The sequence below is a fragment of the Adiantum capillus-veneris genome, chromosome 17 (genome assembly GCF_014529385.1).
Source record: "Adiantum capillus-veneris isolate H3 chromosome 17, ASM1452938v2, whole genome shotgun sequence".
NCBI lineage: Eukaryota > Viridiplantae > Streptophyta > Polypodiopsida > Polypodiales > Pteridaceae > Adiantum > Adiantum capillus-veneris.
Genome location: NC_140947.1, coordinates 74,239,411 through 74,383,589, shown reverse-complemented (window position 1 = coordinate 74,383,589; position 144,179 = coordinate 74,239,411). Strand labels below are relative to the sequence as shown.

At 40.6% G+C, this 144,179-nt stretch overlaps 4 pseudogenes; 2 read left to right on the top strand and 2 right to left on the bottom strand.

Moving 5' to 3' along the window:
• Positions 1-24,496: 24,496 nt before the first annotated feature.
• LOC147437492 (uncharacterized) lies at positions 24,497-25,613 on the bottom strand (annotated as a pseudogene).
• A 12-nt stretch (positions 25,614-25,625) lies between these two features.
• LOC147437491 (uncharacterized) lies at positions 25,626-70,101 on the bottom strand (annotated as a pseudogene).
• A 631-nt stretch (positions 70,102-70,732) lies between these two features.
• On the top strand, positions 70,733-71,755 carry LOC147437490 (uncharacterized; annotated as a pseudogene).
• A 641-nt stretch (positions 71,756-72,396) lies between these two features.
• Positions 72,397-73,451, top strand: LOC147437489 (uncharacterized; annotated as a pseudogene).
• The last annotated feature ends 70,728 nt before the right edge of the window (positions 73,452-144,179 follow it).

Here is a 144,179-nt window from a genome sequence, read left to right as displayed (position 1 = left end):
AACTTCGACGTCCTGCTTGTCCATCCCGATAATATTCACTCTTAGGACTTCACCTCCGTTTTGCGGAACCAGCTGCATAGGATTCTCCACCGCTTGCTCTCTTGGACCATTGTATTGTCCTTGACCTCGACCTCTACCAAAAATCCGGTAAATGCCTCCTCTTTCTCTCTGTTGTTGAGGACAATCAGGTGCATAGTGCCCTTCTTCTCCACAATTATAACAACTACCTGGCAGTGGCCTTGACCTGCCCCTTGCTCCTCTTGGTTGTCCTCTATGCATGACACTGAGCTGCAACTCTTGCATTTTCTCGGACAAATCTTGCACCATGCGCACCCAATTTTGCGACACCACAGCTACACCTTGGTTTCCATGATTTTCTTCATGTGCAGCCTCTCTCGGACTCTGCGGTTGAACATGGGCCATCGTTTCATAGCCTGACACACCCTGCTCTATCTTCTTCTTTATCTTTCTGCTCTTCGACCGTGCAATGGCTATCGCACCATTGTAATTCTCTGGGCTCTCGAAATAAACCTTTTCTCACTTTAGGGTGCAGACACACAATGAATTTGTCCAGCTTGAAATAGTCTCCATTAGCCAACTGCATGGCTATCGCTAGCTCTGTCCAACACTCTTCAAAATGACCCAAAAACAGATTGAATTCTTCACTTACATCTTGCTTAAGCGCCTTCAGCTTTGCATCCATCTCGATTGGGGAAGTCTCCTTGCAAAAGTCGTGAAGAAACCTCGCCCGTAGAGCTGGCCATGCTTGCTTCGCCTCACCTTCCAATGCTTCGTACCATGATTTAGCTGTACCACGCATCACCAAAGGAAAAGTCTGCATTTTTCTATCCTCGTTCGGCATATGCAACAATAGCATATACAACTCGAAATCTGACATCCACTCGTCAGGGCTCTCTTCTCCTGTGAAAATCGCTCTATAGCTTCTAGCTGCCATGACTTCGAATGCAAAAAGCCGCTTCTTTTCGATTAACTGGGAACAATCAACGTGCTCCTTCGTGGGGGAACCAGAATATGGAGAGAGGGAATGGGGGAACACACCCGACACAAACACAAGGGACTCTCTATATCTCAGGGTATTCACAACACCCTATCCTCTCGGAAAACACCTTCAAACACACAACTCACACTATCAGACCACTGCCTGATCGATTTCCACTGCTCACACACTCCACAAATCAGCCACACAAGGCACACCTACTACCACTATCTGTCTCCATCCTTACACACACACACAGCCACTCAGTCTCACGCTCTCACTCAAAACGCCATCGGTCCGAGGGGGCACACACTTCCACACAACCGGCATCGAGGAGAAACATGAAAATAGTAGAAAGAGAAGAGGGGAAGGGGAAACAACAGCACGGGAGGCAACTGTGGTTTGATTGCACTTCAAAAAACACATACACGGGCTTGCATTGCCATCACCATGGCCATTTTAAAGCAAAATCTACAAAGGGGCTAGCTTGCTAGAGAACTCCACTTTGAAGGCTTCAAACGGCACTCCAAAGGCCAGGAAAAAAGCCCTTAATTTCATCCAATTTTGACTTTTATAGGGGGGGCCTTTAATTTGGGAATTTACAATTTAATTAGTCCACTTGGCACCTTGAATTGGCATTTTTGGGAAAGGGGCACCGCCTTGCTCTATCTGCTCTCTTCTTCTCTCTTTTTCACTTGGGGGGGGGGGGCATTAGCGATGTCGCTATTGCCCCCTAGACTTTTTATTTTTTATTTTTTATCTTTCATATTTTACCCTCTTTAGGATTAACCTTATACTACTCAATTAGCTTGACTTTGACTCTCTCTCTCTATTTGACTCCTCGTTGGCTCCTTTTTGGCCTTGACCTCCTTTTTTTGTCCTTAGCTTTGGTTTGGTCCCCTTTGATTTGCAGTGTATACTTGGCTGCCCTCGGGCTCTCTTTCTCTCTCTCTATGTGGACTGCCTCCTTGGCACTTGTCTTTCTTTGCCCGCCCTGCCCGTCTCCTTACTACAGGACTGCCCATTACATGCATCGGGGAGGGGGGGCATTAGAGACATCGCTAATGCCTCCTCCCACTTTTTCCTTCAAAAAGTGGGGCCCCTGGCCTGTGGGAACTGCCCCATGTCGGGCGTTCCACATCATCACTACCAACTCGCCGGTCTTTGCTCCCGCACGAGCGCGTGCCACCAAGCTGGCCAAAAACCACCGCGACCAACCTCTCAATGCCGGAGCTCTGCCAAAACACAGCGCCCGACAGGGCCGCCATCGCCTCGGGCTCAAGAGCCCCTGCTCGCCTCAACATATCTCCAAATGGTGCAACCTCGTAGCCTTTATACCTTGCGCCTCCGGCTTCCCTCTGGCCATATGGGATTTATGTGAGCCACGTGGCAGTCCCCTCGTTCGTGTACCCTCATGGGTTCCCAAAAATTTATAAGAAAATGGCCTTTTATTTTCCACTTTGGTAGCACACGTCCATTGGCCCCTTCTTATTGCTCTTGTGTCCAATGATCAAGCCGCAAAACCTCCGGATCTCCATTGAGTTGGCTCTGAGCCGTGCAAACCTTGTTGTATTTTGACTTCTCTGAGCTAGCTATCTGAGGCCGCCAAAAAACAAGAAAATTATCTACATGCACTTTATCTTCAACTACCCTAGGTTTCTCCAGGCCATAACTCGGTGCTCGAGACTACATGCCCTGACTTCTCATTGACTCCGCTCGGCATGTTCTACTTTCTTGAAGCTAGTCGAGGCCTAAAAAAATGCCAGAGGCGTATTTTTTCAAAGCGGTCAAATGGGCTCATAATTGGCCCCCGGGAAAATTTCAACTGACCATATCTTGCTAACCAGAGCTCTGATTCACAATCCAAAAAGACCGGCATGCTCCACAACTCGAGCACTACACATGCTAACATCAGCTCGGATCACCTATCCCCAGCTGCCCTTTCCGTCAGGGATCTGCTACATACTATACGTTTAAACTTCAGGATCTTGCACACCGGGGCTCCATTTGACGAGCTGTCGGAACGAGATTCTAAAGAACACTGAACACTACATTCTAGAGCCTTAACTTGGCATTTTGGACAGCTTTATCTTCCATCCCATCTAGACCATTCCGCAACACTTTTGGCCTAAAAAATCGCTTTAAGCATACATTCCCGCTACCCTTTGTCTGCCTAGGGCCTTGGCACCTGCCCTAGCCTTTTGCACTGCACTCCACTGCTGCCTCTGTTTGGCATAGACCATCTCTCCACTTCAACCAACTTTGGCTGCACCAGTGTCCCATACCGCTCAATAAGTACTCGCTATGCCAACTTGGGCGTACTCCCACCACAACAAAGATGGTGCCAAACCGAGCGTCATCCTCACACCATGGCAAAACATAACTGCAGTATCCAGCTTGGCCATCCTGGGTGTACACCCACCGTAGCATCAGCTGTGCCACCGTAGATGTCCTCTCATGCCTTGAAAACTGCACCTACTGCCAGTGCTAATAAGTAGAGAATCTTGAGGGAAACTGTATCGAAAGTATTGGACATACATTCTTTCCTATAGAAAACGTCTTAACCAAACATTCTTTTCTACTTGTCATACATATGCTGAGTTTCTTGGGGTTAATCCCCTTGGTTTTGGTCTGTGTTTTCCTTTTCTAAACTGAGTAATATATCTCTATGGTCTCGCATGTGCAATGATGCATAACTTGAAATTACATTAATAGCATGTACCATAGCTCCGATTGGTCCAATTGGTGGAGGCATAGCATGTTCCGCAGAAGTTCCCCCGTTACCTCTATCGGCTTCATGATCATTAGCACCTTGGTTTCAAGCATGCTTTGGAGCCATTTTTCTGTACTACACTTAGGTTATACACTTTGAAATTTAAATTGGTCAATTTTCCTAGTAATTTTCTTGAAATCTAAGGTCGTTTTTACATAGAAGGAACCTTGCTATTTTTCTTGAATATTACTTTACTAAAATTTTCCAAAGAGAGTCTGTGATTTGAACCCTCGCCAATTCCGATTCGCACTTAGTGTTACTACATTACGCCTAATTTCTATATATCAAAAATTTTCTTAATCTTAACTAATCAAGAATTAAGTGTGGAAACTACGAAATTGAAAGTTTAGAAATGCATGACATTTCTAATCCAATTCTAACTTCTATTTCTATACTTCAACTACATCAATTTTTAGTATTATTCAAAATACTAATTAATCTAATTGATAATAAAATTGGTTAATGAGAATTTAATTATGCATAATAAGAGTGTGATGAGTACTCTTATGCATTAACTTTCAAATTAATTATGCATATGTTAATAGTTAAGATGTATTAACTAGAAAGAGTAGGTATAATTAGAGAGATTAGGGTAAGAGAGAACACACACATCCTTTCTAAAACTAATTGAATCTCACTAATCCATTAGAGAGATTAGAGTAAGAGAGAACACATACAGACATCCTTTCTAAAACTTATTGGATCTTACTAATCCATTATAGAGATTAGAGAAAGAGATAACACACACACATCCTTCATAAAGCTAATTGAATCTTACTAATCCATTAGAGAGATTAGAGTAAAAGAGAACATACACACATCCTTTCTAAAGCTAATTGAATCTTACTAATGCACTAGAGAAATTAGAGTAAAAGAGAACACACACACACACATTCGTTTCTATAGCTAATTAAACTTTACTAATCCACTTTACATATTGGAGTAAGAGATAACACACACACAACCTTCCTAAATCTAATTGAATCTTACTAATCCATTAGAGATATCAGAGTAAAAGAGAACATACACACATCTTTTCTAAAGCTAAAGACCATATTAGGTATTATGGTAGAAATCTTACATTATGCAAATCTCCAAATTGACCAAATTCATGTAATTTGAGAATTTCTAGCTTAAAGTGGAAAAAAAGGATAGAAACTTGTTGATAAGATAGAGTGAAAATCTTATTGGTTGTGGTGTTGATAAACGCCAAAAGTGAAGAGGATAAACAAAGCATGAATTTGAAGAAACTCTCTTAATTAAACAAAAAAAAGAAAGGTTGATACAGCTAGAGATCTTGTTTACAAAATTGACGCTTATAGTCACAATGGAAGCTCCGCATAATCTACTCCAAATTTGATGCCATATCCAAATTTTGATCCAAGCGTGGTCGATGTGCATGAGCAAGACTTACTTTAGCTTTTAGAGCATGCATTTTTGGAATCTTGATCCTAGAAAATGGTCCTTCTTTGTTGGGTCTCCATGACCAAACAATTGCATCTACCATTTCCCACACTTTTGGGTCCTTGCAGTTGATAGCCCAAAAACCCTTCCAGCAATTAGTGTAGGCTTGAGTATCCGTCATCCCAGTCTTTCTTGCACAAGGTGCCCAATATTGGATCAATTTTTTTTTTGTAGTTTGGTGATGTAGGCTCGTTGCGTCAATGTCTCATAAAGCCATTGCGAGCCAAACTGGATAGGTTTCCATGTCACTTGGAGCTAGCATAACAAAGTCACCTTGGTGCACATCAAACATAGGGTCAGATTCATTCCTTGGTATATCTTGTTGAGGACCACAAAAATGATCATTCAGCTCTTCAAGGCCTAGGAATCTTTTTGCTCCTTGTTTAAGCTCATTGTAGTGGATTGTAGGTGACAAGAGTCCTGAGTTGTTGGACAAAAAATTTCATACAAGCCTCCCTCTGATATGGTTTCTTTTCCAAGATCGTCAATCACCTTAATCCAGTAATCTATCACAAGTCTATAATACCGTGGCACATTTCAACCATTCCTTAGATTTTGCCAAAACTTAATATAATTCTTCAACCCTAAAATCACTTCTTCGTGAACCTTGACATATTCTGCCATTGGTACCAAAGGAGGATCTCCATGTGGCAACATTGGATTGCCTTCTATGTCTGTTTTCCAAAGGCGAATGATTCCACTGCAACTTGATATACCTACATGTGCCTTATACTGCATCATTTGTGTCTCATCTTGCATAAAAAACCTGAATTGAAGTGGTTTGGAATGTTCAACAAGTATGTCTTGTCCATCACAAAGAAAACCATCACAATATTGCTTGAAATTGGGGACCTTTTCAAGAAAAAATGGGGTCGAAGATGAAGATGAGCTATTTCATAATGTATCCATGAAGTGTGGCAAAGTATATGTCTGTGTAACTCTCAATTTCTCTGAAAACTTAACATGGCATCTACGTCCTCATGTGTATGCCCAACCATCAAAAATCCTAGTTGGATGGCTTTGAAAACACCCCTTGCAACAAGCATTGACAAATAGGCAAATAAGTATTGATTTTTGTTTCCCCTGCACAATTATCCAATTGTAGTAATAAGTTCTCTGGCAACTTGAAAAATGTTGACCCCGATTGTGCTTTTGTAGCTTTCGATGTTTGCACAATGGGATCTTTTCCATCACTCAGGTTGTGGTGGTCTAAAGCATCCCTTGAGTTCAAAGCATGTAGTAGAGAGATACTACTCCTTGGTAGCCCATTTGATTCCAGATCACCAGAGAATGCTTATCTATCCTCTCTAAGTCATGTAAACAATTAGCAATTGAGCCAATTGTAAGATTTGGATTAGCTAGCCACAAACCATTCAAGACAAAGTGACCATAATGACCTTCTCCAAGGCCATGAGTGATCATACCTATCAAATCCACCTGCAAATTGTATCCTGAACCCACACCCTTAGGAACAATATGTAATCTAGGAATGGTATTCTTCTTTTGATCCATCTTATCATGGATTATACAAACATACTTTTGTGGTTGAGTTTCTGAATATGTGTACAATGCATAATATAACTGCCTACAACTCTTCTATTGTCCCATGTGAACTTCTCTTTCTGTCAAGAGAAGAGCTCTCTCTTCAAGAGAAGGTTTAGCTTCTATCCTTTCCTTGATTGAACTACAGACATTGCACTTAGTGAACTCACTTGTCTTTGTTAAAGTGACATGTGGATACTCTTTGTTCCAAATTCTACCAAAAGAAGATTGAGATAACTTCTTCTCATAGCCCATTTGGTCCAGTGTTGTGTTGATTTCGCTTCAAATGTCAACTTGTTTGTACATTGATGGAATCACTAATTGAGTCTCTTTTGAGCCATCTAGTAGTGTTCTGCTTCTATGTGGCATCTTCTTAGAGTTGTTATCCACAAATGCATTTAATAGTACTCTTGCTAAACTAGTATGTTGAAGTCCTCTTCTCAATGTACATGTGTTACCATGCACATGTTGGCGTACATCGTTTTCAAAATTTTACTTGTAGCGGTAAAATGATGTCTTTGGTATTCCATGTAGCTCATACCATGCTGTGCAGAAAACAATAGAGCCATTTATCTTGCATTGGTATCGCAACTTCTCATCTTTTTGATAGCATATAGACAGAACATCATATATATAATTTGTGTGTGCTTTTTGAGACTCTCCCCAAAATTATTACCGTAATCTTGTCACCAAATCACAATCAGCAAACTGATAGCATTTTTTTCCACAACAATCAATGCATGAAACCCTTTGAATTGACTCAGCTGAAAGATAAAAATTAGAAGCCGGTGTTGCTTGCACTTTTTGAGTCCTGTTGATGAAACTATATCGTCTCTTCCTTAGCAAAGGGGCATCAACACTACCATCAATTCTTTTCTCAGCATTGTCATCATTGGATACATCCTCACGTCTAGTATGCATCCCATCGACATGAACAAAGTGTTGTAGTGGGCTCCCATCCACAAAATGGTTGTCTGTTGTATGGGCCACTTTAGCAAAGTAATGCTTTCCACTTCAGGCATATTCTCACTGATTGCATAACCATGTTGGATGGGACACTTTAGCAAAGTAATTATTCCCACTTCAGGCATATTCTCACTGATTGCATTCTCCCTTTCAATACCTACGCCCAAAAAGTCATCACCAAGTACTTGAAAATTGACATAATCATGTGGAAATACATACAAGATGGTCCCTTCATTCACCGTGTGCATCATTGTGTCATACTTTAAAAGGACCCTTTGATTTCTCCAAGATTTGCGTATTGACATTTCAAACTCTAGGCTTGTAATAGGTATTGCATCTGTAACTAGAGGATCAAGATGATTCATCAACACTGTAGATTTCATTTGTGTCAATGACATTGTCATTCATTATGGATTTATGCAAAAGAAGCTTAGGCCATTGAACAAACACTCCATAACAAGGTTTGGAGAGATGTAGTATCCATTGTAGAAAAAGGGAGGACCACATCCTTCAAACATTCCTCCACTAGTATAGATACATTTCCTTGCCCTATCTTTGTACCGCCGCAAGTGGAATCAGGATCTGTTCTACACACACAACCAATACCAACAATTTCATTGTCAAGTACAATATGCACTTTCTCCCCAGATTCAATGTCCATTTTGTAAGTTAAAAAGAAGCACCTTCTTAAATTCATAATTATAGATCAATTGTATAAGTTACATTACACAAGGGTTATGAATACTATAACTCTATAGACATTTCTATAATAGATCATAGCTTGGACAAGTGGTGGACCTAGTGATAATGGCCAGTGTTCAAGGTGCTCTTTTAGGAACTTGCTTGTCAATGTCCAAGTATCTCTTGCTTCTTCAAATGGAAGTAAGGTTGGACAAGGGGGGCTCTTGAAACCTAAGCCCCTTTCTATATGAGGTAAAGCTTGGAGAAATGGTGGACCTAGTTCTAATGGACATTTTTCAAGGTGCTATTGTAGGAACTTGCTTCCCAATGTCCAAATATCCTTTGCTTCTTTCAATGGAAGTAAGGCTGGACAAGCGGTTGAGCTTGAAACCAAAAGTCCCTTTTTCTATATGAGAGTAAAGCTTGGACAAGTGATGGACCTAGTTCTAATTTCCAGTGTCCAAGGTGGTATTGTAGGATCTTGGTTCCCAATCTACAAGTATCTCTTGCTTCTTTCAATGGAAGTATGGTTAGACAAGTGATGGATCTCAAAACCAAAAGTCCCTTTCTATATGAGAGTAAAGGTTGGACAAGTGGTGGACATAGTTAATGTACAAGGTGAACTATTGTAGGGCCTCTCAATGTCCAAGTATCCCTTGCTTCTTTTAATACTCATCTAGAAGTGGTGGATGTAGTTTAATGGCCAATGCTGAAGGTGAACTACTAGATGAGCTAGTAGCTTCCTAAAGTTAAAGATGTACTTGCTTCAACAAGGACAAGTGGTGAATCTTGAAACCAAAACCCCCTCCCTATGTAAGAGTCTTGCTTTGACAAGTGGTGGATGTAGCTTTGATGGGAAATAGCAAAGGTGTACTATAAGAAAGCAACAGTGCTTTTTAATGTCAAAGTTGAATGAAAACAGGATTGGAGTAGTGTGGACCAACTGGTGGATTTTCACATAGAAGACACCTTGCTATATTAGATTATGGCTTGGAATTGTGGTGGAATCAAGATTTGGGGCAAGGTCCAAGGTGTATTGTTGCACGACATAGCCCTTGCTTCTCTTGATAAGCAAGATCTGACAATTAGTGAAATTTGAAACAAAAACCCCCAAGCTTGCTATGACGAGAATAGCTTTGAGCATAGTTTAGGCATGTTGTGGATATGGACAATGTCCAAGAAAATTTTGAGTTATGAGATCCAAAATAGAGTCATTTTCCACCACTTATTTATGTTGATTATCCTTGGTGAGTTGTGAAATAAGGAAAGAGACTAGGTTTTAGATACATAGATTATCTAAGCTAGACCACAATTGACAAAGTGGAATAGGGTGGTGCAACAAGAGTTTAGATTGGGGTTTGGTACAACACCCCAAGAGGGGTCCCGCGGTGTTTGGGGTAGCAGCATCCCAAGCCGGTTCAAGGGGCGGAAGCCCCTGTGGGGGTCGGTGTTAGGAAATAAGACGTAGCTAAATAGATAATTGAGTAGATTACTTAATGGAGAGAGACAGATTTATATACATGAGATTATAGAGTAGAGAGAGAGAGAGAGAGAGTACACACTATATACGTGGTTCACCCAATGTGGGCTACATCCACAGGAAAGCAGCCACTCAATGGCTTTAGTACTTCAAAACAAGAAGTAGTTTACAAAGGTATTATACCCTTAATGGAGCTCCCGCCTTGCTTCACTCTCACCACCTCACACTCACCTTGTTGCATCAACTTCACACTATGAAATTTGTGTAGAAATGGCCTCCTTTTATAGGCCAAAAGGGCTGCCCTCTCTAATGAGAGACAGCCATGTGTAGCCACCCTTGTGCGAAAAAGTCCAAATCGGACCCTCCAATCCGCCCATGTGTGGCCGCCCTTGAGAAGACAAGTCCGCTTTTGAATTCGGCCACCGGCCATTGAATTCGGCCACCGGCCACCGGCCATTGACTTCCGACCACCGGCCACCGGCCATCGGCCATTGACTACCGGCCACCGGCCAACCGACCGGTTGTTTTCCGACCACTTTCCGGCCACAATATTCCGTCCGGCCTTTAAAGTTGCCCCTGATTCTTGTCCGTGAAAATTTTTGTTTCCGGTGAGTGATTTTCCTTCACGCGCGATGGCTTCTCCTCATAATGGGGGCCTTACAAATGTGCGCTTTTACCACAGAAAATTACAAGGGTAAATCAGGCTCCATACTTAATAGTCGGGGTAACGCCTCGAGCAAGGTCGAGGGGCAGCAGCCCTTGAGGGGTTTGGGGTAGTGCCCCAAGCAAGGTCAAGGGATGGCAGCCCCTGTGGGGTTCGGGGAAACACCCCAAGCAGGGTCAAGGGGCGTTAGTCCCCCGCGGGGTTTGGGGCAGCACCCCGAGCGGAGTCGAGGGGCAGCAGTCCCCGCAGGGTTTGGGGCAGCACCTCGAGCAAGTTCGAGGGGCAGCAACCCCCACGGGGTTTGGGGCATCACCCGGAGCAGGGTCGAGGGGCGGCAGCCCCCGCAGGGTTTGGGGCAGCACCCCGAGCAGGGTCGAGGGGCGGCAGCCCCTTGGCACCTTTTTTATTACAAGCAAAAAGTTTTTAATGCAGAAAATCAATGAGGTTTTGTCTCTTTTTAACATGATTAGGACAGAAAATTTTTTACTTGTACGGTCTGCCAAATTTGCTTTTTGTTTATAAAAAACTTGGTTGGTCAAAATGAAAACAAATCGCTCAAAAGGCAGATGACTTTTAAGTAGTACACGTGGCATTTTAGATAACCCTACCACAAAAACACACACCAAACCAAGCGAAACACAGACAAATTAGGGGAGATTCTTTCTCACACGCATTGAGGGATTTCTTGCTCGTGCACACAAGGAAACCATAGTGCATGCAAAACAGGTTGTGCATAGCATGATAGGACCAACATCGCATTCAAAAGAGGGACTTCTGGCTTGGGTGCATACAAGGACCACATTATGTGAAAAACAGAGAGTGAATAGCACGACAAAGGAAATCACACTCGGGGTTTCAACATCACAGAAACCAAATTCTTTTACTATGTAAATTGAAAGTGTTTGACAAGGTGCATTTCATCTCCCTCTCTCTCTCTCTCTCACTCTCCATCTACATCAGGTTTCTGTCTTTATGTTTTTCTCTCCAAGAAACCAATACGGTTCTCTTTCTCTGTACTGCCTTCTTACACACACATATACATGGATGTTTTGCACATACACACAACCCACACATAAACATGGTGAAAACTCCTTTCCTTCACACTGTTCAACTTCCTTGCTCCCATAAAGACCCACATACACACAAATCACACATATTTACATAGATACTCTATCTCTCTCACACTTACATATACACAAATTCCAAATTTCTAATTCTTGCTCTATTTATCATACTTTTGTAGGTGCATCCATCGGTAATAAATATTTATGTAGTGTATGCATGTTGTGAATATGAATGGTAGTGTGTTCACTTATCCTATGTATGTAGGTACAAATGTTTATGTATATGCGTGGTAGAAATGTATACTATCTCATGGTGATATAATACAGAACATACAAATACATATGCTTGTACATAACATAGTATGGATACATGACATATATACATATACATAAAAAACAAGATTATACATAAGCATGTAATTTTAGTAGTTGACTTACTTATGTCCTCAGTGAAGTTGCTTTCTTTGGTATTTTGTTGCTTTCTATCCAACACCTCCGTAAATGTGATTCCTTGTTTAATTTCTCAACAAAGGTAACGTAGCTTACTAAGGTTTCTAATGGAGATGATAGTTGAAACTAGGAGAGGCTCATAGATAATACATGAAATGACAAACTTACCTACTATTGGGATGAAATAAGATAGGTTCTCAGTATAAAGAAGGTTATAGATTGAGGTTCAACAAGTGGCCTTGCTCTAATGCTATAACATCTCCCTCAAGTAGAAATTTTGAATTGAAGCAGGAAATTTTTAATCTAAGCGATAAATTTTGAATTTTGAATCCAAGCGGGAAACTTTTAATTTAGGTCGGACAAGTGATGGGATCTAGAAACCAAGAAATCCATGCTGCTAGATATAATAGCTGATGATAGGTTGTACATGTGGTGGACCTTGCATCGATTCTCCATGATTAGCTTAGATTATGGTCCTTGTGGCTCTCTATGCTCCAATGGAACTTAGATTGGACAAGTGGTGGACCTTGCATCAATTCCCCATGCCTAGCTTAGGTTGTAGACCTTGTGGTTGTCTATACTTTAATGAATCTTGGATTGGACAAGTGGTGGACCTTGTGGCTATCTGTGTGTCAATAATAGAGTTTAGCTTGGAGAAGTTTCAGATATTGTCACTCTTTTTTCTTCAATGATAGAGTTTGGCTTCAATGATAGACCTTGCATCATTTCAGCTTAGACTAAGGATCTTGTGGCTCTGTATTGTTCAAATGAGCTTATCTTGAACAAGTGATGGACCTTGTGGCACTCTATGCTTTGATGTGGCTTAGATTAAATAAGCGGTGGACCCATTCATTTTTCTTCCATTCCTAACCTAGATTGTGGACCTTGCATCTCTCTATTTTTGATTGGACCTTAGCTTGGATAAGTCATAGACCTTGTCGCTATTTACGCTTTAATGGGACTTTTCTTAGACAAGTGGTGGAACCTTGCATCCATTCTTCATGCCTAAATTAGATTGTTGACCTTGTGTCTCTCTATGCTTCAATGGATCTTAGCTTGGACAAGTGGTTGACTTTTGGCTCTCTATTCTACAATAGAGTGGGTCTCTATGCTGGAATAAATCTTAGCTTAAAAAAGTGGTGAACCTTGTGAATCTCTATGCTTCAATAGAGCTTAGGCTTGGATAAATGGTGGACCTTGCATCAGCTCTCCATGCATATATTAAATTATGGACCTTGTAAGTATTTATGAAACAATGGAGATTAGGTTGGACAAGTGGTGGACCTTGTGGATCTCTATGCTTGAATATAGCTTAAGCTTGAACAAGTGATGGATGTTCCATCATTTCTCCATGCTTAGCTTAAATTGTGGACCTTCTGTCACTCAATGCTTCAATAGAGATTATCTTGAATAGGTGTTGGACATTATGTCTCTCTATTCTTCAATGAAGTGACGCTCAATTCTTCAATGGATCTTCTCTTGAATAAGTGATGGACCTTGCATCGATCTTCCATGCATACCTTAGATTGTGAACATTTTGGCTCTGTGTGCTTTGGTTGGACCTTGTGGCTCTATATGATTTAATGAAGATTAGCTTGGACAAGTGGTGGACCTTGTGGATCTCTATCATTCAATAGAGCTTAGGGTTGGACAAGTGGTGGACCTTGTGGATCTCTATGATTCAATAGAGCTTATGTTTGGACAAGTGGTGGACTTTGCATCAATTCTCTATTCATAGCTTACATTGTGGACCTTGTAACTCTCTATGCTACAATGGAGATTTGGGTGGGATAAGTGGTGAATCCTGTGCATCTCTATGCTTGAATGAAGTTTAAGCTTGAACACGTGGTGGACCTTGCATCATTTCTCCTTGCTTAGCTTAAATTGTGGACCTTATGGCCCTCTATGCTTCAAAGGAGATTATCTTGAACAAGTGGTGGTCATTATGGCTCTCTATTCTTCAATGGAGTGGCTCTCTATGTTTCAATGGAGCTTAGCTTGGAGCCAAGTGGTGGACCTTGCATCAATTTTTTGTGCATAGCTTAGGTTGTGGATCTTCCAGGTCTATTTTCTTTGACTAAGCTTAGCTTGGACAATTGGTGGACCTTGTATCAGTTCTCCGTGCATAGATTAGACTATGGACCTTGTACGTATTTATGCTACAATGGAGATTAGGTTGGACAAGTGGTGGACCTTGTGGCTCTCTATTCTTGCATGAAGCTTAAGATTGAAGACGTTCAATCATTTCTACATGCTTACCTTAGATTGTGGACCTTGTGTCCCTCTACGCTTCAATGGAGATTATCTTGAACAAGTGGTGGATATTTGAGCTATGTATTCTTCAATGGAGTGGCTCTCAATGCTTCAATGGATATTAGCTTGGAGAAGTGGTGGACCTTGCATCAATTTTCCATGCATAGCTTAGATTGTGGACATTATGGTGCTATATGCTTTGATGAAGCTTAGCTTGGACAAGTGATGGACCTTACAACAATTTTCCATGGGTAGCTTAAATTGTGGACCTTGTGTCTCTCTTTGATTTGATGAAACTTAGCTTTGACATGTAGTGAACCTTGTGGTTTTGTATGCCTCAATGGAACTTATCTTGGATAGGTGGTGGACCTTATGATAATTTTACATACGCAACTTAGAATATGGACTTTGCATCTCTCTATGCTACGATGGGAATTAGGTTGGACAAGTGGTGGACCTTGTGGCTCTATTTGTTTGTCTGAAGCTTAAGGTTGAACAAGTGGTGGACCTTTCACCATTTCTTCATGCTTGGTTTACAATGTAGTTCTCTATGCTTCAATTGAGTTTAGCTTGGACAAATGGTGGACCTTCAAGCTCTCTATTCTTCAAAATTGGCATACCATACAAGTAAAAATTCTTGTGTCCTAATTTTGAGACTATTTGGAGTGTTGTTTTAAGTGCAGTTCACCAAAGTTGCTCTAATTTTTAATACATAACTAAAGCAAGTATAAAATCTTGTGATCACTTTTTAAGGTTTGGGGTAGTACCCGAAGTGGGTTCAAGGGGCAGTAGTGATTTTTAACATGATTGCTTTGCTTTTTGGACCGCGGCCAATGCTTTCAAGTGGTGGAACTTTTGATGCACCCACCTTCAGGAATTGGCTACATACTTTCTTTAAAATGAGGTGGTGGATCTAGGAGACACCAACAGTTGGATCCACAATTCAAGCCTTTGTTATAATGGCCAAGTGGTGGATCTTTGATGCACCTACTTCCTAATGCTTAGTCTAAATGGCCAAGTGGTGGATCTAGGATCTACTCATCCCACAAACATTGTGTAAAATTACAAGTGTTACGATGGCTAAGTGTTGAATGCACCTAACTTTAAGGTATGGTTAGAATGGCCAAGTGGTGGATCTAGGAGACACCAGGAATTGGATCCACATTTCAAGCCTTTGTTATAATTGCCAAGTGGTGGATCTTTGATGTACCTACTTCCCAATTCTTAGTTTAAATGGCCAAGTGGTGGATCTAAGATCTACTCATCCCACAGACATTGTGTAAAATTACAAGTGTTATGATGGCCGAGTGTTGAATACACCTAACTTTAAGACATGGTTAGAATGGCCAAGTGGTGGATCTAGGAGACACAAACAATTGGATCCACATCTCAAGCTTTTGTTATAATGGACAAGTGGTAGATCTTTGATGCACCTACTTCCCAATTCTTAGTCTAAATGGCCAAGTGGTGGATCTAGGATCTACTCATCCCACCAACATTGTGTAAAATTACAAGTGTTATGATGGCCAAGTGTTGTATGCACATAACTTTAAGACATGGTTAGAATGGGCAAGTGGTAGATCTAGGAGACACCAACAATTCACACATTGACCTTGAAATAATAGAGATAGCTTGAACAGGTGGTCCACCTTCACACCACCTTGGGCTAAAACCTCCATAACACAATGGATAGTACGTTGGACAAGTGGTGGACCTCTGCCCCATACTATCCATGGTAATAACATAGTAGTTACACTCCATTCACAAATTGACCTTTAAGTAATAGAGATAGCTTCTTTCAGTGAAGCTAGCTTGGAACCACCTTGTGCTAAAGCCTCCATGACACAATGGATAGTAGTTTGAACAAGTAGTGGACCTCTACCCCAAACCATCCATGGTAGTAGACAAAGTAGCTACACTCCATTCAAACATTGACTTTGAAACAATAGATATAACTTCTTTCAATGGAGCTAGCTTGAACAGCTGGTGGACCTTCAAACAATCCTGGGCTAAAACCTCCATAAAACAATGGATAGTAGGGTGGAAGGGTGGTGGGCCTTTGCCCCAAACCATTCATGGTAGTAAACAAACTAGCTACACTCCATTCACACATTGATTTTGAAACAATAGAGATAGCTTTGCTCAATAGATCTAGCTTGCACAGGTGGTTGACCTTCAAACCACCAACCTAGGCTAAAACCTCAAGAACACAATGGAGAGTAGGTTAGAAAGATAGTGGACCTCTACCCCAAACAATCCATGGTAGTAAGACTAGTAGCTACACTTCATTCTCACATTGACCTTCAAAAAATAGAGGTACAATTTTGAATAGAGCTAGCTTTGACAGGTGGTGGATCTTCAAACCACCTAGGGCTAAAACCTCCATAATAGAATGGATAGCAGGTTGGACAAGTGGTAGACCTCTACCCCAAAGTGTCCATGGTACTAAACATAGTAGCTACACTCCATTCACACTTTGACCTTCAAACAATAGAGATAGGACTATTCAATAGAGCTAGCTTGGACAGGTGATGTCAAACCCATGGGCTAAAACCTCCATAACACAATAGATAGTAGGTTTCACAAGTGGTGGAACTCTACCCCAAACCATCCACGTGATCAGACTAGAGATAGGACTATTCAATAGAGATAGCTTGGATAGGTGGTGGATCTTCAAACAATCTTGGGTTAAAACCTCCATAACACAATAGATAGTAGGTTGGACAAGTGGTGGACTTCTGTCCCAAACCATCCATGGTAGTAAAAAAAGTAGCTACACTCCATTCACACATTGAAATTGAAACAATAGAGATAGCTTCTTTTAAAAAAGCTAGCTTGGACAGGTGGTGGACCTTCAAACAATCTTGGGCTAAGACCTCCATAACACAATGGATAATAGGTTGGACAAGGTGTGGACCTTTTCCCCAAACCATCCATGGTAGTAAACAAAGTAGCTACGCTCCATTCACACACTGACTTTGAAACAAAAGAGATAGCTTTGTTCAATAGATCTAGCTTTGATAGGTGGTGGACCTTCAAACCAACCTGGGCTAAAACGTCTAGAACACAATGGAAACTAGGTTGGACAAGTAGTGGACCTCTACCCCAAACCATCCATGGTAGTAATCCTAGTAGCTACACTCCATTCGCACATTGACCTTCAAACAATAGAGGTAGGAATATTTAATACAGCTAGCTTGGACAAGTGGTGGAGCTTCAAACCACCTTGGGCTAAAACCTGCATAACACAATGGTTAGTAGGTTTGAAAAGTGGTGGATCTCTACCCCAAAACATCCATGGTAGTAAACATAATAGATACAATCCATTCACACATTGACCTTCAAACAATAGAGATAGCTTCTTTCAATAGATATAGTTTGGTTAGGTGGTGGACCTTCAAACCGCCTTGGGCTAAAACCTCCATAACACAATGATAGTGGGTTGGACAAGAGTTGGGCCTCTAGCCAAAACCATCCACGCTATCAGAGTAGAGATAGAACTATTCAATAGCACAAGCATGGACAGGTTGTGGACCTTCAAACCACATAGGGCTAAAACCTGCATAACACAATGAATAGTACGTTGGACAAGTGATGGTCCTCTACCCAAACCATCCATGGTAGTAAACAAGGTAGTTACACTCCATTCACACATTGACCTTCAAACAATAGATATAGCTTCTTTCAATAGAGCTAGATTGGATAGGTGGTGGACCTTCAAACCACCTTGGGCTAGAACCTCAATAACACAATGGATAGTAGGTTGGACAAGTGTTAGACCTCTACCCCAAAACCATCCACGCTATTAGAGTAGAGATAGGATTATTCAATATAGCTAGGTTGGTCAGGTGGTGGACCTTCAAATCACTTTGGGTTGAAACCTCCCTAACACAAAAGTTAGTAGGTTGGACAAGTGATGGACCTTTGTCCCAAACCGTTCATGGTAGTAAACATAGTAGCTAGACTCCATTCACACTTTAACCTTCAAACAATAGTGATATATTCTTTCAATAGAGCTAGCTTGGATAGGTGGTGGATATTCAAACAACCTTGGGCTAAAACCTCCATAACGCAAAGGTTAGTAGGTTGGACAAGTGGTGGACCTCTGTCCCAAATCATCCATGGTAGTAAACATAGTAGCTACACTCCATTCACACATTGACCTTGAAACAGTAGAGATAGCTTCTTTCAAAGGAGCTAGCTTGGACAGGTGGTGGACCTTCAAACAATCTTGGGCAAAAACCTCCATAACACAATGGATAGTAGGTTGGACAAGTGGTGGAGCTTTCCATGGTAGTAAACAAAGTAGCTACACTCCATTCACACACTGACTTTGAAACAATACAGATAGCTTTGTTCAATAAATCTAGCTTGGATAGGTGGTGGATCTTCAAACCAAACTGGGCTAAAACCTTTAAAACACAATGGAAAGTAGGTTGGATAAGTGGTGGCCCTCTATCCCAAACCACCCATGGTAGTAAACATAGTAGCTACACTCCATTCACAAATTGACCTTCAAACAATAGAGATAGATTTTTTCAATAGAGCTAGCACCTTCAACCACCTTGTCATGCCAAGGGTAGGACGAGGCATGGCTAAGGGCTAGGAAGAACATGCATTCAAGGGGGTCCCTATATTTAAGTAGGCCAATGGTTTATATAGGGCATGGTTGGGTGGTGATGAGCGTGTTCCAGTTCCCTATGCCTCACACTTGTATCAGAGCTCAGGGGAGAGGGGCATGGAGGAGTAGCCAGGGAGGAAAAAGAAGACTAGTGTTGCATGGTGTTGAATGGTCTCGCTCTCTCTCTCTCTCTCTCTCTCTCTCTCTCTCTCTCTCTCTCTCTCTCTCTCTCTCTCTCTCTCTCTCTCTCTCTCTCTCTCTCTCTCTCTCTCTCTCTCTCTCTCTCTCTCTCTCTCTCTCTCTCTCTCTCTCTCTCTCTCTCAGGGCATGCTTGCTACGAGGAAGATGATGTTGACTATGGGAACGGTGGTTTGCAATTGATACAAGTCAATGATAAATATGGGAGAAAACCCCTGCACACAAGGGAGGGTCGAGTTCAACAAGCACAAAACTATGCACACAAGAGCTTGTTGCGAGCGCAAGGGTAAGAGCAAAAAAATTTGTCATTGAAGCCAAGGCAAAGACAGGCAGCTCCTGCAGAGCGCCATTGTCTTCCTCCTCTCTCGTCACCTCATTGGCTCTGCAGCAGGTTTCCACGATTTAAAGAAAAAATTATTTTTAGCTTTTAGGGCCGTAATTTGGGCCACCCCCCTCACACTATATGAAGCCGATCACACGGTGGCAAGATGCGGCCTTGAGACCTCTGGAGGCCACTATTCGGGTGCCTTGTCACAACAGTAGATAGCAACAGGCAACCGACAAGGTCATGATCAGGTACACACTCATGAAAACTCCAAAAAACTCCATGCATGGCATGGTGCGATCGTGAAGAAATTTGTGTGGAGGTGCATGGTGCAAAGGCTATGAGCCATCAAACCTCCAAGCCACCATGAACACATCCATTATATGGCAATAAAGTGGAGTTTTTGATAAGGGAATCAAAACTCTGATATGCAAGGCATTTGGATGTGTATTGGAATGAAAGGTCGCCAAAGGCCGTTTGCAAGGTCATTGGCAAGGCACTTGGAGGCATCACGCGAATTCAAAGAACGTGGTTGACCTCGGATAAGGACAAGCAATGATTATCAGGTTTGATATTTTATGTTATTGAAGTTTTCATAGCTTTATGTAGGTGGTTGTGTACACTTCTATGGGTCACATATGACCATGGTTAAAAATACAACAAGCTCTTATGCACACGAGAAAGGCTCAAGCATGCATGGTCATGCAGCATGCATTATGGAGTTTTTACTGGATCGTATAAGACGCGTTGCGGCTACGAGCCGGGGCATGGACTATTGCTCAACTAGTTGAAGGCGGCAAAGGTGTTTGGCATGGCTCACCACTTGTTACAAATTGAGACGCTGCTTATTTTGAATTTGACTTTTTGCTAAGAACATGGTTCCTAGGGAAAGTCTCTACGCGTTTTTAGTTGCTCACGACAAACCTATACGGTCAAGGACAACAGTAATAAAGATAAGCTAGTATGCATACATACCTTGCCAATATTTTTTTTGCTTCTCAATCCACTATACATGTAGACAAGTTCCATTCTTGGTACATGGTTGACAAGTTCGACTCTCTTTGCTATGACATTTTTTTCCAATAGCGTTTGTTGGCAATGAGGCCAAACGTAGTTATATGAAGCAAGGCTTCCATTTCTGCATCTTGCATTGCGATCCCCACATTTGACATATGCTATGCGCCTACAAAATTGGGAAGGACTAGGCAATGTGTTTGCAAGTTATTTCATTGTGCACCAGATGGGTGTATAGGATACACAAGGGCATATATGCATATGTGACAACTCTCTCTCGCAAAGCAGATATGGCTATGAGCTGGTTGGAAGGAGTTTTTTCTTCCATGTTTCATGACAACTGGTGGAAAACGGACGACCAGGTTTGCCAAGTTTCAATTTTTCTTCTTTTTTCTCTCCATGTGTACACTTTACTTAGCAACTACTATCACTATGCAAAGCAAAGTGCTTTGGAAATTTTACATGACAGTTCTATACGAAGCCAGACACTTATGGCTTTGGCTCTCACGTTTGAGGCCATCACTCTCGCCAGGGCTTCAAACTCTATATGCAAGGCATACTAGCTAGGTGGGTTCAATTCTACCGCCTCATGAAATACGCTTTCGCTATCCCACTCGCAACTCTGTCAAGGACAAGATAAGTTCGGGATTGTTTAACATGATTTTTGGTTGTTGTCAACACACACCAAAATTAAAAGGAACCTAAATCTAGGGCTTCTTTCACATGCAAAGTGCCATTTTTAAGTCATTTTTGTAAAGTCATGACCCCATACATGGTAAGTAGTTCAAGCTATGGTTTGTGTTTTCTATTACCTCTCTCAATGAGAGCATTATACAGGCAGATTGTTGCATGCTTACAGGATAAGCTGCAAGTCAGGCATAAGATGTGTAAGAGCATACATATTGGGCACCCACTCTAGAAATTTATGAAAAGTTCCTCAGCCCAGGATGCTCTTCTTCTCTCTCCTTCTCTCTCTCTTTCAAAGAATAAGGAAGACTTTCTAAAAATCTCTTTGATACCTGTTTTTCTTGCGAGTCAGTTTGAGCCAAGGTGCTCTAATGCTCAGTTAGAACTTGGCCAAGATGCCATTCACATTAGTCTTCATTGGTTCATCGATTGAACACTAATTTCCATAAGGGCTATGAGCCACACATAGGCTCGCTAAGATCCATTGTTAGATCTTAGGTAAGACCCAACTATTGGCATTGCTTGGGTGATTTTTCTTGAGATTGAACAGATCTGCCCAGTAGACTACACATCGAATACATTGACTTTTATGGACAGGCAAGAGTCTTGTCATTACGGATGTTTAAGGTGTCATGTTTGCACTACATGTTTTTAGTGCGACACTCAAGTTGAGTTTTTGATAATTTTAAACTCACATATGCTGATCTGTACCACGGAGTCTAGAGGCAGCAAACAATTGAGACAACATGGTTGTCCATAAGAGCTAGGCATTTCACTTGTGTGGATCTCCTGCTCTCTCTATAGCACTACGAGTGTTTATGGAAGCACAGTTTTGGGGTAACACCCAGCAGGTGATTACTAAATCACTCCATCAGCATTCAGGATCACATTTTGATCTATCACAGTTACACTTTCAAGGAAAGACGTCGCAATCTACCACGAGGTAGTGAACAAATCCAATCATTTTTGTACACGGTCGACTATGTTAGTTACCATTAATTGCTACTTGTGCAGTTTCTCTCACAAGTTAGGTCAAGGGGTTTGACTACAAAGATTTTAACCAGCGGCTTTGGATTGCGAAGGTAACACCCAGGGTTTCCATTGCAATGTTGCTTATTTTTCCAATAGTGCACCTATGCATTTGAACACGGTTAAGTGAATTTTAACCAACGGCTTTGGATTGCGAAGGTGGATTGCAAAGGTAACACCCAGGATTTTCATTGCAATGTTGCTTATTTTTCCAATAGTGCACCTATGCATTTGAACACGGATAAGTGAATTTTAAGTACACATCTAATTTGGTTTTGTTTCTTTTTTGTTTTTTTTTTCCACGTCGGATGCGCACACTATGTTATCATCCAATTTTGCTCTTAAGAGAAATGACACGGTTATGTAAGAGCCAAGCCATTAGGGTTTTACTGTCCAAAATTAGTTTTTGCATTATGCAGTTATAGACCCACTTGTAGGGTTTTATTTGGTATATGTTGTCACATGGGATACAAAATGGTCTAGGAACTCAAGGAGTTCAATTTAGCCAGTGTGGAGAAAGGCTAATGAGGGTCCCTCTCACTCCTGTCGTAGAATGTTTGCAATTACCTCCACGCACAAGTACATCTTGTACTTGAAGGATGTTCTTTTTTAGACATCCTTAGTTGAGACATATTCCACATGTGGCGAATATGAGTCTCTGGGACTGGCACTGGTGCCCCCTATTTCAAATATGTGTCACAAAAAAGTCCCTTTGTGCTAGTCAAATCTGTTTTCTAGACCATTTTGAGTACGACATATCAGGAGCAATTTCAGTGGGGCCAAAAATTGTCGGATACTTAGAATGACTTGTTTAGGTACAAGTACTACTAAACAACATTACAGATGGTTGTTTATACATATAGCAAGGCTCTAAGTTGTTAATGAAAAAGTTTCATTTTTTATCTCTAGAAGTGATTAATGTTTCACCTTCTATTATGGTTCAAACATTTTAGCAAGGCTTGAAAATGATTGCAGCAGACAGTATTTAGTTTCTTTTTTGAACTATTTACATTCCTCTTTACTATGTGCTACGAGCATCACATTCACCATAAGTATTGGCAAAGCTAATAATGGATATATAGGTTCAAATCTGTTTTTGGTAAATGCATGCACACTAGGTGTTATGGGCCCTAGTGTTTAGCAAAGGCTAATTTGGAACGGCATGCGTATTCATCAAGTTGTTGCTTATGAAGAATTTTGCACTGTGTGTGCAGTATCTCTATGAGATTACTTTTGGGTCTACTAATCACCAATAAGGGTCATGGGTGGGTTTGGGTGTTTGTGGATTTTTCAAGTTAACCACGATGGTTATTCCAGACATTGTTGATTCCTCAGAAATGTTATACGATGCTGTGATTCCCATTTACCAGTCATCTGGGAATATTGTCTGTAAATCATGGTGGAAACACACCTCAGTATTGTCAGTTATCCAAGGGGATAGGCAGATTAGGGTGCTACCATTTAACGAGCCTTGAAAAGCAAGCAAGGGATACAAAGCGAGCGAGGGTTACAAAGCGAGCAAGACACATGAGTTGAAGATTTTTTGTAGCTGAAATCCTGGTAATACACGACTACGCTTAGCTTTATTTTTATTCCATGTTTGTATACAAACTATATACGCTCCATTTTCTTTTTTTTGTTTATTCCTGAACACTATGTAGGGAATTTACTGAGCATTTTTAATTCTAGATTAAATCTATCTCCATTTTCTTCTTAAGTTAGTACTTACCATATGTTTAGTACTTACCATGCTTGCCATATGTTTAAGGCATAAACATCCATGACTTCTTTGTCATTAAACCATAAACAAAAATATTTATAACATAAGAAGGACTATAATTACAATCTTCTACAGAGACACACAAATAATCCGCTCATACTTCTGATATGTAGATCATGACTAGAGGGAGTGTGTGTAACAAACAAACTAAACAACAAAGAGAAACTGATGAAAAACCAAAGAGATTAGAATAGAAATCATGATTCTAATGTAAAAAATAACCACAAAGATTTAAGACCAAAAAGACCATACTATGGAAAAGACACCAAAGTAGACCAACTGCTTGAGAAGGACATATTAACAAACCACACTCTACATATTAACAACCACACTTTACATAAATTGCTTCATCCACAAACACATGGTTAACATTCATAAGAAACAACAATTGGTTTTTCAAATCGATAATAACACCTTACATATCCCTTAAAACCAAGCATAATCAACGAGCACTACAATAAGATGCTATCAAAGTAAACATCCAGATAAATGTCTTCAAGTTGTACAATTATTTATCCTCCTCACACTCATCATCAACAAAATCACACTTTCTTCTTTCCCTCCTTGGAGTAGAAACAAAATCATCATCAAATGCGTCATTTGCCACCATTCTTTGTGCCTCTAGCTCTGCATAAAAAGGAAGCGTACTGGGAAAGTGTTCCCACCAATAACAATCAATGTTATATCCACAATGACACATATCTTGAAGCTTAACAAAGGCACAAAGAAAAAAGTAACTTTTCATGACATACACATTGATAAACAAACATACATAAAGAAAGAGCATTGACAGAAAATCAATCTTATTTATACTATAGCTACTAACTACATTATAAAAGGACTAGCTAAATTCAAAAGAAGGCCACAAAGAACATCATCATGTCTATGGCACACAATCCACCATCTCAAAACTAAAAACTAAATAAAGAAAGTACCAAGAGGTTACTTATAAGTCAAATATCCATGCAAGTACGCATCCAAAGTAAGCAGCATAGGTCTAAGAGACACCCAATGTAAAACTTACTAGTCATCCATCAAAAAAGGATTTCCAATCGGTTTGACCACAAACTCCTCCACTCCTCTTGTATGTTCTTTTTCCTTTGATGCAGTTGGCCTCTTCTCACTTGATAGCTTAATAGGTTCCACCAAATCCTTGATGATTGATGCATCATTGTCAAAATCAAAGCATGTATATCCCAATATCATCACTGCATGTGATAGTGGTGCAGTACCACAACCCATGTCAATCACTAAACCCCCTGGAGAACAACAAGTGTGTAGGACACAAGCCATGAAGCTCATACTCTTTTGAACTGCTCCACGAATCAATCTAGAGGATTGTGGATGTTGTGTCTTCTTGCTTTCAGGCATGTAATGAGCCCAAAAATCATCATCACTCTGCAATGAATTAGCTTTGAAAAGAGATTTGCTATCCTCAAAATACAAAGCTGGATAGTAACCCATTCGATGAGAAAATATGAGTATGCTGCATCGTACCTATCATGCATATCACAATAGAAAAGTATTAGTATTAAATCATTAAACCATTACTTTTAGAGCTGGGTATTATCAATTGTTATGCAATTACTCACACTACGAGTTCCATATGGTATTTTGCTTCCCATCACCACTCTTCTTGCCACAACTAGACCTTGACAATATGCATACTTTTCAATCCAAGTGAGGCAAGGACCTACAAGTTTCAACCACAAAATTTTCAAAAAAGAAAAGAACAAATAAATCTTTTAAGAAAAATTCAATGTAAGTAGGATTACCATCCAATGGGCTAATCATGACCAACCAACCATCATTCGCAAGACTAGCAGCCCCTATGGAGATACCATAGCGTACATGATCCTCTGTCAACATATCCCACAAAGGAACCTCCTCGCCGACATATATTCCCACCATACTTGTGGGAAAGTCTATCAAAAAAATTCATGCTACCCATTTCACTTTTTCCCCTCCATGATGATAATGATTGTCTTTATGAGAATACAAGCTAAAAAACTCATGCATCTTCTCACCTAATACATTATCACTTTCTACAAGAATTTTTGCAATCTCTTGAGTACGAATGTCTTTCTCACCATAACCTAATATAGATAAAACCCATAAAACGACACACATTCAAAGAGAACACAAAAGCTTGTAACTCTTGTACAAATGGTTGTATTTAAGGAGAAAAGAGTAACCTCTTGATTTGCTAGTGATGTATTTCTTTGATGCTTTCTTTGTAGCCTCTTTGTGCAAAGTAGCCGTAGAAGCTGTGGATCTTGTACCAACATGCAATTCATACATATCAATCTCCTCCTTCAAACAATTCCCCGAAGGAAAGTCTATCCACCATGGACAATTTTCTATCTCCCATTTACTCAATCCTTTCATGGTAGAAGGAAACATGCATAAAGGAGAGTCACCCACTTTACACCATGCCTTGCAAACACTTGGTATCTCACCAAGCAACTTCTTGACAACAAGGTGTTTAGAAAACCTAAAATAGACACACATATTCAAAAAAACATTCACATTAATGCACACCAAAAACAATCAAAGCTAAAAAGAGCATTCAATTTACCTAAAAACAACACGTTGTGCCACTTTTTCAAGTTCCATGGACTTATTCTCCTTTGTCTCATTACCACTTTTTCCTGATTTGAGATCCCCTCTTGCATCTCTACTTCTCAACATTTGAAACATACACTTACGGGCTTCCAACTTCACTCCATCAAAATACTTTCTTAAAGTAGGGTCTAGTGGCATTATCGGTGGCTCCTCCATGCTTTCAAGTGAAGATTCAAGTAAGGACATGGCCACGCTTTCAACCCTATCCAAAAAGATTTCTCTCACCAACCAACTGTCAAAAATTAACATGCAAAAACATGAATTTAGCATTTAGACCTACCAATGTCTTCCAATACTTCTAAATGATAAATTGACTTACACTTTAAAATCAGCTTCTCTTGTAGGTATCAAGTATTGCTCCCTTGTAATTCTTGGAGCTTCTAATAGTTTCAAAATTCTAACTCTTTTTTCAGATTGTAAATCAGAAGTTGCAAGCATTCTAAATTTCTCCAATGTCACATATGAGTCTTTACCCTCAAATTGCAAATCAAACAATGTCTTTTTCCATTGCTCACCCAATTTGGGATGTATGCAAAGTAAAACCTGACAGAAGTTTAATTATATATACCTAAATTCTCAAAATGAAAAATAAGCTCAATTACTTGTTTTGTGAAAATAAACACACCTTGTCAATTCTATCTGAAATTCGTTTCTGAATCTTCAACTTCTCCTTTCGTAACGTATCCTCCCTTTGTTCTTCTAGCATAGTTCTTTCAATTGTTTCCGTTGCCGATGCAATTTCCTTCTTATATTCAACCTGTACATATATCAAAACTAAAATTTATAATTGCATACACCAAATCTATCTATACAAAAAAAAGTTTAATTAAGTACCTGAAACACAAGCCTTGCCAAGTAACCTCTCAAAAATGGAAACCATGACTCTTTGCTTCTGCAACCTTTGACTAACTTATTCTCCTCCTCTTTTAAAAACTTAATATACTCTTTTGTATCACTCCCACATATGTTGTTGGTGTTAATTAGCACATCTCAAAGCAATGGTTTAATCACTGCATGCTCATTTAGCCTATTGCATAAAGAAGGATAGGATAACTTATTAATTAAACCTTTGAGAGAACAATGCACAACCAAAATTACAAAAAAAAGTAACTTACACGTTCATGTGTTGCAAAGAAGAAAGAAGGGCTATCTCTGGAACCTTCCTTGGATCTATGAGAGTGCACATAACTCTCACATGTCTTGAAACACCATTTTAGATGAAATGGGAAAATCCCACAACTTTGGGACTAATTTCAACGCATATGGATTCCTATTTCCCATTAAATTTGGAAAATTTTCATTTAATTTGGGAATGTGACAAAGAGATAGATTCTCAAGAAAATGGTGGTGTTGAGAAACACCTTTTAAAATTTTTATTTTTATGTGGGTGTTTCAAAACACTTCATAAAAGAGATAGATTCTCAAAAATTTATAATTGCATACACCAAATCTATCTATACAAAAAAAAGTTTAATTAAGTACCTGAAACACAAGCCTTGCCAAGTAACCTCTCAAAAATGGAAACCATGACTCTTTGCTTCTGCAACCTTTGACTAACTTATTCTCCTCCTCTTTTAAAAACTTAATATACTCTTTTGTATCACTCCCACATATGTTGTTGGTGTTAATTAGCACATCTCAAAGCAATGGTTTAATCACTGCATGCTCATTTAGCCTATTGCATAAAGAAGGATAGGATAACTTATTAATTAAACCTTTGAGAGAACAATGCACAACCAAAATTACAAAAAAAAGTAACTTACACGTTCATGTGTTGCAAAGAAGAAAGAAGGGCTATCTCTGGAACCTTCCTTGGATCTATGAGAGTGCACATAACTCTCACATGTCTTGAAACACCATTTTAGATGAAATGGGAAAATCCCACAACTTTGGGACTAATTTCAACGCATATGGATTCCTATTTCCCATTAAATTTGGAAAATTTTCATTTAATTTGGGAATGTGACAAAGAGATAGATTCTCAAGAAAATGGTGGTGTTGAGAAACACCTTTTAAAATTTTTATTTTTATGTGGGTGTTTCAAAACACTTCATAAAAGAGATAGATTCTCAAGAAAATGGTGGTGTTGAGAAACACCTTTTAAAATTTTTATTTTTATGTGGGTGTTTCAAAACACTTCATAAAAGAGATAGATTCCCAAGAAAATGGTGGTGTTGAGAAACACCTTTTAGAATTTTTATTTTTATGTGGGTGTTTAAAAATACTTCATAAAATTATACATAAGCTAGGGAAATAAAACAATGAGCAAGATATGAAATGCTATTCAATTTATCCTATTAAGCTAGCATGTGTCTTCTCCATGAAATTTGATGGGATCTTGATTGTTTCCGCAATTCTTCCACACCTTGGAGTCCATGACCATACAATTGTATCAACACACTCCCAGCGCTTTGGGTCAGCAAGATTGTAGCACCAACTCTTTTTCCAACAATCCTCATACTGTTCTTGGATTGTGGGATGTTGTTTTCGATGTTTTGGTGCCCAATACTGAATCAGAACTTTCTTGTAGTTAGGAGATGATTTGTCTACATCAACGTTAGACTCTGCCACTCCTAGCCATATCGGATATTCAGGATCTACGGGTCTCACAAGAACAAGATCCCCTTTTCTTACATCAATTTGAGGCCTAAAGGCCTCTTGTGGCCTTGCACTTTGAGGACCAACATGGTGATCATTCAATTCTTCATATCCTTGAAACTCATCTCTATCTTCCTCTATCTCTTGCATTCGATGACTCCCTATAGTCTTTGGCCAAAATGTTGTATATTCACCAATGTGTTTATTGGTTGGTTGTTCAATCTCATTGATTATGTTTTTCCAATAAGTGATAACAGGCTCCATGTATTTTGTGGAGTCATGGTCCTTTCCCTTTAATAGAGAACATCTTTTCCAAAATTCAAGATATGATTTAATCCCTTGAATAACAAGCGGACTATCTCTCACATAGTCTGCTATAGGCACCACATCTGGACAGCCTGTTGGTAACTTTGGTTTTCCCTGGTCATCTTTTTTCCACAACTCAATTCCCGACTCCTTTGGCATCCAATCGGGTGATTTGGGATGAATTTTTTACTGCATTACTGGGACTTCACCTTGCATATAGAAACGAAATTGAAGTGGCTTAGAGTGTCCGACTAGAGCATCTTGTCCGTCACACATGTACCCTTGCAAAAAGGATTTAAAGTCGGGAACTTGTGTCATCAAAAATGGTGTTGGAGCTGAGCTTTCACATTTTTGAAAATGTTCCATCAGATGTGGAAAAGTGAATGTCATTCCTGTTTTCAATCTTTCTGAGAACCTACTAAACATTGCATCTATGTCCTCATGTGTATGACCCACCATTAAGAATCCCAAATGCACGGTTTTGAAAACTCCTTTTGCTACTAGGTGAAAGTGTGGTTTGGTGGTACAAAAAAAGGACCTTTTTTACTTCTACCAATGAAAAAGTGGGAGCTGGTAAATTTTTTGTAGTTTGGGTCAAAATTCTTTGGACCTTGTGTTTTTAGATTCTTCTTTTGAAGATCTATCCATTGATATATAGTATGATAGGTAGTTTTTCATGTGACATGTAAAAATTGTAACTCGAAGATTTGTCAAAGGTGCTGCCAAGGACAGTCCTTTTTGTACCACCAAAGCGTGCTTTTAGCCTACTAACAAGGATAAGTATGCAAACAAATATCGATTTTTATTCTCTCCTACACAATTATCTAGCTGTAGCAAAAGATTCTGAGGCAATTTTTGAAATACAGGAGTGGATATGGTATCCAAAACACATTGAGAGGAAGTTGATTGTATGTGTACAATCTCTTCATTACATCCTTGGATGGCCAACGGCGGTGTCATTGTTGATGCATTCCTCTCACGCTCTTGCTTCATTTTGTTTTGGAGGTCTAGAGCTCTCCTTGAGTTCAATGCATTGAATAACGTTACATTGCTGCGTGGCATATCGACATGGCATAAATCTCCTAGTCCATGGTTCTGTTCTTTCCAGATTCTGTAAGCATAATGCAAGGGAACCAATTGTAGCATTGGGATCTGAAGTCCATAGACCATTAAGTGAGAAGTGACCATGCATTCCATGACCATGTCCATGTGTTATCATACATGTTAATGATACTTTCAATTGATATGCATTCGCATAATCTTTTGAGTTCACACGCAACCTAGGTATTGTTGTCTTTTTTTTATCCATTTTAGCATGTATAATGCATAAATACTTATCCTTTTGCAAATGGGAGAACTTACGCCAGGTGTGGTACACATTCCTACAACTTTGTTGTTGCAACATGTGAATTCTATGTTCATCCTTCAAACGTGCAATCATCTCGTCATCCTTTGTTGACTCTAGTTGAGACTTTATCCAACTACACACAACACATTTGGAGAATTCACTTGTTTTTGACAATGTCACATTAGCAAACTCTGTATTCCAAATCCTATTGAATGTCGTGCTAGACATTGGCTTGAGACTCATACTGTCAAGTGTTTTATTGACATCATGTAGAATGTCTACTTGCTTGTACGTGTTTGGTATTGCAAGCAAAGTTTCCCTAGTACCATCTTCCATGGTTCTACTCTTATGTGGCATTCTCTCCGATTTTTCATCAACAAAAGATCGCATCAATGCCCTTCCCATTTCTGTATGGTCTCTTCCTTTTCTCACGACACCATCATTACCATGCACTAAGTGTCTAACCCCATTCTCAAAATGTTCACGGTAACGATAAAATGAAGTTTTTGGAATGCCATGAATTTCGTACCAAGCTCTATTGCAAACCTCACTGCCATTAAAAGAAAACACATAGCATCTCTTTGTAGTTGTTTAGTTCTCACGCCATGCAGTCAACATTGTATCATACACATAGTTTGTTCTATTTTGCAAACTCTGTCCCCAAAATTCATTGCGCATAGCCATGACCTTATCTCAATTGGCATATTGACAACACCTTTTGGAACAACAATCTATGGTTGAAACAAGCTGGACAGATGCTAGAGATGCTTGATTGGATCTCTTAGAAGCTTTCACTGACATTTTCGGCTTCCTATTTACAAATCAATATTTCCGCTTTTTTGAAATAGGCTCTACCAAATAAGTTGATTCAATGCATGTGTCTTGTAACGCATGCATAGCATGTAGATCCTCATAGCATAACAATTCTTTTCCATCCATAGTTGTCACTCTCTTGATAGGCCAACAAACTAGATTAATGTTGCATACACTAGCTTCTGCACAAATAGTAGCCTCATCTGCATAGGATGTTTTGATACCAATACCAATGTTATCTTCACCTAGCTCACCAAAGTTTATAGAGTCAAACGGACACACATACATGACAACCCCTTCGGCTACTACATGTGTTTTGCTTTCATCCCAAAGTTGAACCCTCTTATCCTTCCAAACCTCTCTGTAGCTCATTCCATTACATTGTGCATCCAATGCTCCTTCTGCTTTGTCAACCTCATGCATAGAAGCCCCTTTGTACTGCATCTCATTTATATGTTGCAACAACCCACTACTCCATTTCACAATACTATGAAAAGCATCTCCCACTGTCAATGCATCCATTGTTGGAAAAGGGATGAGTGCTTTCTTTTCAAAACACAAATCAACTGACATTAATACATTGCCTTCCCCAATAAGCATGCCATAACAATATGCACTTGGATTTATTTCAAATACAGTCCCAATGGCAACCTTTTGTGTCGCTACAAACATGCACACTCTATCACCATGATTGAAATTAGCCATACCTGCAAGAAGATTTGCAAGAATAATTGTTAAACAAACCGCTTGCAGAGTATATTGATTTACGTAGCATAAAGCATAACAAGTATGTATGTGGGTGTTTCATGAGAAGCACCCTGTGGCCTGAAGGTCATAGGGTTCCCTCTATTCTACTAAGAATCTCTTTGTGCTCTATGCTCTATCGTCTATGCTCTATGATCTATATTGAGTTCCTATGGTCCCTAGACCACAAGGCACCCTCATTGTTTCCAAAAAAACCTCATTGTTTTGCTATGGCCCCAGGGTCATAGCTCTCTATGCCGGTATAAATCATATTTGCTCTATATTAGCTCCCTAAGGCCTGAAAGCCATAGGGTTGTCCTCAAGATCACCTCACGGAGTTTCATGTCAAGTATATATACATCCTATGGCCTTAGGGCCATATGGAGTTTCATGTCAAGTATATATACATCCTATGGCACCCCATGACCCTAGGGCCATAAGATCTCCAAATGAAACGTACGGCAATGTATGGTCCTTGAACTTATACATTGCAACCCCATGACCCTAGGGCCATAGGATCGGCATATGAAACATACGGCAATGTATGGCCCTTGAGCTTATACAATGTAACCCCATGACCCTAGGGCTATAGGATTTTCAAATGGAACATAGGACAACGTATGGCCCTTGAGCTTATACATTGACACCCTATGGCCCTAGGGCCACAAGACTTCAAAACATACAAAAAGACAACCTATGGCCCTAAGCCCAAGGGTGTGAGCATTGACACCCTATGGCCCTAGGGCCAAAAGACTTCAAAACATACAAAAAGACAACCTATGGCCAAGATGTCAAAGGTGGCCAAGATATCAATGTAGCCCCATGGCCCTAGGGCCATAGGATCTCTATATGGAACATGTGGCACCATATGGCCCTTGAGCTTATACATTGCCACCCCATGACCCTAGGGCCATAGGATTTCCAAATGGAACATAGGCAATGTATGGCCCTTGAGCTTATACATTGCCACCATATGGCCCTAGGGCCACAAGATCTCACAACATACAATAAGAGAACCTAAGGTCCCTAAGCTCAAGGGTGCGGGTTCAAGGGTGGCCAAGATATCAATGCAGCCCCATGACCCTAGGGCCATAGGATCTCTATATGGGACATGTGGCACCCTATGGACCTTGAGCTTATACATTGCCACCCCATTACCCTAGGCCCATAGGATTTCCGAATGGAACATAGGCAATGTATGGCCATTGAGCTCATACATTGCAACCCCATGGCCCTAGGGCCGTAGGATCTCCTTATGGGACAGGTGGCACCCTATGGCCCTTGAGCTTACATATTGCCGCCCCATGACCCTAGGGCCATAGGATCTCCAACTAGAAAGTAGGGCAACGTATGGCTCTTGAGCTTATACATTGTCGTGGACCTAGGGCCATAGGATCTCCAACTGGAACATAGGGCTATGTATTGGACCTTATCCATTGCCACCCCTAAACCCTAGGTCCATAGGATTTCCAAATGGAATATAGGGCAACTTATGGCTCTTGAGCTTATACATTTCCACCCTATGGCCCTAGGTCCACAAGCTTTCACATTGCCACCATAGGGCCACAAGGATCTCACAAGATAGAAGAAGAAAACCCTAGGACATAGGATTTTCAAATGGAACTGAGTGCATGCTTTGATCCTTGACCTCCAACATTGCCGTCCTATGGTGTGAGCCTAGGGGTGGCTGAGGTGTCTTCATAATAATTTCGGCCATTCAAGGGATATCCGCAAGTGGCATAAATTAAAAAAATAATTAAAAGAATATTAAAAAAATAATTTAAAAAAAATATAAAAAAATTACGCTACGACAAACTTTGTCATAATGGGTTTTCAAATACACTTATTGATATCGGACAAAAAAATAGCGCACAATTTTTGGGATAATTTTTTAAAAATTTAGCTATTTTTAGTGTATTTTTTACTATGCAGATTTTGATTCTGGAGTCAAATTTTGCTTCATGGGTGTCGTTCCACTCGTACTACAAAGATATGGACATTGACAAAGCCTTGCACCAAAAAAAAAAAAAAAACCATACTCTTTTTTTTTTTTTTGAAAAGCTCTTTCAATTTCGGAGCCGACGAGCTATGTCTCATTTTCGCACAAAGACTAGAACTCTAGTAATCTCGAGACTGCAAACCAGTGAGAACAGCCCCTACATTCAAAATTTGAATTTTGAATTTCTAACCTAACCTAACTAACCTTATCTCTCTCTTTCTCTCTCTACCACAGTTTTTTCGTGCTGTCGCTCTCTTTCTCTCTCTTGTTTCTTGCTCGAAACCTACACAGAAACCTGCACAGAGCTTGTCTTTCTCTGTCTCTCTCTCCCTCTCTCCCTACGCATACAGTTCTACACCATCGTTGTGATGCGCACACAGATCTACGCGAAGCCATCGCCACAACCTTCAACAGAAGGACTCTTGTTGCGACCTCCCAAACACATATCTGTTACCATCATCGTCGCGGCATCAACACACCTAAGTGACTGCTTGCTACTGATTTACTCATAGGTAACCTGTAGAAACCCTAATCTTTTTGCTTAATTCGGGTTTAATTGTTTTTAATCTAATTACGTTTTAGCTAAGTTGTGAATCACCTCTCTCTAAAACAATAAACAAAAATCATTAATTACATCTCTAAAACTGTAAAACTGTAGACTGTAGAACTATAAAACAGAAAAATCTCTAATTAGAGATCTAAAACTATAATACAGAATACTCTAATTAGAGACCTAAAAATATAAAACAGAAGACACTAATTAGGGACCTAAATTTATAAAACAAAAAACTCTTATTAGGGACCTAAATCTGTAAAACAGAAAACTCCTCATAAGTGACCTAATACTGTAAAATTATAAAACTCTAACTGCAAAAATCTCTTATTACAAAAAAATTATAAACCTGCAAATACAAAAGACAATAACTACAGAAAATGCTGAAACTATGGATACCTGTAATTGGGTTGTGGGGAGTTGGGCACACGTTGTAAGAGGACGAGTAGAGCGCGCTGTTGTATGAGGATGGATTAGGGTTCAGTTGCAGGAGGATGGGAAAAAAAAAGAGGCAAAAAGGTGGGAAAGAAAGTGTACACTATATGTGTTTGTAAGATATGGTGTAATGTAGTTTCTTTAAATTCATTTGTAGTCACTAAAATAAAACTCGACATTGAATCTTTAGAAGGGCAGACAGGGTGTGCCTACATAGGGTTTCACCTCATACTAAAGAGTAACATATGGCCCTAAGGCACTCTATGACCATAAGGCCATAGGGTGGTCTCACGTCATACTATAGGGTGACCAATGTCCCATCTGGCCATAGGAATCCAATGTACAATCTCAAGGGTCATAGGGTTCCCTATGTTCCTATTGAAGATCCTATGGCCATAGGGCCATAGGATCTCCAAAACATATATATGGTACTATGGCCATAGGATCACATGGTGCTCTATGTCCGATCTAGATACCTTGTGGCCCAAGGGCCTTAGGGTGGCAATGTACAATCTCAAGGGCCATAGGGTTCCCTATGTTCCTTTTGGAGATAGGGTGGCACTAGGGCCATAGAATCTCCAAAAGCAACATAAAGAACCTAGGGCCATAGTATCAAAGGGTGACCTATTGGAGACCTTGTGGCCCAAGGGCCATAGTGTGGGAATGTACAATCTCAAGGGCCATAGGGTTCCCTATGTTCCTTTTGGAGATCCTATGGTCCTTGAGCCATAGGATCTCCAAAATGAACATATGGCCCTACGGACATAGGATCATAGGATTCCCTATGTTCCTTTTAAGGATCCTATGGTCCTCGGGCCGTAGGATCTCCAAAATGAACATTATGGCCCTACGGACATAGGATCACAGGGTTCCCTATGTCCCATCAAGAGACATTATGGCCCAAGGGCCATAGGATGGCAATGTACAATCTCAAGGGCCATATAGTTCCCTATGTTCCTTCTGAAAATCCTATGGCCCTAGCACCATAGAATCTCCAAAAGGAACATAAGGAACCTATGGCCATAGGATCAAAATGTGCCCTATGTTGCATCTTGAGACCTTGTGGCCCAAGGGCCATAGGGTGTATTTGTACAATCTCAATGGCCATAGGGTTCCATATGTTTTTTTGGGAGATCCTATTGCCCTATATCCATAGGATCATAGGGTGCCCTACATCCCATCTAGAGACCTTGTGGCCCAAGGGCCCTAGTGTGACAATCTACAATCTGAAGGGCCATAGGATTCCCTATGTTCCCTAGGGTCACATGGTGCTCTACGTTCCATCTGGAGACCCTATGGCCAAAGTTCCATAGGGTGGCAATGTACAACCACAAGGGCCATATGATTCCCTATGTTCCTTTTGGAGATCCTATGGCCCTAGAGCCCTAGGTGCATGGGGCTGCCATGGTGCCCGTTAATATGCACGATGGTGTACCCTATGTACATAGGCCACCCTCGGGCCCTTGGATGCCCTCTGTCCCATCTAAAGACCTTCTGGTCCAAGGGCCATAGGGTGACAATCTACAATCTCAAGGGCCATAGGATTCCCTATGTTCCCTAGGGTCACAAGGTGCCCTACTTTCCATCTGAAACAATGAGGGCACCTTGTGGCATTCAGGCCATAGGATCTCTATGTAGAGCATAGAGCAAAGAGCATAGAGATCTTGTTACTACGATAGAGGGAACCCTATGGCCTTTAGGCCACAGGGTGTCAATATAGAGATAACAGAGGTACTTACTAGCATAGAGGGGACCCTATGGCCTTTAGCCCACAAGGTCTCCTCAATATAGAGAAAATAGTGTTTTTTACTGGCATAGAGAACACCATAGGGTGCCAATATAGAGCATAGATCGGTTCTTACTAACATAGAGAGACCAAATAGTGCTTTATGCATGTGGCCATAGGGTGCCAAAACAACATTGAGGGTTTTTTCAAAACAATGAGGGCACCTTGTGGCCTTGGGGCAATAGGATGTCAATATAGAGCATAGAGCATAGAGAGCTTCTTACTAGCATACAAGGAACCCTATCGCCTTTAGGCCACAAGGTGTCAATGTAGAGAAAATAGAGGTTCGCACTAGCATAGAGGGGAACCTATGGCCTTCAGCCCACAAAGTCTCCTCAATAAAGAGCAAATAGTGTTTTTACTAGCATAGAGAGCACCCTATGGCCCTGGGTCCATAGAATGCCAAAAAACCATCATGAAGGGTTTCTTCAAAACATAGAGGGCACCTTATGCCCTTGGGGTCATAGTATGTGTAGAGCATAGAGAGGTTTTTACTAGCATACAGGTTGCCAGAAAACCCTCCTGAAGGGTTTCTTCAAAACATAGAGGGAAACTTGTGGCCTTGGGGTCATCGGATGTGTAGAGCATAGAGACGTTTTTACTAGGATACAGGGGAGTCTATGGCCTGAAGGCCACATGGTCCCAATATGGAGCATATATCGGTTCTTACTAGCATAGAGAGACCAAATAGTGCTTTATACATGGGGCCATAAGGTGTCAAAACAATGAGGGCACCTTGTGGACTTGGGGCCATAGTATGTCAATATTGAGCATAGAGCAAAGAGCATAGAGAGCTTCTTACTAAAATAGATGGAACCCTATGGCCTTCAGGCCACAGGGTGTCAATAAAGAGATAATAGGGGTTCTTACTAGCATAGAGGGGACCCTATGGCCTTCAGCCCACAAGGTCTCCTCAATATAGAGAAATTAGTGTTTTTTACAGGCATAGAGATCACCCTATGAACCTGGGTCCAAAAAACCGTCATGAATGGTTTCTTTAAAACATACAGGGCACCCTGTGCCCTTAGGGTCATAAGATGTGTAGAGCATAGAGAGGTTCTTACTAGAATACAGAGGACTCTATGGCCTGAAGGCCACAGGGTCCCAATATGGAGCATAGATCGGTTCTTACTAGCATAGAGAGACCAAATAGTGCTTTATACATGGGGCCATAAGGTGTCAAAACAATGAGGGCACCTTGTGGCCTTGGGGCCATAGGATGTCAATATAGATCATAGAGCATCGAGCATAGAGCGTAGAGAGCTTCTTACTACCACAGAGGGAACCCTATGGCCTTCAGGCCACATAGTGTCAAAATAGAGATAATAGAGGTTCTTACTAGCATAGAGGGGACCCTATGGCCTTCAGCCCACAAGGTCTCCTCAATATAGAGAAATTAGTGTTTTTTACTGGCATAGAGATCACCCTATGGACCTGGGTCCATAGGTTGCCAAAAAACCGTCATGAATGGTTTCTTTAAAACATACAGGGCACCTTGTGCCCTTAGGGTCATAAGATGTGTAGAGCATAGAGATGTTCTTACTAGAATACAGAGGACTCTATGGCCTGAAGGCCACAGGGTCCCAATATGGAGCATAGATCAGTTCTTACTAGCATAGAGAGACCAAATAGTGCTTTATACATGGGGCCATAAGGTGTCAAAACAATGAGGGCACCTTGTGGCCTTGGGGCCATAGGATGTCAATATAGAGCATAGAGCATCGAGCATAGAGCATAGAGAGCTTCTTAGTACCATAGAGGGAACCCTATGGCCTTCAGGCCACAGGGTGTCAAAATAGAGATAATAGAGGTTCTTACTAGCATAGAGGGGACCCTATGGCCTTTAGCCAACAAGGTGTCCTCAATGTAGAGGAAATAGTGTTTTTTACTAGCATAGAGAGCACCCTATGGACCTGGGTCCATAGGTTGCCAAAAAACTGTCATGAATGGTTTCTTTAAAACATACAGGGCACCTTGTTCCCTTAGGGTCATAAGATGTGTAGAGCATAGAGAGGTTCTTACTAGAATACAGGGGACTCTATGGCCTGAAGGCCACAGGGTCCTAATATGGAGCATAGATCGGTTCTTACTAGCATAGAGAGACAAAATAGTGCTTTATACATGGGTCCATAAGGTATCAAAACAATGAGGGTTTTTTAAAAAAAATGAGGGCACCTTGTGGCCTTGGGTCCATAGGATGTCAATATAGAGCATAGAGCATAGAGGATAGAGCATAGAGAGCTTCTTACTACCATAGAGGGAACCCTATGGCTTTCAGGCCACAGAGTGTCAATATAGAGATAATAGAGGTTCTTACTAGCATAGAGGGGACCCTATGACCTCGGTCCATAGGTTGCCAAAAAACTTTCATGAATGGTTTCTTTAAAACATACAAGGCACCTTGTGCCCTTAGGGTCATAAGATGTGTAGAGCATAGAGAGGTTCTTACTAGAATACAGGGGAATCTATGGCCTGAAGGCCACAGGGTCCCAATATGGAGCATAGATCGGTTCTTGCTAGAATAGAGAGACCAAATAGTGCTTTATACTTGGGAGCATATTGTGCCAAAACAATGAGGGTTTTTACAAAACTACGAGGGCACCTTGTGGACTTGGGGCCATAGGATGTCAATATAGAGCATAGAGCATAGAGCATAGACCATAGAAAGATTCTTGCTATCATAGAGGGAACCCTATGGCCTTCAGGCCACAGGGTGTCAACGTAGAGATAACAGAGGTTCTTACTAGCATAGAGGGGACCCTATGGCCTTTAGGCCACAGGGTGTCAACATAGAGAAAATAGAGGTTCTTACTAGCATAGAGGGGACCCTATGGACTTCAGCCCACAAGGTCTCCTCAATGGCATAGAGAGAATCCTATGGCCCTGGGTCCATAGGTTGCCAGAAAACCCTCATGAAGGGTTTCTTCAAAACATATAGGATGTATAGAACATAGAGAGTTACTTACTAGCATAGGGAGGACCCTATGGACTTCAGGCCATAGGGTGCCAATATAGAGCATAGATCGGTTCTTACTAACATAGAGAGACCAAATAGTGCTTTATGCATGTGGCCATAAGGTGCCAAAACAACATTGAGGGTTTTTTCGAAACAATGAGGGAACCTTGTGGCTTTGGGGCCATAGGATGTCAATATAGAGCATAGAGCATAGAGCATAGAGAGATTCTTACTATCATACAAGGAACCCTATGGCCTTCAGGCCACACGGTGTCAACGTAGAGAAAACAGAGGTTCTCACTAGTATAGAGGGGAACCTATGGCCTTCAGCCCACAAAGTCTCCTCAATATAGAGCAAATAGTGTTTTTACTAGCATAGAGAACACCCTATGGCCCTGGGTCCATAGAATGCCAAAAAACCATCATGAAGGGTTTCTTCAAAACTTAGAGGGCACCTTGTGTCCTTGGGGTCATAGTGTGTGTAGAGCATAGAGAGGTTGTTACTAACATATAGGGGACCCTATGGCCTGATTTAGGGTGCCAATATAGAGAATAGATCGGTTCATACTAGCACAGAGCAGACCCTATGGCCTTCAGGCCAAAGGGTGCCAATATAGAACAAAGATCAGTTCTTACTAGCATAGATAGACCAAATAGTGCTTTACACCTAGGGCCATAGGGTACCAAAACAATGAGGGTTGTTCAATGACATAGAGAGAACACTATGGCCCTGGGTCCAAACGTTGCCAAAAAACCCTCCTGAAGGGTTTCTTCAAAACATAGAGGGCAACTTGTGGCCTTGGGGTCATCGGATGTGTAGAGCATATAGAGGATCTTACTAGCATATAGGGGACTCTATGGCCTGAAGGCCATAGGGTCCCAATATGGAGCATATATCGGTTCTTACTAGCATAGAGAGACCAAATAGTGCTTTATACATGGGGCCATAAGGTGTCAAAACAATGAGGGCACCTTGTGGCCTTGGGGCCATAGGATGTCAATATAGAGCATCGAGCAAAGAGCATAGACAGCTTCTTACTACAATAGAGGGTACCCTATGGCCTTCAGGCCACAGGGTGTCAATATAGAGATAACAGGGGTCCTTACTAGCATAGAGGGGACCCTATGGCCTTCAGCCCACAAGGTCTCCTCAATATAGAGAAAATAGTGTTTTTCACTAGCATAGAGAACACCCTATGGACCTGGATCCATAGGTTGCCAAAAAACCGTCATGAATGGTTTCTTTAAAATATACAGGGCACCTTGTGCCCTTAGGGTCATAAGATGTGTAGAGCATAGAGAGGTTCTTACTAGAATACAGGGGACTCTATGGCCTGACGGCCACAGGGTCCCAATATGGAGCATAGATTGGTTCTTACTAGCATAGAGAGACCAAATAGTGCTTTATACATGGGTCCATAAGGTGTCAAAACAATGAGGGCACCTTGTGGCCTTGGGGCCATAGGATGTCAATATAGAGCATAGAGAGCTTCTTACTACCATAGAAGGAACCCTGTGGCCTGAAGGCCACAGGGTATCAATATAGAGATAATAGAGATTCTTACTAGCATAGAGAGGACCCTATGGCCTTCAGTCCACAAGGTCTCCTCAATATAGACGAAATAGTGTTTTTTACTGGCATAGAGAGCACCCTATGGACCTGGGTCCATAGGTTGCCAAAAAACTGCATGAATGGTTTCTTTAAAACATACAGGGCACCTTGTGTCCTTAGGGTCATAAGATGTGTAGAGCATAGAGAGGTTCTTACTAGAATACAGGGGACTCTATGGACTGAAGGCCACAGGGTCCCAATATGAAGCATAGATCGGTTCTTGCTAGCATAGAGAGACCAAATAGTGCTCTATACCTGGGAGCATAATGTGCCAAAACAATGAGGGTTTTTACAAAACTATGAGGGCACCTTGTGGCCTTGGGTCCATAGGATGTCAATATAGAGTACAGAGCATAGATCATAGAGAGCTTCTTACTGAGTGGCATAAAATGGTAACCATCTTTTTGCAACATTTGTCAGCCTACTCAACGTCCTCTTCCTCATATGTGTATATATTTTTCTACGCTATTAAGTTATCTAGAGTACATTCCCCCTCTTCGTTTAACCTTTGTGGCGACACATACATTATACTCTTCCCAAAAATGTCACCTTAGTCATATATTTATATTACCACCCTTTTCTTTTTTGCTTTGTAAATAGAATAAGCATACAATAACCAACTATATACCCCCAAAATTTCTTACCTCTTGTGAATTAGTAGTAGAAAAATAATATATCCATCTTCCACGCCATATAGATAAATTCCCATGGAAATCAACTCTCCATTTGTCTTTACCAAAGATTATGGTCCCTCTCTACAAGTCTTCTATGCCCCCTACATAGGTGGCCCAATATCTCTTAAGAATATACATATAGTTTCTGTCCTTTCGAAAAGACTCCAATTGTATATTATTTTCACAAGCAAATAATATTGGGCCCTCATCTATTTGTTTAAGCATCATAGCCTTTTGAAAAAGCATGATTCCCCTTGGATGCATACAAGCAAAGGGCCCATACAAGAAGACTTGGAAGCAAAAGGTTCCCTAGCCTAGTGTGGACCTTCCAAACCGAATTCCCTGGTGCATGGGCGTGAAGAATAGTCCAAATTCATATCAAACATGTTGAGAAGGTCAATTTTTCCTTTTGAAGCATGTCATTCCGAGCTACAGGTAAAAAGTTATGGTCAAAATAGTGTAAATCTGTCAGATTCGCAGCAAAAGGGAACTGTAAATCAAGTAAGTCAAGAGGGTGAGATCTTATTTTTGCCCCACTCATCTTCTAGAAGAGCAATGAGTGTTCAAGGTCACTTGCATGTGATGGGACCAACCTAAAGATGCTTTCTAAATGCCAAGACAGACAAGTTGAGATACCCCGCAGGAGCCACCCGTAGGGCCTCATGGTGGGGCCCACCTACATTATGCACCCCTATGGAGCCTTCATGGTCTAAAATGATATTTTTGGTGAATAAATAATCCCTTTTATGTACAATATTCAATGAGTGGTCAAAGGACACTTAATTAGGTCTAATCACTTACTCTAATTAAGTGTAGCATAATCCCACTCCACAACTATAAATAGCCCCCCTTGGAGAGACTCAAGGACACACACCTATATTTTCAACTTCATGTTTTTTCTTGATCAATAGTAGAGAAAACCCCAACTCTCCCTCTTTCACATCCTCCCTCCTAACCCTCCTCTTTGGAGGAAGTGCAACTCTATTCTCCACTCTTTCCATTCTACAATCTCTTACTCCATCAACCCAATAACTCATTTGTAGCACCTCAATAACTTGTAAATACATCATGATCTCTCTCATGGTTATGTTAATGATCATGAAATCATCTTCAAAACTTTCAAGTGTCGCAATTCGTGATGGTTAGCCAAAGTCTCTCCTCCCCTTAAAAGGTGTGAGAGAAATCAAGTAAGTGTTCTATTCTCAATTTACCATTGGTTTGTTTCTCCACACTTATTCAATTGCTCTAAAGAAATTTCTCACTCCAACTCTCTTTTGCTTCATTACATATGCATGTGGCTACCTCTCATGGTGATTTTATTTGTGTCACGGCATTGCATAGATGGACATGAGCTCTCTATGCAAAGTGTGTTAGTTTGATGTAAGTGATTCTCTTGTGTGTTTGAGAGGCAAGTCTTGTGCGCATGATTTTTTGATGAGTGCTTGAGAGAGGAAGAGTTTGGATGTATTATGGCTATTCTTATGGGGAGAAGGTGAATGCTATTCCACAAATTGCATATTTCATTTTGATGCACGGCATTGGGTTGCATAATCGCTGATGGTGTTCAAGTGTCCAAAGTGTATATAGAGTAAGGGGGTTTTCAAAGTGTGTTGCTTGAGTGGGTGAGTTCAAGTGTTATTTTGATTAGTTTCCTTCTCGACTCCCAAAAGAAGGTGGTGCCCCAAGTAGTGTGCGTACCTCGTTACGAACATTTTGTGAGGGTAGGCCCATTGGTTTGGGTTTAGAGGCCCCATTTCAAAAAGCTCGCCCTCATAAAGTGGTGCCCCCACTGAGGAACATATTTCCAAGTTACCTTCAAATTTTTTAGTAATGAACAATGGAGTTCCCATCTATCCATTTCATTTTGCACAACACATTAGAGTAAATGTTCACATAGATAGAAAAGTCTTTTTCCAGCAACGCATTGTTTTTATGTTTGGTGCAGAAAGACTTAGAGAAATACTGGCATCACCCAATCCAATTATACTTCCAATCATCAATTATGAAACTTCTTTTGATGTTCATGTTTTCATTTTGTTTTAAAGGCAGGAACAAGGAGTGGTGAAGGGGTGCTCAAGGGCCATATGAAGGAACGAGGTCTTCAAACCAACAACGAGGAGTAGCACATGAATCACGATCAAAACAATGAACCTTTTAGGCCTATTGCTCGGCAATCCATTCATATAATCATTGCAACTAAGTTTAGGTTTCAATCTATCATAAGGAGGATATTTGGATCTACTCGCCTCAATGAAATCCATGCTTCAATTAATCCATTTATTCTACCTATGATAAAGTACGAATTAACAATGGATGTGTACATCTTCATTTTAATGTAATCAAATTTATAGCGTCAACAATCTTGTGCGGCCCGTAAGAGAAAAGTTTCTTTAAAAAAAAGAAATTTCAAAAAGTCTAAACAAAATGACAAGTTCTTTTCCCACGTTGTATGCAAGAATTGGGGAAGATGCGCAAGAGTTTCTTGACAACTTGGAGATGGCACATCTCATATCCGGGAGAGATGAAGAGGAAGTAAAGCTACGAGCCTTCCCGTTGGTTCTAAAAGCAGAAGCTAAAGCATGGTATGAGACCTTGCAACCCCAAATCAAGTCCAATTGGGAGAGGCTGCGAGCAAGCTTCCTCTCCAAGTTCGGGCAAGGTGATACTTCTGAAGGACTATGGAAATGTCTTATTGGACATAAGCAGGTATCACTTGAAGACTATCCCTCTTATGAAGCAATCTTTGTCAATCTATGGGGTAGGTGGGAGGCTACATTAGAAAATCATGGTGTTGCACCTAAATTTCTAAAAAAAGAGAGATTCATGGTTGGCTTGTATCCACTTTTAAAGGCTAAAGTAGAGCTAAAATTCCCATCCACCTTCGAAGAAGCACGTGAGGTAGCCATCATCAAGTTTAGAAAACTACACTTCCAAGCGTATAGGGCAAGGGGTTTGAATGAAGTGAGTGAGAGGGAGTCTTCACAAACCATGGAAGCACCAATTAGGGCCCCTCTTGCACAATCTTCACAAAGGCTAACTCAACAGCTTGAGAATCTCACTCTGAATCTAGTACAAGGCCTACCTCAACAACGACAACCAAGAGAAGGGAATCGCAATCAACGAAGACAAGCTCAAGAGTTGCGATGTTGGAATTGCAATGAAATGGGCCATGGCATGTACAATTGTTCACATCCAAGGCGACTTTCGGGAGACATATATCCCCCCAGACCGCCTCCTCTCACTGTGCAGCAAGAACTAGCTCAAGGCCCACAAATCCTTTGTCGACCACCACCACCAGCAAATATACCTCCCGTCCCACATGAGGAGGAAGAAAGAGGAGTCAACATCATCAAGCTAGAAGAGGTAATAGATGAGCATACTCTAAACTTTGATGTTATGCCGGCAGAAAAACGCACAAGAGCAGATGATAAGGATGAAGGCATGAGAAGTGAAGGAACAAATTCAGCCAGAAGGGACAAGAAGAAGAAGTCAAAGATGGAATAAGCTGAAAGTAGCAGGAAGAAAAGATCAAGGTGAAGGGAAATTGGTATCAACGACTTCCCATTGGTAAAGGAGCTAGAGCCCTACAACATCCTGGAGGATTTACAAACCCAAAAGCCAAACATTTCATGGCCTCAACTTCTACACCTATCAGCCAAAGTAAGAAGGCAATGGCCAAAGTTGGTAAGTACAAGAATTCCAAAAAAGAAAGCAAATCTTTCCATTAAGGTTGTGGCCTCAAAGCTACAAAAAGATGTGGAACCCATTGTGGATGCTTACATAAGGGGTAAAAAGGTGTCTAATGTATATGTTGATGGTGGACCTCAAATGTGTGTGATCACGGAAAAACCAATGAACAGGTTAGGGCTTGAAATTACAAAGTCCTCTAATTGTCAAGCTAGGCTAGCCAACAACTCAAGTGTGAAGTGTTTGGGGATCATTGAAAATGTAAAAGTCTCTGTATGTAACATAGATGCACGAGTGGATATGTATGTCATGCGAGCTAAGGGGGAGGGCTATCCCATCATCCTAGGGAGGCCTTGGCTCATTGCTGTGAATGCAGATCAAAAATAGGGAAGTGGTCGTTTGATTCTTAAGAAGGGTCAACCGGTGGTGTATGATTGGCGAGAAGGAAAGCAACTAGATATCAACTATGAAACCACGGCAGATGAAGAGAGCGAGGAGGAGAGTCCTTATTCAAGTGATGAGGAAGCATCAACCAGTGCATCAACCAGTGAAGAGGAGTCTTCTTTGGAGGTAATGGGAATTGTATTCAACACCAACACTCAAGATGTTCATGTAGAAGAAAAGCCAACAGACAATCACACACGAGGGGAAGAAAGATGCCACTACCTTGAAGAAGGATTTGAGAAGATGCTTGCAAAAGATCTTACTTGTGAGGAGAAGAGGTCCTACATCAATATGTTAAGGAGGTATCCCAATTTGTTTATCACTGACTACTCACAAATAAGAGGTGTAGATGTAATAGAGCATCGAATTGAATTGAAACCAGGGACCAAACTCGTGGCTCAAAAGTTAAGGCGACTAGGATCTGTGCAACAAAAGGCTCTCCTACAAGAAGTGAATCGACTCTTGAAGGCTGGCTTCATCTATCCAATATCCAACTCCGAATGGGTATCACCTATTGTAGTCACTCCCAAGAATAATGGTAAGTGGAGGGTCTGCGTGGATTACAAACCCCTCAACGCTGCGACAAAGAGGGACCACTTCCCTCTCCCTTTCCAAGATGAAATTTTGAATGAAGTAGCAGGTCACGAATGCTACACTGTGTGTGATGGGTATTCATGATATTTTCAAATTAGAATAGCAGAAGAGGACCAACCAAAAACCACCTTCATCACACCTTGGGGATGTTTTGCATTCAGAGTAATGCCTTTTGGGCTCACCAATGCTCCTAGCACCTTCATGAGATTCACAATATTTGTATTTCAGCCATTCTTTGGAAAATCTATAAGAGTCTTTATGGATGATTTTTGTATTTATAGTTGTAGATCACTTCGTTGCCAAAAGGTTGAAGAGGGGCTTAAGAGGCTCCATCAATTTGGGGGACAACTCAACCCAGAGAAGTGTCATATCGGTGAATCTCAGGTGGTTTTGCTAGGCCATGTGGTTTCTTCACAAGGAATTCAAGTGGATCCCTCTAGAGTAGAGGCCCTTTTGTCATTATCTCTACCAACAACAACTAAGGAGCTAATGACCTTCAACCACAAAGTGAGGTACATGTCTCGCTTCATCCATCACCTAGCAGAAGCCATCGCCCCTTTGCATAGGTTGGCAAGCCAATCTACATTTGAATGGGGGAGGGAACATGCAAAATGTTTTGAGGAAGTGAAGGGCATTCTTAGCTCTCTCCCAATCCTAATGCCACCAGATCCAAAGGAGACCTACTATGTCACTCCAAGTGTAGGTTTCGAAGCAATTGGTGTTGTTTTGATGCAAAAAGATCCTAAAACATCATACATGAGGCCGATCTATTTTGCAAGCAAGGTGATGACTCCGGCCGAGAAGGGATACACTGAAATGGAGAAAGTGGTATTTGAAATCTTGTTTATGGTAAGGAAGTTTCGATCGTATCTTCTCCCTGTGCCATTTGTTTTTGTCACCTTAGAGCACAATCTACCATATGTAGTACAACACATGAGCCTCTCATCTAGAATAGCAAAGTGGGTGCTTGAACTCCAAGAAATTGAATACACTTTCCTTGTAGAAGATAGCACAAGAGCAGGACTTGCATACATTCTCACCTACAAAGTGAGAGAAAGGGAAGGATCACGACTACAAAGAGAGGAAGGCTCAAAACAGTTCAAAGTGAAGGAGATTTATAATGCCCATACTTTATGCTTTGACAGAGCTTATCAACGCCAACAAGACAAAGCAGCAGGGGGAATCATCATTTTGAACCCACAAAAGGAGGTAATGGTTAGAAAAGGTATCACTCTACCCAGTGTTCACTCTAACAATGAGGCTGAGTATGCTGCTCTAACCCTTGGGTTAGAAGAATGCAAAGAATTAGGCATACAAAGACTTATTATAAAAGGTGATTCTTTGCTAGTGGTCAGGCAAATCCAAGGGACTTGGAGGTGCAAGAATCGTACATTGTTTGAGTGGCTTCGTAGTGTAAGAGCTTTGATGAAGGGTTTTAAAGCAACATAGGTACAACACATTGTGAGAACTCATAACAAGGAAGCAGACTTACTCGCAAATGAAAAGCTTCAAATGGCGGTAGGAGGTGTGAAACTATATGAACCCAAATATCAAGGTCAAGAGGAGCTAAAAGACATTATCTTCTTTCTACAAGCAGGTGAGTGTCCCAAACACTTAGACAAGGTGCAAAGACATAGACTAGTTAAGAAGGCCACACCTTACCAGTTGATCGGGGATGATTTATATCACAAAGGGAAATATTTGGTCTTGAGGAGAGTACCAGGTGTGCAAGAGATAAAGAAAATTATTCTTTCATGTCATGATGATGTCTGTGGTGGTCACTTTTCTCAAGATATTACAAGTAGGAAGATTTTACAAGCAGGGTTTATTTGGCCGAGCTTACATCGTGATGTCCAATATTAGTGTAAGGCATGTAAGCCATGCCAAATTGCTGGGGATAGACGACTAACATATGAGCCTCGAGTCCCAATAATATCTTATGGCCCTTTTGAAAAGTGGGGTGTGGATGCAATAGGTCCCCTACCTCGTACTTCTACAGGGAAGGTTTTCATCATCATGGGTGTTGACTACATGACACGATGGGCGGAACCAACAGCACAACCCGAATCACAGCTGAAGAGGTATCAAAGTTAATTTTTGATCATATTTGTAGTAGGTTTGGAACACCCCTAGAAATCTTATCAGATCGAGGCCCGGGTTTTAGGGCTGACCTTCTGAATGATCTCTTGAGGAGGTTAAAAGTGAAACACCTGCATTCCACACCCTACTATCCTCAATGCAATGGATTGGTGGAAATAGTGAATGGAATGATATGTAAGATCATTTCTAAGTAGGTTGTGGACCGGCCTAATGATTGGGATCGCCATTTGACGGCTGCTCTTTGGGCGTATAGGACATCTTTCAAGGTATCTACCCAATTCACCCCTTTTTCATCTAGTTTATGGATAGGAGGCACTTCTCCCCATTGAGGTAGAGCTCTCAAGCTTGCGCGTTCTTGCAAGAGTGGCAAAAAAACCAAAAGAGGTTCTACATGAAAGGATCTTAGATCTCCAACGACTTGAGCTAGATAGAGAAGAGTCCATTGATCACTACATCACCAAAGCGACAAGCCAAAGGGATAAATTCAACAAGAATCTCAAGGGGAAAGGATTGAAGGAAGGTATGTTGGTTCTTCGCTATGATAACCGACTTGATACTCGACTTGACAAAAAGTTTTTGCAAAGATGGGAGGGACCTTTCATGATAAAAACAAAGTTTGGGAATGGTAGTTACAGATTAGCATATTTATCAGGAAAACTCCACAAGACCAGAGTCAATGGATGGAGATTAAAGCCCTACTTTCAACGAATCAATCCGTTGATAGGCAGTCATCTGCCTACATCGTCTAAGCTCCAAATTGACATGGCTCCCTTCGGCTTGGCAAATGCTCCACCTATTTTTAAAGCTTTGATGTGCAAAGAAGAACCAGCCTTGGAATCTAAGCATACCCAAGGCAACCCTCCCATCTCCGATTTATGGGATTGAGGTAATGAAAAGCAGGTCTAACGGAGTAAAAGAGTGCATGACACTCCTCCTATTGAAAAAAGAAAGGTGGAAAAGGAAAAATGACAAAAAAAAGAGAAAAAAAAAAGAAGAAAAAGAAGCAACACCGTCCTCCTAAAGATATGAATATCTCTAGGCTTGGGGGAGAGCTTCTTACTAAGTGGCATAAAATGGTAACCATCTTTTTGCAACATTTGTCAGCCTACTCAACGTCCTCTTCCTCATATGTGTATATATTTTTCTACGCTATTAAGTTGTCTAGAGTAAATTCCTCCTCTTCGTTTAACCTTTGTGGCGACACATACATTATACTCTTCCCAAAAATGTCACCTTAGTCATATATTTATATTACCACCCTTTTCTTTTTTGCTTTGTAAATAGAATAAGCATACAATAACCAACTATATACCCCCAAACTTTCCTACCTCTTGTAAATTAGTAGTAGAAAAATAATATATCCATCTTCCACCCCATATAGATAAATTCCCATGGAAATCAACTCTCCACTTGTCTTTACCAAAGATTATGGTCCCTCTCTACAAGTCTTCTATGCCCCCTACATAGGTGGCCCAATATCTCTTAAGAATATACATATAGTTTCTCTCCTTTCCAAAAGACTCCAATTGAATATTCTTTTCATAAGCAAATAATATTGCGCCCTCATCTATTTGTTTAAGCATCATAGCCTTTTGAAAAAGCATGATTCCCCTTGGATGCATACAAGCAAAGGGCCCATACAAGAAGACTTGGAAGCAAAAGGTTCCCTAGCCTAGTGTGGACCTTCCAAACCGAATTCCCTGGTGCATGGGCGTGAAGAATAGTCCAAATTCATATCAAACATGTTGAGAAGGTCAATTTTTCCTTTTGAAGCATGTCATTCCGAGCTACAGGTAAAAAGTTATGGTCAAAATAGTGTAAATCTGTCAGATTCGCAGCAAAAGGGAACTGTAAATCAAGTAAGTCAAGAGGGTGAGATCTTATTTTTGCCCCACTCATCTTCTAGAAGAGCAATGAGTGTTCAAGGTCACTTGCATGTGATGGGACCAACCTAAAGATGCTTTCTAAATGCCAAGACAGACAAGTTGAGATACCCCGCAGGAGCCACCCGTAGGGCCTCATGGTGGGGCCCACCTACATTATGCACCCCTATGGAGCCTTCATGGTCTAAAATGATATTTTTGGTGAATAAATAATCCCTTTTATGTACAATATTCAATGAGTGGTCAAAGGACACTTAATTAGGTCTAATCACTTACTCTAATTAAGTGTAGCATAATCCCACTCCTACACAACTATAAATAGCCCCCCTTGGAGAGACTCAAGGACACACACCTATATTTTCAACTTCATGTTTTTTCTTGATCAATAGTAGAGAAAACCCCAACTCTCCCTCTTTCACATCCTCCCTCCTAACCCTCCTCTTTGGAGGAAGTGCAACTCTATTCTCCACTCTTTCCATTCTACAATCTCTTACTCCATCAACCCAATAAATCATTTGTAGCACCTCAATAACTTGTAAATACATCATGATCTCTCTCATGGTTATGTTAATGATCATGAAATCATCTTCAAAACTTTCAAGTGTCGCAATTCGTGATGGTTAGCCAACGTCTCTCCTCCCCTTAAAAGGTGTGCGAGAAATCAAGTAAGTGTTCTATTCTCAATTTACCATTGGTTTGTTTCTCCACACTTATTCAATTGCTCTAAAGAAATTTCTCACTCCAACTCTCTTTTCCTTCATTACATATGCATGTGGCTACCTGTCATGGTGATTTTATTTGTGTCACGGCATTGCATAGATGGACATGAGCTCTCTATGCAAAGTGTGTTAGTTTGATGTAAGTGATTCTCTTGTGTGTTTGAGAGGCAAGTCTTGTGCGCATGATTTTTTGATGAGTGCTTGAGAGAGGAAGAGTTTGGATGTATTATGGCTATTCTTATGGGGAGAAGGTGAATGCTATTCCACAAATTGCATATTTCATTTTGATGCACGGCATTGGGTTGCATAATCGCTGATGGTGTTCAAGTGTCCAAAGTGTATATAGAGTAAGGGGGTTTTCAAAGTGTGTTGCTTGAGTGGGTGAGTGCAAGTGTTATTTTTATTGGTTTCCTTCTCCACTCCCAAAAGAAGGTGGTGCCCCAAGTAGTGTGCGTACCTCTTTACAAACATTTTGTGAGGGTAGGCCCATTGATTTGGATTTAGAGGCCCCATTTCAATAAGCTCGCCCTTATTACTATCATAGAGGGAATCCTATGGCGTTCAGGCCACAGGGTGTCAACGTAGAGAAAACAGAGGTTCTTACTAGCATAGAGGGGACCCTATGGCCTTCAGGCCACAGGGTGTCAACATAGAGGAAATAGAGGTTCTTACTAGCATAGAGGGGACCCTATGGCCTTCAGCCCATAAGGTCTCTTCAATGGCATAGAGAGAATCGTATGGCCCTGGGTCCATAGGTTGCCAAAAAACCCTCATGAAGGGTTTCTTCAAAACATATAGGATGTGTATAACATAGAGAGTTACTTACCAGCATAGGGGGGACCCTATGGCCTGAAGGCCATAGGGTGCCAATATAGAGCATAGATCGGTTCTTACTAACATAGAGAGACCAAATAGTGCTTTATACATGTGGACATAGGGTGCCAAAACAACATTGAGGGTTTTTTCAAAACAATAAGGACACCTTGTGGCCTTGGGGCCATAGGATGTCAATATAGAGCATAGAGCATAGAGAGCTTCCTACTAGCATACAAGGAACCCTATGGCCTTCAGGCCACATTGTGTCAACGTAGAGAAAACAGAGGTTCTCACTAGCATAGAGGGGAACCTATGGCCTTCAGCCCACAAGGTCAGTGCAATATAGGGAAAATAGTGTTTTTACTAGCATAGAGAGCACCCTATGGCCCTGGGTCCATAGGTTTCCAAAAAACCATCATGAAGGGTTTCTTTAAAACATAGAGGGCACCTTGTGCCCTTGGGGTCATAGTATGTGTAGAGCATAGAGAGGTTCTTACTAACATACAAGGGACCCTATGGCCTGAATTAGGGTGCCAGTATAGAGAATAGATCGGTTTATACTAGCACAGAGCGGACCCTATGGCCTTCAGGCCAAAGGGTGCCAATATAGAACAAAGATCAGTTCTTACTAGCATAGAGAGACCAAATAGTGCTTAATACCTGGGGCCATACGGTACCAAAACAATGAGGGTTGTTCAATGGCATAGAGAGCACCCTGTGGCCCTGGGTCCATAGGTTGCCAAAAAACCCTCCGGAAGGGTTTCTTCAAAACATAGAGAGCAACTTGTGGCCTTGGGGTCATCGGATGTGTAGAGCATAGAGAGGTTCTTACTAGCATACAAGGGACCATATGGCCTAAAGGCCATAGGGTGCCAATATAGAGTATAGATCGGTTCTTACTAGCAAAGATCGGACCCTATGGCCTTCAGGCCAAAGGATGCCAATATAGAGCATGGAGAGGCTCTTACTAGAATATAGGGGACCATATGGCTTCCAAGTCACATGGTGCCAATATAGAGAAAATAGTGTTTTTACTAGCATGTAGAACATCCTGACCTAGGGGGATTGGTTGTCAAAAATCCATCATAGAAGGGTTCATATGGCCTTCATCCCACAAGGTCTTCTCAATATAGAGCGAATAGTATTTTTCATTGGCATACAGAGCACCCTTGGGGCCCTTGAGGCCAACCCTATGGCCTTCACGCCTTAGGGAGCTAATATAGAGATGGTGCTTTATATCGGCATAGAGAGCTATGGCCCTAGGGCCATAGCAAAACAATGAGGTGTTTTTGGAAATGATGAGGGCTCCTTGTGGTCTTGGGGCCATAGGAAGTCAATATAGATCATAGAGCATAGACGATAGAGCATAGATCACAAAGAGATTCTTAGTAGCATAGAGGGAACCCTATGACCTTCAGGCCACATGGTGCCATTATAGAGTAAACATAGGTTCTTACTAGCATAGAGGGGACACTATGGACTTCATCCCACAAGGTCTCCTCAATATAGAGAAAATAGTGGTTTTTACTTGCATGGAGAGCACCATATGGCCCTAGGGTCATAGGTTACCAGAAAACCCTCATGAAGCATTTCTTTAAAACATTGTGTCCACCTTGTGGCCTTGGGGCCATAGGATGCCAATGTAGAGCATAAAGAGGTTCTTACTAGCATGCAGGGGACCCTATGGCCTTCAGGCCACATGATGCCATATGGTGTTGGTGTAGAGGATCTAAAGGGGTATTTAGGCCATTCAAGGGATACTTCTTTGAGGGTCCTCTAATGTCATAAGGGAACATGTGATCACACTACCATAGAGTGGCCTAGGTACACTTGTAGAACCATTTTGTTGGCACCCTTTGGACCTAGGACCACATGGTTTAGCATAGAGGTGACTCTATGGCCCTAGGTCCATATCGATGTAATAATATCCATCTTGTCTAAATATATGTCATTCTTTTTACAGAAAATGTCTCAGAAGAGAAAGTCAAAGTCAGTTGATGCAACAGGCTCAACACCAAGTTCTTGGTATCTAGATTTTCACTTACCAAATGGTGGAAGTGATGAGAAAGTCCACTTGTTCTTTCAAGATAAAGAGCAATTGCCCTTCAAGGACTGTGGTATTGTCAAGGAGATAAAGAAAGATTGTTCAGATCTTGAAATGTCTCCATGCCTTGGAGTAAAACTACTCAATGGTGACTCCTACTTATTGGAGCATGTGACCTTTGCTCAAAAATTGGTGAAGGTTGATTATGAAGGAGTGACAATGACAAAAGCAGGGTGGGTGGAGCTTCAAGAAGACACTCCAAGTGAGAACTTTATAGACTTATATATTGAGGGCTTTAAGAAATTCAATCAATATTTAGGTAAATTGAGCAGCACAAAGAAGAATAAGAAGCGAAATAATGAAGACACAGGTACAGTAAATCGATCTAAGACGCTCAAGGAGAGTCAGACTCCCTCACTTGGAGAAAATAGTGGAAATGTGGCCGAAGAAAATCTTTCAGTTATACCTTTACAGACTCAAGAAGCAGGAGATTCTAGTGGACTTGCAACCCAAACAGTTGGAACCCCTCAGTGGAAGTGGTTGTGGACTCGGCATCCTTAGTTGTGTTGGACTCTATTATACAGCCCAAAGAAAAAGAAGTTGCCAACACTTCTAAGAGTGGGCTAGATGGATACGTCGGAATTGACCACTATTTTAAATTTGGTATACAATTTACCCAATTGATCCCAGTTGAGCAATGCAACCTTGCACCAGATGGCTATAGATGCAGACCATTGTCAGATGTATATGTGAAATATCTCTTGAAGCAATTTGCAGGGCACTCTAGGCCAGTCTCCAGTGCAGCATACTTGATGCCGTATAACCCAATTACAAAAATTCCTTTACAAATAGTTGAAGTGCATGGAGACAAGCTATCAACATATCACTACTGGATTCTAGCTGGTTAGCATTCCATCATAGCGGCTACAGCTTTTTTGCGTAACAACAGCACTAAGTATGCTTTGAGAAAAGAGTTCTGTAATTTTAGAACTGCAAGGATAGTGGTAGACGCTCCGAAAGAGGTTGCTGTTCGAATTTCCAAAATGGATAACATGGAGAGAATAATAGCAATGAAACACCAACCTTATGTGGAGGTCTTGAAGCATGGCCGTAGTCAATGGCTTGCATATTCTAAACCAACAAAACCCAAGGCAGGTGTTCCTGTCTGTCATCCGAGTCGAGCAGGTTGGGATGTAAGTTCCACTTCCCTATGCTTGTTTTTGTTACAAATATGTCTTGAAATAAAGTTAATTTTCTGTTCTTTATTTTGAATGCCTTTGTAAATGTGGCGAACATCGTGTTCGACCATAATTCATTTGTCAACAAAGAAGCACACATGGTCATGTACGATGATGAAATCTATGATCACTGGATACACATCTTGGAGAAGCATCAGACATCAACTGCTTGTGGGCGACAACCAAGCATAACAACCTTTAGATGCCTAAATGATTTAGAAGATAATGATGTCAAGCTACTACAACAAGAGCTGGCAGATGAGAAGATCTGCTTAGTGAAGCAACCATGTCAAGCGGACATGCTCGACCTCACTGCACGTGCAACGGTCTTAAAGAAGACAAGGGTTTTTTTGAGCCTCAAATGTTGATGGAATTTAACGAGATAGATCCATCACCAATAGGAGTTACTTCATGGGATAAATGTAAGTCTCATTATAACATTAAATATGATATTTACAAATCTCTCTTCACGAGTTGTACGCAATGGCTAAATCTCCTACTACAAAAAGGAAAGGAGAAATAGCCAATTCTTGAGATCACTAGGGGATATGTGCAGTGGATCATTGCACAAAAGAATGGAAATTCTAGATTGCAATTCATTTTACCATGGACAATCAAGTGTGTTGGAAAGAATTTGGAAGGCATTGAGTTTCTCTGCGGTGAGAATAGCTCTAAAATTCGTGTTGGTGTTTACATCATAGACACAACACACAAAAAGTCTTACATATAGTGGTTGGAGTGCTACCCAATTTGGTAAAGTAATTGATGGAGTATGTGGGGTAGCACATCAACCATCAGAGTTTTTAATTGCCGGCTTAGTCAAGTATCAGCATGCTACTTCCCTAAAAAGGCAATTTCTGAAAAAGCTAAATGGTATGAAATGCACATTCTACCTTTGAGCTCCTTAATGGGATCAGAGATCATCCAAACATATGCTCTTCGCGAAGTAATTTTTGGGGTTTGGGCATTTTTCAGTCAAGGAGAGTGGTACACCAACTACTCTAGTGTTAAAGAGTCATTGTTGGAGCCAATGTATACTCTCTACATCAATGACGACAAGTATGATGCTGTGACCATGGCCAAAACCTTTTTTGTACGTCGTGAAATCAAATGCATTTGTCTCAAAGAAGATGATCAAGTGATAGACATCTTCTCATTAGTCTATGGGACTAAAGAGGCACTACAACAACAGAGAAAGGTGATATCAGTTGCATGTAGTAGTGATCAAATGACGCAATTGGAATCTCTTTGTCATTCCATAGTGGAAGAAGACCTTGATCTTAGAAGGTGGGCAGGTGTGGATAACACAGAGAAAGTCAATGCTAAGGATTCAGAGGAATAAGAAATTGAAGAACCATTGGATGCAAGTGCTGAGGCCATTCTAGAAATTCTACAGGAAACAGGTTAAGCTAGCCACCCATGATATTACATTACTGATATTTAGATTATTATTGTTGTCATTTAATTTTATTTGTCCCATCTCAAATCTGCCCATGATGTTAAAAACATTGATGATTGGCTCGTTATTTTTCTCAATTTATTTTCTTTGAAAAAATGTGAACTTGTGAGCTTGAGTTTTTTCACAATAAATGAATTAGACTTAAGTGTATGATATTATATGGACATGTTTTGGTAAATAGAATTCTACATTTATAGATGGTCATAAGATATATAGTATGTAATACTTTAAATTTAATTGATCATATGAGGTTTGGGAAGAATACACTATGACTTGAGGATCATAGAGTTCTTTGTAGACATGACACCCTATGGCCCTAGGGCCATAGAATCCCCCAAAAGAAAATGGGATACCCTAAAACCTTACAAATGTAGGGTGATTACACCGAGTCTCTAAAAGGGCACATAAGCATCTGGGTTACTCTATAGCCTTAGGCCCATAGGGTGTCAACATAGAATCCCCCAAAAGCATTTGGATACCCTACAATCTTATGGATATAGGGTGATTACATAGATTCTTTAAAAGGGCACATAAGCATTTGGGCTAGTCTACAGCCTTAAGGCCATAGGGTGTCAACACAGCTATCCTACAATCTTATGTATATAAAGAGATTACATAAAGTCTCTAAACGGGCACATGAGTATTTGGGCTATTCTAGAAGGAAACATAAGTTATCCAAGAGCATTTGGGATACCCTAAGGCCTTAGGGCCATAGGGTGGTGACATAGAATCTCCACAGGGGCACTTAAATCACGCCATAGATGCAAATCACCTAGTTCTTATGGACACATCTTATAAAACATCACATGACACCCTATGGCCTTTAGACCATAGTTTGTTTATTCTAGGTCACCTAAAGACACTTTAAGTGTTTCAAGAACATTTTTCGTTGGCCTTATATCTTGTGTCTGATAGCGGGAAAAAGAGTAGTGCAATCGGGTGGCCTCTGTACTCGTGCACACTCCACAAACCACGCCTCATGCAAACAAGCAAAGAACAAAACAAAGGGGGCACCACCCTAAATTAAGAGGTTTAGGGACCTCACACATAGTGCACATAGGCAAGTGAGACTTCTGGCATTGTGATGGCATCAAAACATATGGCAAAACACATAGAAACGAAGCTTAGGGACCTTATGTAGCATATATATACACAAGACATCAGCTTAACAATACAACGGCATCTGATCATACATAACAAGGATATAGAGAAGCAAGCCAAGGATGGCCTAATCCCTTGTCAAAAACAATCAACCCAGCAAGTAGGTATGATCCTACTAGCAACACATCAATACTTTAGAGAATGATGGCGAGGATGGTGGCCATGGAGCATGAGAGAAGACTCCTTATTTAGGTTTTAGGGCTAGTAATGTAGCATACTAAGAGGGAGAGAGAGAGAGGGAGAGAGAGTAGAGCTCCATCCATAGCTCCTCGTTGTGAGCAATGTCGTCATAGCTTCGTTGCTTGGTGAAGTGGGTGAAGTGTTGGTTTTGAGTGAGAGAAGGCCTCCTTATATAGGTTTCTGAGAGGGTTTAGGATTAGGGATAAACATGCTTAAATCCGCTGATTGGGGTTACTTTTTGCTTAGGGTGGTCAACAGATTGAGGTCACCTGATATGTCACCATCAAGATATTCTCTAGAGTGATGTGAGAGGGGAGGGTAAATGCTGATTTTTCTGATTGTGACACATGGGGATAAGGCCTTGACCAGCATTTAAGAGCAGATAAGGTGGCTGTTGAAATTGGAGGTTCTGCACATGTCAGGGGGGGACCTGCGGGGGGGAGGTGGCAGCTGGGTCCTCCTGAATATCAAATTCTCAAAAAATCCTCAACCATGGCTTCTTTTGACATGTGTCCTTTGAAAAAATCAGCATGTCTCTTTTCAACTCAAAAGTCTTTATCCCTGTTGACTCACCTTTACCATAAGATTTTCCCCTTTTCTCCTCCTATAACTGCATTGTTGATGCCCAATCACTGCTTCTAGTAACAGTGAACTGTTACCTACCAAATACTTATGGTGCAGTAAAAAATATTTACCATGGGTAAAAAAAGTTACTGTAGGTAAAAAGTGATTTGTATTTACCATGTAGGTGAAAAATATTTACTGTAGGTAAAAAATATTTACTGTCGGTAAAAAAGTGAAAACGGAGTATGCTGTGCTGTGATTCCACACGAACATCCTCGTGTAAATTTCACTAGAAATTCACACCTAGAATGGGCTATTCTGTAAGATATAGGTTGTAGGCATGCATAAGAGCTCGTTCCCACGTATCTTCTGTCCATGGCACTTTTTACTCTTTGGTGCTTGTGAAGTAGATTTTTCTTCTCTTTCGAGATCTCTTGGACTAGAGTATCCTCATCTCCCCAACAACTAGCTGTGCCTTTATTCCATCTTCAGAAGGGGTCCTAAAAACCATGCATCAATGTCCATATATTTCTTATCTCGTAATTAAGGTTTAATATTCTATTGAGAATGAAATAAGCTAGAAAACTAAAAAGTATTTAGTTCTCAAAATTCCAAAATGAGAGTTTGAACAATTGATGTATGATAATTTTTTGTTGGGTGTAAGTTCTTCTATCGTGAATTGATGGTGTAAGCGTTTGAAATAATTATCTTTGTATTGCAACTAACTAGATTAAACATATTCGCTTTGAAATAATTATCTTTGTATTGCAACTAACTAGATTAAACATATATTCAACATTTTTTGTAAATGCCAATTATTTTCTTAGATAGTAAACATCGAGTATAAATGGTTATTGAAGCATTTGTCCTTTGGATTATGTGAAAATCTAGTTCTTTGATTGTAACAAGATTTTATTCAAAGATATAAAGTGCGAGTATTTTGTTCCAAACTATGATTTTGTTTCTCTTCTAGATGATGCAGAGAATTGGAATTTATATCTTGAATTTTTTTCAATAGAGGGAAGCTAGGACTAGTAGAATTTTTTAGCTTGTCATGTAGCAATCAGAACATTCTATCAAGGTTTATTGCAAAGAAATGATTGTATAATGTATAACCATTGTTTAAGTTCGTAAATTGGAAGTAGAAGGCAATGCAAGTTCCAAAACATGTGCAATGCCATAAGGAGAATCCAGCACAAATACTTTTGCCCCTCAGGATTTGTAAATCCACCAACAGATCAATGCATTTGTGAATTAAAGTACTTGCAAATTTGATTTAAATGTTTGAATGTTATGATGATATTTGAAGGCAAAGACCCCTTCAACTGTGTGGCAAAGCAACAAATGTATGATGTATGATAATGATTCAATTTTGTATATCGTGTTGCATATTTATCGCAGTATTAACTTACACATTTTGCTAGCATAGAGGACACCCTATGACCCTAGGACCATAGGATGCCATCATATCCCATGTACAATTTCTCTTTTACCATAGAGGACATCTTATGGATCTAGGGTCATAAGACGCCAACATAGTGCATAAATGGCTTCTTATAAGTATACACGTAAACATAGTGCATAGAGGGAATTTTACTAGCGTAAAGACCTCCCTATGGCCTTGGGACCATAGGGTGCCAACATAGAGCATAGAGGGATTTTTATTAGCACCTTGTTGCCCTTGGGACGCCATAGTGCCATAAAGTGGTTTTTTTATATATAGTAGAGAAATCTCACACACATGATACCTTGGTCACTATCTAGCCCTTGGACCATATGATAGTAGCATAGAGGACACCCTATAGCCCTAGGGTTTCCTTCTATCCCTAGGGCCATACACTGCCAACATATAGTATACATGGTTTCTTCATAGAGCAAACCTTTTAGCCCTACGCTACAGAGTGGAAACCTAGACCATATAATGTATCCTACTAGCATAGAAGGCACCCTATGACACTGAGGCAAAAGAGTACCAATTTAGGGCATAAAGGGTCTCTTCCTAAGTTGAAGGGCACCTTGTGGCCCTAGGGAGCACCCTATGGCCCCAGGGCCATAGGGTGTCAACATAGTCAAATGAGGTGTAAACTTAGAGCATAGAGGGTTTCTTACTATCATGGAGGACACCCTGTGTCCTTGGTGCCATAGGGTGCAAACATATAGCATGCATGGTTTCTTGCTAGCATAGAGAGCACCCTATGGCCTTGGGGCCATATGATTCCAACAAAGATCATAAACGGTTTTTTGATAGCATAGAGGATAGCTTATTTCCCTGGGGCCATATGATACAAAAATAAAAGAGTCTTAAGAAGGGCACCTAGGCCACTAAATCACCATGGGGCCATAAGGTGGTCTTTGTGGGGAATGCTCCTAAAGGGTTCCTTGGCTATCCTATGGCCTTTGGGCCATAGGCTACCAACATAGATTTTAGATGGTTTCTTACTAACATAGAGCTCACCTTGTGGCCTACGGTCTTTAGATGCTAATATAGAGTTTCAATGGTTTCATACTAGGCGTAAGGGGCACCCTATGGCCTTGGGGCCATAGAGTGTCAATGTAGAGTGCAGAGGTTTCCTTTCTAGCATAGAGGGCACCATGTGGCCTAGAGCCATTTGATACACCCTATGGCCCGAGGGTTGTAGGTTGCCAATGTAGAGGGTAGAGGTTTTCTTTCTAGCATAGAGGGAACCTTGTGGCCTAGGGGCTATTTGGTGCTCCCCTAGAGCATACAAGGTTTCTTAGTAGCATTATAAAGGGTACCTTGTTGCCCTCAAGTCTCCATAGGGTGCCAACATAGAGCGTAGAGGGTTTTTCTTACTAGCATAGAGGACATCCTATGGCCTTGTGGCCATAGGGTTTCAATATTGAGCATACAGGATTTCATACTAGCATAGAGGCTACCTTGTGGCCCTAGGTCCATAGGGTGCAAACATAGAGAATAGAGGATTTCTTACTATCATACAGGGTACCTTGTGGCCTTAGGTCCATAGGGTGAAAACATAGAGCATAGAGGATTTGTTACTAGCACAGAGGGCACCCTATGGCCCAAAGGCCATAGAGTGACAACATGTAGCATAAAGGGTTTCTTACTAGCATAAGAGGCAAACCTTGTGGCCCTCGGGTCATAGGGTGCCAACATAAAGCATATATGGTTTCTTACTAGTGCTCATAGAGGGCATCTTGTGGCCCTATGACAACCCATGTCCTTAGGGCCATAGGGTGACACATAAATAAAGTACCATATGGCTTTGAAGCCATATATCTATTTATATGTTGAGACCTCCCAACAATCCTAACCCTATGGCCTTGAGGACATAAAGAGACATATTTTGGATTATCTTAAAGTCATAGAGATATTTACAAAGAGAACCGTATGACCTGAAGGCCATAAGAAACTTAGTCAAGGAAATCATCCAATGCAAGAAGATCATGGCAATAGAAAATGAGACTTCTACTCTAGAGCTTAAAGGCATAAATGTTTCTCCAAGTATACTTCTAGGCGCCACCATCATGGACAAAGAACTAATGTAGCTAGATAAAGATTAGGAATCTCTAGACAATAAGGAGCATAAAATAAATTCATTGTAGATGTGTTGTCAGTTTTAGTAAATTTTCTATTTGCGATTAGTTTTTTCTAAGAGTGTGACAAAAAAGAGTTATCAAAATGTAGATACTTCGGAATCTAAAATTAGGTGTTCTTTAAACTTGCAGTCCTTCAACAAGATATTGCAGCTGACAATGTTTTACTCGAGATTGTTGGTATAGAGGATGCTAATGTCATTGACCCTACTGAGAAAGATTCTATCAATCTCCATGTCAACCAAAGAGTTTCTGACGAAGATGACAAGAATCTACAAGTCTTTGAAGGTCAACTGCTACAACGACTGTAGATAAATTTAAAGAGTAATCCAATGGAAGAAGACAGTGAAAGTTCCAGAACATGTGCAAGGGAAGAAGAAGAATCCAATGAAAATAGTCTAGTAGCCCAAGAGTTGGGAATTGGATTGCATGACACCACAATGGAAGTAGAAGGCAATGGAAGTTCCAGAACATGTGCAACGCCAGAAGGAGAATCCAACACAAATATTTTAGCACCCCGGGGTTTGGAAATCGAAGTGCATGGTGAGTAAGACCTTCCATCCACCAACAAACCAATGCTGACTATAATAGTGAGCTTGTGTGGATTGTTCCTGAGGAGATGCTGAAAAAAGTCCAAGAAAATGAAGAGCTTAAACTTTGGACATGAGCATATTGTTCTTCGTCCAGGATGCATTGAGTTTTTAAAGGCTCTATTTAGCAATTTCAATGTAGGGATATGGTCAGCTGCTAATGACATGCATGTTGTGGACATCATCAAGATTTTAGAAAAGGAAGCTAAATAAAAATTTCCATTCTTTATGATCTGGGGGCAAAGCCAATGTCAACCATGCGTAGAATCAAGGATCACTCGCTTAGATAATCCAAGAGTAGAAGCACTTTTCAAACCGTTGGCTATTGCATCATCAAAATTTGAGCTTGATGCAAGAAAATTGCTTCTTGTAGATGATGAACCATTAAAGGGATGTGTGAATCTTGCAGTGAATTGTATTTTTCCACCATCATTTACTGTTGATGATGAGGAGGATAATATCCTCCTTGGGGAGCTGCTACCATATATCAAAGCTCTCAATCATGTTAATGACATTCGCATAGTTACAGGGTCTCATTTATATGGACAAGCACCCATTGCTCAAGGTCATGAGCTTTATAACCGTATACACAAGGTTGTTGCAGAGTGGGAGGAGAGAAATCTAATTTTTCTAGGAAAAACCTACTCCATGGGAAGGCTACCAGAAGTTTCTCGTCCTCTTCACGATGAGAAAGTTACAACATCTAGCACTAGTGGAATGTCCACTCGCAGTCAAGACAAGAAACTTTCAGCACGTGATCGAGAAAAAGTAAGGGTCTTAAAGAATATCATATCATTATCATCCTTGAAAGGTACAGAAGCAATCATGCTTGCCCAAAAATTGGAATACAAGGAGCCTGTGATCAAAGTACATGAAGCCAGGAATTATATAAAGCATCTAAAAATTCAGTGTGATCTCAAATAGCCCTATATCAAGAAATGATGGAGCAATGTTTTGTAACCTTTTGTCATTTACAAAGATCTTTATGTACTCAAAGACTTTGTTAGAGTGCTTAGGGTTTCAAGATATATGAAGATGTAAATGATTAATAGTTTTTTAAATTGTCTTTCAATACTATAAGTAACTTCTGAGTTTCATGTACCAAATGCTCTTTTTTTTTAAAGCTTTTATAGTTTTTTGCTTTGAAATTTGAGTTCACTGTGCCATCAAGGACAATCTACATGCTCATAAGGTCAAATCTTGCTCTATAACCTTGGGGGAATTTCACTTTATGGTCTCAACACCCTATGAATCTAAGGCCATAGGGTCATAGTTTGGCATGTGTTCTTGCATAGGACTTACTAAGTGTAACCACAAATTAGCACCTTATGTCCCTAAGGTCTTCAACACACTTAAGATCTCTATATTAACTTTTTTTAAAAATCATTTCAAGGCTTCTAAGAAAAAATGTTTTGCTTTTAGATTATCACAAAATAGAGGATCTCCCTTTCATATTACATCAAATATCACATTCAAACCAAGAGCAATGGTTTCATTATCTACCAACATCTTTCAAACAGGACAAAAGAACGCTTATCTTGGATTTAGAGGATGTGCTTCTTGCAACATTTGAGCTTCAATCAAGGCCAACTTGGACCAAGTACATGTGCATTGTAGAAGATAACAATGAGGTGTATGCGGTGCGTCCAAATGTAGAGTATTTCTTAAGATTTTGATTTGAGTTCTTTGAGGTTTGGATCAGGAGCTGCCATCGTTTACAAAAAGCTCAACACATAATCAAGACCTGTTTTCCTACACAAAGTCACAAATTCAAGATGATTATGGATAACCGGTGCTGCCAAAATTCAAATTTCATGATCGGTTACAAAAGAGCCTATCACAAAAATCTTCCGACCATATGGAAGCTATTTGATTATTTAGATGGGGGCAACACTATAATATTTGATGATAGTCCATATCGAGTGATGTGGAATATGCAAGGAACTTATATGATTTTTCCAAAGTTTTGGAACCAACCTACTCAATTGCTTCAAAGTTTTTCAAAAGATGAAATTGTTCCATGGTTATGTGGATGGTTGTATGCTAAAGACAAGAGAGACTATACCATAAGAAATTTTGTAATGTTCCATCCTGATCCTGAGACTCACTATGTAATGCAATGTTATATGTCTCAAAGGACTCAAAATCTCAAGAGAAGGAGACCATTTTAAGTGTACTAGTTAAGTATTCTAAATAGCATCTACCAAGTATTTGGCAATGTGTACTTTTCAAAATTTAAACTTGATGGAATGTTGTGGGATATCTTGAAACATCTTTAAACTGTTTTTTAATGAAGTGCATCCTATTGTCAGGAGACTTCTCTCATTCAAGTTCTTTGGTTTCATTGTTTGATGCTTCTATGGTATTGTAAACTTTTTCTTCTTATTAATTGTCTTTATTAAGTGATCCAAACAATCAGAATGTTCTTGACATTTGGTAGTGTTACAAAATTGTGTTTTTTGAACATCCTCAATCTTGGAGATATCATACTCTTTCTAGTTAGTACTTTATTGTACATGCGATGAAGACCATCATTTTTATGAAAGTGTCAAGTTGGTGGTAATCTTTATGTTTATACTTTATACTATTTTGACATAATCAATGTATACAATTCGTATTATTCACATCAAATGGTGTTTTGAAACACCTCCTTTTTTTGAGACACCATCTCTAAAACCTTTGAGTGAATTTTTAAAGCATGTACTTGATGTAAAAAATCTTCATCTTAACATTGAAAACTTATATTAGGAGTTTTTATATTGTAGTTTTATGTTAAGAAATAATTTCAAAGTTAGAATTATGATAGTTTATCTAAGTAAATGCCTCATCTACCTTTGAATAGTTAAATAAAATGGAATTATAGGTGCAATAGATGTCATCTTATGGTCTTAGGGCCATATGATACTCTATAGTATTGTTCAGATTTTTTAATTGTTTGTGAACATAGATCATAGAGGGTTTTTCTCACTACCATAGAGGATATCCTATGGCTTTGGGGCCACATGGTCTCAATATTGAGCGTAGAGGATTTCTTACTAGCATAGAGGGTACCTTGTGGCCCTAGGTCCATAGGGTGCAAACATAGAGTATAGAGGATTTCTTACTAGCACAGAGGGCACCCTATGGTCTAAAGCCATATGGTGACAACATATAGAATAAAGGGTTTCTAACTAGCATACGAGGCACACCTTGTGCGCCTGGGGAGCTAGAGTGCCAACATAGAGCATAGAAGGGTTTCTTATTGGCATAAACAACATCTTGTGGACATAAGACAACCTACAACCTTAGGGACATAAGGTGGAACATACATAAAGTCCCATATGGCTTTGAAGGACTGGATCTCTTTATACGTTGGGACAAGCTAACAATCCTAACCCTATGGCCTTGAGGTCATAAAGAGACATATTAAAGTCATAGACATGTCTACAAAGAGCACTATATGGCCTTAAGGCCATAGGTGCAATAGATGGCATCTCATGGTCTTATAGCCATAGAATACTATATAGTATTGTTTTGACTTTTTAAGTGTGAAATATTAGTTTGAATGTTGTTTAATGTATCGTGTATTTAAAACTTGATAGCATGCTACAAAACTATGACCAAGTATTTTGTTATACATGGATTAAGGTCACCAAATTATGACAAGAGTGTTTGGTAGTATTTGCCTTTACATATTATCTTTTTTAATTGCTGTAATCAATCTATATACTGCTTTAAAATCATATCAATTGGTTTTTTTGACACCTCATTTTTTAGAAGCTACTTCTAGAAGCATTTGTTGAATTTTGAAAAGCACTGATGTCCTACAAATCCTCTTTCCAAAAACTATATTGGAGGTTTATTCTTAAATTTTATAGTAGAGAAATTAAAATAGATTCATACAATCATGATAATTTATCTAAATTAAAGGCAACTAGAGCTTAGAAATCATTAAATAACACAATCCTAGCATACACATTTAGAATTTGGAAAACAGGATTTTCCCAAATTATCTAAAATGGTGTTTTGATTTATCCTTGCTAAAAAGTTCGGTTATAACTTCCATCCAAGCCTTTGTCCTATGATTCCCCTCCCACACAAAAAAAAAATTTCTTTGACATAAATTTCAGCTCTCTTTTTAAGGAAACCTCTTTTTCAAACTCCATATCTGCTTCCAGCCACATAGGATCCCAAGAAGCCTTAATGATATTTGTTACCAAGGTTTCTTCCCCATTGCAAAGACAAGTGAAGACAACAAACATTCCCTTCTCTGGCATACAGTTCTCTGTAGCAAATGCAATTTTAAGTGAACTTACATATTTTTGGAGACCTCTTACTTTGGCATGTGGCAGTAACCTGCATAGAGGTATGCGAGGACACCTATCAGCTGGCAATGCCCTGCAATGACAAATAACATCACCACCTGTAGCCAGCTAGATATTACTTGCTATAAGAGCAGTGTTTCCATCTTCATCATCATACTCTATAACTTCAGAGTTTGCATCATTGTCTTGCACGACATTTATTGGTTGAGGTAAAGGGTTTGTGTCAACATCAATCTCTTCAGCTTCAACTGATACAAAAGCCAGTTTCTTCTTTGAAATTTTGCTGGGACTTTACTTAGCGGGTGTCAACTTTGTTGTCTTCCTCTTTGCATATTTTCCCATTGCAAACCTACAAGAGAAAAACCATCAAAAGCTTCGAGTTGAAACCACATTGCTTCAAATCTTTCTCATTGAAGTCATTTTTTGAGCAAAATAAATGAATTCATTGCTTCACCAGAGGTTTCAAACTTCCATTTGGAAACGCAAGATGCAACCTCATGGTGAGCACACAATTTGTTGCGAGAAACTTTTGGCTACCATGCATCGGTTACTTTGGACACCACAGCTTTTCTATGCATGAAGAGTGGTTTAAACAAAGAGTGATGATCACTTTAATTAAGGGTTCATTAGCAAAGCCTGCACCATCACATTTCACATGCCTACCTCGCAACTGTTGATCTAACAGCACTCGACTAAATCTGCAAACTGGCTACAAGAATTTGACAGAAAATCTGTGAACTGGCTGTCGTGAACTGAACTGAACTTTGTCGTGAACTACCGTGAACTGGCTGCCGTGACAGAAAATCTGTGAATCGAATTTCCTGACAGAAATCTGCAAACTCCAAGCCAAATCATGATATGTTGAGATGGTGAGAGATAAGAGAATATAGGAAGGAAAATCGGTTGTTACGTCCACCAAAAATAAACCCAAGGCAAACATTATTGCTACCTACATTTTAGGGCTACTAGCTTTTGTCATTTCACAATCTTAGTATATTTGAGTCTTATTGGCAATTAGTCACTTGTCCAAATAAGGTATTTACTTATTTTTCTCCTTGCTATTAGAATATGTTGAGAGTAGCAAAGCCTCATTTTTGTGAGATACTGTAATGCAAATCTTGCAAAAGCAAGGTATTCGAACCTTAGATACACTTCCATCTTGTCCATTTGTTGTGACCATGATGGTCTCTCATTGAGTCCTTTTGGTTTGCATTTACAAATGGTATTTAAATGGGAGTGGCTCAATGCGATTTCACTAACGTGTCAAGGAGTCTTTTCTCCCGTTAAGGTTTTGTAGCCTTGGAGGAAAGCATTTTCAAACACAAAGTGGGTCTTCACAAAACCTTGGTAGCAAGCTAACTACAGTAGGTGATGAGACAAGATTTGGTCTTCACCAAGCCTTGTTGGAGAGTGTTTCCAAACGCAAGATGTCGAGAGGTGGTGACTCTCTCTCTTTGTACTTGCCTTCGCAATCACTCTGAAAGCTTAGTGGTTGTTATAGTTGGGCCGGCCATGAATTGTAGGTTGGTTGTGTTTGCCACACTAGCAGTCAGTGCTAGCTTCCAGACCTATATAAATCAATGGTTTGAGAAGCGACACCTTCTCCTACCACTTGCAACTCAAAAGAGATGATCATCCCAGCACCTTCTCGTTTTCCCTACTTAATTACATTTTTTTTGCAAAAAGCTTTGATGTACCTTTGGCGGCACCTTCATTCAATGCATTACCAATCAGTACCTGATAAAAAAAGGGGCATTTCTACGTCCACCAAGATGTTCTCCTATCCATCCCTCCGTAGGTCTTCACCAAGCCCTGAGGAATAGCGTTTGAAAACGCAAACTGCAAGGGCATGGTGAAGAAGAATCACATGTGGAGTACACTACCCTACTTTAGGGCCCTTCCAATTTCAATCACTCCCACCCTATTTCATTTCTGACGATCACATGATGGCTTAGCCTAACCATTTGAGCGAAAAACAGATTTTAATTGAAAAACTAATTTTATGATGGCTCACTTGCGCTGGGAACTGAACTGCCTGACAGAACTGCGAACTGCTTGGAACTGAAATCTGTGCACTGGCTGAATCTGCGCACTGCTTGGAACTGCCCAAGCTGAAAATCTGTGAACTGCTTGGAACTGCCCGCTGCAAAAAAAATTCCACTGCAAAAATCTGCCAACGCTTCTCTCCTCACCTGGCTTCTCCAAGTTGCGTTTCCAAACGCAAACCTCAAAGCCTTGGTGAGGACTCAAAACCTCAAACCTCAAAGCCTTTAGCTCCACACTCACGTCTCACCAGCACTCCCATGAAAGCGTTTCCAAACGCAAGCACAAAACCCTTGGTGAGCAAAATAAAGTCCCCTCTCTCACCGACGCTCTGAGATTTGCTTTTCCAAACACAACAATGAAACCCTTGGTGAGCAGATGAAAACAAAATGATTTATTTCTTCTCATCGGACTTGTTAGAATAGCATTTCCAAATGCAATAACACAGACCCCTATGAGCAGTTCTTGGAGAGTGCAAAAACAGAGACCTGGTGCCTACCAAGAGCGTGACTTCTGCACAATATTATTTAAAAATTAAAATTGGTATTCACAAAAAATGCTTAAAACTTTAATGAGCATAGACCAAAAGTAAATGTTTTAAAATTTAAGTGAACATAAATCAAAAGCTACTTTCCTCTTAAATTGTGACAGAAGCTTTTACTTTCCTCATGAATTGCGTTCTTTTATCTCTCATGGATCCTGGTCTGTCCCTATCAAACAGATGATTGCACAAAATTTTTAAATGCCATCCCATTTATTCCTAATGCCAACCTTTTTCTCGACATTTTCTCAAGGCTCAAGAAAATGATTACTATAGATCTAGCTTTGGATATTAAAAGCAAACCTATCTTGTCCAGAGCTCTGCATTTATCTTTGGATGCTTCACTCTTACAATGCCTCACTTAGTTCTTATTACATATGAAGAAAGAGTTCTCTCAATTAGATATGACACAGAGCTGTGTGATATTAGTCTCAGTGCTCTAAAGCAGTATTTTCAACTTGCAGACCAAGACATTATTCTATCTGAAGCAACTTCTATAGATGATGTAGTTGTGTCTCTTTCTATAGTTTCACTAGAGGATGGAAGTCATGGGTATAAGCTTAATGATAACAATGGAGGTGTTTACAAGCTAGAAAAGTGACAAGTACAAAAATTGGTAGAAAAAGAGATTAGCATTCTTTCAAGTCTTCATAAGCTTCCACTATTTAGCTCCCTTCATGTTTCTCTTTCTTCAGCACAAGCTAGTCAAAAACTTGATGAGCTTCCACTTGAATATGATGGCTACTGTTTGTTTGAGCTTTCACCTTGCAAAGATGGTTCTAACATGAAAGGCATGGAGCAAAGGCTTGATGGGCATGTTTAGACAACATACAAGACTAGCTCTGTTGATTCGTTTAAAGGAATAGTGAGAATAAGTAGGTGTTGTGGACACTTAAGGTGTTATTACAATGATTGTGCTTGTGTAGATATGTTTGGAGCAGTGAATGAGACTCATTGGAAAGTCAAGCTTCAATCTGCACCACCTGTAGAACCATTGAACAAAGAAAATGGAGTTCTTCTTTGTAAGCACTCTGGTGAATCACCAGAATGTATCAAAATTTGTCAAGAATTCATATACTACTGTATCCCTTGAGATAGAGATGACACAACAAGATGTGCCATACACATGGGATTTCATAATCATGCAGTGGTAAAGGGGTTATCAAAAAAGGTGGAGGAGGTTGTTCACAATAAGGTGTTCACGCGGGCAACCATTGATCCTTCTAGCACATGCAAGCAAATTGAAGTCTCAGACACAAGGGACTTGATCATGGAGTTGTTGATTCATGAGGATGGTGCTTCTCACAAGACTTCTTCAGAGGGTTACTTGCACAAATTACTAGATCAAATTACTCCTATCTCTCAAAAATCTTGAATCAGAAGGTCCATCCAGGCTGCTAGAAAAGATTTTCTTCAAGGGGACAGTGGGTTGGATGCTATTTTGAGACTGAAACAAAGATGCATATATCCATTTATCCAAAGTGTTCTTTTTCCTGATCAACTTGGTGATGATAGCTAGCCACGTGTTTAAGATGTCATCTAAGTGTCCAGGTTTAGGAGTGGATCTTGTTAATCGAATGCAACCAGGTGGCTCATTGGAGGGCCAATGGGTGCATTTTCATCATGTGCATCGGGTGAAGGGGTGGTGCACAATGGGAGCCCATGTATCTAATCCACATGTACGTGAGTTGCTCACAATCGCAACATGTGAGTTTAAGTTGCAAGATCACCATGCTCAGGTTCAATTTTGGAAAATATTAAACAACCAAATGGTGCAAAATGGTTTTCCACTTCCTCAATTTAGAGGTTTCATGTCAGATGAGGCTCAGAAAAAATTGGATTTCAGTGCGCACAATCTACTTTGGTGGTCCAAATAATAAGGTGGAGGAGAAAGAGAGGTCTTGCAAGTTTCACTAGGAGACAAATATGGTGGATCACACTAAGAAGTGCATTAAGCCAGCCTTTCAAGAAGAGCACAAGTATATGTGCAGGTAGTGGAGAAGTGCACCTACTGAGATGGATAAGGAACGATGTAAGAAAGCTATACAAAACTATTGGACTGACAACCGCATTATTGAGGGACAACTACAAAGCTTACAGCTATGGCTTGCATGGTGGGATGCATGAGCATCACATTGGATTGATTAGTTTCTTACACAACACAAGGATTTGGGATTTGTACCATCAACTAACCTATTTGAATCTAAACATGCAAGTATTCGTGCTGCACATGGAGCAACAAAGTATGTCTCATTGTATGAGGCTACCGTTGTTGACTTATGCTTAGGAGTGCAACAAAGTGCAAAATATAAGTCTTTTATGGATGGAAAATATCATGGTACTGGTCCGGACTTGAAACAACTAGCTGAAAGGCTAATAGAAGGACACACAACTCGAGCTATTGAGAAGAAGGTTATTGATTTGACTGCTTCTACAATGGATGCAGTAGGTCTTGCCTCTTCGGAGTATATGAGATAGCCCATGGAGCAAGTAGGTTTGCATCGAAAAAGAAAGTTGGATCACTCAATTCCGATTCATGAGACTGACAGTCATAGACCTGAATATAATACCATCACTACCTCTAGAGCTATTCCACAATGTCCAAGCTTCAAAGTACAGCAAGTAAAGGAGTCTGAAGTTGCAGAGTCCACTTGGGCCATTAGGAGAGCACCTCCTAAGGCTAAAGTGAGTTGTTTTGGGTTAATCAAGGAGACAGGTTAGAAGTACAACATTGAATCTATCATTTTTGGTTGCTAACCTTTTCTCTATGGTCTTAAAATTTTTCTTCTTGATGTAGGTGAGAGGTGTGGGGTTGAGATCAACATAAATGGGGGAACAATATTGCATGGTGTTCCTGCCCCTTGCTTCAAGGGAAGAAGAAAATACCCAGGTGGCACACAAGAGCAGGTCATTTGGTTTTGCAATAGCAATGTGAAACATGCTTGGAATGTGCATGGATCTGTCGTTTTTCCACCAGTTCCTGCACCTGGGGTGTGGCCCATCTCAAAGGGAACGTTTCTATCTTTAGAAGAGACAAGTTTATTGCGAAAGTCAGGCTTTGTTTTGGATGATGGCTCTCAAGAAGGTGCAGTTGTAGAAATCTTTTGATCTCAACCTCCTGCAAGTGCAGCACGGCCACAAAAGAGGGATGGTAGAATGGTCAAGTGGAGAAGCAAACTCACCAAAGATTTCAAGGATAAGATTGGCTTGGCAACTAAAATGCATGCAATTGTTCTTAGAGAGAGTATAATAGTCCCAAAAAAAGTGCACATTTTCTTCTTGGTGTCAGAGGGATCAAAAGCACGTGGGATTTCATATTCCATCACAATAAGTCATTTTCCATGGTGTACATGTGAGGACTTTGTGAGATGAGATGCAAAGGCAAGTACTTATATTCCATGCAAGGATATATACTTTGTATTTTTAAGGACTCTTGGATTGGATACAAATGTTCATGCATTTATGCATCAAGCTGCTCTCTCAAATATAGAGTCATTCCAAGCCTTGCATGGAAGACGTGCGCTAGTGGCTGCTTAAGCTAGTTTCACATTTTAGCTATCAACTTCATCCTATATAGAACTAGATGTTTTAGGCCTTGTATGGAAAACATATGCTAGCGATTTAAGCATGTTTTTCTTTTTACCTATCATCTATATCCTATTTTGGCAAATTACTTTTGTTGTACTAGCTATCCGCAACAACCTACTCTCCCCCCTCCCTTTCCTCTATTCCCTCTTTCTCTATTTATGTGTACTTTTTGCACCCAAAAGCTCTTTGCAATGAGTCAAATCAAACCGCATTCTCTAAGAAATTTGAAGAGTATTCTTTTTGGTTGTTTCCTTAATGAGAACTGGAAAAGTTTTCTTTTGTGCATTAGTTATTTTAGAGTGCCATTTTTCATGTTTGAACACACTCTCTCTCTCTAGTCATGATCTATGTATGAGAAGTGTGAGTGGATTATATGTGTGTCTCTGTAGAAGATTTTAATTATAATATTTCTTATGTTGAAAGTATTTATGTTTATGGTTTTAATGACAAATAAGTAATGGATGTTTATGCCTTAAACATATGGCAAGCATGTCACGATTGTTGTGCAGGTATATAGGTAGTTTATGGGTTGGCCTTCGGATGACTATGGCCATTTTACTAATGATAAATTTTATGGGACTATTTAGTCTCTTCTCACTTTAGTAACACGCTCTTGGAGCTAATCAATTCTTCAAAAAGTGTGTGGTAAGTACTAACTTAAGGAGAGAGTGGGGATAAATATAACCTAGAACTGAAAATGCTCAATAAAATTCCTGCGTGGTGTTGAGGAATAAGCAAAAAAAGGAAATGGAGCGTACACAGTTTGTATACAAACATGGAATAAAAATAAAGTTAAGCGCAGTCGAGTATTACTAGGATTTCAACTACAAGATATCTCCAACTCATTTGTCTCGCTCGCTTTGTATCCCTCGCTCGCTTTTCAAGGATCGTTAAATGGTAGTACCCGACAGATTACAAAGTGTAATCTTGGGATAAAGGATATGCAAAGTGCGTAGATCCTGGGGGATTCACTTACAGTTATGGGGGGACGTCACCTGCGTGCAACCATATAGGAAAAACCCCCTATCTACGGACCCTATAACAATAGTCCCAACCCCTATCTATAAATGCTAAAGTGGTTATATACCCCCCTTTCTACGCTGTTTGTATATTCAACTTAACCCCCTCTATAATATATATACGGATTGTAGATATTGTCATCTGTTAAAAAAATTCTAGAGTTTCATTTGTACATTGCCACTAGTTTCAAAATCTCATCATAAGTATGTCTTCTATTGAGGAGGATTTCTACAAGGGTTGTAAGGCTTCAAAAATGGAAATAAAGCTAAAACCTCCATATGGATAAATTCTCTAGATATCGATTACAATAATGGCATGGTCTCCAATAAAAGCATCACCAAATCTTGAGAAAAGTGTCGTAGATCTTCAAAGCCCTCTAAAGCTTGTTTTAACCTGCAAGAAAGCATCGATTCAAACTAAGCTTCTTTCTAGTATTTTTTTCTGAAAAGTTGAAGTAAAAGTCTTTTAGATCATTGGTTTCTTTTATGTTTATCAGTATACATTTAAATACATGTTAGACTAAATTACTGATGTAGAACATGATACCTTTCACGTAGTCATTGAAGATCTTACAATCATCAGCATCAAGTTGATATTTCCTTGTCTCCAAATCATATGATAAATTAGCAATGGAAATCATTGGATTCCAAGGGGACACATTGATTGTCGATAAGATCATAAGTGTAGCTCCTTGTTCCATTTTCCTTTTGATACCATGCTAAATGTATCTCCACATTGAGAGAACGATCAAGAAGATCAATTGGACCTCTTACCTCTTTCATAGCATAGCCCATCTTTCTTCTCATTGCCATAATCCTGCCCAAGTACCAAGACCTTTTGTCACACCATGACTCGTACTCGCAAGTTTTCCTTTCCTTCGACACTTAGAATTCTCCTTTGAAGAGGTGCTTTCAAACAAAACAGCACAGTCTGATCCTACTACAAGTCATCTGCCTGTCTGAAACTTTTGTTTCATATCAATTGAGAAGCAAATCCCACTTTTCACCCTGATAACTCTATCCTTGGACAATGTAGGGTTTCCATTCAACTGACTGACAAGAGTACTCTTGCAGATTTTCTTTCCATCAATTTCCACAAAAGGGGATATATCACTTGCAATGTTTTCCTCTTCATTGATTGTAGAGTCCATAACATGACGCAATTCAAACTCAGCCACACGAACTTCATCTTCGACACATACACTCATTTCAAATTTTTCCTCGGTGACCTCGAGAGAAATATCATCTACGTTATCTGCTTCTAAGAGTTCAAGTAGGACACCTGTATCGAATAGATATGAAAGATCTCTTTCTTCCCACCCTTCATGCAACCAAGATTCATCTTGCATACCTAACAAGACACAATTAACCTTCGATTCTTGTAAACCCTCTTTTAAAGCATGCACTATATGCTCATCCGTAGCCACAGAGGTAAAATCTCCAAGATCAACCATGGCAATACCATGTGCATGGTTCATACTAGACCATATGCTTTCTTGTTTGGAGTGGGCAGCTGGAAAAACAAGTGTCTCTCTGGATTTGATCTCGGAAATTCTATTGAGTGCTCCTGCACTACTTAATAAGTCATATCCATCATAACATCTTTCATTCCTGACCATGCCACCAACTTTGCTAAAGAAATTCTCGCAAGCATCAGAACCAGTTGAAGAGAATGGAACTTTTAGCTTAGGATGCTTCTCTCTGAATACTTTAACCAAGAGAACCACAAAGTGACATGATAATTGGATATCCAAAAAGGTCTCTCTCCTCATGAAGTTTTGTTTTAGAGTATATGCATCGTGGTTCATGATCCATGTCCGCCAGATCTTGGAGACATATATAGAGACATTAAATAGTACATTGAAAGAAGATTTTTACATAGTTCACTTAGAATGTAAAAAGTGTGTTTCATACCATTTAGTGAAAAATGATTGTCTTGCATACCTGAGAAAGATGAAACTTTTCCAACGGCTTTGACTCTCTCGTACAAAGTGAGAGTTGTAGATAAGAATATATCAATATATGTTGCCACTATTGAAAGATACATCTCTGTTGCCAAAGTTCTTTCTTGATGGATACCTCCTTCATCCCTCATAGCTTTCAAAAATGCTTGCACTTTTCTTCCTGCAAGTCTTTGTGCGGACCTCCAATTTTGTCGATCCTTTCTCTCAACGTCTCCTTCTTGCAATCCGTGCTCATCAACCTTGAAACGTTGGTAAACAAAAGCCACATGGTTCAAGGTAGCAAGATCCCTACCAAGAACAAGTCTTTTGGATGCAGTGTCCAATGGATTAATTAACTTCTTTCCATTGTGAATAAAGTCAGAGTCATGCAGATCCAAAGTGTTACCATCAACATCCATGTTAGTTGTTAATGGCCAACCTTTCCAAGGGATTGAGAACCTCTTACTTGCAAGGGAAGTGTAGTCCTCAATCATGATCTTCCTCCGTAGAGCATCCCCATCGGAGGCATGACCAATCAAAGGGCCAACTACATTCTTCAAATATACATTCCAATATGATAATACTCCATCCCATTGTTCTCTTATGAAAAAAGAGTCAAACCTATTGCAGGTGAGTTGAACTAAAAGAACAAGCTTTGGTAGACAATCAATGAGAGGATTTGCAATCAAAACTCTAGCATAATGTGAAATCTCATTCTCTTGGAAAGATTCAACTATTTTGTTGTATCCATCCTCCCCCTCCCCAACTCGTACAAGAAAATTTGGTGTGCTTATGTGTCCCTGTTTTTTCCACAAAATCCAACAAGCTCGTCATTTTTTGCTATCCATCTAACCATTCTTTTGATGACAGTTTCATCTTCAGCAACAATGACAGGCACAGATCCTAAGGAGAAATTGTTTCTTATCATGTGATTCCTATATACTTCTGCCACATGCTCAAACACATTCTCTCTCAGACCTGTCCTATACCAGATGTCCTTTCTTGTGGATCTCATTGTGGTCAACATGTGTGGACCACCTAGATTCAATGAGAGAAAATTGTGCAATCTTGTTCCACCCCATATTTTTATAGCTTCAAACAAATCCTTTGTTGACTCCGAGTACCGCTTGCCTTGGGGATCTCTACCAATGTTCTGAGAGACATCCATAAGGAACTTTCAAAATGCCTTTTCTCCCTCAAACAAGCCGAGATCATGTGCATTAATGATGTCAATGCAAAACTTTTTCACATCTCCACGACCCAAAGCTTCAGACACACTCTCTTGGAGGCTTCTTACCCTAACGCTTAAAGCTGCAACCTTTGTCCATGTAAACCAGATGTCTTTCTTTAGTTTGCGAACAAAGAAACTCTTGGTTCGAGCAATGGTTTAGTATCTCTGAGTTAGACATGTAATCCAACCTTCGACCTCCCCCAGTGTCTCTAGCGCCTGTGGAGCTTTGTGCTTGAGACTGTCGATAAACTCCCATGAGAAAATCTCGTTCTTTAGGAATTGAAGCACACTCACTACATTGAAGAGTGTCATATGGCACACCAAGGACATTCACTCTTTTGCACTTCTTGTGACGAAACGTACCAAGAATTTCTATCATTGTTGTACCAATCAACAATGATGCTTTTATGGACAGTTCACAATACCAATTAGTGCCCCCTTTGCTATCATCCAAGAATGGGTATAAATCAACTTTTTTGCCCCTTATTGTATATGATTTTTGCCAAAATCCCCAACAAAGAGACAGTAATATAGTGTTTTTTCTGTGCAAACAAGCCACAAAACAAATAAAATATGATTTGAAATACTAACTTATTGATTTATTAAAATATGGTTCTACCTTGGTTATCCATGGTTGAGGGAGTGCATGCCTCTTTATCCGAATCTACATGCACATATTTTCTCATGTTGGCATTAAAAATGCTTAACTAGTTACCTAAGATTGGTTTGAAAAATCCAATAAGAATTTTTTGCTTCTCATCTAGTACGTTACTCTTTCTTGGACAACCAATCTTCTTAGGCACCGCTTGCACATTGGGATAAACTGCTTGAACATGGTTCTTTGACTTCACGTGCTCAAGCATGCAATTTTGGAGAGACCCTGTCTTTGGAAACAAAGGAATCCATTTTCCATCTATGTTGCATGCTATGAGGGCTTTAGACAAAGTCTTGTAGTCACCAATAGTTTCAAGGACCAAATTCAACACCACATTCTTTTCAACCCCAAAAGATTGAACCTCTAGCATTGCTTGTTGCACCTTGTCCTTGTTACAAGCAATGATCTCTTCTTCTGAGATTTTGCCAACTTGCCTTTTTTTATCAAACAATCCCATAGCTCGCATATGGCTTGCTGTCTTGGTATGGGAGTTCAAAAAGTTGTATATTGTATCTGGGCCCCCTTGTCTATAGGAACTCTCACACTCTGCACACCAAATTTGAAACAAGGTCTTTCCTTCCTTGTCTGTTGACATCAGCTCAAACATGTCATGTCGACCTTTTAACTACAACCTCTCTCTAGCATTTTCGATATCTCTCTTCCACTTTCTCACTTCAGATGAAGTAGAATTTGATCTCTTCAAAAGGACCTTTGTGGCTTGCCTAGATATCTCCAAGTCATCACTACACACAGTAACATTAGGAGTTTCAACCTCCTTCTCTTATCCTAGGGTACTCATTGTGGTCACTTCATTGCTGGCATCACTTGAATTTAGTCGTGGACGCTTTGAGGGCGTCACACTTTCAATTACATACTCGATTGTGGCTTCTCTCTCTCTCTCTCTCTCTCTCTCTCTCTCTCTCTCTCTCTCTCTCTCTCTCTCTCTCTCTCTCTCTCTCTCTCTCTCTCTCTCTCTCTCTCTCTCTCTCTCTCTCTCTCTCTCTCTCTCTCTCTCTCTCTCTCTCTCTCTCTCTCTCTCTCTCTCTCTCTCTCTCTCTCTCTCTCTCTCTCTCTCTCTCTCTATGCATTGCTGCTTTAGCCAAAAAACTTACCAAAAAACTTTGAAGCTGCCACTATACCTACAAGGGATGATGGATTTGGTAAAGACCAGCGCCAAGAGGCCCCCAAAATCTTCCCGATATCTGCTTAGATGACGCTGCGGTATTCGGAAGGGGCAAAGGAACAGGTGCAGACAGTGGCAGCGATAATGGCACAAAGTACACGTGCATTCCAAAGAGATTTGTGTGTGTGTGTGTGTGTGTGTGTGTGTGTGTGTGTGTGTGTGTGTGTGTGTGTGTGTGTGTGTGTGTGTGTGTGTGTGTGTGTGTGTGTGTGTGTGTGTGTGTGTGTGTGTGTGTGTGCACTACTTGGGCATGCGCACCACAGGAGATGGAAGCTTGAAGGTGGCCAGTGGGATAGTATGGAAGCCTGAAGGTGGCTAGTGGGCACTGTGATAGTGGAGGGAATCCGAGGGATTGAGAATATAGAGCTTAGAAAAGGAAACTTGGAGTCATTTTTCTCTGACACCATTAATGCCCAGTGCTAATTTCCAAGCGCTTCCAACTTCCAAAGTGGCAAGTCAAGTAAGGTACATTTGAAGCAAGGGCCTACTGCTGCTGTTGCTAGGCTAGTCACTGCCCCACACACACACACACAGAGGTGTCGGTAGTGTTAAAGAAAAATCCATTTCACAAATATACAAAATTCCCTTTAAAGTTTAGGGTAGATTCAAAGAGGAATTTTAATCATCAATATTTTTTTGGAACTCTACTCTATTTTCTCAAATTTTCCAAGCCATTTTCTTCTTGTTCTCCTCCCTTCCAATCGACTATTTTAATTCTTCAATCGGCTCAAGGTTAAGTTGAGGCACACTTTTTCCAAGCATCAGGTCGATCATCTCTTCAACCATCCATTCTTTAATTCAATGTTGCCCACAATCTGTGTTGACTCACCTTCCATTTCAATTTCTCATAATCCCTCCTTGAATAGTTTTAGTATTCTCTTTAGAAGGTCCATTAAGACCTAGGTTGCACTTGTTTCGCTGTTTTACTATCTAACAGAAGTTATTGGTTACGTGAAGGTGATGTTGGGGCTCCAAGGTTCGTAAAAATTGGGGTTAAGTGTATTTGTGCTAGCTTTAATTGCAAAATGTCGGCTAGACTTTGGCCTTGCCTTGTACAGAACCGAAAAAATTTAACAAGTTTTAGTGTAATTATCAACAAATACTTCAAAAATTGGCCGAAAAACTAGAAGAATTTTGAGTGTGCTCTTATTTTCTTCAGTTTACTAAAAATGTTTTTGGAAAGCCCAATGTTGGCTCTTTTAATGTGGTCAACCACTAAAGAGCGCTTTTAGTAATGTGAGGAATAGTTTGCGCCTTCAATAGTCGGGTGATTGCCCAAGCAAGCCACAAGCGACATCTAAGTGCACAAATTTTTACACAATGAAGGTGATTGAGCAAACCCCGAGCAGAGAGTTGAACCGCCAACCCCCACGACCTAGCCTTACAAAATATGCCTATGAACAAATGCATATAAAATATATGGAGGATGCCACAAACTCCCCTCACTTGAGCTATGACTCGACATTGAATTATTGGGTTGAGATGGGGGTTTTAATCCAAGTGAGTAGCATGCATCTGACATGAGTTTGTTGATGAAAATAGAGCAGTAGCTTATAACCATATGCATATTGTACATGTGTGCTCTCGCAACCACATCTTTTGACAGTTCAGAGCTTTCCAAAGTGCCTCCGTCATTGTTCCTCAAATGTTTTTTGGTCCCTCAAAGTCGTTGCAGAAGCTTTTTGTACGTGTTTGAATGTGGGGGAGAGATGTAGAAGCTCTATAGATTGTGCCAGATTGTGCATGGCAAAATCTACTTATGCATCCTCTAGTTATATATAGGTTGCCTGCTTCTTTGGCATTAGGTTGTTTATGCACTATCTTTTATTGAGAGCACCCACATGGGACCTTCTCTAATGTTCATTTCCCTTTTTGCGCTTTGTCCACAATGTCCAAACTATGTCAAAGGTTTCTCTTAACACCTAGAGAGGCTAGGTGGAGTTGAAACGCTCGTCCTTTTGTGTTCTACACTTCTCACGCTATTATACTTTTGAGAGGTTCTTGATAAATTTTTGCAGATGCGGTAGAAACCAAGAAATAAGAGGGGGGTACCTCTATTGTATACGCTTATGGCCTCCCTATTTAAAACCCCTCTTCCTTACACTCACGTGATACCATACGAAACTACATAGTGAATCACCCAGGGCATACATTAACAGCAAGCACTCCAACTAATAAGCATTTATTGCTCTACTTGGAGCTTACTTACTATCAGTTAACGCATGTTTGCGACTAGGTTTAGTCTCTTCATGTATAAGTCAGGTTCTCAACCTTGAACACTAGTTATGGTGGGGTTGTTTACTGATGAAATTTGAGAACAAGTCAAAGACTTCCACTTGGATGATGAGTTATGTCAGCAAGCTACCTTCATGGAAAGTGAAAAGCAGGTACTCTTTCAGGTACATCTTTGTTGTGATAACTCGTTTAAGCATGCTCATGTGCATTCTAAATAGAGTCTACACGCTAGATGGTTCCAAAAGGACAACAATGTGCAAAATCACGATGTTATTCTTGATTTCATTGAACCTCCTTCTGTACCGTGTTTTGCTCAAACAAATAGTTGGATCCATGAAGGATAGCACTCCGGAAAACATTAGTGTTCTTATGAAGATCCTACCACTTTTGTTTTTGCGGACGAAAACAAGCCTTCTCAAAGGGGGGAGTAATGTCATGCCAAGGGCAGGCACGGCCAAGGGCCAGGATGGACATGCAGTCAAGGGGGTCCCTATATTTAGCAGGCCCACGGTCTATATAGGGCATGGCCGGGTGGTGATGAGAATGTTCCAGTTCCCTATGCCTCACACACCTTGGACTTAAACCTCCATAACACAATGGTTAGTAGGTTGTACAAGTGATGTACCTCTGTCCCAAACCCTCCATTGTATGTAGTAAACAAAGTAACTAGACTCCATTCACACTTTAACCTTCAAACAATAGTGATAGATTCTTTCAATAGAGCTAGCTTGGATAGGTGGTGGATCTTCAAACAACCTTGGACTAAAACCTCCATAACGCAATGGATAGTAGGTTGGAAAAGTTGGACCTCTAACCGAAAAAATCCACTCTATTAGAGTAGAGATACGACTATTCAAAAATCGAGCTTGGACAGGTGGTGGACCTTCAAACCACATAGGGCTAAAACTTGCATAACACAATGGCTAGTCAGTTGGACAAGTGATGGTCCTCTACCCAAACCATCCATGGTAGGAAACATAGTAGCTGCACTCCATTCCCACATTGACCTTCCAACAATAGAGATAGCTTCTTTCAATAGAGCTATCTTGGACACGTAGTGGATCTTCAAACCACCTTGGGCTAAAACCTCAATAATACAATGGATAGTAGGTTGGACAAGTGCTAGACCTCTATCACAAACCATCCACGCTATCAAAGTAGAGATAGGAATATTCAATAGAGCTACCTTGGATAAGTGGTGGCACTTCAAACCACCTTGGGCTAAAACTTCCATAACACAACGGTTAGTAGGTTATACAAGTGATGGCCCTCTATTCCAAACCCTCCATTGTAGTAAACATAGTAGCTAGACTCCATTCACACTTTAACCTTCAAACAATAGTAATAGATTATTTCAATAGGGCTAACTTGGATAGGTGGTGGATCTTCAAACAACCTTGGGCTAAAACCTTCACAACGCAATGGTTAATAGGTTGGACAAGTGGTGGACCTCTGTCCAAAACCATCAATGATAGTAAACATAGTAGCTCTACTCCATTCACACATTGAGCTTCAAACAATAGAGATATCTTCTTTTAATAGATCTAACTTGGACAAGTGGTGGACCTTCAAACCCTTGGGCTAAAACCTCAATAACACAATGGATAGTAGGTTGGAAAAGTGTTAGACCTCTACCCCAAACCATCCATGTGATCAAACTAGAGATAGGACTATTCAATAAAGCTATCTTGGAGAGGTGATGGACCTTCAAACCACCTTGGGCTAAAACCTTTATTACACAATGGCTAGTAGGTTGGACAAGTGGTGGACCTCTGCCCTAAACCATCCATGGTAGTAAATGTAGTAGCTACACTCTATTCACAGATTGACCTTCAAACCACATGGGGCTAAAATCTCCATTACACAATGGATATGAGGTTGGACAAGCGGTGGACCTCTACCCCAAACCATCCATGGTAGTAAACATAGTAGCTACACTCCATTCACACATTGACCTTCAAAGAATAGAGATAACTTCTTTCAATAGAGCTAGATTAGACAGGTGGTGGACCTTCAAACCACCTTGGACTAAAAACTTTATAACACAAGGGATAGTAGGTTGGACAAGTGGTGGACGTCTTCCACATACCATCCATGGTAGTAAACATAATAGTTACACTGCATTCACACATTGACCTTCAAAAAATAGAGATATGATATTAAATAGAGCTAGCTAGATAGGTGGTGGACCTTCAAACCACCTTGGGCTAAACCCACCATAACACAAGGGATAGTAGGTTGGACAAGTTGTGAACCTATGCCCCAAACCATCCATGGTAATAGAGATAGTAGCTACACTCCATTCACACAATGACCTTGAAACATTAGAGATAGCTTCAATAGGTGGTCCACCTTCAAAGCACCCTGGGCTAAGACCTCCATAACACAATGGATAGTATGTTGGACAAGTGGTAGACCACTACCCCATACTATCCATGGTAATAAACATAGTATCTACACTCCATTCACACATTGACCTTCAAATAATAGAGATAGCTTCTTTCAATAGAGCTAGCTTAGAGAGGGATGTGCGGAATTTCATTGCCTCTAATCATTATGGATAGCCAGCATTGACAAATGAGAGTGAATATAAAGAAATTAAAGAGAATTGGAAGCAAAAAAATGATGCTTGGTCAGCCAAGGTGTTCTGTACAAGAAGGATAACTCCTGAAAAATATGACAAAGGTGAAGCTATCCTTGAAGGCAAACACAATCGAGCAAGTGAAAAAACTGACAACAATTACATTAGACGAGCCCAAATACAAGAGATACTGGAAAAGGAAGGTATAGCTGTTGAAAGCATGACGGCACCATAATTGATCGATTTAGCTAGGCAATTGAGATGTACTACAAAGGGGCCATTGAAGGCAACCACTACAAAAGCTTATATAAACAAGGTCAAAGCTGAGAACAATCTCTTAAGGCTAAATACAACACACCCCTAAGGTACCTTTTATGACTTGAACCTTGTTTCACATACTTGAATATACATGTGCATGGTATCAAATTTTTCTTTTTATATCTTCTTGAATATCTCAATCAAAATATTTCTAGATATTCCATGGAGCAAGCTTGGATAGGTGATGGACGTTTTGGTAAAGCCCCTCATGGGAAACATATCACATGTCCTCCATGCAGTGAGAAGGAAAACATTTAAGAAAGAGCCTAAGAGGTTGGACAGGTGGTGGACCTTGCACCTTTTCTCCCATTCTCAATTGAGTCTAGTTATCCACCACTATATTGTATGAAGCGTAGCTTGGACAAGTGGTAGACCTGAAAACAAGAGACCCCTCATCATCAAGCCTAGTTTCGATCTATGGTAGATCTTACTTTTCTCCCATTCAGAGTGGAGCCTAGCCTAGCCAGGTGGTAGACCTTACTTTTCTCCCTGCTTCAAAGAAGCATAGCTTGGAGAAATGGTGAAGCTTTGTAAGGTTTTTCAATTGCAGAGTCATCACTGCAAGAAAGTGGATCGACTATCTATAGGCATGATTTGAAGGAAGGTTTTGAAGTACCCAACCAACCTCATCCAAGGCCTTGTCGTATATATCAATCACCTCCTTGTTACCTGCCACTTGCTGTCAAGAATATCAAAAGAGTGCTTGTTTTGGACCTTGAATGACTACTTTTGAAGACAGTTAAAACAAAACATGGAGATTCTATGCCATCTTGGGCTCAACACATGCGTCTTGTGGAGGACAAAGATGAAGTTTATCATATGGTGCGCCTACGAACAGAAATGTTTTTGGATTTCTGTGGTGAATACTTTGAGCTGTGGATATGGAGTTTCTATAACCTAACAAAATTGCAACACATCACACAAAATTTTTTCCCAAAGCATTATAGCAAGTTCAAGATCTTTATGAGTAACAAGTGTTGCCAAAATTCAAACATCATGTTAGGATTTAGAAGGGTTTATCATAAAAACTTAAGCGATATTTGGAAGATGTTTGAGGACTTGGATGCAAAGAGTGCCTTGATTTTTTTGATAGTCCATATAGGATGATGTGAAACATGCTAGGAACATATCTTATATTTCCAAAGATATGGAGCAGCTTCAAAGATTCTTGCAAGAAACGATTATTCCATGGTTACTTAAATGATTGTATGCAAGAGGCAAGAGAGATTATACACGTAACACAACTGTAAATCAATATAGTGATCTTGAGACAAATCAGGTCCTCCATGTGTACGTATTGAGGCAATAACATTAAAGAAGGTTGACAATGATCCTTTTTATGGCCAGATGATGTCCTTTTAGTATAATGTGTATTTGTATTACTATATAATTCAAAGGTTATCTTTAAACAAAAATGTGTCAATTTTATGAACACTTGCATGGAGTGCACCCTACTCTAAGGGGACTTGTATGTATTCTACACGGTATCCTATTAAAAAGAAAATTATTTGTACACCGAGTGCACCCTTCTCTAAGGGGACTTCAACGTATTACTCCAATGTATGCTATTATAAGGAGAATCCTATGTGATGGATCGTGCTTTGTTCTAAGGGACTTGTAATGGAGTGCACTCTACTCTAAGAGGACTTCCATGTATTACTAGAGTGTATCCAATTAAAAGGAGAATGTAATGTAATGACAAAGCATCCTGCTTTAGAACAAAAATGTGTCGATGAATTGTACCCTAATCTAAGGGGACTTCACTATATTACTAGAGTATATTCAAGTCTAAGGAGATTTTAATGTAGTTCTAGATTGCAGCTTGTTTTTGGAGACTCCTTTTACTAGTTTATGGTTTTGTTTCATCATGATACATTTTTAAAAAATTATTTTTGTTCTTTAGCAATTCTATATCATTCCATCTGAAGGTTGCATCCATTTGTAACTAGGAGAAACTTATGTTTGCTAACAAAATAAACCTTACAAGTATGGAATGGAAAATTCATGGATGTGCAAGAAATATCTTGGTCTTGGCATGCATGTTTGCCTAAAACATTTATTTTTGTGTCCTTCATATGAAAGAGTTTTAGAACCTACAAGTCTTTGAAAGGAAAAATATAAAGTCTAATTGTTTGCATTGGGAGAAAAGAAATCATGGACTTTGAATTGTGTGAGAGACCTTGTTTTTGGAGAAAAATGTTTAAGTCAAGAATGGTTATTTTACATCATCCATGTAAGAGAGTTTTCGAAACTAAAATATGCCAAGAGGAAAACCATGGAGTCTAAGTGCATGTATGGAGATGTCAATGTATGCATGCATATCTTTATTAGAGTCTAGGTTAATTGGATGGTTCTGGACGTTAACTTCTCCAATTTGGCATAAAATAACATATTTAATATTTTCTTGTGGGTAGTATTTATTTCATTATATATGTTTTTAGCATAATTTCTTGAACTTCAAATTAAACTTCTATGTTGCAATGGAGAAATACTTAGAGAAATTTTTATGTAAACATGTTTTCTTACCCTTTCACTAATTGTAGGCTAGATAAGAAGTGGACTTTGCACTCCTCCATAGCCTATCCTAAACAAATGAACCTTGAAACTAGCCCTCCTATGTTGCAATTGAAATATGCTATGTATTTTATAAATGGCTCGTACCTTGTGTGAAGAATTTCTAGATTAGAGGTATGTGTTCCTTTGATGTCATGCACAGCTCGGTTTATTTCTCAAACGAGTGCTAACTTGGACAAGTGGTGGACCTTGAACTAAAAATCTAGGTACTCCATTTGACCTTAGCTTCAACAAGTTGTGGGCCTTCAAACCAATGTCTCCATGTTAAGATAAGTTATAGGTAGGATAATAGAGTATAAACAATGACAATGGAATGAATGTACTAGTCTCTTGATGGTGCAACCACCCAAAACCATAATTTTTCTTGGCCAATGTTTATTTCAAATGTTTAGTCTAGTACAAAACGTCAACACCTTTTACATGATATATTGAAAGTTGTCCAATATGGGAATTGGGATTTTTCCACTTTACCTAATATGGTCTTGCTAATTGAATCTTACTAATGCACTAGAGAAATTAGAGTAAAAGAGAACACGCATACATCCTTTTCTAAAGCTAGTTAAACTTTATTAATCCATTAGAGAAATTAGAGTAAGAGATAATACACACACATCCTTCTTAAATCTAATTGAATCTTACTAATCCATTAGAGAGATTAGAGTAAGAGATAATACACACACCTCCTTCCTAAAGCTACTTGAATATTACTAATCCATTAGAGAGATTAGAGTACGAGATAATACACACATACTTTCTAAAGTTAATTAAATATTACTAATCCATTAGAGATATTAGAGTACAAGAGAATACACACATCATTTCTAAAGCTAATTGAATGCTTAATTAATATGTACCTTACTAATCCACTAGAGTTTTCGCTCTTAGTGGTTTATAGATGCCTTCTCCCTAAGAGAAGTGGCAACACTTCGTGAGCATTATAAAGGCAATCTCTAAGTCCAAAGTGTGAGCATGGATGCTCTATTTATAGCAAAAAAGAAAAAAAACCATTTTTTTCAAAAAAAACATTTTGCTTATTTTTTTTAACTTTTTTTCTAAAATTCATATCCACGTTTTTGGTCCCCTTGTGGTGCCCATCAGCTTGACCAATTTGTCCTCATCATCAAGAGATAAGGCCACACAACCCCCCGTCATTAAGATTAATCAAGACTAACCTCTCCTTTCCATGTGACTGTGTGTCCCACTTTGTCCCCTCCTATGTGAGTCCAGGTGAGTCCATGTGCCTTCATGTGTCGTCCATGTGTATCTTTTGACTTTATAATTATTTTATTTATTTCTTTAATGATAAATTAATTTACATTCTTAAGTTAAATTTTTCATTCTTAGAACAAACTTTACAGTAGTAAGAGACAATTCTTCAATCGGTAATAAGTCTTGCAATAAGTTAGTCAGTATTTTGTATAGCTAAACATGTCAAAATTTTGTAGCGTAAATTTTAACTTCTAGATTTTTTTAGCCTACAGTTCATAATTTGAACTCGAATATCTTAAATAATGAGCAATGGTTGAAAAATTTTAATGCATAATAGAGCTTGTGTGAAATTCGAAAGTACAGACCTTACATGAAGTCAATATTTTAGACAGCACGGTTGTTCACAACAACCCAAGATTATGGATTTTTGGGTCTATAAAATATTTAGTTTTGAGCACGATTCCAATTTGAGTGGATCTTCTATTTCATCTATAGCACTGAGTGTCTATACGAGTACAATTTTGGGGTAAGACCTAGCTCATGATACATCACTCATTACGTAGTGATGGTCAATTCTTGGAACCTTCACACTTGCACTTTCAAGAAAATAAGTCCACAAGCTGCTAAGGGGCAGTGAACAATTTCAACTTCCAAAGTTGACTTCAATTATTATCGGCTGCTAGTTGAGCAGTTTCCTCTGCAAAGTCTAACCACGGGGTTTGGCAATGTAGATTTGAACCAAGGGGTTTGGATTGCAAAGGTAACACCCAGGGTTACATGTGCAATAATACTTGAAATTCACTAATTTTCAATTAGTATGCCTAGAAATTTACAAGTGGAAAATTTGGACAGGTGCCTTTGAGTATAGGTAAGTGAACACTATGTTCAACCTCCAAGTATGCATCTGATTTGACACTTTTTTTAATATGTTTTTGTTTACTTTTCCAAGTCGGACGTATAAACTTCTATATTCTCATCCATTTTGTGCTCTAAAAGACTTGCCAAGGTCGTGTAAGAGCAAAGTATTTTGGACCACTATCCAATATTGCATTATGCAGTTTTGGCACATGTATGTTGTCACATGGGATACAACATGGACTAGGAGCTCAAGGAGTTTGGTTTAGCCAATGCGGAGTAAGGATAATGAAGGTCCCTCTGACTCACATTGTGGAGTGTTTGCAGTTACCTCCACACACAAGTATATCTCGTACTTGAAGGATGTTCTTTTTTCAGACATCCTTACATGAGACATATTTCATGTGGAGAATATGCGTCTCTTGACTGACATTTGCGCCTATTATATCAATTATGTGTTGCGATGAAGTCCCTAGGTGCTGGTCAAATCCGTATTCTATACCATTTTCAACACGACGTATCAGGAAACATTTGAGTGGCCAAAAATTCTCGGGTACTCAGAAAGACTTGTTAAGGTACAAGTGCTGCTAAACAACATTATTGGATGGTTGTTTATGTATATAGCAAGGCTATGTGTTTTTAATGGAAAAGTTTCATTGTTTGTACCTAGAAGTGACTTATGTTTCACTTTCTATTATGGTTCAAACAATTCAGCAAGGCTTGCAAATGATTGAAGTAGAACGTATTTAGTTTCTTTTTAGAACTATTTACATTGTCCTTTCATGTGTGCTAGGAGAATCACATCCATAAGCATTGGCAAGTATAATAATAGATATGCAAGTTTGGATCTATTTTTGCTAAATGCATGCACACTAGTTGTTATGGGTCCTAGTGTTTAGCAAAGGCTGATTTTGAGCGGCAGGCATATTCATCACATTAGTTTCTTATGAAGCATTTTGCACTCTATGTGCAATACCTCTATGAGATTACTTCGGGATCTACTAATCACCAATAGAGGTCATGGCTCGGTTTGGGTGCTTGTGGATCTTTCAAGTTAACCAAGATGGTTGTTCAGGACATTGTTGATTCCTCAACAATTTTGTACAACATTGTGAGCCCCGTTGTCATGCCATGGCACGTGTATAATGTTAAAATAATAATATCTACCTCAATATTAATGTTTACAATGTGTGGGACCAAGTGCTACAATGTACATAGTGTGATATATGCGAAAACGGATGCCATGGTTACAGACGTGTACATACCTTGTCAAGCGAGCGAGGCCAAGGACGTGGCACCGTTGCATGTTTTACCACAACAAAGAATGTATAATTTTCTTAAGGACTGAACAAATGCCAAGTGTTTCAAAGTGGCATGCTCGTTTTGCCTAGAAAGTTCAATGCGGGCAATCTCGACCAAAAATAGCAGGTTTCGTGCGCGGGTGTAAAAGACGTGTCCAAAGTGATTACCAAGTGGAAAAATGAGGTTCAATATCAAATTTAGGTCCAATGGATTTTTCCACAAATTTAGGGATTTTTTCCAGCTCGTTTGGGCTGTTTACAGACAAAAAGGGGTATTTTTGGGCAAAAATGGCCTTAACACTAGGTTGGTAACCTAACAGGACATAAAAGTGTCCTTTCAGGGTTTTGGAAAAAACCTCCAAAACCATAGTAGATCCACTCATTTTGTAAAATCCTTTCATGAGGTTATAGTTCAAGGCCTACTACACATGGAAAAAATAAGAAACTTGTAAAAATTTCTCATCTTTTGGTCACACCAAGCCTCCAAAGTTGATGGACCAGTACATTTTTATCAAAACAGTCATTTCTTACGTTTTGTTGCATAAAAATAAGATTAGGAATTTTTGTAGGGCTTGAGATAAATTCCCTAGTTAACTTCAATGGGTTGGTGATCAGAACATATGATTGCTTCTCACTCACTATTTTTTGTTTTGCCGAAAGAAATAGGTACAAAAAAGTTGAATTTTTACCATTCTGCAGACCTATCATCAAAGTTTCTATAGCCACGCTCAATACAAATAATATATGCATGTTTTCTTAGTTTCGTATTGTCCTTTAGGTTCATAAGGAGCCATGGAGCATGTCAAAGAATAATACATCTCTTACCAAGGGGAATCTTGGGGACAAAGATGAAGTGCTAAATACAGCAAACATGAAAAAACTGTGTTCAACATTATGAGTTCTAGAATCCCATAGAAAGTATTCAGTATCTAGCCAAATTTGATCCTTATGACTAGATATGGTTACTACCTACAAAATGCATGTAGTTGTCACAAGAAACTAACAATATTGAAAAAGCTATACTTGATATACTAGAATGTTTCGTTTTCTTCTATAATTTGAAAAATCAACCATCGTTGTCTACTATGAAAAATAGGGTATTAGGTGCCCCAAAACTCAAGGAATATTAGCTTTATGTTACAATATGCGACATAGAAAATCAAAACTACATTTGGATATCATGAAAGCCACCAAAAAAATCATAGAAGAGCTAAAATTGGCTAAAAAACAGGATTTGACAATTTTTGTAATTTGGTCATAACTTACAACTTTAACATTTATTTCTCCCTAGAAGCATCAGGACATGTTGAGGACTAGTCACTAAAGATAGTTCTCTAGCATTATAGACCTCACAAACATGAATTCTAGAGTGGTATAGTTGCAAAAAGTTGAAAAAAGCCAAAAACAGGACCCGTTTTTTCACACAGTTTAGGTTGTGAAATGTTGTGCAAGGACAAGGTTAAAGATGGAATTGATATTCCAAAAAAATGTCGAGTTTTTTTCAGCTCATGAGACAACTTTCTAGACAAATAGCACCTCAAAATCCATTTTGAAACTCTTGACATAATTCAAGGAAAATGGTCACTTAATAGGACATAAAAGTGTCCCAGGACATAAAAGTGTCCCATTACCAACCTAGTGTTAAAATGGTCAAAAATAGCCTAAACATAGCTCAAAACAGCTCAAAATGCCGCATCAATGACGGTGTAGTTGTTGCCTAAGTTGTGTGGAAAATTTTAGAGCCAAGAATGAGCTCATTTGGGCATATGAGCAAGGGGATACAACCATTTCTTTACAGGGTGCTAGTGCAGTCCTGTGCTGCTTCCACTACATGGTCGAGGCTGTGAGGACTCCAATTAGGGTTTCCCCTCCTCCAATAACTACTTGCACTTCCAATGAAGTACTGAAGCTTCCATAAAATGTTCATGATGAAGAATCGAAGCATAAATTTAGGGTTTTTAACAGGTCGAATGAGCACTGCATCTATGCAATTGGGAGCAAGGCTATACCTAATCTTCACACACACAAGAATTTTGAGTTAGTCTTGGTTCCTTTTCAAAGTGTATCTTTCATGGCTGGAGTTTTGTTATTGTTTACTGTGCTTTTAGCTTTGAATCATCTATGCCTTGCTTGATTTTGCTACGAATCCTCACAATCAGAGGCCCGACGCTTTCCTAGTCGCACTGCGCACTTCTTAACACATTTTTGGTGAACCCGATGCAAAGTAGGCTAGGGTGAGGGTTCAAAATCTTCATTGAAGGTTTCAAATTAAATCTTTAAAGCTATGGATGAACAAGAGCAATAGGGGATTCGGTTTGATCCAATCACAATGCAAATGTTTCAAGCTTTTGCAGTGTTTATGCAGCAGCAACAAGCTCCACAAAGGAGGGAGCTTTCCTCAACCAAATTTCTTCAATATGTGGTGAAGAAAATGGACCAATTTAAAGTTAAAGATGTAACAAAGTATCTTTGTGGGTATGCAAAGGAGATGGAGCTACATCGAGTGCTTGAAGCAGAGATGGTGCAAAGTTTTGAACTAGCCGTGGTTCCCAAGATCAGAGAGCATGTAAGGGGAATTAGAAATGAGCATGGGGCAACTTGGGAAGCATTCAAGTTAGCCTTAAAAGAAGATTATTTCATGGTGGACTCCAAAAGGGTAACAAAAAGGACTTTTTTAGAGTGGGTAGTTCGGTCAAAAGAGGGGCTTTCGCCTACCGAAATTCTAAGAGAATCCGAACGCCGTTATGATCAAATTTCAAGGATTGAAAAGGCTGACCTAAACTCAGAGAAGACAGAGCTCTTTTTGTAGGCCACAGGTAAAGAGGTTCAAGAGAAGTTAGAGCTACTACATGAGGATAAGGATGCGGAACAAGGCTTAAAGACTAATTGGAATGAAGTTGAAGACGCCATTTCGTTGCTAACTAAGCGACAATGATGAAGAAACAAGATGATAGTCAACCCTACTCAAGTCCCAAGTGTTCCTGAGAGTCCCCTAAAGCGTGTTATTGTGGTTCCAAAGAGTGACAAGTCCATTCTAGATGATATTGTCAAGGGAATGCAAGAGCTAAAGCTAAATCTTACAAGGCTAGAAGAAAAGGGACAACCATCAGGACAGTCTACAGGGCAACGACCTCAAAGCAGATAAGGCTTTGTAAACAGATGCATATGGTGTGATAGTACTGACCATGCAAGGAGGGATTGTGAAAGCTTTAAAGACGCTTTGACAAAGGAGCTTGTTTTCTTTAAATATGGAAAGATTCACTTAAGTGAGATAGGTAAGCTCTTGGGGACAAACTTTTGAAAGGGAGGGATGAAGAAGCTAGTTGAGGACATGGCTACTAGCCATGCCATCTCAATGGTAGAGGCAGCCGCCGTGGGTTGAAGGTGGATCCTATTAAGAAAAAAGGATCAGTCAAGGTTGGAGAAGAGGAATCTGATGGTATTGGAGATCTATGGCCATGTGCTACAGAATCGGCTATGAAGGGAAAAATGACTACAAAAGTTTTACAAACTCCAATGGATATAGATGCAACAATAGATCTCAAAAAGGTGTTGGAAGAGAGTATTCTAAACAGTAAGGTGGAATTTACCTTGGGTGAGGTCCTTGGTATAGCAAAGTGGAAATTCCACGAAGAAATAATTGATATCATAAAGAGGAAGCAACAATCTCTTACTGAATCTATCCATGTACAAGGTGAAGAAGGGACTTTAAATGTACAGGGTGTACTAGTCTATGGCAAGCAAGGTGAAGAAACTATTGTTGGATGCTACAAGTCTAGAGGAGGAGTAAAACACGTTCGCTTCTTGGATGATGAAGATGAATTTGAGACCACTCATAAGAGTTACTACTTGAAAAGTCATTGGGCAAGAGCAACTACTAAGACCTCGGTAAAAGTGGGAGACTTAAAAGAGCCATACATTGTGTTGACAAATCATGGGTTAGAAATTAAACTCATGTCAAAGAGTCTTTATTAAAAAGGAAAATGGCCAATTGATATAAATCATGGATGGATGATTCATGCAGCAAACAACTCCTCAAGAGAGCTGTACGGAGCTTGTCCAAATGTAAAAGTGACTATAGGGGATGTGAAAGATGACCAAAATTTCTTTGTGCAGGAGATGTCTACATACCCTCTTATCCTTGGGCAGCCATACATCACTACTACTTGCATGGAAACCAAGGTAATGGATGATGGGTCAGCTTATGCAAGGATAAGGAGCAAGGATGGGAAGCGTGTAGTACATTTCCTTACTGTTTGTGTGGACCATGAAAGGAATCGTGAATGTCTTAGAGAGCAACCCTTGCCAAAGACAAATAAAGAATTCAAGGACTACAGGGATATGAGGGGTTTTGGCCATGTACCATTGTAGAGAGAGATTGCAGTGTTACAAGAAGAGAAAATTTCTCGCATGATGTATATGCAAAGGAGACCTTTTCTACAGGTTTTGTAGGATTAGCAGACTATGGATCTATTGCTTTTACAAAGTTTTAGGACTTAAAGCGGGATGACAACATGTAGATAGTGTACAAAGAGGTTTGAAGATGAATGGCTTGCTAGAAGATGATGAATGCATTACAGGGGTGTTTGATGAGTGTTCATTTGTGGATACTATGCAAGCCTTGGATTCTTTAATGGATTGCAATTTGCGTATGGAAAGTGAGGTTGTGAAAGTTTTCTCAATAGAAATGTACAAAGTCATTTGAGGATTTCAAAAATGCTCAAAGTGTTGATGTACTAGTGGAGACTAAATATAAGTCTATGGCAAAGAAAGTGAAACCAGTGGCATTACCTCTACCAAAAGATTGCACAAATAAGATGGAGCAAAATGCTTTGCAACCTAGCCTTCATGACTCAAGCAAGATTGGACACAAGTTCACACAGTATTCTTTGAAGGAGTTAAAGGTTGGTTGCGAGGACAGTTTGACAAAATCTGAAAAGATATGATTTGAAAACATGCTTGCCAAACATGGAAAAGGTTTTTCATTTGAACCCTATGAGATAGGGTGTGTTGATCCATCCATTGTTGCTCCTATGGTGATCTTCACTATCCCTCATGTACCTTGGAACTTGAGGCCTATTCCTGTTCCAAAGGCTTATTTGCCAAAACTCATTGAGTTGCTTAATGAAAAGATCAAGATGGGTATTTTGGAGCCTTCTTGTGCTTCATATTCGAATAGGTGGTTCACAGTTCCGAAGAAAAATGGTAATTTACGCTTTATTTAGGATATGCAACCTGTAAATAAGGTGACAATCAAAAATGTGGGTATAGGGCCAATTGTCGATGAGTTTGCAGAGGAATTTGTAGGAGGGGTAATATATTCTATGGGAGATTTGTACTCAGGGTATGATCAGTTCCAACTAGCAATGGAAATCAGGGACCTGACTACCATGAGGACACCCTTGAGTTTAGTAAGGATGTGCACCTTACCTCAGAGGGAAACTAATTCAGTTGCACATATGATGAATGGTATGAACAAATTCCTACGTGACTTCATAACTCAAACTGCAATGCCTTTCCTTGATGATGTGTCAATCAAAGGATGTGACGTAAGTGATATAGATGTGGCTCTAGACTCAAGGGGGTGCCACAAGTATGTGGCAAAAAATATGATTGTGATAATATCTTGTCGAGGTTGGAAGAGGTGAACCTTACCTTGTCTGTCCAAAAGTCAATGTTTCGTGTGAATGAAGTTCTTATTGTGGTACATATATGTATATGTGTGGGCTATATGGTAGAAGGCCTTGTCCTGCAAAGATTGATGTAATTTAGAGAATGAAAGAGAAATGTATAAATGTCACTGAGGTTTAAAGGTTCTTGGGTGCATGTGTGTTTTATGTTATCTGGATTCCACATTATGCAAATGTGGTAGAACCTTTGTATCAACTTTTGAGAAAGAACCAAAAGTTTCAACCTTTCTCAAAAGTTTCAATGGGAAGAAATGCATACTCATGCCATGAGAAAATTAAAGGATTTGTTGCCTATGTCTCCAACTTTGAGAAAAGCAAACTATGAATATGGAAGATATGTAATTGTGATAGTGGATACTAGCCCCACGGGAATTGGATGGGCGATTGGGCAAGACAATGATGATGGAAAGCAATACGTGGTGAGATTTGGAGAAAAATACTAAGTGCTCATCAATGCAAATATCCATAGGTAAAAAGAGAGTTATGGGGAGTAGTCACATCTTTGAAATGTGACAAAGAGTATTTGATAGGAGCAAATGTAATAGTGGAGACTGATTTTCTACCCCTTCTTGGAATGATCACATGATGCTCAACTCCTGACATTGCTATGTTGAGATGGATTGCCTACATAAAGTCTTTGAATCCAGAATTTAAGCATATTTCAGGGAAAGATAATCCAGTTGCGGATATGCTTTCAAGAGGAAGGCATGAAAATGAAGAAGACATGGTTGTCGAGGACGATAAAGAATACGGAGAAAGGCCTATGGATACTTTTTGAAAGCTGGGTACTTATGGAAGCATCCAAAACAAAGAAATGGAATGCCGATGAGAGTCATGAATGATAAGGACGCTCAAAATGAGCTTATGAAAAAGTTTCATGAGAGTCTTTATGCTGGACATAGAGGTGTATGGACCACCTTTACTAAACTGAAAGAGAGGTATTGGTGGAAAGGTATGTATAAAGATGTATCTCACCTTGTGGAGTCCTGTGAAACTTGTCAAATGTATTCAAATGTACGTCATCATGATGGATTGCACCCTACTTACCCATTGGCCATGCATTACAAGTGGGTAGTAGATATGGTTACAATGCCATTGGGCTATGGCAAATGAGATACATAGTTCTTGCACGCAAAGACTTAACCAACCAAGTTGAAGGTCGTGCTCTAAGAGCAAAAAGCACAAAAGGGGTTGTAAGTTCCTCTTGGATGATGTAATTAGCCGTTATGGTTGTGGTGGGAAAATAATTGCAGACAAGGGTGAGTTGGATGCTGACAACGCAAGGGAGTTTTTCTCTAGGTTGGGCATTAAACTTGCTCTCACTACTGTAGATAATCCTGAGGAAAATGGTAAATCAGAGCGTGGGCATCCTCCTATCATTAAAGATTTGGCTAAGTCCTGCAAAGGTAAAATGGGAGAGTGGCCTAGGCTATTGCCTTATGCTTTATGGGCTGATCGTACAACTCATAGCTCAGTTACTGGTTATATGCCTTTTGAGTTGATGTATGGTCAGAAACCTATAATGCCAATTGAGGATGTAATTCCCACATGGAATGTATTACCTTGGGAAGATGGAATGATTAGGGAAGGCCTTCTTGCTTTGTGCATACAATAGTTAGAAAGAAGGCCTCAAGATATTGAGAATCCAGTAGCACGATTAAAAGATGCAAGTTTAAAGAATAAAAACAGTTTTGATAAGAGGCATAGGCTCAGACCTAAAGCTATCGAGGAAGGTGATTGGGTGTTGGTGTATGACAGTAGTCTTGACAACCATCATTCAGCAATTAGAAATCTTGAAAGAGATGGTTTGGTCCTTGTGTGGTTCAACATGTACATGGGAATGCAACTTACACCTTGCATGAACTAGATGGGACAAAAATGAAGATTCCCATTGCAGGGAAAAGAATCAAGTTATTCAAAAGAAGAGATGACACAGATCCCTTGATTCACAGGAAAGTCAGAATGAAGGCTCTGATGAAAATGGTATGGATGTGGATGAAGAACAAGAGGATGATGCATTAGATTTTGTTGAAATCAATGATGAAATTGACATGTATGTGGACTTAAATGAAGACTGAACCTTTAAAAGATATATGTAGCACTGACGGGAGCAAAGCGAACCCCGAGCCCCAACGGCCTCTAAAACGCCGAGGACCAAATGGTGCGCCTCGAGCCTGTCACGGTAAAGCGAACAAAGGAAACCACCTAGCTTTAAGCGGCTAGGACGCTAACCACGATGATATGAACACCGCAAACTTACACACACACACACACACACACAGATTTGCAAATGATGGAAGCCCTCGGGGGTGTGAGGGAGAATTATTCCTGCAGTATTTACAAATGGCACGCCGTGGTGGTAGAGAGGTAGGGAGAGGAGGTGGTGCAAACTACTTAGTGCGTTCTCTAAGACGACTCAATGATTGTGAAGCTTGCTACCAAGAGCGTGTATACGTGTGTGCATCGACCATTGGAGTCGAGAGATGGACGTGGCTCCCTTCGCATGGTGCAATTCCCAAGGAAAACCCAACACACAAGCCCCCCTCCCCATGATGGTGATAGTGTCAACTCTTCCCACTACACTCTACCAAAGCTGACTTCTAATGGATTGCCCCCCCCCCCCCCCCCCGAAGGGGGCTTGTGTGTGTGTGTGTGTGTGTGTGTGTGTGTGTGTGTGTGTGTGTGTGTGTGTGTGTGTGTGTGTGTGTGTGTGTGTGTGTGTGTGTGTGTGTGTGTGTGTGTGTGTGTGTGTGTGTGTGTGTGTGTGTGTAATGAGAGAGAGAAAAACTTGCGCTGCACCTGTACAGGCCGAGAGGGAGAGAGAGAGATATGGCGAGCAGGCTGCTTCCAAAACAGAGCGCGAGAGAGGGAGAGGGGATTGGGGGGGGGGGGTGAGGGAGAGGATGAGGGTGTGAGAGGGTGAGGGTGAGTGAGTGTGTGTTGTGGAGAGCATGGGCTCCATGGCTCCTTGCGCCTTCGGGCTGAAACAGAAGAGAGAGAGAGAGAGAGAGAGAGAGAGAGAGAGAGAGAGAGAGAGAGGGAGAGAGGGAGAGAGAGAGAGAGAGAGAGAGAGAGGGAGGGGGAATCCATAGGGAGGGTGCCCACCGTGGGGGGGGGGGGGGGGGGGGGGGGGGGGGGGGGGGTTGTCCTATTCTCTGTCTTGCATGGCGTCTCAAGGATGAGAGGAGGGGGAGAAGTCAATGGTGGGGGGGGAGAAAGATGGTGGGGATAGCGGGCCAAGGGAAGGGTGAGTGAGGCCGAGGGGAGGGTGAGGCGAGCGGGTGGGGAAGAGAGGGGAGGGAGAATATTAGTGGGCCAAGGGAGGGGGTAATGAGAGGGGGGGAAAAGAGTGTGAGAGAGGGAGGGGGTAAGGATAAGAATATGGGAGAGCGGGAGTTCATATGCGGCTTGACACAGAGGGAGCGCGAGAGGGAAAGCGAGAGAGGGGTTCGGGGTGAGTGCTCGAGGCTTGTGCGTGGCCGAGGGTGGCCAGTAAAAGGGGGGGGGGGGGGGGGGGGGGGGGGGGGGGGGGGGGGGGGGGGGGGGGGGAGGGGGGGAGAGAGAGAGAGAGAGAGAGAGAGAGAGAGAGAGAGAGAGAGAGAGAGAGAGAGAGAGAGAGAGAGAGAGAGAGAGGATACTCAGGAGAGAGGTAGGTAGGGGAAATGAGAGAGAGAGAGGGGGGGAATATTTCATTCAATGCCCGCCGGGGAAATAACTACAGGGAGAGAGAGAAGGGGTATCTGAAAACGAAGGCGGCCAGCCAGGCTTGGGTATAGACAAGCGGGGGCCTGAGGGTGATAAGGCCGGCCAATCGAAGGGGGGGGGGGCGTGTGCCATGCCCGTAGAGGTGTTGTGGGGTTTACCAGGCGGTGCCGATCCTTCCAACAGTGTCGCCAAGGCTCCAGCAAAGGAAAAATAAGTTTTTTCTTTTTTTTCTTTGATTTTCAAAATCGGCCATCATTAGCCCTGTCCCTTTGGCTAGAGGCATTCATGCTTCTAGCCCTTTCTTTGCATCTTCAGCTGTGGAGTTAGAGGGTTCTCCCTCTTCTGGAATGTCTAGCATGAATTCTGGATCAAATCTAAGAAAATACATTTTCAGTCTCCATCCATTGACCCTAGTCTTGTGAATTCTCCCATCTGCTTCCATCAGCTTATAGCTGCCGTTGTCATAGTGTTTCTTGATGATGAATGGCCCTTCCCATCTGGGTTGAAATTTATTATCCTTCCTGGTGTCAAATCTGTTGTCGTATCTCAACACTAACATACCTTTTTCCAGTCCCTTTTCTTTAATCCCTTGATTGAAGGTGAGCCGGCGTCGTTCTGCCTGCGCTGCATAGTGATTGATTGCTTCTTTCTATCCAGTTGGAGTCTTCCAGATCTTCCCATCAACTAGATGGAAAGGGGTGAAACCTAGTGATGTTCGGAACGTTGTTCTGTAGGCCCAAAGAGCTACCATGAGATGTTTATCCCAGTTCCCTGTGTGATTTTTCACCTGCTTTGTGATGATTTTGCAAATCATTCCATTTACCTTCTCTACCAGACCATTGCATTGTGGATAGTATGGTGTGGAATGACGGCGTGTGATGCCTAATTTCTTGATCAGTTCTTCCACCAAATCACCTCTAAACCCTGGTCCTCTATTTTATATTATCTCAAGAGGAGTGCCAAAACGGCAACAGATATGCTCAAAAATGAACTTTGCTACCTCTTGGGCTGTAATGTGGGTGGTGGATGTTGCTTCTGTCCACCGAGTCATGTAGTCTACGGGAATGCCGTCGGCCCGTTTTTCATCATGCACAGAGGGTGGAATACTTACTTATACTCTTACCGTGCCAGTGTTGATGAGTCGGCACATCCACAAGAGGTCGTCGCCTTTCATGGGATCTACCTTTCCTTCGTTGCTCAGCACATACGGGGTGATGGCGACGCGTCTGACCACTCCTAGCCTCTTGGCTAGTAGCAATTGCAGGTAATTTCCGTAATCGGCGTGTTGCATGAATTCTACTCCATTCAGTTGCAACTCGTCCCCAGCCCACTGGGTTTCTCCCGTTCTAGAGAGCTTCTTCAGGATAAGTTGTACAGGGACAGGACAAAGATCCTCCACTCGCTTTCCAAAACAGCGAGAGCAATAGCTGAACCACTCTTCTCTAGGACATGGGAATCTTCTTACCACTTCTTCTTCAGGATTGTCGAAGTGGATTGGTAGCACTCACATGCATCGTGCAAATCAGTAGGCGACCTTCCGCCGCTTAGCTTTCGATGATCTCCTCTTTGGCAAGCTGGGTATACCCTGGCTTTCTGAGTTGAAGCACTTGCTTGGCCAGATGCTTCTCCCTTCGGGGTCATGTGTTTTCAAGCTGGCTTATCTTCTCCTTACCTTTGGCTCGAGCAGCCCCTTTAGGCCACTTTGGAGTTATAACTTTGACTGCAGTTTCTTTAGGGAAAAGAGGCCTCACCATTTTCTTCCCTTCCTTGATGTGGATGACTTCTTCGCGATGAATGTCGATGTAGACGATTTCAGCCCTTTCGCTGCCTTCGTTGTTGGCACTCATTGACGGTGTGTCTTGGTTGACGACACTGATGGCACTTCACCGACCTCCCGCCTGATGCTCCCAATTTATGATTAGAACGAGCAACACGAGATGGAGAATTTACCTCTTGAATGATGACGACACTGCAGCCTGGCAGCAACACCTCAATGAAGGCAGCTAGTGCCTCCTTCGTCTCCTCTTCTTCTGTCCTCCATTTAGAAAATTCCTTCAGCCATTCGTCCATGATTGATGGTGGGCGTCACTTTCAGCATTGTAAAATAAAGGGTCTTAGAAAGCCGTCCTCGGTGGGGGCACCAAATGACGGGAGCAAAGCGAACCCCGATCCCCGACGTCCTCTAAAACGCCAAGGATCGAATGGCATGCCTCGAGCCTGTCACGGTAAAGCCAATAGAGGGCACCACCTAGCTTTAAGCGGCTAGGTCTCTAACCACGATGATATGAACACCGCAAACTTACACACGGAGAGAGAGAGAGAGAGAGAGAGAGAGAGAGAGATTTGCAAATGATGAAAACCCTCGGGGGTGTGAGGGAGAATTATTCCTGCAGTATGTACTAATGGCACGCCGTGGTGGTGGAGAGGTAGGGAGAGGAGGTGGTGCAAACTACTTGGTGCGTTCTCTAAGACAACTCAATGATCGTGAAGCCCCCCCCCCCCCCCCCCCCCCCCCCCCCCCCCCCCCCCCCCCCCCCCCCCCCCCCCCCCCCCCCCCCCCCTCCGATAGTGACCTCTCAGTGCCAATTTATAGGTGTTGGGCTGCTTGGATTATGGTAATCCCGGTGTGATTAGGGTAAGCTTAATCGGGGAGACTTCTCATGGACTGCCCCCCCCCCCCCCCCCCCCCCCCCCCCCTCCGATAGTCCCTCTCATCCAATTTATATGTTGGCTGCTGTGGATTATGGTAATCCCGGTGTGATTAGGGTAAGCTTAATCGGGGAGACAAAGCAAGTGGTGGTCCCAGTGTGGGTGACCCTTGCTTTGTTTTGGGAGGTTATTAAAAGATGAAAATCTCTAGGTGGGCCTTTGTGACCATCACCTAGAGAGAGGATATTTTAAAAAAAACGGGAATTTTACAATGGCTCGGTGAGAACTGAAGAAATGATGAAAATAACCTATAAATTATTGGAATTGGCGTCGTGGTTGCATGTTGTCGGCGAATGGTGTGTTGCCGGTGCGTCGCTTAGCACGTACTTCTTTTCGGGGTCGGTCGGGGCATGCCTTCAGCGCATTTCCTCTTTTTGTTGTTGGTGGCACGTGCTTTGGGTCCTTCTTCTTTTTCGTGGTCGTCATAGTCGTGGAGTCCTTTGTTTTCTTTTTATTTGTAGTGCGTATATGCATGTGTATGTGTGTGTGTAAGTATGTGCATGTGGGCGGATGTGTATGTATATATGTATATGGGTGCGCATGCGTGAGTGTGTGTGTGTGTATTTGTATGTGTGTGCAAGCGTACGGTGGGAACGGGGGCTTATGTACATAATGTATATATTATATATATGTTTTTATATTTATTTTTTTTCTCTGTGTCAGCTACGTGTGCTTGGGGTGGGGGGGATGGTGTGTGTGTGTGTGTGTGTGTGTGTGTGTGTGTGTGTGTGTGTGTGTGTGTGTGTGTGTGTGTGTGTGTGTGTATGCATGGGGTGTGTGTGTGTGTATGTGGGGTGTGTGTATTGAGAGAGAGAGATATGGCGAGCGGGCTGCTACCGAAACAAAGCGCGAGAGAGGGAGAGGGGATTGGGGTGGTGAGGGAGAGGATGAGGGTGGTGAGAGGGTGAGGGTGAGTGAGTGTGTGGTGTGGAGAGCATGGGCTCTATGGCTCCTTGCGCCTTCGGGCTGAAACGGAAGAGAGAGAGAGAGAGAGAGAGAGAGAGAGAGAGAGGATGAGGTGGCGCTAGAGGTAGGGGGAATCCATAGGGTGGATGCCCACCGTGGGGGGGGAGGAGAGAGTGTGTGAGGGGGGGGGGGGGGGGGGGGTTGTCCTATTCTCTGTCTCTCATGGCATCTCAAGGATGAGAGGAGGGGGAGAAGTCAATGGTGTGGGGCAGGAGAAAGAGGATGGGGATAGCGGGCCAAGGGGAGGGTGAGTGAGGCCAAGGGGAGGGTGAGGCAAGCGGTGGGGAAGAGAGGGGAGGGAGAATATTAGCAGGCCAAGGGAGGGGGGTATTGAGAGGGGGGGGGAAAGAGTGTGAGAGAGGGAGGGTGAGGATAAGAATACGGGAGAGTGGGAGTTCATATGCGGATGGACACAGAGGGAGCGCGAGAGAGGAAAGCGAGAGAGGGGGTCGGGGTGAGTGCTCGAGGGTTTGGGGAGAGAGAGAGAGAGAGAGAGAGAGAGAGAGAGAGAGAGAGAGAGAGAGAGAGGATACTAGAGAGAGGTATGTAGGGGAAATGAGAGAGAGAGAGGGGGAGGAATATTTCATTCAATGCCCGCCGAGGAAATAACTATAGGGGGAGAGAGAGAAGGGGCATCTGAAAACGAAGGGGGCCGGCCAGGCTGGGGTATAGACAAGCGGAGGCCTGAGGGTGATAAGGCCGGCCAATCGAAGGGGGGGAGGGGGGTGTGCCATGCCCGTAGAGGTGTCGTGGGGTTTACCAGGCGGTTCCGAGCCTTCCAACAGTGTCGCCAAGGCTCCAACAGAGGAAAAATAAGTTTTTTTCTTTTTTTCTTTGATTTTAAACATCGACGATCAGCACATGCCGAAGGATGTGCAAGTTTAGAGGGGGTGGATGTCATGCCATGGAACGTGCATAATGTGAAAATAATAATATCTACCTCACTCTTAATATTTATGATGTGTGGGACCAAGTGCTACAATGTACATAGTGTGATATATGCAAAAACGGATGTGTTCAACATGAAATTTGAGCCCAATGGGATTTCTCCACAAATTTATGGATTTTTCCCAGGTCGTTTGGGCTTTTTACGAACAAAAAGGGGCATTCTTGGGCAAAAAATGGCCTTAAAATGGTCAAAAATAGCCTAACAATAGCTCAAAATTCCACATCAACAACGTTTCCATCATTCCCTAAGTTGTGTGGGAAATTTTAGAGCCAAGAATGAGCTCATTTGGGCATATGAGCAAGGAGATACAGCCATTCCTTTTCAGGGTGCTAGTGCAGTCCCATGCTGCTTCCAGTACATGGTTGAGGCTGTGAGGCCTCCAATTAGGGTTTCCCCTCCTCAAATAACTACTCGGGCTTCTCCAATGAAGTATTGAAGCTTCCATGATATGGTCACAACAAAGAATCAAAGCATAAATTTAGGGTTTTTAACAGGTCGAATGAGCACTGCATCTGTGCAATTGCGAGCAAGGCTAAACCTAATCTTCACACACACAAGAATTTTGAGTTAATCTTGGTTCCTTTTCAAAGTGGAGCTTTCATGGATGGAGTTTTGTTCTTTTTTAGTGTGTTTTTAGCTTTGAATCATCTACGTCTTGCTTGATTTTGCTACGAATCCTCACGGTCAGAGGCTCGGCGCTTTCCTAGTCGCACTGCGCACTTCTTGACACCGTTACTAGTCATTTTGTGTGATTGTGTGTAAACTATGGGGAAACATACCTCATTATTGTTAGTTATCCAAAGAGGATAGGAAAATTACAAGTGTAATCTTGTGCTAAAGTATTTGCAAAGAGCGTACTTTGCACCAAGCAATCCAATTAGAAAGCATGTAATGCTCTAGTTGGAGTTTGCTTACCGCAAGATAAAGCATGTTTGTGAGACTAGGTTTAGTCTCTTCGTGTATAAGTCAAGTTCTCAATCTTGAACACTAGTAATGTTAGGCCAAGGGCCACCCTGGAGGTTAAGGACCACGGCTGCTAATGGAGACGGGATCTTAGGGGCAATGCCTATAAAGGGAGGCTCGATGGAGGATCGATGGAGGATCAAGGCTAGGCAACCCCAGGGCCTCACAATATAGTCCCTATGGACGATGAGCTTGGGGGATTCACTATGTGTAAAACTACCATATCACGTGCGTTCAAGACATGTTTGTAAAACCCTTATCTGTGAATTGTGTTAAGAATATAATGTACCCTTTTCTTTTAAAATCTATAAGTTTTTTTCAAACTTGAAAAAATAATGCCCTTTTGTATATATATTTTTGTAAGTTTCTAGAACTTTAAATACCATTATGTTGAACTCACATGATAGGTTACATTTTGATTAGGTGACCTCCCCTAGACGATGAGGGAGTGAGGACAACCTTGTAGTCAGGATTTACGCATCCATATGCAACTTGTTCTGGTGGTGATGCAGTGAAGGTTGAGATACCTACTGTGGATAGATTGGCAGAGGTGATTGCACATGGCCTTGATGCGATTGGCATGCTGGCAGAGATTACATGTTTGCCATTAATCTTCGAGACTCTCATGTATGTTTGGGGGAGTCACTATGTAAAAATTGTGTATATCACATGCGTTCAACGACTATTTTTTAAAATCTTTATCTCTGAAATTTTAGCAAATAAAATACACCATTTTCCTATTCAATGTGTATTTTTTTCTCCCAACTATATTTTATGGTACCCCTCTATATGTGAAAATGTGAGAAAAAATGAAATTTACTAACTCCTTCTCCTGCACTCATGTGATAGTCACATAATTATTAAGTGACCCCCCTCATGACCTCTTAGTGTCAAGACCGGACATAGCAGTTGCAGTGGGAGCGTTTGCAATTGGGGTTGTTAGTTGTGCAATGATTGACACTAGCATGATGCATCATGGAGCGGTGTAGGTCATTACAAGATACTTGCAGGTTATAAATGTTGATTCTACCATTGATATATGCTTTTGCACACCGCTAGAGCCTACACAGAGGCATGCATTGGCTTTGAGAGAGCAAGTGGCCATAGGTTGAGACGAGTTTCCTCCCTTACCTACTGTGCATACTACTCGGCCCTATTGGAGTACCACTTATTGACACATTTTCCTTTAAGTGGGATATTGTTGGGGTAAAGGCAGTGTGCCTCTTACCCCGATCTGACACGCTAGAGACGTCCGACCGCCCATTACTTGTACACACCTTATTATTTACTAGATATAAGAATAAGGGGCTCTTACACACACGTAGTGTTGGGCTTCTCTCTCTCTCTCTCTCTCTCTCTCTCTCTCTCTCTCTCTCTCTCAGCACCACATTTGTGCACTCAAAATCTGGTCATTGACACTTCCAAAAGAATGGTAGTATTGTACAGCATCCCAATCATCAGATATGAAACTCATAGCACTAATGTAGATACAATCATAGATGGTTGTGTAGCCACAGTTCAGACTCCATGGAATACCATTGTTAATTCTCTAGAATGAATGGTGGAGGCTCATATGAATATGCAAACTTCTAACATAGCTCGCCTCCAGCAATAGCTTGAACAAGAAACAATCAATTTTGACAAGTATAGAACAAAGGTTCTTGATGTATGCACTCCCAATGATAGTAGATAAACTACCAAAGTTCTAGCTAGTCATATACCTAGTTTACAATGAACTTGCTGATTAGATGAGGTATATCTAGATAGTGAATCAAATAAGGCCCTTGTTACAAATAGAGCAAGGCTCTATGGGTGGCCTGGAAATCCATCATGTTTGAGGACAGATCGAACGTGTGCCCAGCTGGTCGAACACGTAGCCGGACACCACATTTGTAATCTATTAGTTTTTTGAGCTAGTGTAGTAATACTCTGTGTAAATCCTGATTCCAGAGTACCAGGTCAATTCCCTGAGTTGTAATTCTCTCATGACAATTGTAAAGGTCCGTGTGATCCGGCCACTAGCCATTTAGAATACCCTAGGTATAGATGTCAATAACCTTAATGTGAAAGGAGGCTTATATTTAGAGAAGAAAAGAGCTTTGTTTTACGTACGCTCTACCTGTGAAGCTGCTCTAACTTGCTGTAACATTTAATGGCCTAGTAATAGCATGAACATAGTGAGCATTTCATTAGAATAGATTCCTAATGAGATTAACAAGAGTTCTTGGGTGAAGAGAGCAACAAAAATCATAACACCTAGTTAGATAGCATGAACAATACTTCAAAAGAGAGAGAAACTAAGAAATTGACAACATTTGAGGACCGGATTTGCATGGAGCCCGGTCCCCCCTCCAAAAGGCTTTGTATTATGGTTTCTCCCATCAAGAGAGACATTTTACAATACAATTCTTTGTGTTCCTTCAATACTAGCTAGTTCAATGGAGATGGAAATTTCACGCACTAAGCAAAACACTTATCAAACACAACATCAATTCCCTCACGGTCTCAGACCCAAGACCTCACACACCTTCGAAGATGGTGAGAGCTAGCGGGGTATGAGAGTAAATTGAGAGGAAGGAGGAGTATTATTATGAGAAAGATGTACATCTCCTCACATAATCACTCATATTAGGATATATTAGCTTATTAATTAGCATGGTAGAGGAGATGAGCATGCATTGAAGCTTGGCTCTTGGTTGGATTTTACATCACAAAGCCAAGAGTTGTTGATGTAGGCCTCCCTTCTCACAAGCTTGGAGTAGGTGGTAAGCTTTTCATTAAAGCTTAAGAAGGAGAGGGAGTCTTCTTTGCTTCACACATGAGATTGTGTGAGTGTGTGTATGTGTGTGATAATTCCTTGCAAAAATCAGCCCCCTCTCTCTCTTGGTCAACCCCCCTTGCTAATTGCTCATGCTACAGCCCTATTGGACCTCCCCAGCCTAGCCAATGGAAATTAAGCAGCATAAGTGATAGCCTTCTGAGATGTTTCCCCCTTTCCCCTTTTGTGAGAGCTTTAGGTAATTAATAAATGTCTTAGGGTAGAGAAGATAAAACATATTCATTAGTCCTTTTCCTAGCGGGTAGAGGATCCCTATGTTACCCTACAACATCATTCCAGAATGGATGACTAGTCCATTTGGTGCTTGAGAGCCTAAGCTGCCGCAAGCATGTCTGCACATTAGTCCTATCAATCTTCCATAGTAGGGTGACAAGCTCTACTTGGTGTTTGGGAGACGTCGTCTCCGCAAACTTGATCTAAGCATGCATACTACTTCATTTTTGTGCACAATAAAGAAAAAGAGAGTCTTATAAGACAAAAACTTTGTTCATTTTTTACATTTGTACATTTTCTTACTCTAGGGAAGCATTGTAAGCATTGACAAGGTTTAGGTTATCCTTTAATTGTATGCCTTGCATTCATCTAGCATATTCAAAAGGATAATTCTTAAATTTAATAAGATATTGTCAGATAGTCTTACCGCCTCTTAGTACCTTGTCTTCATGTCGGAGAATGGACTCGGACTGCAGCACCTCTTCTTGGTCCTCAATCTCCGGTGGGTCTTCAATAGTTGGTTCTTGAGGTGGCTCTCTTTTGTAAGGCTTTAGTAGGCTCACATGGAAAGCATTGTGTATGAGCAAATGGTTGGGCAACTTGAGTTGATAGGCCATCTCATTGATTGACCTAAGAATTTGAAAGGGACCATAGTACCTTTTTGCTAACTTAGCATAGTACTTTTGGTGTCCCGTAGGATTCTTGCCCGTCGTGTGCCTTAATCGAGCCTTGGGAAATTTGAGTAAGACCCAGTCATTTTCTTTAAAGGCTTGGGATCTTCTGTGCTTGTCAGCAACAGCCTTTTGCCTTTGCTGTGAGGGAGATAGAGATAGCATCCTTAATCTTTTGGAAAGATTCTTGTAGGTCTCGGCTATACTCATCTACAACAAAGATCTTCCCGTGTACCTTAAGTAGCAAGGGACTTTTTTATCTTCCCTCTATTACCTCAAAAGGTGCTTTTCCCGTGGAAATATGTTTAGTGTTATTGTAGGCATACTCCACTAAGGGTAAGTACTTCTCCCATTGGGACCTTTGATCTACTTCCGTTACATAGGCTTTTAGTAGATCAAGAATTTTTAGGCTAGCTATTTCACTTTGGCCATCCGTTTGTGGGTGATAGATCGAAGAGAAATTTAGCCTTGTCCCTAAATTCTCAAAGAGACCCTTCCAGAAGTTACTGGTCATTCTAGGATCTCTATTCGACACTATGGACATTGTCAAGCCATGGTACTTGAAGATTTGTGAAATGAAGAGGGTTGCCATTTGATGGGCTTTGATAGTCTTTTTGACAGGTTTAAAATGAGCTTGTTTACTGAACCTGTCTACTATCGTCCATATTCGCGTATTTCCATGGATAGACTTAGGCAATCCAAAGATAAAATCCATGGACGTGGATAGACTTATGCAATCCAAAGATAAAATCCATGGATATTCTCTCCCATGGTGAATTAGGGATTGGCAAAGGTTGAAGCAATCCAAGTATCTTTCCTCTATCAAACTTTGTCTTTTGGCATACCACACATTTAGAAACATACTCTTGTATGTTTGCTTTTATGGTAGGCCATTAGAAGTATGTTTCAATCCCTTTTAGGGTAGACTGAATCCCTCTATGCCCCGCATAAGGAGGAGCATGAGATTCATACAATAATTTCTCACGTAGTGAGTTAGTAACGCATAGTCTATTGCCATAGAGAAGATAACCATCTTATAGAGTAAATGGTTCCTCTTTCTTACCTAATGCAAGGGCTACAATCACATCTCTAAAATAGGATTAATAGCATACTCATCTATCTTAGAAGATAGATCATTGTGAGTTGCTATGGATACCGCATTCACTCTCGTCGGTCTTGAGAGTGCATCGGCTACTTGATTATGCTTGCCAGCAATGTTAGCAATATGAAAATGAAATTGCGAAAGAAAGTTTGCCCACCTCATTTGTTTGTTGGAGAGCTTGGTCTACGTCATGAAGTACTTAAGACTTTGGTGATCCGTTCGCAGAATGAAAGGAGTCCCCAATAAATAGTGCTTCCATGAGTCTTAAGGCATGTAGAACTGCGAGGAGTTCCTTTTCATATATGCCTAGACCTTGCTCAGTAGGGTCGATGTGAGATCCCCAACCCGTCAATACCAAGATCGGGATGGGATCCTTGACAGGTCTCTAGGTCTGATAAAAATCAGAGTCTCTAAACAAGAAAAATCCAAGGAATATACCTTTACCATTAACAATGGCAGGGGTCTATAGCCTTAGAAGAAGACCTAGTCCTGTCTTGCAGCAAAAATGAGACAACGTATTAAAAGTCCAAAAAACTATTTCGGCCCTATAACTTCCACAAATTGGGCTAAGGTATCCTCAACCAACGCTTTTTTCCCCCTAACATATATGAGGGCACAGCCGCTGGTGGACTCCTCTTCCACGTGAAGAATTTTCTGAACGTTTTTAATGTGCAAGGATGGATAGCTACCTGACTAATCAGGTCCACCCGTCCATGATTGACAACCTTAGTCAATCCCCACTTACCACCCCGCACTCACACATGATTCATTTATTATTTAATTACTACCACGTTCTTATCACAATTAAAATAATGATTTCTTTTATCCTTCATAACAGGATTTTATTAAAACAGTATTGAAAACATTCTTTTAGCAAACAGACATCTTTAAACTTAAGACAGGGTACTGTCAATCAAAACATTGTCCATAATAACCATGACCAGTACTCTTCTTGTCTCAAGATCACCTAAGGGTGAAAAAACGGCACCCATTCCTTATTCATAATCCGGAGTGGATAAACCCCCATCCGAGGTTCCGGGTGCCCATACACCAAACCAGTTGCCCATACAACCAGGCGGCTCCCCTAGGATAAAAAACGGTATCCTAACTTATGTAGAAACATCAAGACATGACACGGAGTAGAAACTCATCGTTCATGGGGGTAACCGACTTATCCATGGCTAGAAAGCCATCATTATCATAGATATATACTAAGGAGTCGGAGATGTCTTGAGACAAGTTGTTTTAAGGATGATCAATCATATCTTTCCTAATTCAACCAGTTTTAACCCAAACAATTCTTTCCTACATTATAAACAAATGCACGTTGGAATTTACCTTCCGTTTTTGGTCAATTATTCCTTTCCTGATTCTTTCTCACTCCGTACGTATGCAATGCTAACTTATAAAAGAACTTAAAATTTAAAAAATTAAGTGAATAATGCGAAACCCACCTGGGATTAATCGGCCATCTGCTGCTGTGCTGACGCTTGAAGACTCTCCTTCGTAGGCCTACTACTAGGCCCGGCTTTGTCGTCATGCGACGCTCTAGTTCTTTTTAGAGCTACGTCCTCATCATCAGATGTAGGATTTGCTCTGGTCCTTTTAGGTGCCATAACTTCTTATCCTTATAAAAAGACTTAATCGATTAGAGGTTTAATTGAATAATCTCTTTTCTTCATTTTTACCCAAATATAAGAATTTTTGGAGTAAGTAAGTATCCTTGATAGTTCAATGGATCAGATATTTCTCATGTAACTTCCTTGTACTATAAGTAATTTCCCATAATTACCATTTAATTAGGAAAGCCATTTAGCTAGGTTTATCCTTAGTCTATATTCCATGAATACTTTATATTCAACCTTACTAAATTATAATTCCTATCGGCTAATGGATTACTCGCCCTAAATTGTAATTTGATATGTTCTATCTTTAGGAATTTTCATAAAATTTAATTTATAACCTTTCCCTTCTATACTTATGGTCTAATTTAGGCAAAATTTTGCTGATAGTAATTTGTTATACCAACCATTTATGCTGAGGTAATTTTCCCAACCTTCAATAGTGATTTTAAACCTCAGATATTTATTTGGTAATTAGATAAATTCATTTATTAATTTCCTTTCTCTATTTTATACGCAACATTGTTTACTTTTAATGAAGATAAATATTTAAAATATTTATTTGAGGTTGGGGTGTTTATCACGGATTCCTCAAGGTGTGTTCTACCTCTCATAATTATATCAAAGGATTTTGGACTAATTTACTATTTCCCCCCTTTTATTTTCCCCTAAAAATAATGAGATAATTAGGTAAGCTAATTATCTAAGAGTAACATAATTATCACGGTTTCCCTAAGATGTGATCAACCTCTGATAAATAACTCAAATCATTTAAAATCAATTTACTAATTTTTGCCTTTTAAATTATCCTAAAAACAAAGTAATTTTGCTAAAATAATTAGATAAATTATTTATCTAAGGTTAACATAATTATCAAAAGTTTTTTAACATGTAATTAACCTCTAATAAATAGCTTAAAGCATTTTGAATCAATTTACTAATTTTCCTATTTTAATTTGTCATACAAATAGTGTAATTTTGCTACGATAATTAGGTAAAGTAATTATCTAAGGTTAACATAACTATCAAAAATTCCCTAAGATATAATTAACCTCTGATAAATACCTCAAAGTATTTAGAAACAATTTGCTAATTTCCCCCTTTTAATTTTTTCTAAAAACAGTGTAGTTCTACTAAGATAATTAGATAAATTAACTATCTGATCTTAACATGATTGTCACAAGTTTTCTAACATGTGATTAATTTCTGATAAATAACTCAAAGAATCTTCAATCAATTTGAAATTTTCCCCCTTTTAATTTGTCCTAAAAATAGAGTAATTCTGCTAAAGTAATTAGATAAATTAATTATTTGAACTTAACATAATAATCACGGGTTTTGTAACATGTAATTAACCTTTGATAAATAACTCAAAGCATTTTGAATCAATTCACTTATGTCCCCCTTTTAATTTGTCCCAAAAATAGTGTAATTCTGCTAAGATAATTAGGTAAATCAATTATCTGAGGGTGACATAATTATCATAAGTTTTTAAATATATGATTAACCTCTAATAAATAACTCAAGGCATTTTGATTCAATTTGTTAATTTCCCCTTTTTAATTTGTTCCAAAAATAGTGTAATTCTTCTAAGATAATTAGGTAAATTAATTAATTGAGGTTAACATAATTATCATAGATTACCTAACATATGATTAACCTCTGATAAATAACTCAAAGCATTTTGTATTAATTTGTTAATTTCTCTCTTTTAATTTATCCTAAAATTAGTGTAATTTTGTTAAGATAATTAGATAAATTAATTATCTGAGGTTAACATAATTATCATGGGCTTTATAACATGTAATTAACCTCTAATAAATAATTCAAAGCATTATGAATCAATTTGATTATTTTCCCCTTTATTTTTCTCTAAACAATAGTGTAATTCTGCTTAATTAATTATGAAAATTACTCAAAAAATTATAAGATAATTTTTCTAGTCTAATGACAGTCTAATGCAGCTTTGATAATTATCTCAACTTAATCTAAACTTAATTAATATATTTCCCATTAATTTATGGTTAATATGGATAATTTTAGCCCTAATATGAGACAATAATTAATTAGCTTAATATCCCTAAGCTTAATTACAACAATCAGCAGAGAATATTTAATTAAGAGAGGATTTTTGAGTATATTTTGGATTAATCTTTAATTTATTAAAAAAATAGGTTAACCTAGCTTTGTTAATTAAGAAGGATTAGGCTAATTACCGTTTAATTAACCAACTAGAGATTGATCTCTAGTGATTTCTGCGTAGCGGTCTCTCTAGATGAGAGAGAGTGTGCCAAGGCTCCGAGTCTCTCTGAAATTGTGAAGAAAGGGTCATATTTATAGGTTTCTGGGCACTCACAGGCTGAAAAATGGCAATAACTTGTATCCCAAGCAGCCGTACAGGTCAAAAATCTCCTTGATGCTAAATCTAGTCTGGGAGAGTTCATTATTACCCCACACAGTCCCCTAGATACACAGAATTGATTTTTACTAATTTCTCTTATTTTTAATGATGAAAATTGGAAATATCAGTAATTTCTAGAACCTTAGGATAAGAAAGTCTTTATTGATAATAATTACTGAAACCATCCAATTTTACTTAACTAATTAAATTCCTAGTGTAATCTTTCAGAGCCCGTAACTTTTCCGGATTTTATCGAAATTTTGTTTTGAAAATTTCTAGCCCGAGGTTTGTTGTGCTTAAGATTCCAAAAAATATTAATATTTGCCACGATCGGCCAGTTCTACATTGCTTTTTCAATAATCATATCAGTTTGATTAAGCTTTATACAATCTTTAAGGTTTCAGAAACTGAAAACCTTACAGAGCCTTCGACTTTCATAGCCTATGGCGTGCCCTTCTTGGAGTAAAACATCTCCAAGGCAATCATCGCAAGCATCACATTGGACCTCAAATGGCTTTGAGAGATCCGGTAGTGTAAGCACAGGTTTAGAGATAAGCTTTTCTTTAAGCTTTTCAAAAGCATTGTTCTCCTTGGTAGACCATGTGTACCTAACATTTTTCTTTGTTAGGTCATGTAATGGTCCAGCTATTAGTGAGAACTTTTCTATGAAGCGTGTATAGTATGCACACATACCTATAAAGCTTCTTAACTCATGAAGATTCCTCGGTTTAGGCCATCCTTTTATTACCTCTAACTTTGATGGATCCATTTGGATGTCATCTTGAGAGATAATGTGACCGAAATACTGAATCTCTTGTAAGGAAAATTCACTTTTCTTTCGATTAACATAAAGTTTATTCTCTCTTAGAACGTGAAATATTACCTGGAGATGTCACTTGTGTTCGTCTAATGAATTAGAGTAGATGATGATATCATTGAAGAACACTCCAGTAAAGGTTCGCTGAGGCCTAAATAGCTTCTCCATCAAGCGGTTGAATGTGGCTGGTGCATTGGTCAAGCCAAAAGGCATGACAATGTATTCGTAAAGACCAAATGTAGTGCAAAATGCAGTCTTTACAATGTCTTAATCAACTATCCTTATTTGATGATAGCAACTTTTTAGGTCAATGCTACTGAAGTAGGTGGATCCTTGTAGCTTATCAAATAGGTCTTCTACCTGTGGAACGGGAAACCTATTCTTGATGATCCTATTTAGTGCTCTATAGTCGACACGCGTACGATATGTGCCGTCTTTCTTTTGCACTAGTAGCATAGGAGAACAAAATGGAGATGAGCTAGGCCTAACCATTCCCTTCTTGACTAACTCATGCACTTGCCACATAATCTCCTCTTGTTGAGCTTGAGAAACTCTAGAAGGAGGTTTGTTAGGTGGTGAACTTCCTGGAAGAAATTCAATTGCATGGTCATCAGTGCCTCGTTTAGGAGGTAGCTCACAAGGGATGTCGTCAATAAAGACATCTTGAAACCCCTTGAGAATATTGGATAACTCTAATCCCTTTTTATTGTGTATATTTTCTTTTGCTAAAACATTAGTTTCATTTTGAGAATCTTTAACAAAAATCATGTACACGGAAATAGAGCTCTTTATTGACTTGTTGAAAGCTTGTGTATGTACAATGGGTATAGTGTTACCCATTTCCTTAGCATCTATATACAATCTTTTTCCTTGAACTTAAAGGAGATTCTCCTTTCAGGGAATTTAACATTGGCAACCATGCGATCAAACCATGGTGCCCCTAGGATTACATCCTCATGCTTGAGAGGAGAGATAAAGAAGTCCTCTTTGTCCACATATCTTTGGACATGGAGCCTCACTTGCCGCATAATCTCCTCTTGTTGAGCTTGAGAAACTCTATAAGGAGGTTTGTTAGGTGGTGAACTTCCTGGAAGAAATTCAATTGCATGGTCATCATTGCCTCGTTTAGGAGGTAGCTCACAAGGGATGTCGTCAATAAAGACATCTTGAAACCCCTTGAGAATATTGGATAACTCTAATCCCTTTTTATTGTGTATATTTTCTTTTGCTAAAACATTAGTTTCATTTTGAGAATCTTTAACAAAAATCATGTACACGGAAATAGAGCTCTTTATTGACTTGTTGAAAGCTTGTGTATGTACAATGGGTATAGTGTTACCCATTTCCTTAGCATCTATATACATATCTTTTTACCTAAACTTAAAGGAGATTCTCCTTTCAGGGAATTTAACATTGGCAGCCATGCGATCAAACCATGGTGCCCCTAGGATTACATCCTCATGCTTGAGAGGAGAGATAAAGAAGTCCTCTTTGTCCACATAGCTTTGGACATGGAGCCTCAATTTCCCGATCAAGGGAGTGACTGAAGCTTCTTGCCCCTTGAAAGCACCGTTTGTGGGTAGAACATCTCCCATCTCGTAGGCTTGTATACCTAGCTTGGTGGCCAACTCTATAGATATAAAATTGTGAGTAGAACCAGGGTCAAAGAGAATAAAAGCATCATGTTCTCTTACCTTTCTCCAAGCATGGCATAGAGGAGATCCTTTGTGGTGAATTTCCTGCTCTTGGATTTCAACCAAGGTAGCTCTAGGAGGTTCATGGCGGGTGTTCTTTTGGGGACAAGCGCGGTATGCATGCCCTTGCTCTCCGCACTTGAAACAGCCGTTATCCTTGCGATAACTCTCAAGCTCTTCAGGAGAGAGTTTATTTTTGCCTTTATAAACTCCCTTCTCTTTAGCTTTGTTGGAGTTGCCCTTAGGGGACTTTTGGACATTGTCCTTCCCCTTAGGCTCATTGGAGCCCTTGTTTTCCGTGGGCTTAGAATTTCTTTTAGCCCCCGTTTGGAAATTGATTCGAGAGGCCACCATAGTATGGTGTATAACCGCCGATATGGTGCGTGGCCTTTGGGAGTTGACATACTTTGCCATTTCTTCAGTTAAACCCGCACAAAATTGTTGCTTTTGCTCTCCAAAATCCAACTTCTTGAAGATAGTGGCTTTGACCCCGGGAGGTCACCTAATAAAAATGTAACCTATCATGTGAGTTCAACAGAAGGGTATTTAAAGTTCTTGAAACTTACAGAAATATATATACAGAAGGCATTATTTTTTCAAATTTGAAAAAAACTTACAGATTTTAAAAGAAAAGGGCACATTATATTCTTAACAAAATTCACAGATAAGGGGTTTTACAAACATGTCTTGAACGCACGTGATAAGGTAGTTTTACACATAGTGAACCCCCCGAGGGCTTTGAGTTGTAAATCCCAAAACTTGTCTACATATTTGTGAATGGATTTGTAGGGAGAGAGCTTCAAGCTTCGCCATTCGGTGAGTACTTTGTCGTTGGCATCGGTGGCCAAAAACTGCTTCATAATGGAAGCTCTTGAAGCTTTCCATGTTCATGGAGCTTCACTGTTGGCCTGTAGGCTAGACCACCATTTTCTGGCAAACTTTTGAAAGTGCATAGTTACATGGTGTATCTTAGAGGACTCCATGAATCCCTCATCTCCAAACGCCACATTGAATTGTTGGATAAAGGCCAAGACTTTGTCCGTAGCACCAAAGGTGCCATCGTAGGTAAGGAAAGAGTGCTCTTCCCTCCCTCTTTGAACTTCTTGAGCTTGGACAACCTCTTCCATTCGTCATAGGATTTCCCATGGCCTCTTCTTTTTTATGGTTCAAAGGATGCACCATCACTTTCTTCGGAAGATGCAGAGTTTGATGAAGATGGAGAAGAGGGTGACCTCTTTCTCGCCTTTTTCTTGCCTTGATCTTCATTGTCTTCCCCATCACTTTCATAAGAGGAAGAGGATGAAGAAGATGGAGAAGAGGGTGTCCTCTTTCTCGCCTTTTTCTTCTCTTGCTTTTTGTCATCCATCTTTGAAGTTTTAAATTGTGAGCTTTGTCCTAAGGTGTGAGTCAAGGAGAGGAGCATGGATTTATCCCACATACTGTGGAGCAAGGTTGTAGAGCTACTTAAAGCTCATTTCTTGAATGAATAAACAACAACTCCATTTTGCACTACATGCTTGTCTATGGTGAGCTTGTGCTAAGCTGTGCTAAGCTAAGTTAATACTCAAGATTTTGTTTATGAGTCCAAGCTAATTCTATCTTGGAACCTAATTCACTTGAATGATAACCTTGCTTACACACACTTGCACCATGTTTCTCTTTCATCCACCATAGCTAGCACGATCCAATTCCTAACATTTGGTATCAGAGCCATGGTATGCTAGCTAGGATTGTCATTATGCATTAGTGTATGTTAATCATTAGCATCTTCATTAGATCAATTAGCATTGCATGATTGTTGTCACGGCCCATTAACAGATTCATAGTTAAGTTGCATATCTCACTAATTAAGCACTAATCTAGCTATGTGTGGGCAGGTCCTTGGCACACCCAAGAGGCCACTACCCTCCATGGCTAGGTATACTTGATTAGGAAGAGGATTAGCATCATTCAAATTGCATTTTAGATTTCCTTTTTTGCATCAATTTTTGCATCATTTTCCCTTTCAATTAAATTCATTAAACTCGTTTTTCTTTTGCATTGTTCACCTCATCTCGAAGCTCCCCTCACAAGCTTTCCATAGAACCTGCAAGCACTCAAATCCGAGCTCGAGAACCCCCTAAAACTCCATCCCCAGTCTTGCCAAAAAATAGGTGTGTGTGTGTGTGAGTTTGTGTGGGAAAGTGCCTGCTGACTGTAGCTTAACAATCTCTTTTTCGGAGTCTTTCCACAACCAAGCACATGGGCTTGTTGGCTAGCCCAAAATAGATTGTTGACTCTTGGTTTGTGGGGTCCAAAGTTCAAGTTGAGCATTACCCAACTTAGGCAAGTCCGGTGGACGCCATTCGGCCTTGCAAAACGGATTTTGGAACATGGCGGGTCCGCTGGGGTAGATTCCCACGAACGCACGCGCATGCCTTGATTGTTTTTCTGCCAACTACTCGGTGTTCCTGCCCGCCTGTCCGCACGCTATCCGGAGCGTGCCCGCCCCTATTGGGCCCCCCTTCCCACAGCGCTGCCTCAAAAGCTTCACTTGTCCGGCCCTATAAGCCGCCCTACCCACGCTGTTGAAGCTTGACCAAGCCACTGCTTGGGATCCCTTCCGGCGCTGCCTCAAGAGCTTCAAGCTCGCCTTGCCAACTGGCCCTAGCATCGGGTCCCGCCTGCGTGACTACCCGAGCCTCAAGAGCTCCAATTCAAAAGCTCCCCCATTCCGACGGCCCATTCAAGACCTCTTCCCATGGCACTCCGACCTGCAGCCAGGTATTTCATAGGGCATGCTCCCACTCAGTTGCAACGAGGAAAAGTAAATCAACACAAATTAAAAGAAGCTTCGAGGACATAAAGAAAAAATTCAACAAGGGATTTCAAGAGCGGCCATCAAACGACCATCCAAGGGCTACCAAAGGGTCCATTCTCACCAACCGCGGCATTACCAAGCTTCAAGGATTTCTTTGGAGCATCAAAAGCAAAGAATCATTTCCCCTATCTGTTAAGAGGAGCTTCACTGACAGTGAAGAGGAGCTTCACATTGAAGGGAAAATCCAAAGTACACATTAAATCTTGCAGCCAAGCACAACAATTTGTTGCAATGTATGTAATTATATTTGTCTACATGGATGACATTATGTGTTTTTTTAATGGGATAGATATTGGCATTGGAGAGTCTCCAAATTGCTAAAATCCCTCCATGTGTGAAAATTTTGTGACAAAGTGTATGAGAAACACCGCATGCTTGGGCTCTCGGAGTATGACCAAAATGAAAGCGAGCATTAATTTTTGCATAAACCTTTTCATATGATATTTTAGCATATTGTTGCATGTCATTATGACGCGTGGAATAAAGCCTGATTGTACCACAAAAAGGGGGACAGAAGTACTCGTTCAAGGGGAGGATACGAAGTCAGACCATGAAGCAGTTGAAAGCAATAGCAGAAGCAACGAAGGCAAGAGACCTGACAGAGGATCAGCTCACATAGTAGAAGACAAAATTGACGCAAACGAGAGCAGCGTTGTCTTTTATGAAGACCCATTTTGAAGATGCAGACTCTCTACTTGTAGGGGAGGACTTTTTCCTGTGTGGATACCAGCTTATCATCCTGTGTGGACATCACCATCCTTTGTGGATTTTACCATCCTGTGTGGATATCACCATCCTATGTGGATTTTGTTAGCTTGTGTGGATCATGCATCTTCAATATCTTGTCTCAGTCCAAATCTCAAGGGGAGGATTGTAAAGTGTGAGCTTTGTCCTAAGGTGTGAGTCAAGGAGAGGAGAGTGGATTTATCCCATATACTGTGGATCAAGGCTGTAGAGCTACTTAAAGCTCATTTCTTGAATGAATAAACAACAACTCCATTTTGCACTACATGCTTGTCTATGGTGAGCTTGTGCTAAGCTGTGCTAAGCTAAGTTAATACTCAAGATTTTGTTTATGAGTCCAAGCTAAGTCTATCCTGGAACCTAATTCACTTGAGTGATAACCTTGCTTACACACACTTGCACCATGTTTCTCTTTCATCCACCATAGCTAGCACGATCCAATTCCTAACATTTGGTATCAGAGCCATGGTATGCTAGCTAGGATTGTCATTATGCATTAGTGTATGTTAATCATTAGCATCTTCATTAGATCAATTAGCATTGCATAATTGTTGTCACGGCCCATTAACAGATTCATAGTTAAGTTGCATATCTCACTAATTAAGCACTAATCTAGCTATGTGTGGGCACGTCCTTGGCACACCCAAGAGGCCACTACCCTCCATGGCTAGGTAGACTTGATTAGGAAGAGGATTAGCATCATTCGAATTGAATTTTAGATTGCCTTTTTTGCATCAGTTTTTGCATCATTTTCCCTTTCAATTAAATTCATGAAACTCATTTTTCTTTTGCATTGGTCACCTCATCTTGAAGCTCTCCTCGCAAGCTTTCCATAGAACCTGCAAGCACTCAAATCCGAGCTCGAGAACCCCCTGAAACTCCATCCCCAATATTGCCAAAAATAGGTGTGTGTGTGTGTGTGTGTGTGTGTGTGTGTGTGAGTTTGTGTGGGAAAGTGTATGCTGACTGTAGCTTAACAATCTCTTTTTCGGAGTCTTTCCACAACCAAGCACATGGGCTTGTTGGCTAGCCCAAAATAGATTGCTGACTCTTGGTTTGTGGGGTCCAAAGTTCAAGTTGAGCATTACCCAACTTAGGCAAGTCGAGTGGACGCCATTCAGCATTGCAAAACGGATTTTGGAACATGGCTGGTCCACTGGGGCAGATTCCCACGAACGCACGCGCGTGACTTGATTCTTTTTCTGCCAACTACTCGGTGTTCCTGCCCGCCTGTCCGCACGCTATCCGGAGCGTGCCCGCCCCTATTGGGCCCCCCTTCCCTCGGCGCTGCCTCAAAAGCTTCACTTGTCCGGCCCTATAAGCCGCCCTTCCCACGCTGTTGAAGCTTGACCAAGCCACTGCTTGGGATCCCTTCCCGCGTTGCCTCAAGAGCTTCAAGCTTTCCTTGCCAACTAGCCCTAGCATCGGGTCCCGCCTGTGTGACTACCCGCGCCTCAAGAGCTCCAATTCAAGAGCTCCCCCATTCCGACGGCCCATTCAAGACCTCTTCACATGGCACTCCGACCTGCAGCCAGGTATTTCATAGGGCATGCTCCCACTCAGTTGCAACGAGGAAAAGTAAATCAACACAAATTAAAAGAAGCTTCGAGGACATAAAGAAAAGATTCAACAAGGGATTTCAAGAGCGGCCATCAAACGAGCATCCAAGGGCTACCAAAGGGTCAATTCTCACCAACCACGGCATTACCAAGCTTCAAGGATTTCTTTCGAGCATCAAAAGCAAAAATCATTTCCCCTATCTGTGAAGAGGGGCTTCACTGACAGTGAAGAGGAGCTTCACATTGAAGGGAAAATCCAAAGTACACATTAAATCTTGCAGCCAAGTACAACAATTTGTTGCAATGTATGTAATTATATTTGTCTACATGGATGACATTATGTGTTTTTGTAATGGGATAGATATTGGCATTGGAGAGTCTCCAAATTGCTAAAATCCCTCCATGTGTGAAAATTTTGTGACAAAGTGTATGAGAAACACTGCATGCTTGGGCTCTCGGAGTATAACCAAAATGGAAGAGAGCATTAGTTTTTGCATAAACCTTTTCATAGGATATTTTAGCATATTGTTGCATGTCATTATGACGCATGGAATAAAGCCTGATTGTACCACAAAAAGGGGGACAGAAGTACTCGTTCAAGGGGAGGATACGAAGTCAGACCATGAAGCAGTTGAAAGCAACAGTAGAAGCAACGAAGGCAAGAGACCTGACAGAGGATCAGCTCACATAGTAGAAGACAAAAAGGACGAAGACGAGAGCAGCATTGTCTTTTATGAACACCCATTTTGAAGATGCATACTCTCTACTTGTAGGGGAGGACTTTTTCCTGTGTGGATACCAGCTTATCATCCTGTGTGGACATCACCATCCTTTGTGGATTTTACCATCCTGTGTGGATATCACCATCCTTTGTGGACTTTATTTTCCTATATGGATATCACCATCCTATGGGGATTTTGTTAGCCTGTGTGGATCATGCATCTTCAGTATCTTGTCTCAGTCCAAATCTCAAGGGGAGGATTGTAAAGTGTGAGCTTTGTCCTAAGGTGTGAGTCAAGGAGAGGAGAGTGGATTTATCCCACATACTGTGGACCAAGGCTGTAGAGCTACATAAAGCTCATTTCTTGAATGAATAAACAACAACTCCATTTTGCACTACATGCTTGTCTATGGTGAGCTTGTGCTAAGCTGTGCTAAGCTAAGTTAATACTCAAGATTTTGTTTATGAGTCCAAGCTGATTCTATCTTGGAACCTAATTCACTTGAGTGATAACCTTGCTTACACACACTTGCACCATGTTTCTCTTTCATCCACCATATCTAGCACGATCCAATTCCTAACATTTGGTATCAGAGCCATGGTATGCTAGCTAGGATTGTCATTATGCATTAGTGTATGTTAATCATTAGCATCTTCATTAGATCAATTAGCATTGCATAATTGTTGTCACGGCCCATTAACAGATTCATAGTTAAGTTGAATATCTCACTAATTAAGCACTAATCTAGCTATGTGTGGGCAGGTCCTTGGCACACCCCAGAGGCCACTACCCTCCATGGCTAGGTAGACTTGATTAGGAAGAGGATTAGCATCATTCAAATTGCATTTTAGATTGCCTTTTTTGCATCATTTTCCCTTTCAATTAAATTCATTAAACTCATTTTTCTTTTGCATTGTTTAGCTCATCTTGAAGCTCCCCTCGCAAGCTTTCCATAGAACCTGCAAGCACTCAAATCCGAGCTCGAGAACCCCCTAAAACTCCATCCCCAATCTTGCCAAAAAATAGGTGTGTGTGTGTGTCTGAGTTTGTGTGGGAAAGTGCCTGCTGACTGTAGCTTAACAATCTCTTTTTCGGAGTCTTTCCACAACCAAGCACATGGGCTTGTTGGCTAGCCCAAAATAGATTGTTGACTCTTGGTTTGTGGGGTCCAAAGTTCAAGTTGAGCATTACCCAACTTAGGCAAGTCGAGTGGACGCCATTCGGCATTGCAAAACGGATTTTGGAACATGGCGGGTCCGCTGGGGCAGATTCCCACGAACGCACGCGGGTGCCTTGATTGTTTTTCTGCCAACTACTCGGTGTTCCTGCCCGCCTGTCCGCACGCTATCCGGAGCGTGCCCGCCCCTATTGGGCCCCCCTTCCCAGGGCACTGCCTCAAAAGCTTCACTTGTCCGGCCCTGTAAGCTGCCCTTCCCACGCTGCTGAAGCTTGACCAAGCCACTGCTTGGGATCCCTTCCCGCGCTGCCTCAAGAGCTTCAAGCTTGCCTTGCCAACTGGCCCTAGCATCGGGTCCCGCCTGTGTGACTACCCGAGCCTCAAGAGCTCCAATTCAAGAGCTCCCCCATTCCGACGCCCATTCAAGACCTCTTCCCGTGGCACTCCGACCTGCAGCCAGGTATTTCATAGGGCATGCTCCCACTCAGTTGCAACGAGCAAAAGTAAATCAACACAAATTAAAAGAAGCTTCAAGGACATAAAGAAAAGATTCAACAAGGGATTTCAAGAGCGGCCATCAAACGAGTATCCAAGGACTACCAAAGGGTCCATTCTCACCAATCGCGACATTACCAAGCTTCAAGGAGTTCTTTCGAGCATCAAAAGCAAAGAATCATTTCCCCTATCTGTGAGGAGGGGCTTCACTGACAGTGAAGAGGAGCTTCACATTGAAGGGAAAATCCAAAGTACACATTAAATCTTGCAGCCAAGTACAACAATTTCTTGCAATGTATGTAATTATATTTGTCTACATGGATGACATTATGTGTTTTTGTAATGGGATAGATATTGGCATTGGAGAGTCTCCAAATTGCTAAAATCCCTCCATGTGTGAAAATTTTGTGACAAAGTGTATGAGAAACACCGCATGCTTGGGCTCTCGGAGTATAACCAAAATGGAAGAGAGCATTAATTTTTGCATAAACCTTTTCATAGGATATTTTAGCATATTGTTGCATGTCATTATGACGCATGGAATAAAGCCTAATTGTACCACAAAAAGGGGGACAGAAGTACTCGTTCAAGGGGAGGATACGAAGTCAGACCATGAAGCAGTTGAAAGCAACAACAGAAGCAACGAAGGCAAGAGACCTGACAGAGGATCAGCTCACATAGTAGAAGAAAAAAAGGACGAGGACGAGAGCAGTGTTGTCTTTTATGAAGACCCATTTTGAAGATGCAGACCCTCTACTTTTAGGGGAGGACTTTTTCCTGTGTGGATACCAGCTTATCATCCTGTGTGGACATCACCATCCTTTGTGGATTTTACCATCCTGTGTGGATATCACCATCCTTTGTGGACTTTATTTTCCTGTATGGATATCACCATCCTATGTGGATTTATTAGCCTGTGTGGATCATGCATCTTCAGTATCTTCTCTCAGTCCAAATCTCAAGGGGAGGATTGTAAAGTGTGAGCTTTGTCCTAAGGTGTGAGTCAAGGAGAGGAGAATGGATTTATCCCACATACTGTGGAGCAAGGCTGTAGAGCTACTTAAAGCTCATTTCTTGAATGAATAAACAACAACTCCATTTTGCACTACATGCTTGTCTATGGTGAGCTTGTGCTAAGCTGTGCTAAGCTAAGTTAATACTCAAGATTGTGTTTATGAGTCCAAGATAATTCTATCTTGGAACCTAATTCACTTGAGTGATAACCTTGCTTACACAACCTCCCACACTTGCACCATGTTTCTCTTTCATCCACCATAGCTAGCACGATCCAATTCCTAACAGAAGTATGGTGTGGAGAAGTATGCAATGGTCTTCTCCGTTTTGGAGGTGATGGAGCGCGATAGCCTGCCGTCTTCATAGAGCCATCTTTGCCAAGGTGGGGGAGACTCACTTCTTTTTTGTAAGTCTGTTCGAGTGCCAAAATGGCGTGATGACCTAGAGTTGTGAGAAATGACATAGGAAAATTTTCCTGATCATTGAGTGTTGGTTTTCTTGTAGAGTTTTTGTGTTTGCTTGTTAAGGTTCACTTCTTGAGATTGACGATCTCAAAGAGTCTCCGCACCCCACCCGAGTCTCTTCCGTGAGTATTGACATTATGTTAGTACGAGATCGCTATGCTACAGACGGCCGTCGTGCGGCCACCTGCTAACATTGGTGCCATTGCTGTTGGGATATGATCCTTAGATGGTGAGTGACCTAGTGCGTATTTAGTTCTTTTCCAAAGATTGGTCTCTCCATTCCATTTACACCTTATCAATGAAGCAGTTAGACATGGGGTTTAGTGCTTGATAGAGTCTAGAAGTCAAGGAGTTGTTAGATCTATTCTTGAGAAGTAAAGAGGGTTGTGAGTGAGATAGCCAAAAGCATTTCATTCTCCAATTTTCTCTATGCTTTCGGAGTGCTATTCCATTTTCTGTTTTGACTTTATTTTGTATCGTTTTGTTTATTTTTGTTTCATGTTTCCTTTCAGTACTTAGGAGTAAGGTAATTAGATAATTCTACCATCAAAAATGGGCTAAAAGATTGAGGAAAAAAAAGGGTAAAAACCATATTTTGGCCAAAATGACCATAACTTTGAAATTTTGAAAATTTGATGGTAGAGACCTCAAAAATGATCCAAATTCAAAAATTTGTGGATCAAGGGCATTAACAGACTCTCTTGAAGCAATCTGGAAAGTTTGGCCAGATTCCGTGGAGGAACATGGATCGTGATCATTGACCCCCCAGAGACAAATTTTGCATAAAAGTGATCATTGATAGTGAGCATCAGTGGGACATTGCTCTGATCAAGTTTTCTTGAAAGAAAAACTCAAAAATCACATCAGAGTTGGTTGTTAGGGTAAAAATAGCAAAAATAGGCATTGCAGACACAAAACTTGGGATTTTTCAACTTTTTGAGATCCAAATATAAAAAGGGATAAGATTTGGCTTCTACAGGGAATAGAGAACTTGCATAACAAAATTCTTGCTGTTACCAAACATGGATTGCGATCCATGTTTCTTTTGCTCTGTTGTACGTACGCTCAAGCTACGAGCTGCTCCAAACTTGTAATCGACTTTTCTAATGATTGGGTAATCCAAATCCGAAACTTGCATTGTGTTCCTCTCTCTTTGCTCTTTAATTCAAGTGTAAGCATTGTCAGTTTTGTTGAGGTTCATGACTACGTGTCTGTGGGCTGTAAATGCATATTTGAGTGCTTAAATCGCTATTTTTAGTTGTTTTGACCATAGGAGAGTGTTCTTAGACCATAGGACGACAATTCTGGATAGTTCTTTTGTAGTTTTCAGGACCTTTTTCATGATGAATCGTGATTTTGGTACCTTGTTGGATTGCGACGAGACTTGCTAAGATAGTGCCCCTAGGTGTCATAAACCTCGTCCTAAAGTTTCATTGCATTTTGAGTCCGTTCGAGTGCCGAAATGGCGTGATGACCTAGAGTTATGAGAAAGGACATAGGCAAATTTTCCTGATCATTGAGTGTTGGTTTGCTTGTTAAGGTTCACTTCATGAATTGACGATCTCATGGAGTCTCTGTGCCCCATCTAAGTCACTTTCCCTGAGTATTGACATTATGTTAGTGCCAGAAAGCTATGCTCCAGACGTCCGTCGCGGCGACCCGCTAAAATTGGTGTCGTTGCCAGGGATATGATCCTTAGATGGTGAGTGACCTAGTGCGTATTTAGAGCGTTCTTTTTCTAAAGATTTGTCTCTCCATCCCATTTACACCTTAGGAGTGAAGCAGCTAGACACGGAGTTTAGTGCTTGATAGAGTTTAGAAGTTGAGGACTTACTAAATCTATTCTTGAGAAGTAAAGAGGGTTGTGAGTGAGATAGTCAAAAGCATATCATTCTCCGATTTTCTCTATGATTTCAGAGTGCTGTTTTGTTTTTCGTTGCGACTTTATTTTGTACCATTTTGTTAGTTTTTGTTTCATGTTTCATTTCAGTACTTAGGAGTAGGGTAAGTAGAAACTACCACCATCAAATTTTGGCTAAAAGATTGAGGAAAAAAAGGGTGAAAACTATATTCTGGCAAAAACGACCATAACTCTGAAATCTTGAAAATTTGATGGTAGATAGCTCAAAAGTGATCCAAATTCAAAAGTTTGTGGATCAAAGGCATCAACATACTCTCTAGAAGCAATCTAGAAAGTCTGTCCAGAATCTGTGGAGGAACATGGATCGCGATCCATGTATCCCAAGAAACCATTTTTGGTGAAAAGTGACCAGTTACAATGAGCATCAGTGGGAAACTGCTCTGATCAAGTTTGCTTGAAAAAAAAACTCAAAAATCACTTCAGAATTGACTGTTACGGCAAAAATAGTAAAACAGTCATTGCAGACACAAAATTGAGCAAATCTTGAGATTTTGGGATCCAAATTCAAAAAGGGGTGAGATTTGGCTTCCACATGGCATACAGAACCAATAGAACAAAATTCATGAAAAAATGCTGCCAAACATGGATCGCGATCCATGTACCTTTTCGGCATTTGGGGCTAATATTTGACAAGTACATTCCTGATATCATTTGGAACAACTTTGCCAAAAGGGACCATGTCAAAAAATTAAAAAAAGTTGCTCAAAATAGCCAAATACAGAAACTAGTCAAAAACCGCAGGGCAGACAGAAAAACTCACTTTTGATTAGAAAAAAGTTGGCCAAATTCAAAAAGATTTGGGGAAGAGGATCAGCATAACATGGACTACAAGATGACCAAGTTTTCATGTCAAAATGTGGTCAAACATGGATCGCGATCCATGTACCTGATGAAAAAAAATTGAAATTTTTTTGGCTGAGATTTGAGCAGTAGGTAGCTGAGACACAGAAAACACTTTTCCTAAAAGAACCAAATGCAAAAAAAATGTGAAAAGTGGTCCAAAGAGCCAAAAACAAAACATTCTCTAAACTGTCATAACAGACTGTAGAAGTCAATTTTGGTTGGGCAAAACTGATTCAAATTCAAAATGATTTGTGGAGCAGGCTATAAACATCACAAGCTATCAGCACACAAAAAATTTAGATCCAAAAGTGGTTGAACATGGATCGCGATCCATGTACCCCTGAGAATTATTGGACAGAAACTTTTCCAGCCTGTAGCAAAGACCATTGTGAACAAAAGTCCCCAAAGAAGCATTGTCAAAAATGTTCAAAAAGTGGGTGAAAAGAGCCAAAAATTGTTCAAAGAGGAAGACCCTAAAACAGACTTAGGGATTGACTTTTGCCTAGCCTAAACAAGTCCAAATCACACAAAAACCACATATCTAACATCAGGAGACCAAGCACAAGCTGTGTGCCAAGTTTCAGTGCAATCTGACACATAGGTACATGGATCGCGATCCATGTTCCTTTGTCACAGTCTGATACCAAACTTGCACCATAGCTACAGGACATCATAAGGAGTCTAACGGTCTTTTCAAAAGTGAATTTGGATACCAAAAACCAAAACAAAAGCCCTGAACTACCAAGTACTTTGTGCAAGTGCCAGAACTGACCTAATTTTCAATCCAGAGGTCCATTCACAAAAATTTTGATACCATAGGACCTCTTAATCATGTTGATTCTGATGGTACCAAAAAATGTCATTTTGGGCTCCAAACATGGATCGCGATCTATGTACCCATAGTGACAACTTGACCTAAAACTTTTCAGATCAGTAGGGCATACACAAGGAAACATATCCCCAACTCCAATTTTGGAAAAAGTGAGCAAATTTGGGTCAAAAGGGAGCAAAATAGGTGACAGACTGAAAACCGCAGTGCAGACCTAGTGTTGGAAATTTGACCTATCAAAACAAGTCCAAATCCAAAAAGATTGAGATTTAGCTTGTGGACATAGTCAGGAACAAACTCCTAAGAGGACAAGTCTAGATGTGGTTGAACATGGATCGCGATCCATGTACCTCCACCTCAGAATTTGCTGAAAATTGGTATATAACCTGCTTATGACCTTATCTACACACAGTAAATATTTGAAAAATTTTGAAAAAAAATATTTGACAAGGAACATGGATCGCGATCCATGTACCTCTTAGCATAGTGAGGGTATTTGACTTGGTGATCTTGTAAACATACTTGAGTATATCCCAAATCTCAAGTTTGAGTTAAAAGTACCTTCTGGAGACCAAGATACAAGCCAAAGTTTCTGTGTTCTGGTCCTGAGACTGTTTTGAGTGCTGTTTCAAGTGCAGTTTACTAAAATTGCTCTAACTTTTGATAGAAAACTCCAAATTGAGTCAGGTATATCTAGGAAGAAAGCTTGCGGGCAATAGCACACACCTAGACTTTAGAGCTGAATTTTACTAGGTTTTCTAAATCCAAACTTTTAGGATACCCCAAAACTAGTTTCCAGAGACCAAAAGTCACAAATTCCTGAGTTTTGAGAGATTTGATCAGCGGAAGCAAGGGATAAGTTGCACTAAGCCAAAGTGGGCTTGTAAGAGACTATCTTGAGAAACTTGAGTAGGCATTAACCATGACAAATCATCCACCACCAGGGTTTTCTACTCCACTCAAAGACATGAAAAACGCTGCAATGACAACAACAGTGGGATTGGGAGAATAGATAGAGGAGAGACATCCTCTAATCAACAAACCAAACGTGAGATTCATCAAAGCCAATGAATCCATGAGAGTGCTTACAGATTATATTCATGAGGGCATATATAGATTCACAAACGGAGATCAATACATCTTTTACAGATGTGTAGAACCCAATGCTGGAGAGTTGACTACCCACAAGAACCTTTATGCATTCACATATACAGATGCCAACTGAGTGCAAGTTTTGATGGTAGATAAGTATGGACGTGAGTACAAACTTGTCGATCCAATTGATTTAGAATGATACACATACAAGGGTACTCCGGTCTCTACTTACTTCCAGCCAAAAACAATGCTAGAGTACACATCAGATAGGATTTCACTGGGATTTTCTCCAAGACTAGAGGAGAGACAGTTAAGCTACTCGAAGCACAAGGATTTTATGAAGGTAACACACAAATATGGTTACCAAAAATTATAGCTCAATCTGGAACAATGAAGAGAAATCAAGCAGCACAAGGTTCTACCCCAAAGCAAGAAAATGACAACCAAGAGCCAACAGAAGCCAAATGAAACCAAGCCTTCTCCAATATCTAGATGGATACCTCGTCATCAACTCCAAAATCAAGGCTTCTACAAAGGAAATCATCAAATCTAGATACCGAAGCCTAGTGTCCATCAAATTATAGAAGAAGATAAAATGCCAAAGACTGTCACACAAGGACCAAACACAAGGTGGGTTCCAAAATTGCCAGTAGAAACTCAAACACAAAGAACCCACACACATCAACAACCGCTTCTCATGGGAAATAGCGGAAAAGCTACATCAATCCCTACAAGAGCTAAAGGACTTGTTTCACAAACCAGTATGAACATACAACAAGCAAGTCAAGAGGAGCCAAAATAAACCAACCTTCTCGACAAAATGTTGGCATCGAATTGGGTTTCTGGCCTTGAATAAGTAAGTCGAAGTCGCCATTAAAAATATATGGCATAAAAGTCAGAGTCAGGTAGCTAAGCGACTAAATGAGCGAGGCGTTAGTCCCAAACCTTCATGTAATATTCTCTCTGGTCTAAGCGTCTTAGTTATTCTAGGTACTGCTCAAGCTGGAAGAGTTGAGTATAATTATGTTGTGTAGCTCATGCTGGTATAGGTGAGCATAAAAGTCAAAGTCATTGTAGTATAGTGGTAAGTGAAGGAGGAGGTTCAAAAGACACTCACGGACTTAGCACAGTGAGGAATGAGTGGAGAAGCTTATACATTGTTAACCCTTCTTGGAAACGTGGAAGCTATTGAGACATCTTTTGATGGCACATGTGCTACATTTGTTCCTTGAAGCACCCATCAACTTCATCTCTTACATTGCATGCTTTTGTTTGAAAATTTTCATATGCATATAGAGTGTCCCATAATTGGCACTTGCATTAGGCACTCTTCTTTTGTTTCTCCCAAGCACTCACCTTGCATGACAGGTACTTCAAGAGGATTTTCTCAAGTCCAATAAGAGCGTATACCAAAGGCACTTTTTTCCCACCGGGGTTTTTCCCTTTGGTCATCCAGGTTTTAGACCCTAATCTAGAATCACATCATCTTCTTGTATATATTCCTTGTACATCAGCAATAAAGAAATTTCTACCCAAATCAATCGACAACGACTTGGAGAAAAAATTGCAAGTCTCCGTATGCTTATCAACAACATCTTTTATCTTCAAGGGCGACAACAATGCTCCATCAAACAATGGCAAGTCAAAGAATGGCCTACAACACCAGGCAATGAAAAATTCAGCAAGCGAGCTATCCACAACAATCATATGTAGCTCACTCAGTTCTTCCACATTGTGGTTATCTATTGTGGAAAACTCAAATTGCACTGGTCCTTGAAAGAAAATCCATCATAAAGTCCACGCCACAAAGAGGATCAGTTCTACAAGATCAGACACATCAACATCCATCAAGGTGCCCACGACTGGCCACAAAAGGGAGAATGCGCAACAAGAAAAAAATTTGCCTCAACAATCAAGCTCAAATCACATATCAACAACACGACAACTATTAATCACTCTAGGAAGGGGGTAGCATCATCAACGACAAAGCACTTCCCAAGCTGAAGACCAACCTTGAAGACAAAGCTGAAGACAACCCTATGACAAGACTGCACAAGGTCGTGTCAAGGGACGACACGAATTAGGAAGGGGAGAATGTTTGAGGACAGATCAAATGGGTGCCCAGCTGGTCGGACACGTAGCCGGACACCACATTTGTACTCTATTAGTTTTCCGAGCTAGTGTAGTAATACTCTATGTAAATCTTCTTTCCAGAGTAGTGGGTCAATTCCCTGAGTTGTAATATTGTAATTATATTTGTAAAGGTTCGTGTGAGCCGGCCACTGGCCATTTAGAAAGCCCTAGGTATAAAGTTCAATAACTTGAAGGTGAAAGGAGGCTTATTTTAGAGAACAAAGAGCTCTGCTATACGTACGCTCAAGCTACGAGCTGCTCCAAACTTGTAATCGACTTTTCTAATGATTGGGTAATCCGTTTTCAAATCCGAAACTTGCATTGTGTTCCTCTCTCTTTGCTCTTTAATTCAAGTGTAAGCATTGTCAGTTTTGTTAAGGTTTGCAACTACGTGTCTGTGAGCTGTAAATGCAGATTTGAGTGCTTAAATCGTTGTTTTTAGTCGTTTTGACCATAGGAGAGTGTTCTTAGACCATAGGACGACATCTGGATAGTTCTGTTGCAGTTTTCAGGACCTTTTTCATGATGGATTGTGATTTTGGTACCTTGTTGGATTGCAATCAGACTTGCTAGGATAGTGCCCCTAGGTGCCCTAGACCTCCTAATAAAGTTTCATTGCATTTCAAATCCGTTCGAGTGCCGAAATGGCGTGATGGCCTAAAGCTATGAGAAAGGACATAGGCAGATTTTCCTGATCATTGAGTGTTGGTTTGCTTGTTGAACTAGTGTGTTTGCTTGTTAAGGTTCACTTCGTGAGATTGACGATCTCATAGAGTCTCCGTGCCCCATCCGAGTCACTTTCCCTGAGTATTGACATTATGTTAGTGCCAGAAAGCTATGCTGCAGACATCCATCGTGGCGACCCGCAAGAATAGGCCATTTCCATTACAAGAGTTAAAGGAGCAAGGGATCAAAGACGGAGACCAAAAAGATTCGGTAAATGAAATGCCTTTGGATACAAGGATGGTAACTAATACAACAGATGGAGTGTATTCACAAGGATCTATGCCGATTCCGAAAGTGGAAGAACAATGGCCACAGGCTCTGTGGGAGGATATCCAAAACAGAAAAGATGGAAGTGCAACACTTTAGTCAGCCCCTATCACCACTAAGATCCACCTAGAACATGAGCTCTACCCAAATGATATTCGATCACTCGATGGTGATGTAGGTACGAAAATGTTGGAAGACAGCAAAGCTCAGTCATTGAAGATGTTACCTTCATTCATTGGCAACCATGAAACCAGATCAGAAGTTAAAAAGGTACCATCTCAATGGAAGGCTAATCCTAAGATGATGGATACCAAAACTCTTCATGAGCTGATGTCGTCTCCTATCCGTTGTACGCTAACTCTATCTGAGTTAGTGCAAATAAGACCTCATCTTTGGGAAGAGGTGGGAAAAAATTTAGAGAAAATAGGGCTGGTAATTCTGCCACCAATTGTTTCTCCAAAAACACTAAATAACCAAACCTCGAAACAAACTAAACATGAGGCAGTGCCAATGAACAAGGTAGGAGACTATTATGAAGGTGAAGAAGAAAACACGACCTTGCCTGTGGAGTACAAAGAAGTAAAAACGGTAGCGATATTGAATAGTGGAGCCGGAATCTCCATAGCCACCAAAGCAATGTGGGAAAAATGGGGAAAGCCTGCTCTAAGGAAAACTAGAATGAAACTTCAATTAGCGGATGGTACTTGGAGAGACCTATTGGCATTTTGGAGCAAATTGTAGTAACCTCTTGCGGAATCGCATATGAACACACATTCACTATTATGAATTTTGATGAGAGCAGAAATTTCGATATCATATTGGGCAGACCATTTATGCATCAGCTCAAAATGGTAAAAGATTGGGGCTATGACTATATCTACCTCAGACATGAGGATGTCACTACAAAGATCAGAGTCACATATCATAGTTATAGAGATGTAGAGCAAACCCCGTGGAAAGAATTACACTCCACAACTGAACAAGAAACCAAGATACCTGCTTGGTTGCAAAACAAAGTGCATATTGGGATGTGTGGAGCTTCGGAGTGCGAAAGTCTTAGAAAGAAGTATTGCATCCTAGAGTGTAAAGCAAAGGTAAAAACTAAAGTATATCAACCTTGCAAGACGACTTTACCTTCAACGAGCTTTCATCAAGCTTCCGATGAAACCTCTACATCAAGAGCCAAACCATCAGCAATGCAATGGAAAGCGAAACAAAAAGTCTATCAACCAAAGTTTCCATCACAAAAAAGCATCGTCAACCAAGTATTGGTATCTAAAGAGCACATCCAAGTCAAAGACCCAGTTTGGATACATGAAGCACAAGTTCAGCCTCAACAACATAAAGTGACAGGGTGGGTAGCATCAAACGAGTCAATCACTACTCAGGGCTACTTTCAAGGAAACGCTAATGTTTGGGCCAAAAACCCTAAAGTATAGCCTGGACCTACCCACCTCAACCAACGTGTTCTACACAGAACAAGATGCACTATAAATGCAAGACATACAACTCAAATAGAAGAAAGAAAAACCACAAAAGGCAAAAGAAAGGACCTTCCAAGCAAGAAATGCGACAAGTTTGGGTACCAAAGGCAGACTCTAGTCAAGTTACCCAAGGAAAATAGGTGAAACAACGGATGATTCAAGTCAAGCTACTCGAAGCATAAGGATTTTATGCATGTAACAATCAAATATGTTTACCAAAAGTTGTAGCTCAATCTCGAACAACCAAGAGAAATCAGGCAACACAAGCTTCTACCCAAAGTCAAGCAATGACAACCAAGAGCCAACAAAATCAAATTGCAACCAAGCCTGTTGCAATCTACAGATGGATACCTTGTCATAAACTATAGAATCAAGGCTTCTACAATGGAAACAATCAGTTATGGCTACCAAAGCCTAGTTTCCATCAAGTTTTTAAGCAAACTAAGCAAATGCAAAAGACGGTCACACAAGGACAAAAAACAAGATGGGTTCCAAAATTGATAGTGGAAACTCAATCAAAAAGAACCCAAACACATCAACAACCACTTCTCATGCAAGATAAATCAAAGGCTACATCAGTCCCTACGAGAGCTGAAGGACTTGTTTCACAAAGTAGTGTAAACATACAACCAGCAAGTCAAGAGGAGCCAAAATATGCCAATCTACTCGACAAGATGGTGGCATCCAAAGACCAACACAATGGAAGAGGCCTAAATTTCCAGAACTTATGGAACTAGGTTTCTGGCCTTGAACAAGTAAGTTTAAGTCTCCATTAAACATACATGGCATAAAAGTCAAAGTCGGGCAGCTAAGCCACTAAATGAGCGAGGCATTAGTCCCAAAACTTCATGTAATATTCTCTGTGGTCTAAGCATCTTAGTTATTCTAGGTACTGCTTAAGCTAAAAGAGTTGAGCATAATTACATTGTGTCGCTCATGTTGGTATAGGTGAGCATAAGAGTTAAAGTCGTTGTAGTATAGTGGTAAGGTGAAGGAGAAAGTCCAAAAGAAAGTCACACACTCAACACAATGAGGTATGAGTGTACAAGTTTCTACATCAAAAACCCTTCTTGAAAACATGGAAGCTATTGAGACATCCTTTGATGTCACATATGCTACGTATGTTCCTTGAAGCACTCATCAACTCCATCTCTTACACTACATGCTTTTGTTTGACAAATTTATAATATGCATATAGAGTGTCATAAAACCTAATATCTAACCAACCCAAATGATTTTTTCATATTAAGCTGATCATTTAATGTGGGAGAATAAACGGGAACAAGGGTTAGAATATAGACATGTGTTTATGGATCTGTCTCAACATGGGGCCAAGGTTAAAAGGGGTCCAAATGAGAGATGGTATGTTAAAGAGCAATGCTACCTAATGGAGTTTAAAGACCGTAGGGTTAGCTTCATTAAAGACCTCCAAAAGTTAGTATTCAAAAGTCCTTTGACCTTAGGCAAGCTAGGGTTGACCTTGAGGTGGGAATCCTACTCAAGCATGAGGTGCTTGTTGGCTTGCTAAGTGGTAGTGGGAACCTTACCCAAAATCTTGAGGTGTTTCTCACATGCTTAAATGACTAAAGTTCTTGAAGAATTCAATTCATATATAACTCTCAAGAGCCATGAACGTTTCCATGTTTGATTGATTGTCCTTGAAGTATTCCATTCAACCAAATGACTTAATAAGCACAAAAGACACATGTTCAAATGATCCTCCACATGTGGCCCTCATGATGTGTTTGAATGCTATTGGATAGGTTTTAAAGGGGTCCAATGAGAATTTAGATACATAAAAATAAATAATCAAGTTCTTTCTCTCAAAGAGAAAAAAGAGGACACATGTCCAAATGAAATAATAAAATAATACAAGAGAGGGAGACAGAGAGAGTGAGAGGTGTGGACCAAGCATGAGAGGGGGGGTATACTCTCCCACACACACACACACACACACACACACATTCTCTCATTTGTGTGGAGTGCAAAATGCAAGATCTCCATCCCCTTCTCCAAGTTTGTTGAGAAGTGGAGAGCCTACACCAACACTCTTGGCTATGGAATGCAAATCCAACCAAGAGCCATGCTTCAATGCTTAATCTTACCATCTTCTTCATCTTCATTACTATGCTATTATGCTATGCAAAGAAAGAAGAGTGATGATAAGTGAGGAACTATTTATTTCTCCTATGGAATGTTTATTCTTCCTCTTCCCTACCGTCATTCCCCGCGAGCTCTCTCCACCTTCGAAGGTGTTTGAGGCCTTGGGACTGAGGCTTGGGATAGTTAATGCTTTTTGTAGTTTATGTTAAGCTCGTGATGCATGAAGCTTTCCATCTTCATAGCATCACCAAGGTCACAAGGAACACAAAGATTGTATTGTAACAAAGTCTCTCTTGATGGAAGAATCTATAATACAAATGTCTTTTGGAGGGGGGACCAGCTCCAAGTAAATCCGGTCCTCAACTATTGTCGTGTTCTCTAATACTCTCTCTCTTACAAAAGTATTGTTCATGCCAAGTTAATTAAGTACTATGTTTATGTTGATACCATCAATTAAGTTCACCCTCCATGTTCTCAAAGTGATCTCACAAAAATGCTCACTCTAATTCTCTTAATTCCCCTACTCTCAAAGTTCATAGGCCATTTCCATTACATAGAGTGTCCCAAAATTGGCACTTTCATTAGGCACTCTTCCTTTGTTTCTCCCAAGCACTCACCTTGCATGACATGTACTTCAAATCCAAATGCTCAACTCCAATAAGAGCGTATACCAAAGTCACTTTTTTCCCACCAGGTTTTTCCCCTTTGGTCATCCAGGGTTTAGACCCTAATCTTGAATCACATCATCTTCTTGTATATATTCCTTCTACATCAGCAATAATGAAAAGGCTACCCAAATCATTCGACAACCACTTGGAGCAAAAACTACAGGTTTCCATGTGCTTATGAAGAGAATCTTTTATCTCCTAGGTTGACAACAAAGCTCCATCAAACAATGGCAAGTCAAAGAATGGCCTACAACGACAAGCAAGAAAAATTCAACAGCAACCGATCCACAATAACCATACATAGCTCACATAGTGCTTCAGCATTGGCTACCTATTGTGGAAAACTCAAATTGCAGTGGACCTTGAAAGCAAATCCATCAAAAAATCCACGCCACAAAGAGGATCGGTTCTATAAGCTCAGACACATCAATATCCATCTTTACGGCAACTAAGATTAGCAACAAAGAGGTGAATACACAACAAGAACATCTACCTTGAAAATCAAAGCTCAAATAATGTATCAACGACACGGCAGCTATGCATCACTCAAGGAAGGGGGGAGCGTCATCAACGACAACGCACTTCCCACGATGAAGACAAAGCTGAAGACAACCCTATGACAAGATTGCACAATGTCGTGTCAAGGGACGACATGATTTAGAAAGGGGGAAACGTTTGAGGACAGATTGAACAGGCACCCAACTGGTCGGACACGTAACCGGTGTTGGAATTAGGGTTGCAGAGAAACGCACACAGCTTGGAGAAGACGAAGGAAGCTCAAGGAACACAATTGAGGGTGTTACTTAATGTGCAATGGAAAGATTGATAGCCCTAGAGTGATGGGCGTATATACAATGCTCGGGGGAAAAAACCTCCTAAAGAGGGAAAAAAATGCCCCGGTGGTCCTAGTGTGTTCACACACATCACTACCACATGTATATGGTAACAAATCCCCCCTGGAGTGATGTGGTGAACGAGAGCTGGCACATGAGTAAAGGGAAGTTCCATGGCGTGAGGACATGAGTAAGCCCAAAGCTTTGCGGAAAGCTTCAAGATTCTCACAAGACAATGCCTTTGTGAAAAGATCTGCAAGGTTTTTCTGTGTTGGCACATAAGCCAAGCTGATCTCTCCTGCTGAGAGCCTCTCCCTGACATAGTGGTAATGCACCTCAACGTGCTTTGTGCGAGCATGAAAAATTGGGTTCATTGCAACTGCCAATGCGCTCTGACTGTCAGTGTAGATAGTGTTGGCAGTGTCCTGTCCAACACCCAAATCATCCATAAGGCGTCTGAGCCATACACACTCAACCATAGCTGTGAAGACTGCCCTGTACTCAGCCTCACAACTCGAAGTGGCCATAGTAGGTTGCTTCTTGCTCAACCATGATATACATGAACTGCCAAGCATGAAACAAAAACCACTTGTGTACACTCGCATGTCAAAACAACCAACCCAATCTGAGTCCGAAAAAGCATGTAAGTCTGGCGCCAATGATCCCCCCTTGGGATAAAACAAGCCAAGATGTAAAGTGCCACTAAGGTAGCGGAAAATCCTCTCGACAGCCTGCCAATGCTTAGACCCTGGGCTATGCATAAATTTGCTGACTTGTGAGACTGAAAATTGAATATCCGACCTCGTGTTGCATACATAAATGAGACAGCCAACATCAGTTTGGTAAAGAGTGACATCAGCAGGATCGCTAGCATCATGTAGACTCAACTTCAAACCTGTTTCCATGGGAGTGGCAATAGGTTTGCAATCCTCAAGTCCAAACTTACATAGCAATGTCTAATACCACCATCACACTGCTTAAACTGTATACCCAAGTAATGATGCAATAGTCCCAAATCTTTCATCTTGAAAGTAGCATTCAAATCAGCCTTAAATTCAGAAATATGTCTCTCATTTGGTCCAGTGGTCATCAAATCATCGACATAAAGAACCACACTGAGAAGTACATCATTCGGACGCTTTACATACAATGTGCTTTCTGTTGGACTGTTACGAAAGCCTTGTTTAACCAAATGAGTATCAGCTTTCTCATACCAAGCACGAGGAGATTGCTTCAACCCATACAAAGCCTTCTTACATCTACACACTTTCTCCTCTTGTCCTTTTATGACAAAACCGCGAGGCTGCGTTACATAAACTTCCTCAAATATGTCACCATTCAAGAAAGCAGTAACAATGTCTGATTGATGTACATTCTAACCAAAATGAGCTTCCAATGCACATTGAAAATGCACAGTAGTCATACGACAAGTGGGAGCAAAAGTCTCTTCATAATCTATGCCTTTTTGCTGTGCATAACCCTTTGCAACAAGTCGAGCCTTATGGCGATCCATCTCACCATCCGGCTTGCGTTTCAACTTGTAAACCCACTTCATTTCAATGGCCTTTTTGCCAGGATGCAAATCACATAAAGTCCATGTGTCATTTTCTAAAAGTGCATCATATTCTGATTGCATGGCAGCCATCCAATTTTGTGAACTCTGTGCTTCATCAAAAGACAGAGGCTCCTCAACATCATGTAAGCTAGACACAGCCAAAGCATAACAATCTGATGCATAAGATGCATGGCGAGAGCTTGAACGAGTACGACTAGACAAAGGTGCATCCAATTTACTGTTACGTAAAGTGAGCACCAGCCATTTTGGCATACCTCTAGCCTACTCATTTTCAGCCCTTTCCTCATCAAGTACATCATGTACATATGCATCAGTAATAGGCTGATCTGCAACATTTTTCGAAACCCCCATAGGCTGTACATTTGCCTCATTGGAAATTACATTCGTATTTCCACCACTGAAAAGAGGCAACAAAGTATCATAAATGTCCTGTGAGCTTACATTATTGTCTCTAGTACATGACAGCAAGGATTGAACAGAATATTCCACAAACACTACATCCCGTGAAACCAGAATACGTTTTGTTTGCGGATGATACAACTTGTAACCTTTGCTTTCAGCACTATAACCAACAAAAATACATTTGACAGCCTTATCATCCAATTTTCTGCGCTGTGTTTGTGGCACCAAAGCATATGCCAAATAGCCAAAAACACGCATGTGCTCAATAGAAGGCTTTCTATCATGCCATGCTTCATATGGAGTAATAGAGTGCAAAGCTTTCGTAGGACACCTGCTAAGTACATAAGTGGCACACATGATGGCCTCAAGCGAAAAAGAATGCGGCAAAGCTTGACTTTTGACCATACATCGTGCCATTTTCGTAAGTGACCCGTTTTCCCTCTCAGCAACACCATTTTGTTGAGGTGTATAAGGCACTGTACATTGGTGCTTTATCCCATGACTAGCCAGAAATGCAATGAATTCATGAGACATATACTCCCCCCCTCAATCGGAACGGTGGGTGCCCATAGTACATTTCGAGACATTTTCAGCCATAGCCAGAAATTGCTTGAAGCACATAAAAACTTCGGACTTTGCTTTAAGCAGAAATACCCATGCATGCCTGGAGTAATCATCAATGAAAGTCACGAAGTACAGGTAATTGCCCAAGGACGGAGTTTGCATGGGCCCACAAACATCACTATGCACAAGCTGCAACCTGCATGTGGCCCGAACTGAACCATCCTTTGGAAACTTAGAACGCTGCATCTTACCCAAAACACAGCCTTCACAAACATGTTTGACAGGTGCTTCAAGAGGCGGCAAAGAAGCAACCATATCAGATTTCTGCAAACGCAGCAAACTGGCAACATTCAAATGACCAAAACGTGCATGCCAAAGTTTTGCATCTGAAATAGCCCTTAAATCTGCAATAGCATTTGCAAAATTTTGTCCACACTTGTCATACAAAGCGAGCTTATACAGCCCACGGCACAAAAGGCCAGATGCAACAATTTCATCACCAAAATTGAGATCATGAACCGTACATCTGTCATCCACAAATTTGACTACAAGTCCAAGTCTAGCAAGTGCGGATACAGACAAGAGATTCTTCTTGATCCCATGTACATGAAGTGCATCAACAAGTGTGAAGGAACTGCCATTTGCAGCAGTAAGCACAATCTTTCCAACTCCCTATACCGGATAAGAGGCATTGTTGGCACAAGTGACTGAATTCCCATGAGGAACAGACTCGAGAGAGGTGAACAATTCACGATGTGAGGTAATGTGCTTTGTAGCACCAGTATCAAAATACCACACATGTGAATCTACAGCAACTAACAAGCATGCATCATGGACAACAGGATTGTAAGTGCACTATGCAATAAAAGCCCATTCTGCATCATCATCAGTATTACTGTCTCCTTTTACAGAAGACTCAACAATGACTGCATTTGTAGTGGAACCAGCATTTGCAGTGGAACCACCCTCTTTCTTCTTAGCCTCTTTGGCCTTCAACTTAGGACACGGCTTGCTTAAGTGATCATTAGCTTTACAATAATGGCAACGCATTTTCTTTTTGCCCTTATCACCAGAATTGCCAGACGAAGTGTTGCCAGCAGAAGCATTGGGAACAGAAGTTTTGCCACTCACAGCAGAACCATAAGAAGTGGCTGCATTGCTGTTGCCACCCTTTCTTTGAGAAGCAATAAAGCATGTTCAACTGCATGTTGTCTAGTCCTGTTTTTTTTGGAAAGTGACTCTTGCAACAGCAATGTGCATAATGCATCAAACTTGATAACTTCTAGATTTCCTTGGGTCATAAGTCTCCAAGTACTAGCAAAAGTCTGGTAAGAATCTGGTAAGGCATCAAGAACAGTTTGCACAAGGGAACTGTCTGAAATGACTTCACCTACAAAAATAAGTTGCTCATTGATATCCTTGACACTAGCAAGGAAAGTGTCCATATCATCTTCCTCATGCATAATCTTCGACTCCAGCTCTTTATGCAGCAAAGCAATTTTAGCCTCATTGCGACTTGCATAAAGACCAGCCAATATATCCCAAGCCTGTTTTGTAGATTTTGCTGAACGAATGTGAGGAACAATGGTGCGCTTCACAGACAACGCAATCAATGCATGAGCCTGCGCATCCTTTACATCCCAACGAGATTGTTCTGCCATAGGCAAAACAACTCTAATAGCAGCAATCCTTGCAACAAGACCTGCAACATCCTCAACATCGTCTGCATCCTCAGAACCAGGATGTACATCAATTCCCTGCACAATATTTCAGACGCCCTTTGACACAAGAACGTGTTGCATCATATAAGCCCACATAGGGTAATTGTCCCGATCCAGCGTGTCCTCAGCAGAAAACATCATTAGGTGAAATTTGGACTCACAAAGGGGCCCTTTAAAGAGTTTGACTTTACCTCTCTGTACCAAAACGGGCGCATGGATAAATTTTTGCAAACAAACTCCAAAGTTGGCGGAGGTTTGACAGTTAGAATGTCCTCTTCAAGCTCTATCTACTGATATATAGCACGCCATGGGATTCCTCATATTTGAGAAGATTCTTTTTTTGATTCATTGTGACAACTCTATCGGAATCTAAGTGAATCAAAAAAAGAATCTTCTCAAATATGAGGAATCCCATGGCGTGCTATATATCAGTAGATAGAGCTTGAAGAGGACATTCTAACTGTCAAACCTCCGCCAACTTTGGAGTTTGTTTGCAAAAATTTATCCATGCGCCCGTTTTGGTAGAGAGAGGTAAAGTCAAACTCCTTAAAGGGCCCCTTTGTGAG